This window comes from Oncorhynchus keta, chromosome 19, assembly GCF_023373465.1.
Source record: "Oncorhynchus keta strain PuntledgeMale-10-30-2019 chromosome 19, Oket_V2, whole genome shotgun sequence".
Classification (NCBI taxonomy): domain Eukaryota; kingdom Metazoa; phylum Chordata; class Actinopteri; order Salmoniformes; family Salmonidae; genus Oncorhynchus; species Oncorhynchus keta.
In genome coordinates, this window is record NC_068439.1 from 43,892,392 (window position 1) to 44,036,570 (window position 144,179).

The 144,179-nt window shown below is 42.9% G+C and overlaps 2 protein-coding genes and 1 long non-coding RNA gene across 8 annotated transcripts; all 3 read left to right on the top strand.

Moving 5' to 3' along the window:
- Positions 1–333: 333 nt before the first annotated feature.
- On the top strand, positions 334–8,692 carry LOC118398341 (zinc finger protein 436-like). 2 transcript variants are annotated; one of them, XM_035793577.1, is made up of 5 exons: positions 334–630; positions 1,200–1,363; positions 3,960–4,075; positions 4,651–4,794; positions 7,376–8,692. In XM_035793577.1, the coding sequence occupies exons 2-5, from the start codon at positions 1,249–1,251 to the stop codon at positions 8,063–8,065; spliced, it is 1,065 nt and encodes a 354-aa protein (XP_035649470.1). In that variant the 5' UTR covers positions 334–630; positions 1,200–1,248; the 3' UTR covers positions 8,066–8,692. The 2 variants fall into 2 exon arrangements, with proteins under 2 accessions (XP_035649470.1, XP_052326598.1); XM_052470638.1 differs by lacking the exon at positions 1,200–1,363 and having other exon boundaries at positions 431–630.
- Positions 8,693–10,437: 1,745 nt separating this feature from the next.
- LOC118398340 (histone-lysine N-methyltransferase 2B-like) lies at positions 10,438–98,755 on the top strand. Of its 5 annotated transcripts, XR_004828606.2 has the most exons (39): positions 10,441–10,836; positions 35,308–35,374; positions 35,570–37,084; positions 42,121–42,350; positions 48,206–48,286; positions 51,098–51,254; positions 51,401–51,635; positions 51,816–51,877; positions 52,532–52,786; positions 53,144–53,259; positions 53,993–54,100; positions 54,289–54,402; positions 54,658–54,804; positions 54,886–54,978; positions 55,266–55,383; positions 62,907–63,020; positions 63,500–63,684; positions 63,897–64,001; positions 64,304–64,414; positions 66,267–66,343; positions 68,801–68,985; positions 69,240–69,337; positions 70,650–70,784; positions 71,142–71,300; positions 71,440–71,557; positions 82,108–82,186; positions 82,443–82,600; positions 82,912–83,070; positions 83,321–85,787; positions 85,943–86,050; positions 93,152–93,309; positions 93,525–93,656; positions 94,916–95,168; positions 95,395–95,508; positions 95,619–95,702; positions 95,829–95,958; positions 96,315–96,986; positions 98,231–98,319; positions 98,485–98,755. XR_004828606.2 is itself a non-coding variant. In XM_035793576.2 (37 exons), exons 1-37 carry the CDS (start codon positions 10,537–10,539, stop codon positions 96,588–96,590), a joined length of 9,003 nt encoding a protein of 3,000 aa, XP_035649469.1. In that variant the 5' UTR covers positions 10,441–10,536; the 3' UTR covers positions 96,591–98,755. The 5 variants fall into 5 exon arrangements, 2 of the variants coding, with proteins under 2 accessions (XP_052326597.1, XP_035649469.1); XR_004828605.2 differs by having other exon boundaries at positions 96,315–98,319; XR_004828604.2 differs by having other exon boundaries at positions 98,231–98,755.
- A 12,280-nt stretch (positions 98,756–111,035) lies between these two features.
- Positions 111,036–112,342, top strand: LOC118397768 (uncharacterized). The gene is made up of 3 exons (XR_004828485.2): positions 111,036–111,339; positions 111,606–111,709; positions 111,977–112,342. It is a non-coding gene; the product is annotated as an uncharacterized LOC118397768 (long non-coding RNA).
- Positions 112,343–144,179: the final 31,837 nt, after the last annotated feature.

Genomic DNA, 144,179 nt, shown 5'->3' on the forward strand with positions numbered 1-144,179 from the left:
TCTTCTCAGCCTCAATACTCGGTGCAAGACCTTGGCTATTTACGTTTCGAAATTCCCCTAATGAATCATATATGGTCAAAATCATTCATTTAAAGCGCGTGAGGAATTTAAGGTCGCAACTCAAAACTGCTAAGAGGAAAAAAAAGACTGAAATAGAAGTGCCAGTGTAAGAGATTGAGTACAACCAAAAGCATGTATTTGGCTCAAGCAATTAAAAACAACGCCTCAAAGAGAGGACATGAGGTAGTTGCTTTAAGAGAAATGAGTAGGCAACAGTCACCGATAAACCATCTATCCTCAACAGCTCCCTCCTGTAGGCATATATGCCAACATTGCTGTTCTGCAGAATGAACAAATCCTGCGTGTACCACCTGGCAACCACGATACATCTCATTATTTTAATCTCGTTTTGAATATTCGTTGACTTCAAATACCTGTATTCAATAGAGACGCTATGCTTACTTCCCTCATGTCATGAATATGCATAGACAAATCGAGGCAATTTGGATATTAAGTGTGTTTTCTCGCACCAAGTCTCTCAACTAGCAGTGATTGCCAAATCCGTATAATCCAGTGTCACGTGATGTAGGTCAAGAGTTCACACAAAGACTTCATTTCATTGGACACTGGGTAAGGAACGGTTGAAGCTAACTTGCTAGCTACGTATAAATGTTTACATTGATTTTTGCCTTAGATTTGAGTGTGCAATCCCAAATTATATAAATAAATCTGCATGAAAACCTAGTGCAACAATATAGCTAATGCTATTTTATCATTTTTTTTTGCGGAAAATGTCTGCTTTAGTTCCAGTTTGAAATCCCCCTTCCCTGTTGTCTGCATTGCCTGGCTAAATATATAACGTTATTTGCTTTCTTATATTTGTTGTTTTTCTGTGTGGTTATCAATACCTTTTTCTGTTCTGTAAAACGTATCTAGTGGCAAAGGCTAAGCCCGCCAGCCTTCCTTCCTAACTAGTTAGCATGCTAAATAATCATTCATCAAGTTCCTCAATCATTTGATCCACGGCGCATTTTGTTGGTTGTTGCTCGCTACGTTACCTAATTAACGTTAGTTATCGAAACATACACACAGGTTCACATTGGCTTGCTATTATTTGCCAATTAACGTGAGAAAAATAAGACAATGCTACAAATAGGAATTCATTCCCACATCCGATGATGCCTGTATTTGTGTTACAGCCCGATGATGTAAACTTGTGTTTGCATTGCTGGGTGGATTCAGACGTCGATGGAGTTGGGTAATGTTATGTTGGACATAGAGCAGGTCGTTTTGGGGGAAGAGGTGATGACCAGTGCCACAGCGTCCACCATTAAGCCACAGACTGTTCCTGCTATCCAACCCTGTAAGCACACATTTGTGTATATCTTTTATATTTTTCCTCCCTCACCTTTATTTAACCAGGTAGGCCAGTTGAGAACAAGTTCTAATTTGCAACTGCGACCTGGCCAAGATAAAGCAAAGCAGTGCGACAAAAAACAACACAGAGAGACTTGGTGGGAGAACACATGGGATAAACAAAAGTACAGTCAATAACACAATAGAAAAATCTATATACAGTGTGTGCAAATGGAGTAAGGAGGTCAGGCAATAAATAGGCCAATAGTAGCGAAGTAATTACAATTTAGCAAATTAACGCTGGAGTGATAGATGTGCAGATGATGATGTCCAAGTAGAAATACTGGTGTGCAAAAAAAGTAAATAAATACAATATGGGGATGAGGTAGGTAGTTGGATGGGCTATTTACAGATGGGCTGTGTACAGCTGCAGCAATCGGTAAGCTGCTCGGATAGCTGATGCTTAAAGTTAGTGAGGGAGATATGTCTCCACCTTAAGCGATTATTGCAAATCGTTCCAGGCATTGGCAGCAGAGAACTGTAATGAAAGGCGGTCAAATGAGGAATTGGTTTTGGGGGTGACAGTGAAATATACCTGCTGGAGCGCGTGCTACGGGTGAGTGTTGTTATGGTGACCAGTGAGCTGAGATGAGGAGGAGCTTTACCTAGCAAAGACTTATAGATGACCTGGAGCCAGTGGGTCTGGCGACAAATATGTAGCGAGGGCCAGCCGACGAGAGCATACAGGTCGCAGTGGTGGCTAGTATATGGGGCTTTGGTGACAAAACAGATGGCACTGTGATAGACTGCATTCAGTTTGCTGAGTAGAGTGTTGGAGGCTATTTTGTAAATGACAACGCCGAAGTCGAGGATCGTTAGGATAGTCAGTTTTACGAGGGTATGTTTGGCAGCATGAGTGAAGGAGGCTTTGTTGTGAAATAGGAAGCCGATTCTAGATTAATTTTTGGATTGGATATGCTTAATATGAGTCTGGAAGGAGAGTTTACAGTCTAGCCAGACACCTAGAATATGTGGACAACTACAAATACCTAAGTCAGAACTGTCCAGAGTAGTGATTCTAATCGGGCGGTCGGGTGCAGGCAGCAATCGGTTGAAGAGCATGCATTTAGTTTTACTAGCGTTTAAGAATAGTTGGAGGCCACGGAAGGAGTGTTGAATGGCTTTGAAGCTCGTTTGGAGGTTTGTTAACACTGTCCAAAGAAGGGTCAGATGTGTACAGAATGGTGTCTGCGTAGAAGTGGATCAAGGAATCACCCGCAGCAAGAGCGACATCATTGATGTATACAGAGAAGAGAGTCGGCCCGAGAATTTAACCTTGTGGCACCCCCATAGACTGCTAGAGGTCCGGAAAACAGGCCCTCCGATTTGACACACTGAGCTCTATCTGAGAAGTAGTTGGTGAACCAGGCGAGGCAGTCATTTGAGAAACCAAGGCTGTTGAGTCTGCTGATAAGAATACAGTGATTGTCGAAAGCCTTGGCCAGATCGATGAAGATGGCTGCACAGTACTGTCTTTTATCAATGGCGGTTGTGATATCGTTTAGTATCTTGAGCATCGCTGAGGTGCACCCGTGACCAGCTCGGAAACCGGATTGCACAGTGGAGAAGGTACGGTGGGATTCGAAATGGTCAGTGATCTGTTTGTTAACTTGGCTTTTGAAGACTTTAGAAAGGCAGGGCAGGATGGATATAGGTCTGTAACAGTTTGGGTCTAGAGTGTCACCCCTTTTGAAGATGGGGATGACCGCGGCAGCTTTCCAATCTTTAGGAATCTCGGACGATACGAAAGAGAGGTTGAACAGGCTAGTAATAGGTGTTGCAACAATGGCGGCGGATCATTTTAGAAAGCGAGGGTCCAGATTGTTTAGCCAAGATGATTTGCAACAGGTCCAGGTTTTGCAGCTCTTTCAGAACATCTGTTATCTGGATTTGGGTGAAGGAGAAGCTGGGGAAGCTTGGGCAAGTCGCTGCGGGGGGTGCGGAGCTGTTGGCCGGGGTTGGGGTAGCCAGGAGGAAAGCAAGGCCAGCCGTAGAGAAATGCTTCTTGAAATTCTCGATTATTGTGGATTTATCGTTGGTGACAGTGTTTCCTAGCCTCAGTGCAGTGGGCAGCTGGGAGGAGGTGCTCTTGTTCTCCATGGACTTTACAGTGTCCCAGAACTCTTGGAGTTAGAGCTACAGGATGCACATTTCTGTTTTAAAAAGCTAGCCTTTGCTTTCCTAACTGACTGTGTGTATTAGTTAGTGAAAAGTTGCATATCGTGGGGACTATTCAATGCTCGAGCAGTCCGCCACAGGATGTTTTTGTGTTGGTCAAGGGCAGTCAGGTTTGGAGTGAACCAAGGTCTATATCTGTTCTTAGTTCTACATTTTTGAAAGGGGCAGGCTTATTTAAGATGGTGAGGAAATTACTTTTAAAGAACAACCAGGCTTCCTCTACTGACAGGATGAGGTCAATATCCTTCCAGGATACCCGGGCCAGGTCGATTTAAAGGCCTGCTCACAGAAGTGTTTTGGGGAGCGTTTGATTTTGATTTAAAATAGTTGTTTATGTGTTTGAATTTCCTCTCCTTTTATTGCAGATCAGCATGACAGCCTACAGTGTTTTCAATGCTTCATTACGTTTTGTAATGCCAAGGCCAAGGAGAGGCACATGAGGAAGAGCCATCGTGAGGAATACAAGCAGTCGCTCCAACAGGTACGGAATGGATAAAAGAAATTCAAGATGCATTGCAGGAGTAGGGTGAAATTGCCCCTAGATGCTGATCTTGGGCAATTTTTAAGATTTTCTTTAGTAATGCTTAAGTTTAGAATTCAATCAAATTTTAATCAAATGTATTTATAAAGCCCTTCTTACAGCTTTTGTCACATAGTGCTGTACAGAAACCCAGCATAAAACCCCAAACAGCAAGCAATGCAGGTGTAGAAACACAGTGGCTAGGATAAGCTCCATAGAAAGGCCAGAACCTAGGAAGAAACCTAGAGAGGAACCAGGCTATGAGGGGTGGCCAGTCCTCTTCTGGCTGTGCCAGGTGGAGATTAACAGAACATGGCCAAGATGGTGGAACATGGTGGAACATGGTTCATAGATGACCAGCAGGGTCAAATAACAGTTGGGGAGGGCAGGGGGGCTGATTGTACCTATGGGAAACTTCACCCCGGAGCTGCAAAGCGCACAGCTTAGCAGCAGGATGCTGTAGCCCTGTATGCACATAATATATAATGATGTACATGACTTCTAACACTTAATTGCTGTTTTGTGTTATTTGGCAGACCGATACGCTGTTCACCTGTTATGTGTGCGATCGTACCTACTCCTCCTCTGAGGAGCTGACACAGCACCAGACCTTACACAGACTGGAAGACAAGCCCTTCCGCTGCCCCCACTGCCAGGGAAGCTTCCGGACCTTCTCTGAGGTGAGACAACGGTCTTTCAATGAAAGTTGTAAGGTCTTTTGTCTCTACTGACTTTTAGTCGTGTGAAAGGACCCCAGTAATCTTGGTTAACCCAGAACTAAAATCGTTCCAAATTTGGTCAGACGCTCGATTAGGTTTTGGGGGGTAAACGTGTAAGAAGTTGAGATTTCCAGTTTGCGACATCTCCACCCTCGCAAAAGGACACTCTTAGCCAAAGCCCTACCTTCTGATATTTTCACCTGTGTTTATCATCCGTTGAAGCAAAGTCGTTTAACCCTTTATACCCGTACTCGGGTTGAAAATGGCAGATTTGGGCACTGATAAGCTATAAATGACATCAGAGCTCAGGCTCTGCGCTTCATTCACAGTGCTGTATGGCTTTTGACTGACAGCCGTTCTGAACATCAACGCGGCAAGAAGTTGCCCCCGTCCTTCCTGCTAATTGGGTAACTTTTACAGATTTCTGTTGTTGTTTGAGGGAATTCTGTAAATATGAAGAAGACTCAATGTATTTTGAGAGATGAGACCTTGAAGATTAAAATAAATACCACTTTGATGTCATACAAGCAGGCCAAACACCTTTGAGTCCAAATGTGCATATCACATTTCCATATCACAATACTCATGTCATATACAGTGTCAATGTTTGTAATCACTGTTTTATGTACAGTTACAAGATGACATGGTTTCAACCTGAGTTGTTCTGAACAGAATGAGCCTATGTTTGTCTATTGTGAAGAAAATTCACTGCAGTACACGCATCTGAAGGCACTCATGACTCCTTTCTATGCGTACCAAAATTCTGATCTGTTTCGCTGAATTGCCAGACACATATTTTATAACTTAGGGGGCAGGTAGCCTAGTGGTTAGAGCGTTGGGCCAGTAACTGAAATGTTGCTGGATCGAATCCCTGAGCTGACAAAAATCTGTCGTTCTGCCCCTGAATAAGGCAGTTAACCCACTGTTCCCTGTTAGGCCGTCATTGTAAATAAGAATTTGTTCTTAACTGACTTGCCTAGTTAAATAAAGGTTACATAAAAAATACATGTTGGAAATAAAACAAGCTTTCAAATGATTTAAAATGGGCCATTTTTGGATTGTTTAAACAACAGTAATTGTGCGATGGTGGGGATTCAGGGCTGTTCCAAACAACTACAAGTGTGCTCAGCTCAATAAAGCACCTTATATTTGAAGACTCTTCTTTAGCCTTGTGCACACTGCAGGCCAAATATGCTCAAATAAGTTTTGTTTTTCAAATTACGTTTTGGAATACTGACTGTCCAAACAGGAAGTTACAAGTGACTAAATCAGACATATGTGTTCAGACATCAGTCATTTTCTGTCATGGCTCTGCTTGTCATAGTAACAACCGGTGTATGTATGTACAGTGGTGTAGGCTGATTGGTGGTGGTGCTCGTGCTTCCTATCACTCAGAAGTTATGTAGCAATAATGCCTGCCATGGAACTTTTCCCGGTTGCTTTGAATGTTCAAAATCATAGTGTAAGAACACTTTTTAAAGCCTCAAATTATAAGATGATCCAACTTTCAAAAGGAGTCATTTTTGGCTAGTCACAGCAGTCAGCTATAGCTAGGTAGCTGTTTAGCTTTCTAGCACATTCACTCATTTTGTTTGTAAACAATTAACAAGCTAGTTAGCTACAACCTCCATGTTCTTGTCAAACGCAATAGAGAGGGCAAATAACAGTTTGAAAAACCACCTGAGGGCAAAAAAAATCAGATTTGACCGTTCAGTCACAAGTCGCATGGCCAGGTATCGGATTTGTATCTGACTTCAATGTGGCCTTTGGCTGTTCACACTACAGGAAAAATAACAGATTTGAATCGGATATGCAAAAAAATAGGATTTGAGTCTCTTCAAACTGCTTGAAATGACTTAGGAACTGTGCACGTGGCCACTTGTAGACTGCAGTTATTACTCTGTCAAACCATTGTAAAAAAAAACAAAAAACAAACATATTGCACCTACCCCACGTTTTTCAGAAATATTCTTATGTTACTGAATATATCCAGAGTGTTTTCAGATTTTGTTATTAACAAATGCAGTGAAAAGTACAGTAAATGTAAACTGCACAAAAATCAGGTGTAATGTTTGGATTCAGTCTTGAACTGTTATCAGCTTTGGTCGAATAATTTCCCCATAACTTTGTATTTCTTCTGTAAGAAACATTTCAATTTAGCCCTGTCCATATAGGCCAATTCCCATGAGTGTCAGAGTTAAGCACTGCCTTTGCCCAATCCTGATGCGTCTAAATTACCAGTGACGAAAACACAAGACCCAGAATGTATTAATGCTTCTTATTATCTTACGCATCCCATAGAATGCAGACAGATCTACGGTACCAGTTATGTTTAGTCTGTCCATGAGATATTAGGACCCCAGCAATATTAGCTGTGGTCATGGCATCAGCCAATGGGAATCCCAATAAAGATAAAGAACCGGGGGCTAGGCAGGTGCTGTGTAGTGCATCTGCCTTCTGTTGTCCATTGGTGCCTTGGTCCCCATGTTTGTTTCCTCAAGATGCCCGAAGCCTCTTACAATTTTGTTTCTGTCTCTCATAGTTGACAGTCCACCGGCGACAGCTGTGCAAGGAGCGGCAGAGTGTGTGCAAGGAATGTGGCATGGTATTCCGGGGCCCAAACCAGTTACGCACCCACCGCCTCACCCAGCACCCCCAGCCACTGGAAGAGGAGGATGATGACACCAAGACTCACCGTTGTGGCAAGTGTGGCCGCGGGTTTGAGGCAGAGGTGGATCTTGTGCTGCATCAGGAGAACTTTGCGGGTGATCAGCATTGCGATGCAAAGGTCCTGGCCAAAAAACGTGGCCGACCTCCCAAGAAAGTGTCTGAGGCAGCAAACGGAGAGAAGAGTGGTGAAGCTGAGGAGGGGGGAGAGGAGTCTGTGGCAAAAAGAGGGAAAGGACCGGGGCGACCCCCTAAGGAGGAGCTCCAAATTCCCTGTCCTGAAGCTGAGTGTGACCTCACCTTCTCCTCTGTTGCCCTTCTCCGGGCCCACAAGAAGGAGAAGCACGGGCGGCCGCCTCAACCTCGCAAGGCTCACCCCTGCTCTGAGTGTGAAGAGAGCTATGCCCGGCTGGAGCAGCTCAAAGCCCACATAGCCAGGGCTCACAGCTCTGGCCGACTCAACTGCCCCACCTGCGGCAAGAGCTTTAGTCGTGAGAGCAACCTAAAGGCACACCAGAAGACACACACTGAGGGAGAAGAGGCAACAGACAAAGAAAAGAGATAATCTCGGGAAAGGGAATATCATCATGAAAAATGTATGTAATGGTTTAGGGTTTTGAAAATATAATTTTGAGTAAAACAGGCCTTGATGTGGGTGGGTTTTTGTATGTTCAAGATGGGGGTTTGGAATATGTGACATACCATACACAAAAGCACTTGGATCATTAGATTGTTCCTAATTGGTCCCACCGTGGTTATTTTAAAGTGCTTTTAGAAAAACAACAAAATGTACTGTGTATAAAACTCTTTATACAGATGTGTACATAATTGTGAATTACAACTGCCCCCCCAGAGTGGGAATCTATTTGTTTCCATATTGCCAACACCCTTAAAAAAAATATAATTTTGTATTGATATTACGGATCTAGAGCTAGTCTAACGAGTTGCCTCAAATGTGAGAAGTTTTTGTAACTTAGTATTGATTTTAGTAGGTAATCAATGGGTTTTATGGTGTACCATTCCACTCATAATTTAGTTTGTTCCTGTCAAGGCATCTTCTGATCATGTACATTTGTATTGGTCTGGAGAATCCATTGTTCCGTGAAGGATGTCATTGTTGTATTCAGGTGATCTTGTACTTTTTTTCATCCACAATGAAATAGTAATGCATTAAACTAAGGAGTGATTTAAATTGCAGTCTGTAATCAATGTGAATTTAAGGTTATGGGAAATGTCACCCTGAAATGAATGGAAACTATAAGCACTGAATAAGATTGTATTGTGCTTATCTTTTCCATTAATTTGGGGTTGTTGTGGCAGAAGGAGCTAATGAGGAGGAAATCCAAAGCCTTGTGGCAGAAAAGGGAAAAGATGAGGAGAGGTCAAGGAGGAAGAAAGACAAAGGGATAGAGAATAACAGCCTCAAAAGCAAACGCTTGTAGTGGAGAAGGGAGTAAGGATGAGAATAACACATTGAACGAGCTAAAGCGTGAGCTGGAGATGATCCTGGCTAATTGGAGAGGAGATTGGTTAAGGAGGGATGGGTCAAGGCCAGCCTGGAGATGGAGAGGAGCAGCAAAGAAATGGGAGAATGATGCTGCTGAAGGAGATGGATGCTTTGGAGAAGTCACTATCCAAAAATACTTCCTGAATATTGGCAGGTGGTGAGTCAAATGAAAATGAGCATCATGGAGAAGGTGTGCAGAGAGAGATGGAAAGACATCTTTTTTTTGGGGGGGGGGGGGTTATTTTATATCATTGCTGTGCTCACTGCTTATGGTTGTCATTTAAAATAAGAATCTGTGTGGTTACCTGCACAATTTTATACTGAACAAAAATATAAATGCAACATGTACCAATTTCAAAGATTTTACTGAGTTGCAGTTCATATGAGGAAATCAGTCAATTTAAATATATTAATTTGGCCCTAATCTATGGATTTCACATTCCTGGGAATACAGATATGCATCTGTTTGTCACAGATATATAAAAAAAATGGGCCTCAGGTTCTTGTCATTGTAGTTTTGTGCATTCAAATTGACATCGATAAAATGCAATTGTGTTTGTTGTTCGTAGCTGATGCCTTGCCATACCATAATCCCACCGCCACCATGGGGCACTGTTCACGACGTTGACATCAGCAAACCGCTTACACAATGCCATACACTTCTGCGGTTGTGAGGCCGGTTGGACGTACTGCCAAATTTTCTAAAACTACGTAGGAGGTGGCTTATGTTAGAGAAATTAACATTACATTCTCTGGCAACAGCTCTGGTGGACATTCTTGCAGTTAGTATGCCAATTGCACGGTCCCCCAAAACTTAAGACATCTGTGTCACTGTGTTGTCTGACAAAACTGCACATTTTATAGTGACCTTTTATTGTCCCCAGCACAAGGTGCACCTGTGTAATGATACTGCTGTTTAATCATCTTGATATGTCATACCCGTCAGGTGGATGGATTATCTTGGCAAAGGAGAAATGGTCACCAACAGGGATGTAAACAAATGTGTGCAAAACATTTGAGAGAAATAAGCATTTTATGCATATGGTCCATTTCTGGGATCTTTTATTTTAGCTCATGAAACGAACACATTACATGTTGCGTTTATATATTTTTTCAGTGTATATACATACATATTATGGTCAAAAGGAGAGGAATAAGTGGGCAGAAGGGGAAAAAGGCTAAAAGTTACAAACATTTACTGTAAGTGGACTGAATAATAACATTTTTAGATATTATTTTACTATAATTTATGTTTATTTGATTTCATTTGAATTATTTTGTATAATATATAAAACACGAATAAAACAAGCTGTCTATGTATGTACTCATTCACATTCACAAACACTCGAAAGGACGCTCAGAATGATGAAATATAACAAACTCGTTTTCCCATGATGCAACGGTATTTCCTTCCTATCTCGCGCCTTTCCATCTTGTTTTACCACAAATCAACAGCGTACCACCACCGTCGTTGTTGTTGTTGTTGTAGTAGTAGTAGTAGTAGCAGCAGCAGAAGCAGCAAGTGAATAATGGCGGAATCGGTGGGGGGATTAACATATCCTGCTAATGTGACTGGCTTTAACACTCCGGTCGTGGCCCGGTCTCGTTTCCCGGGCCGGCCATGGACATCTCGTATTCGGCTACGGTCTGAGAAACGTCCGCAGCGGGGACGATTGGACTCGGAAGGTGGAGAGGTAATCACTGGAGGCCCGAGGCCAATCAACATTGGACTAACGTTGTGCGAGGACCCGTCACTGCTACGCTTACTCGGGATTGCTGACAAACATAGGCGCCAGAGCGAGGCGGGTTTCTACTCAAGCGGGAGTGAGGTGAGTTTCCAAGCCATGCACTGTGTACCAGCCCCACACCACAGACCCAATTAAAACGTGCATGTTTCACAGCCCTTTCTGTAATATAGGTGATATTGAGAATCAAGTGTTCGCGATAACGTTCATACCTGGGCTGGTAAACGTTAGCTAGCTATGTAGCTTTATATCTAAATTAAACAATAATAATGTTGAAACTTCAACGCTTGCTAACGTTAGCTACCAATCCACTACTCCGTGGCAAGTTGACAAACTAGTAGGTAACATGGTGACAACATATCCAAGGTTGACCATCTCCTAGACTGACTAACTTTACCTTTACCAGGATCTTTGACAAGCGTTTATTTTAGGTGGTGAAAATTTCTGTAGCAAACGCCACCGTAACTGGATACAAGCTTGTTGTCTGCTTCCCTGGAAACCCGGCGTTGAATTGTGTCTGGCAGAAATGAGTTTTAATCTGTAAAGTTTCTTCCCATGACACCTACAAGCCAGAATGTTGAATGCAATTACATTTTAGAGTACTAGTTGTCCGTGCGATTGGTCCTTTTGGTGGTAGGATTGTGAGACTATCCACAGGAAAGCATAATTAAATAAATTTAAAGCGCTGGTGGTGTGTTCAGATTTACAGTGCATTCGTAGTCAGACCCCTTGACTTTTCCACGTTGTTACGTTACAGCCTTATTCTAAAATCGATTCAATGGTTTTTGTTACCATCAATCTACACACAATGCCACATATTGACAAAGCATTCACAAGAGTGGTGAGGGAGACATAGCTGCATGTGAGCGCTCACATTTTTTAACATGTTTTTTAGAAAAGGTTGGAGTTGGAGTTAGAAACTTAATTAACCGGCGAGATTAGTGCTACCAAGGTTTCCTTTTTCCAAGCATTACAGAGGGTGCTCTAGTAAACAAACGGCAGAGACCTGAGGACACCATCCAACCTGGAACTGAGTGAGTAGTGTTTGGTCTGATGCTATTTTGAAAGCAAAGAATAAAAATAAAGTACATTACAATTATGTATTTTACTTTATGGGGCCTGAATGCTGAGTTAAGGTTGCCAGGCTTGCTAGGACAGACCAGATGCAACTTTAATTAGCACTGAGGTGTGAAGTGAAGGGTGTTGAGGCCTTTGAGCCCAACAAGTGGCAAGGAGTGTTTCAAGACTCCTTTGAAGCCCCCTCCTGCTCTTGAAAGACCACTGGCATTTAATACAAGAAATCTGCCATCAGAAATAAGAGCTTCTCCCAAGTGGGTGTGACACTTGCTCCCGTTGCCTGCTGCATTGCTGCTTGGATTCCACCTGGTGATCTGTTCACTGTCTCCCCCTGTCTGGTACAGGTACCACCACCATACTCCCTCTCCCGAACTTTCGCTCACCTCTAGCACACACACACTTTTGGCACACACACACTTTTATTTACCCAACCGTGGGACAGGCTGTTTGTTCCCTCACTCGGGACTCTGACTCTATTGGTTACAGACTTTTGGCCATCCTATTCGAACTACCTCTTGCCGGCTTTGTATTTATGTTACCTGATGAAATTGCTGTACAATATGATCTTGTTGCCTTCTGATGCACATTTATATGTCATAAATCAGCACTGCAGAGCTCTTCCTTTCCTATGCCTTGATTGCATTACTGTTGATGATACCTGGAAATATGCATGTTCACCCTGGCCCATCTACTATCCCCAAATCAGCTTCACTGATTTCTGCTCTCAGAAAAGCCTGAGTTTTCTGCATTTTAACACCAAGGTTATTACCTGAAATGGATCAGTTGAAAGTGTGGTTTCACAGCTCCAATCCAGATGTGTTGGTCATTACTGAGACGTGGTTAAGGAAGAGTGTTTTGAATACTGATGTGAACCTTTCTGATTATAACCTTTTTCGGCAAGAACGATCTTCCAAAGGTGGGGGGAGTCGCAATCTTTTACCAAGGATCACCTGTAGTGCTCGGTTGTCTCCACCAAGTCTGTCCCAAAACAATTTGATTTGCTGGTTTTAAGCATTAAGCTTTCAAATTGCTCTTTGTTGGCTGTGTGCTATCGTCCTCCATCAGGACTGGCCTGTACCTTACCTGCCCTAAGCTCTTTCCTGGCCCCTTACACACAGTCTGAAATTGTCCTGCTAGGTGACCTAAACTGGGACATGCTTAACCACCTGACGAAGTCGTAAAGCAATGGGACTCCCTAAATCTTTCTCAGATTATTACCAATCCCACAAAGTATGACTCCAAACACCCAGAAAAGGCTGCTCTCCTTGATGTTATCCTCACAAATAATCCTGACGGGTATCAGTCTGGTGTTTTCTATAATGACCTTAGTGATCACTGTTTTACAGCATGTGTTTGTAATAGCTGCTCAGTGAAACAACCTGTCTTCATTTGTCAGATGCTTGCTGAACATTAATGAGCAAGCCTTCCTTCATGAACTGGACTCTGTAAAATGGTATAGAATCAGCTTGGTCCCCTCTGTCGAAGACACTTGGAGCTTCTTTTAAAAAATATATTTTCAGTGGTATTGTTAACAAACACACCCCCATAAAGAAATTTAGAATTAAAAACCGGTTCAGTCCTTGGTTTGACCGTGATCTTGCAGAGTTGCTCCACTTCAAGAATTGCATTGGCGAAAGGCTCGGCACATGCATACTCAGGCTAACTGGCTATCGTTCAGGCAAATGAGAAATAAGTGTGCTCAGGCTTTCCGGAAGGCCAAAGTTAGTTACTCTAAGGAGCCGTTCTCTGTCTGTGGGTCTAACCCCAAGAAGTTCTGCGAAACGGTTAAAGACCTGGAGAATAAACCCTCAAAGCTGCCCATGTTCCTTCATGTTGATGATGTGGTTGTTACTGACAAGCAGCACATGGCTGAGCTCTTTAATCTCAATGAAGTGGTGTCAGGATTCCTATTTGACTCAGCCATGCCTCATTGCCCGTCCAACATTTCCTCATCTCCCAACCCTTCTAATGCAACTATCCCCGATGCTTCTCTTTTTCCCCTGCCCCGCTACAAAATTTCTCCCTGCAGGCAGTCACTGAGTCCAAGGTGCTAAAGGAGCTCCTGAAACTCCCCAAAAACATCTGGGACAGATGGTTTAGACCATTTCTTCTTTAAGGTTGCTGCCTCTATCATCGTCAAGCCTATCTCTGACGTTTTTAACCTCTCTCTCCTTTCCTGGGAGGTTCCCATTGCTTGGAAGGCAGCCACGGTTTGTCATTTTATTTCAATGGGGAGATCAAGTTGATCATAACTGTTATAAGCCTATTTCTATTTTGCCCTGTTTATCAGAAGTGTTGTAAAACTTGTCAATAACCAACTGACTGGCTTTCTTGATGTCTATAGTATTCTCTCTGGTACGAAATCTGCTTTACACTCAGGTTATGGATGTGTCACTGCTACCTTAACTTCTTGACGCACCCATCCCGTTAGCGGGATCATTTTCGTCAATATCCGCTGAATTGCAGAGAGTCAAATTAAATTACTAAAAATATTTAATTTTCATGAAATCACAAGTGCAATATAGCAAAACACAGCATAGCTTGTTGTTAATCCACCTGGCGTGTCAGATTTCAAAAAAAGCTTTTTGGCGAAAGCATACCAAGCGTTTATGTAAGTACATTTCTCTCAGCAGACAAAACATTACAAACAGCTAGCAGCAAAGTAAATTGCTCACGCAAGAAAAGCAATAAAATGAATTGCTTACCTTTGATCTTTGGATGTTTGCACTCACGAGACTCCCATTTACAGAATAAATGTTCCTTTTGTTCCATAAAGATTATTTTAATATCCAAAATACCTCCATTTGATTGGCACGTAAATGTTCAGAAATCCACAGGAAAAAGCGGTCACGACGGGGCAGACAAATTCCAAATAGTATCCGTAAAGTTTGTAGAAACATGTCAAACGTTTTTTATAATCAATCCTCAGGTTGTTTTTACAATATAATCGGACTGGAGCTTCTTCAATAGGAGAGAGAGAAAATGTCTGCTCCACTCTGTTGGCGCATGCAAAACGCTGCTGGCACCCAGCCATCCACTGACGCGATGTGATCTTTCTCGCTCATTTTTCAGAATAAAAGCCTGAAACTATGTCTAAAGACTGTGCACATATTTTTATTGACTTGCCCAAAGCTTTTGATATGGTAGACCATTCCATTCTTGTGGGCCGGCTAAGGAGTATTGGTGTCTAAGGGGTCATTGACCTGGTTTGCTAACTACCTCTCTGAGTGCAGTGTATAAAGTCAGAAAATCTGCTTTCTCAGCCACTGCCTGTCACCCAGGGAGTACTCCAAGGCTCGATCCTTGGCTCCACGCTCTTCTCAATTCACATCAACAGCTCAGGAAGCTCTCTCGTCCATTTATATGCACATGATTTTTATGAGTTTTATACTTAGCTGGCACCTCCCCGGATTTTCTGTTAAATGCTCTAAAACAAAGCTTTCTTAGTGTCCAACAAGCTTTCTCTGCCCTTAACCTTGTTTTGAACACCTCCAAACCAAAGGTCATGTGGTTTGGTAAGAAGAATGCCCCTCTCCCCACAGGTGTGATTACTACCTCTGAGGGTTTAGAGCTTGAGGTAGTCATCTCATACAAATACTTGGGAGTATGGCTACTGTCCTTCTCTCAGCACATATCAAAGCTGCAGGCTAAAGTTAAATCTAGACTTGGTTTCCTGTATTTGTAATTGCTCCTTTTTCACCCCAGTTGCCAAACTAACCTTGATTCAGATGACCATCCTCCCCATGCTAGATTACAGAGACGTAATTTATAAATCGGCAGGTAAGGGTGCTCTCGAGCGGCTAGATGTTCTTTACCATTCGGCCATCAGATTTACCACCAATGCTCCTTATAGGACACATCATTGCACTCTATACTTCTCTGTATACCCGTCGCAAGACTCACTGGTTGATGCTTATTTATAAAACCCTTTAGGCCTCAACCCTTTAGGCCTCAACCCCCCTATCTGAGATATCTACTGCCGCCCTCATCCATATACAACACCCGTTCTGCCAGTCACATTCTGTTAAAGGTCCCCAAAGCACACACATCCCTGGGTCTCTCCTCTTTTCAATTCGCTGCAGCTAGTGACTGGAACGAGCTGCAAAACCTGACAGTTTTATCTCAATCTCTTCAATGACTCAATCATGGAGACACTTACTGACAGTTGTGGCTGCTTTGCATGATGTGTTATTGTCTCTACCTTCTTGCCCGTTGTGCTGTTGTCTGTGCCCAATGCTTGTATCATGTTTTGTGCTGCTACTATGTTGTCTTAGGTCTCTCTTCATGTAGTGTTGTCTCTTGTTTTAAAAAAAAAAATGTAATCCCCTTTCCCCGCAGGAGGCCTTTTATCTTTTGGTAGGTCGTCATTTGTAATTTAAGAATTTGTTCTTAACTGACTTGCCTAGTTACATAAATAAAACCTTACATTTTTTTTGCATATGTATACAAAAAACACTTATGTATTCAGACCCTTTACTCAGTACTTTGAAGCACCTTTGGAAGTGATTACAGGCTCAAGTGTTCTTGGGTATGACGCTACAAGCTTGGCACACCTGTATTTGCGGAGCTCCCAATCCTTTCTGCAGATCCTCTCAAGCTTTGTCAGGTTGGATGGGGAGTGTCGCTGTACAGTACAATTTTCAGGTCTTTTCAGAGATGTTCGATCGGGTTGAAGTCAGGACTCTGGCTGGTCTGTCTCATAGCAAAGGGTCTGGATACAATGTGTAAATAAGGACTTTCTGGGTTTTTGAACGTATACATTTCCAAAAATTTGTATAAACCTGTTGTCGCTTTGTTAATATGGGGTATTGTGTGTAGATTGAGGACTTAAGAAAAACAAAATACATTTTAGAGTAAGGCTAAAATGTGGAAAAGGGAAAGGGGTCTGAATACTTTCCAAATGCACTGTACATCACATGAAGCATGCACATAACCTTTTAAACGTGTGCACAAGCTAAGCAATTATGCATATGTCTCATGCATGTATTTTCATCTTGCGTGTGCTTCAGGTGATATCTGAATACGCTACCAGCGCTTTAACCTATTGGAACTACCCATCCCGGATCCGGGAGAATTGTCAGCAACTACACTAATTAGCATAGCGCAACGGTCAAATAATCTTACTAGAAAATATTCATATTCATGAAATCACAAGTGAAATATAGCGAAACACAGCTTAGGCTTTTGTTAAAAAGTTAATGTAATTACACTTTCCTGTGGATATATTGTCTCACATTCCTACCGCCAATAGGACCAACTGCATGGACAACGGGTAAATTACATTATATAATTTTATTCAACGTAGAGGTCATGATGGGAAACTTTCTTGATTCAAACTCTCATTTCTGCCCGACATTGTATTCAATGCAATTCAACGTCCGGTTTCCAGGCAAGTTATATGCCAACTTAGCTATAGTAAAACACTTTGAGGAAAGTGATTATACTGTATCTACATTTGCAACACAGTCACATTCACACAAATCCACCATTACACTACATAGTATCAATGTGGATCTCGCTCAGTCAGATTATTCCCCATATACTGTAGCATCTCTCACCCAGTTCACTCCAGAGGGCCCTCAATTCGTGCCAAACGACTGAGCCAGTGAAACAGAAATATTCATGAGACGTTCCTCTGTATTTTTTGAGTAGGCTAAACCAAAAGCTTGGCATGTGTCATTTTAAACTAAGCAGTTTGTCCTACCTAGTATTTGACTGACTTCTCACACCCTGATACTACTAGTATCAGCGATCTCTTGTATGTGAGCTTGTCATCGCATCATCAGTCAAATTGGGGCCCAAGCTCACAACAACTAGGCTAATTGCGGCTTGACATGAGATCTGTGCATGGATATTTGCCCCATTCCGCAAGCAATTTAGAACTAGTCTACTGATAGACCAGCGTTTCCCGAAATCTGTCCACGGGACCCCAAGGTGATTAAAAATTATCAAAGCTTGATTGGTTGATTATTTGATTCAGCTGGGTAGTGCTAGGGGGACAAAAACAAAACGTGCACCCCTTGGGGTCTTGAGGACCAAGTTTGGGAAACCCTTTTGATAGACCAATGCATCCTAGATCGCTAGTTAATCACCATCTCCTTTTTTCCCCTCCATTTAAAAAAAAAAAAATTCAACAGTACTATCAGTCTTTCTTTCACCAGGCTTTGTAGTTGACTTACTGAATAGCAATGGGCATAGGCCTGTGTTAGAATATTATATGTTGTGATAACAAGCTGTTAGAATCATGCTAGGTCTCTTGGATCATGGGGTTTTAGTGTAACATCACGTAGTTCCGAATAAACTGATGCAATCTTTTGGAGGAGACTTTAGTCACATTGTAAGTTGTCTGCTGCCTGTGGGTACTCCAGACAGCTCTACGCACTCACCAGCTGTGGAGTACAGCAGTAGCATGGTCTCGCTGACAGGGTCCCTCTGATTCTGACTGAGATTTACCATTACCATAGTGTGAAGATGGATCTGAGCATAGAAGTGTACCTTGCACAAGGCAGGACTATCTGTTCTGATTGGTAGATGGTTCACATTTAACCTCTTGCTCCTACCTGACACGCAGGCGTCCCATCTAGACATCTGGAAATGCAAATGCGCTACGCTAAATGCTAATAGTACTAGTTAAAACTCAAACGTTCATTAAAATACACATGCAGGGTATTGAATTAAAGCTACACTCGTTGTGAATCCAGGCAACAAGTCAGATTTTTAAAATGCTTTTCGGCGAAAGCATGAGAAGCTATTATCTGATAGCATGTAACACCCCAAAAGACCCGCAGGGGACGTAAACAAAATAATTAGCATAGTCGTCGCTACACAAACCGCACAAATAAAATATAAAACATTCATTACCTTTGACCATCTTCTTTGTTGGCACTCCTAGATGTCCCATAATCACGATTGGGTCTTTTTTCCGATTAAATCGGTCCATATATAGCCTAGATATCGATCTATAAAGACTGTGTGATAAATGGAAAAAAAATAGCGTCTTATAACGTAACGTCATTTTTTAAGATTAAAAAAGTCGACGATAAACTTTCACAAAACACTTCGAAATACTTTTGTAATGCAACTTTAGGTATTAGTAAACGTTAATAAGCAATCAAATTGATCACGAGGCGAAGTATATTCTTTAGCTGTCCGTCTGGAAATAATGTCAGGGTAAATCTCAACCAAAATATCCGGTCGGAGACCGGAAGAACTGCGCTGCCTTGCGTCTGTTTAACCAAGAAACAAACAGTAGGCAAATGACAAGACTCTAGACATCGTGTGGAAGCTGTAGGTAATTGCACCCTCAGCCCCATTAAATGTGGTTCACCTTTATCAATGGGTTCAAGTCGCGCATGGATATATTTTTCCATTTTCAGTGATCAGATTTTCCTGCACTTTTCGTTGAAACGCACTTTCTGTTATTGTCACAGACGTGATTTAACCAGTTTTATAAACGTCTTGAGTGTTTTCTATCCACACATACTAATCATATGCATATACTATATTGCTGGCATGAGCAGCAGGGCGCTGAAATGTTGCGCGATTTTTAACAGAATGTTCGAAAAAGTAGGGGGTAGGAGTAACAGGTTAAGAGAATGGCAAAATGTTCAATTTTTAGTCATGCTTCATATAGCAGAGATTCTGTGTTAGAACTTTACTTTTAAATGGCCTACCAGGATTAATTGGCATATGTTATACTGTAACTGTAGAGCAATTCACATGTTCAATTGATTGGTGAGTGCTGACTATATTTAGGTTTGGAATCGTATGCAGGCTATTCATTGATTCAATGCTATAGTTTGAACTGACCTTTTAATTTAATAATATTATCTTAGGGAAGAGCAAACATATTCATTTGTCGAGTTTGAATATTAGACTGAACTGTCTGACAGAACCCTTTTAAAATGTGTATTGAAGCAAAATACTACTGATTTAACTTGTCAAGGTGTAATAAGGGAGGGTAGATTTTTTGTTTTTTATTTTTTTAAACTTTTTTATTTTTAGTAATGAACTAGATGAATGCATTTCCATCAAAGGGCCCATGAACACCAACATGAAGTTCATAGGAGCATATGAAATTGGATGTCATACAAGAGAAGTATCTTTTTGGGAAGAAAAACAAATGTAACAGATGGAGAAGGGGATCTTAGAAAACATCTACCAGAAAGTCTTAAAAGGTATCAGAAATGCATCAAAACACACTGAAGTACTGCCAACTAATATCTACACGTATATTTCATTTTGGAGAAATTGTTTAGCTTCCTGTCAATTCCATAGTAAGGTCATCCTGAGTATTAAACTACTTTCATATTTACCTGGAATGTGTGTATTTTGAAGTAGACTACAGTTTTCCTTTCTTTTTTCCAAATGTAATGTTACTGTTGCTATAAGGTAGGATATGAAGTCTCAAAATAAGGCTTTTCAGTCAACCAGATTTCATAGCTTTTGGCAATGGCTCACAGAACTTGTTTTGGTATTGTTTCTGACCAATTCAGAAGGTTAATGAAACAATATCAAACACATTTTAGTCCATTGAGTGCTAGTATAGGATTGTACAATCTAGAGGTTGACCGATTGTATTATTATTTTTTTGATACCGATATCGATTATTGGAGGACTAACAAAAGCCGATACTGATTGGCCAATTAAAAAAAATATATATATTTTATTCTTTTGTAATAATGACAATTACAACAATACTGAATGAACACTTATTTTAACGTAATATAATACATCAATAAAAATCTATTTAAAAATAATTAAACATGTTCAATTTGGTTTAAATAATGCAAAAACAAAGTGTTGGAGAAGAAAGTAAAAGTGCAATATTTGCCATGTAAGAAAGCTAACGTTTAAGTTCCTTGCTCAGAACATGAGAACATATGAAAGTTTGTGGTTCCTTTTAACATGAGTCTTCAATATTCCAAGGCAAGAGGTTTTAGGTTGTAGTTAATATAGTATTTATAGGACTATTTCTCTCTACCATTTGTATTTCATATACCTTTGACTATTGGATGTTCTTATAGGCACTAGTATTGCCAGTGTAACAGTATAGCTTCGGTACCTCTCCTCTCCCCTACCTGGACTCGAACCAGGAACACATCGACAACAGCGTTACCCATCGCTCCACAAAAGCCGTGGCCCTTGCAGAGCAAGGGGAATAACTACCCCAAGTCTCAGAGCGAGTGACGTTTGAAACGCTATTAGCGTTCACCCCGTTAACTAGGTAGCCATTTCACATGGGTTATAGCCATTAGGCTGATAGGCTTGTAGTCATAAACAGAGCTGTTCTTGCGAAGAGCTGCTGGCAAAACGCACAAAAGTGCTGTTTGAATGAATGCTTACGAGCATGCTGCTGCCTACCATTGCTCAGTCAGTCAGACTGCTCTATCAAATCATATACTTAGTTATAACACACACATATGAGCCTTTGATCATTAATATGGTCAAATCATTTCGAAAACAAAATGTTTATTTCAGTGAAATACGGAACTGTTCGGTATTTTATCTAACGGGTGGCATCCCTGCCGTAGACTGCTGCGCCACTCGGAAGGCCCTACTATTTATATTTTACTTCTACATTCCTAAATAAAATTATGTACTTTTTACTCCAAACATTTTCTCTGACACCCAAAAGTGCTTGTTACATTTTGAATGCTTAGCAGGACAGGAAAAGGGTGTAATTCACACACTTATCAAGAGAACATCCCTGGTCATCTCTACTGCTTCTGATCTGGCAGACTCACTAAACACATGCTTTCTTTGTAAATGATTTCTGAGTGTGCCCCAGGCTATCCATAAAAAAAATTTAAAAAAAAGAATGGTGCTGTCTGGTTAGCTTAATATAAGGAATTTAAAAAAAAGTATATTTAAAACCAAATACTTTTGACTTTTACTCAAGTTGGATTTTACTGGGTGACTTTCACTTTTACTTGAGTCAACTTGAAAAGAAAGTATATTTGTATGACAACTGGAGTACAAATGTACTTTCTATGCAAAGCTCAAGGGCTTGGGTGACATGTAATCGGTTGCTTTTCTCTCACTCAGTACTTGTGCTAAGTGTAACAGATGTGTCCGTTATGGAACGCGTCATAACATGATCATGGACTCGCTAATCAGCATGAGCATCACTGCATAACGCGATCATGATAAAAATGTTCATGCACTCCCTACTGCTTCCGAAGTGTGTTTGTTAATGATCAAATGTTATTTGTTACGTGCGCTGAATACAACAATACACCTTACAGTGAAATGCTTTACTTACAGGCTCTAACCAATAGTGCAAAAAGGGGTTAGGTGAACAATAGGTAAGTAAAGAAATAAAACAGTAAAAAGACAGGCTATATACAGTAGCGAGGCTACATACAGACACCGGTTAGTCAGACTGATTAAGGTGGTATGTAGATATGGTTAAAGTGACTATGCATATATGATGAACAGAGAGTAGCAGTAGTGTAAAAGAGGGGTTGGCGGGTGGCGGGACACAATGCAGATAGCCCAGTTAGCCAATGTGCGGGAGCACAAGTTGGTCGGCCCAATTGAGGAAGTATGTACATGAATGTATAGTTAAATGCATGCATATATCATAAACAGAGCATAGTAGCAGCATAAAGAGGGGTTGGGGGGGCACACTGAAAATAGTCTGGGTAGCCATTTGATTACCTGTTCAGGAGTCTTATGGCTTGGGGGTAAAAACTGTTGAGAAGCCTTTTTATCTTGGACTTGGCACTCCGGTACCGCTTGCCATGCGGTAGTAGAGAGAACAGTCTATGACTGGGGTGGCTGGGGTCTTTGAATTTTTAGGGCCTTCCGCTGACACCGTAGAGGTCCTTGATAACAGGCAGCTTAGCCCTAGTGATGTACTAGGCCGTACGCACTACCCTCTGTAGTGTCTTGCGGTCAGAGGCAGAGCAATTGCCGTACCAGGCAGTGACGCAATCAGTCAGGATGCTCTCGATGTTGCAGCTCGATGTTGCAACCTTTTGGCATGGGTCCTGAGATCCTCAAATCTTTTTCGTTTCCTGAGTGGGAATAGGCTTTATCGTGCCCTCTTCACTACTGTCTTGGTGTATTTGGACCATTCTAGTTTGTTGTTGATGTGGACACCAAGGAACTTGAAGCTCTCAACCTGCTCATCTAGAGCCCCGTCGATGAGAATGGGGCGAGCTCGGCCCTCCTTTTCCTGTAGTACACAATCATCTCCTTAGTCTTGGTTACGTTGAGGGATAGGTTGTATTAGCACCACATGGCCAGGTCTCTGACCTCCCTATAGGCTGTCTCGTTGCTGTTGATGATCAGGCCTACTTAATGTTGGTGTTGGAGTCATGCCTGGCCATGCAGTCGTGAGTGAACAGGGAGTACAGGAGGGGACTGAGCACGCACCCCTGGGGAGCTCCAGTGTTGAGGATCAGCGTGGCAGATGTATTTCTAACTACCCTTACCACCAGGATGTCCAGGATTCAGTTACAGAGGGAGTTGTTTAGTCCCAGGATCCTTAGCTTAGTGATGAGCTTTGAGGGTACTATTGTGTTGAACGCTGAGCTGTAGTCAATGAATAGCATTCTCGCATAAGTGTTCCTTTTGTCCAGGTGGGAAAGGGCAGTGGAGTATTTGGGCAGTATGCAAATTGGAGTGGGTCTAGGGTTTCTCTGATAAGGGTGTTAATGTAAGCCATTACCAACCTTTCAAAGCAATTCATGGCTACGGACGTGAGTGCTATGGGTCTGTAGTCATTTAGGTAGGTTACCCTTGTGTTCTAGGGCACAGGGACTATGGTAGTCTGCTTGAAACATGTTGGTATTACAGACTTAGTCAGGGACATGTTAATGTCAGTGAAGGCACCTGCCAGTTGGTCAGCACATGCCCGGAGCACACGTTCTGGTAATCCGTCTGGCCCTGCAGCCTTGTGAGTGTTGATCTGTTTAAAGGTCTTACTCGCTACGGCGAGCGTGATCACACAGTCGTCCGGAACAGCTGATGCTCTCATGCATGTCTGCGTTGCTTGCATAGAAGTGATTTAGCTCGTCTGGTAGGCTCGTGTCGCTGGGCAGCTCGCGGCTGTGCTTCCCTTTCTAGTCTGTAATATTTTGCAAGCCCTGCCACAAGACGAGCGTCGGAGCCGGTGTTGTATGATTCAATCTTAGCCCTGTATTGACGCTTTGCCTGTTTGATGGTTCGTCGCAGGGCATCGCAGGATTTCTTGTAAGCTTCTGGGTTAGAGTCCCGGACCTTGAAAGCGGCAGCTCTACCCCTTTACTCAGTGAGAATGTTGCCTGTAATCCAAGGCTTTGGTTGAGGTATGTACGTACAGTCACTGTGGGGACGACGTCATCGATGCACTTATTGATAAAGCCAGTGACTGATGTGTTGTACTCCTCAATGCAATCGGAAGAATCCTGGAACATGTTCCAGTCTGTGATAGGAAACAGTCATGTAGTTTAGCATCTGCTTTATCTGACCACTTTTTTATAGACAGAGTCACTGGTGCTTCCTGCTTTAATTTTTGCTTGTAAGCAGGAATCGGGAGGATAGAGTTATGGTCGGATTTACCAAAAGGAAGGTGAGGGAGAGCTTTGTACGCATCTCTGTGTGTGGAGTGCAGGTGATCTAGAATTTTTTTCTCCCTCTTGTTGCACATTTAACATGTTGATAGAAATTTGGTTGAACTGATTAAAGTGTCCCTGCATTAAAGTCTCCGGCCACTAGGAGTGCTGCCTCTGGGTGAGTGGTTTCATGTTTACTTATTTCCTTAGACAGCTGACTGAATGCGGTCTTAGTGCCAGCATCCGTCTCTGGTGGTAAATAAACAGCCACGAAAAGGATAGCTGAAAACTCGTTGGGCAAGTAGTTTGGCCTGCAATTTATCCCAATATAGCAATTTAGCTGAATATCCATGTCGTCATTAGGCCACAATTCCATGAAACAAAGGATATTACAGTTTTTGGTGTCCCGTTGGTATGATATTTGATCGTACCTCGTCTAATTTATTGTCCATTGATTGCACGTTGTCGAGTAGTATTGACAGTAATGGCAGCTTTCCTAGTTGCCTTCACTGGGTCCTGACCAGGCATCAGGATATTTGTCCTCTGTACCTGCGTCGCTTCCTCTTGCGAATAACGGGGATGTCGTCCCTGTGGGGTGTTGGTAGAATTTCCTCTGAGTCCTCCTTGTTGTAGAAAAAATCTTTGTCTAATCCGAGGTGAGTGATCTGTCCTGATATCCAGAAGCTCTTTTTTTGCCGTAAGATACTTTTGCAGACACATTATGTATACTGCTCAAAAAAATAAAGGGAACACTAAAATAACACATCCTAGATCTGAATTAATGAAATATTCTAATTAAATACTTTTTTCTTTACATGGTTGAATGTGCTGAAAACAAAATCACACAAAAATAAAATCAAATTTATTTACCGCTTTAATCTGTGAAGAGCACAGGGCGCCAGTGGCGAATTTGCCATTCTTGGTGTTCTCCTGCAAATGCCAAACGTCCTGCATGGTGTTGGGCTGTAAAGCACAACCCTCACCTGTGGACGTCGGGCCCTCATACCACCTTCATGGAGTGTTTCTGACCGTTTGAGCAGACACATGCACATTTGTGGCCTGCTGGAGGTCTCTGGCAGTGCTCCTCCTGCTCCTCCTTGCACAAAGGCGGACGTAGCAGTCCTGCTGCTGGGTTGTTGCCCTCCTACGGCCTCCTCCACGTCTCCTGATGTACTGGCCTGTCTCCTGGTAGCGCCTCCATGCTCTGGACACTACGCTGACAGACACAGCAAACCTTCTTACCACAGCTTGCATTGATGTGCCATCCTGGATGAGCTGCGCTACCTGAGCCACTTGTGTGGGTTGTACATTTACATTTACATTTAAGTCATTTAGCAGACGCTCTTATCCAGAGCTACTTACAAATTGGTGCATTCACCTTATGACATCCAGTAGAACAGTCACTTTACAATAGTGCATCTAAATCTTAAATGCTACCACTAGAGTGAAAGCCCCGCCAGCATTCAAAAGTGACCAAAACTTCAGCCAGGAAGCATAGGAACCGAGAAGTGGTCACCACCTGCAGAATCACTCCTTTATTGGGGGTGTCTTGCTAATTGCCTATAATTTCCACCTGTTGTCTATTCCATTTGCACAACAGCATGTGAAATTTATTGTCAATCAGTGTTGCTTCCTAAGTGGACAGTTTTATTTCACAGAAGTGTGATTGACTTGGAGTTGCATTGTGTTGTTTAAGTGTTCCCTTTATTTTTTTGAGCAGTGTACAAAATAAGTTACAAATAACGCCCACTTATAGTCTTCAATATTCTCAGTTAAGAAGTTTTAGGTTGTAGTTATTATAGGACCAATTCTCTCTATACCATTTATTTCATTTACTTTTGACTATTGATTGTTCTTATAGACACTAAAGTATTGCTAGCTTGATCTCGGGAGATAAATCATAAACAGCGCTGTGCTTCAAGCATTGCTTGAAGAGCTGATGGCAAACACAGGAAAGTGCTATTTGAATGAATGCTTATGAGCCTGCTGCTGCCTACCTCCGCCAAATCAAATCATAGACTTTAATTATAATAAACACACAGAATTACGAGCCTTAGGTCATTAATACGGTCAAATACGGAAACTATCATTTCGAAAACAAAACATTTATTCCTTTAGTGAAATGCCACCCGTTATTGAACGGGTGTTATCCCTAAGTCTAAATATTGCTGTTGCATTGGACAACCTCCAATGTTATGTCATAATTATGTAAAATTATGCCAAGTTAATTACGTGCTTTGTTAGGAAGAAATGGTCTTCACACAGTTCGCAACAAGCCAGGCGGCCCAAACTGCTGCATATACCGTGCTTGCACAGAACGCAAGAGAAGTGACACAATTTCCCTCGTTAATATTGCTAGCTAACATTAATTTAACTAAATATGCAGTTTGACAAAAATAAGGTTGTGTATTGATTTTAAGAAAGGCATTGATGGTTATGGTTAGGTACACGATGGTTGAAACGACAGTGCTTTTTTCGCGAATGCGCTTGTAAATCATCACCCGTTTAGCGAAGTAGGCTGTGATTTGATGATAAATGAACAGGCACCTCATTGATTATATGCAATGCAGGACAAGCTAGTTAAACTAGTAATGTCATCAACCATGTGTAGTTAACTTGTGATTATGTTGAGATGGATAGTTTTTAAAATAAGATTAGTTTAATGCTAGCTAGTACCCGTGTCCCATCGTGGAGTGCAATGTAATCGGCCATAATCGGCATCCAAAAATGCCGATTCCCGATTGTTATGAAAATTTGAAATCGGCCCTAATTAATCGGCCGACTTCTTGTATCCACCATTTGCCTTGATGACAGCTTTGCGTAATCTTGGCGTTCTCTCAACCAGCTTCACCTGCTTTTCCAATAGTCTTGAAGGAGTTCCCACATACGCTGAGCACTTGCTGGCTGCTTTTCCTTCACTCTGGTCCAACTCATCCCAAACCATCTCAATTGGGTTGATGTCGGGGGGTTGTGGACGCCAGGTCATCTGATGCGGCACTCAATCACTCTCCTTGGTCATATAGCCCTTACACAGCCTGGAGGGGTGTTTTGGGTCATTGTCCTGTTGAAAAACATAATGGTCCCACCACAAACCAGATGGGATGGCGTATTGCTGTAGTTGCCTTTCTGGTCTTAAGCATTAGGCCTACCTTTTCAAACATTTTGTTAAAAATCGCGCAACATTTCAACATCCTGCTACTCATGCCAGGAATATAGTATATGCATATGATTAGTATGTGTGGATAGAAAACACTGAAGTTTCTAAAACTGGTTAAATCACGGCTGTGACTATAACAGAACGTGTGTTTTCGTGAAAAAGCCCAAGGAAAACTGATCACCAAAAAAATAAAATAATAATCAATGCGTCAGTTGCCTGTATTGTCTATGGCAAGGCAAAATAGATAGCTCCCAGTTTACAAGTTCTACAGCTTCCACACGATGTCGCCAGTCTTGGCAATTGCCTTGAGGTTGTTCCTTGGTGAAATGAAGAAGAAGCACCCCATGTCATCCGGTACACGACAGGATGTTTTGGAAGAGAGATTTTCGACCATCATTTGAAGACGTGGAGCTATTGAATACACATTGCCCCGTGATCAATTTGATAGATTATTAACGTTTACTAATACCTAAAGTTGGATTACAAAAGTAGTTTGAAGTGTTTTGTCAAAGTTTATAGGCAACTCTTTTAATTTTAAAAAATAACGTTGCGTTTTGAAATGGTGTTTTTTCCTGGATCACACAGTCTTCATAAATGGACATTTTGGGTATATATGGACCGATTTAAATCGAATAAAAGACCCAATAGTGATGTTTATGGGGCATATAGGAGTGCCAACAAAGGTAATGAATGTTTAATATTTTATTTCTGCGTTTTGTGTAGTGCCGGCTACGCTAATTATTTTTTTTACGTCCCCTTAAGGTATTTCGGGGTGTTGCATGCAATCAGATAATAGCTTCTCATGCTTTCCCCGAAAAGCATTTAAAAAATCTGACTTGTTGGCGAGATTCACAACGAGTGTAGCTTTAATTGAGTACCTTGCGTGTATGTTTTAATGAACATTTGAGTTTTAACGAGTGCTATTAGCATTTGGCGTGGCGCATTTGCATTTCTTGTTGGCAAGGTGGGAAGCTAGCGTGTCGGGTGGCGCTAAGAGGTTGAGTGCCTTGAATAAAAAATAAAAAATCACTGACCGTGTCACCAGCATAGCACCCCCACACCATCACACCACCTCCTATATGCTTCACGGTGGGAACCACACATGCGTAGATCATCCGTTCGCCTACTCTTCGTCTCACAAAGACACTCCAATTTCAAATTTGGACTCATCAGGCGAAAGGACAAAATTCCACTGCTCTTTTTTTCCACATTTAAGATTCTCCTCTGAACAGTTAATGTTGAGATGTGTCTGTTACCTGAACAGTGTGAAGCATTTATTTGGGCTGCAATTTCTGAGGCATACACATGGTTAGCAGATGTTAATGCGAGTGTAGCGAAATGCTTGTGCTTCTAGTTCTGACCATGCAGTAATATCTAACAAGTAGTGTAACAATTTCACAACAACTACCTTATACACAAGTGTAAAGGAATTAATAAGAATATCTACATATAAGTATATGGATGAGCGATGGCCGAACGGCATAGGCAGGATGCAGTAGATGGTATAGACTACAGATGAGTAATGTAGGTTATGTAAACATTATATAAAGTGGCATTGTTTAAAGTGGCTAGTGATTTATTACATATTTTTCATTATTAAAGTGACTAGAGATTTGAGTCAGTATGTTGGCAGCAGCCACGCAATGTTAGTGATGGCTGTTTAACAGTCTGATTGCTTTGGTAGAAGCTGTTTTTCAGTCTCTCGGTCCCAGCCTTGATGCACCTGTACTGACCTCGCCTTCTGAATGATAGTAGTGTGAACAGGCAGTGGCTCGGGTGGTTGTTGTCCTTGATGATCTTTTTGGCCTTCCTGTGACATCGGATGGTGTAGGTGTCCTGGAGGGCAGGTAGTTTTCCCCTGGTGATGCTTTGTGCAGACCTCACTACCCTCTGGAGAGCCTTACGGCTGTGGGCGGAGCAGTTGCCGTACCAGGCGGTGATACAGCCCGACAGGATACTCTCGATTGTGCATCTGTAAAAGTTTGTGTGTTTTTGGTGACAAGACAAATTTCTTCAGCCTCCTGAGGTTGAAGAGGCGCTGTTGCGCCTTCTTCACCACACGGTCTGTGTAGGTGGACCATTTCAGTTTGTCCGTGATGTGTACTGTCCCGTCGATGTGGATAGATGGGTGCTCCCTCTGCTGTTTCCTGAAGTCCACAATCATCTCCTTTGTTGAGTGCAAGGTTATTTTCCTGACACCACACTCCGAGGGCCCTCGCCTCCTCCCTGTAGGCAGTCTCGTCGTTGTTGGTAATCAAGGCAACCACTGTAGAGTCGTCTGCAAACTTGATGATTGAGTTCAAGGCGTGCATGGCCACGCAGTCATGGGTGAACAGGGAGTACAGGAGAGGGCTGAGAAAGCACCCTTGTGGGGCCCCAGTGTTGAGGATCAGCGGGCTGGAGATGTTGTTTCCTACCCTCACTACCTGGGGTCGTCCCGTCAAAGTCAGGACCCAGTTGCGCAGGGCTGGTTCGAGGTCTCATGCTTATTGACGAGTTTGGAGGGTACTATGGTGTTGAATGCTGAGCTATAGCCAATGAACAGCATTCTTACATAGGTATTCCTCTTGTCCAAATGGGTTAGGGCAGTGTGATTGTGTCGTCTGTGGATCTATTGGGGCGGTAGGCAAATTGGAGTGGGTGTAGAGTGTCAGGTAGGGTGGAGGGGATGACAGAAGTGAGTGCTATGGGGCGATAGTCATTTTGCTCATTTACCTTAGCTTTCTTGGGAACAGGAACAATGGTGGCCCTCTTGAAGCGTGTGGGAACAGCAGACTGGGATAGGGATTGATTGAATATGTCTGTAAACACACCAGCCACCAGCCAGCAGCATGCTCTGGGGATGCGGCGAGGGATGCCGTTTGGGCCTGCAGCTTTGCGAGGGTTAACACGTTTAAATGTTTTCCTCGCGATGACTGCGGTGAAGCAGGTTTTGGTAGCGGGCCATGTCGGTGGCACTGTATTGTCCTCAAAGCGAGCAAAGAAGCTGTTTAGTTTGTCTGGGAGCAAGACATCATGGTCTTGCTCCTACTCCTACCATGTCACAACACAACTGATTGGCTCAAATGCATGAAGAAGGAAATAAATTCCACAAATGAACTTTTAACAAGACACACTTGTTAATTGAAATGCATTCCAGGTGACTACCTCATGAAGCTGGTTGAGAGAATGCCAAGAGTGTGCAACGCTGTCATCAAGGCAAAGGGGGGCTACTTTGAAGAACCTCAAATATATAAAATATATTTTGATTTTAACACTTTTGGTTACATGAGTTTGTTATTTCATAGTTTTGATGTCTTTACTTATTCTACCCCTCTATGGCCCTGGTGGTGCTGTATAACATTTGATCCAATTCATTTTGGTAGCTCTCGTGGTCGACCCCAAAACAAATTGTTTTGCGACACGATTCATGGTTGACCCTATACAGTCAATGGGTGAATCGGCTGCTGTCTTTAACTGAAAAGAAAATCTATAAAAAGAAAATAAAGTAAGTATAATGTAAAACAACATTCTATTGGTTGAATGATTAGTGTTTCCATCTGACTCCATTCCTCACTTAAACCTCATGTAAAGTGATGTGCTCTACAATACATGTCGTCTTGTTTGTCTAATAATATAATGATAATAATATATGCCATTTAGCAGACGCTTTTATCCAAAGCGACTTACAGTCATGTGTGCATACATTCTACGTATGGGTGGTCCCGTGAATCGAACCCACTACCCTGGCGTTACAAGCGCCATGCTCTACCAACTGAGCTACAGAGACCAGACTTGTCTCTCTACAAGCAGACTCTCTCTCTACTCAGCCCATCTGATGGACTGTCTCCACCTTCCCCCACCGTTTGCCAAATAAATCTGAATGCTGGAACCCTGAGCCTGAGCAGGTGTGGCTGGACAGTAAAATGATTTGTTCTTAAAGGGGAAAACTGTTCAAGGGTGTAGACTTTCACTAGGCACTGCATACCCATTGATTCTTGAAGGAAATAAGTTATAAATGCTTGTTGAGCTTAGTTGAACTTTTCCCCCCCATTAGAACCAAACATAGGCCTGTTCACTGTATAGCATCAGCACATGGTTAAAACATATAATTTGTATATAATGGTGGGCCAGTCCTTGCAGCCAAAGCTCCTATAGGTTTATGTTCATTGCTGTCTGGGATATAGAAGAAAAAGAAACGCACACCTATTAAGACGAGGTGCTAGCTAGCGGAGTAGAAACTTGAAAATAAAAGAGCCGCACACACTAGGAGCTCAGATGCAAAAATGTGATACCAACGTTTCGACAGCCAAGCTGTCTTCATCAGGGTATAATCACAAACACTGCGGGATGATTTGTTTATATAGTGTCAAAAGACACAGGTGTCTAATCATGGCCAAGAGTGGCCTAATATCATTGCTTAATAATCAAATATTAAAATGTCATACAAAGAACAGCATACAAACAACAAATGGATAGCATACGATCATAGATTAATTTGACGACACAAGTTTACAAACAATTACAATGGCAAAGTCACAATAATCACAAGAATGGCTTCAGATCAAAGTCTACGTTGAGACCGAAAGGCGCAAGGGTCTTTAAATTAAAGATCCAGACAGCCTCTCGTTTTAACAATAAATTATCAAGGTCACCCCCTCTCCTAGGGATGGTGACATGTTCGATGCCAATATAACGCAGAGACGAAATCGAGTGGCCTGCCTCCAAGAAGTGGGCCGCAACTGGATAAGTAAAGTTTTTACACCTAATGGTGCTACGATGCTCTGAGATACGTACTTTTAATTTGCGTTTTGTTTTACCTACATAATTTTTACCACAAGGACAAGTTATAAGATAAATAACTGCCTTAGTGGAGCGCGTAATAACACCTTTTATTGGGATTGATTTCCCTGTTTGTGGGTGTTTGAAGGATCTACATTTATAAGGGCCATTGCATTGAGCACAGCCATTACATTTGTAATTTCCATCCAGTAGGGGTGCAAATAGACGTTCAGGAATATCTTGGGGTGGTAAATCAGAGTTTACCAATTGGTCTCTGAGATTTCTGCCCCGCGAGAATACGACCAAGGGAATGTCCGAAAGTCTCGTGATGTGTTATCATCGGATTTTAGGATGTGCCAATGTTTGTGAACAATTCCCTAAATTGCTATCTGGGAACCTTGGGATGTCCCTACCCTAAACGATAACTCTTATCCTAAACTTACCCACAACCAACTCTCTTACCTATCCTTAAAAGTTTTAAATGTCAACTTCTTTGGGTTAGGGACGTCTAAAGGATCCTCAAGGGCATGGGGACCGTATGTTTATCATCTGAGAGCTGTATCCATGAATCCTGGGCAGGGGACACACGATAAGAGACTGGTGTGAGACAGTGTGGCCTGATCTTAAAATTAGGAATTATAATTTTCTTTTGACAGCATGACAATAGATTGCAGAAAATAGTTAGCTCTATGAAGTCTTGGTGTTTCCAAACTTCTTCCATTTAAGAATGATGGAAGCCACTTTGTTCTTGAAGACCTTCAATGCTGCAGAAATGTTTGTACCCTTCCCCAGATCTGTGCCTTGACACAATCCTGTTTCTGAGCTCTAGAGATGATTCCTTTGTTTTGGTTTTTAGCTCCGACATGTACTGTCAACTGTGGGACCTTATATACAGGTGTGTTCATCTCCAAATCGTGTCCAATCAATTGAATTGACCACAGGTGGACTCCAAATTGTAGAAACATCTCAAGGATGATCAATTTAAACAGGATGCACCTGAGCTCAATTTTGATTCTCATAGCAAAGGGTCTGAATACTTATTTATACATGGTATTTTCTCTTTTTATAAATTTATGGGGTATTGTGTTTAGATTGAGGGGAAAGCATTTTTAATTTTAGAAGGCTGTAACGTAACAAAGTCAAGGGGTCTGAGTGCACTGTACACATGTATAGTACCAGTCAAAAGTTTGGACACCTACTCATTCAAGGGTTTTTCTTTATTTTTACTGTTTTCATTGTAGAATAATAGTGAAGACATCAAAGCTATGAAATAACACACATGGAATCATGTAGTAACCAAAGTGTTAAACAAATCAAAATCTATTTTAGATTCTTCAAAGTAGCCACCCTTTGCCTTGATGACAGCTTTGCACACTCTTGACATTCTCTCAACCAGCTTCACCTGGAATGCTTTTCCAATAGTCTTGAAGGAGTTCCCACAAATGCTGATCACTGCTTTAATTTAGAATTTTTATGAGAAACACTTGAATGAACACCTACTCAATCTTTTGACTGGTACCGTACATGTAAGGGATAAACACTGACGTACATTAGTTCCAGATAATATATGGAACGGAGACGTTTAATCTGCTTATTCCACGATTGCCAAAGAAAACAAGCGCATTTACTCTTAATCTCAATGAAAACGTGATTGTTAACATTTTTGATAAGTTAATTTGTAATTATATTTAATCCACATGAACTTTGTTGTTAGGTTGCTAGAGAAGTTAGGTTAAGTGGACTTGTTATTCATTGTATTTGTTTGTTTGATTGCTATGCAAGCTGGCAATGTTCTTATCGCTTGCTTGCTTACTAGCAGTCGCGTCAACTCTGCAGATGGATGCAACTTCAATGTTATTCTGTTTTTTTTTTTTAAAGCTGCTTTCTAGTGATATGTATTTGGATGCATCCATGCTACATCCATACATAGTGCCTGTTGATGGATGACACCCACACAAAGTACATTTCATCGATTTTAAATAGAAGTTTGAAAATGAATGTATTTTTTATGTTTGCCTTTCATAGTTCGGTTGATAACTTCTATTACTACAGCACCTACATTAAATTAATATTACCACCTTCATTTAATATTTTTTTATTAGTAGTTAGGGGAGGGGGTAGAATTGTGTGAATTTGGGCCATTGCTGGGCTGATTCTCACTTGTGCTACCTTGTTTACAGAGGGAGGGACCTGATCCTAGATCAGCACTCCTCCTCTGAGATGCTTTCTGAATAGTAAAGTAAAAATACATGTTTTGTCTTACCTGTGTGTATGGTCTGATATACCACGGCTCTCGGCCAATCAGCATTCAGGGCTTGAACCACCCAGTTTTTAAGTAGCTTTATACACTCTCAGTAAAGCTTCTTATATATCACCCAGATCTTTGGGATCTGTCTATGTTCCTCTTCTAAATCTTGTCAGTTTTAACTCCCAGTAAAGAAATGTAGTCTGGCCCCGATATTGTTTCTGCAGTTTTTTTTGTCACACAGCTTGCCCTCTCGGTTAGTGAACTGATTGCAGTTTACTGAGTAGCAATTTTTCATAGTTGTCTTTTTGTTACACATCCTCAACTTCCGGTAATGCTGTAGAATAGGATTCAGATCTCTATTTATGAACAGTGTACATTTCACAATGGCCTGTATTTTCTGCTGAAGTGGAGTTTGATCAATGATCACACTTTGCATTTGTACTAGCCTAGACCTAATTGAAATTACACATGTCCGTTTGCAGTTATCCCCACTACATTTTGAATCCTGATCTCTCAAACCAGTTCAGTGTGATGGTTTGTAAACGGATATCACCTGGGCTGCTGTCCATGGATTCATCTCATCCCAACCCTGTGATTTAAGATCGATTAGGGCTAAACATTTGAATTATTAATTGTAAAGAAATATACATCGGCTGATTATTTGGCCTTGTGTAGTATACCTGATAAGTATTCGTGTAGCCTATTGTGGTTGTTAGGGTCAGTATTACATTTTTTGTTAAACACATTCCTACCCTGTTTTCCTGTGTTAGGATGAGGATTTCTCTGGGTTTGGGACGGAATACCGGCCTACACTCTCAGCACGCAATATCTCTAAAAGTAAGTAGGCTAATGAGGAACAGTAATGTGAGATCACCTGTGCTCAGGAATGATCACAACATCCTAGCAGAAATATGCAGTAGCCTTCATATTGCCTATGTATTGCTTTGGTAGCATACTTGATAATATGCATGATCAAGTTATTGTCTGACATTAGTATATTCGTATTAAGACATGTTTCCCTCTTGTTTCTAGGCAGTCCTTTCCAATCATCATTATTGAAGCCAAAAAAGCCTCCCCCAGCTCCAGAACTTACAGCAAAGCTTAAAAGTGGAGGCAAGGTCTCTGAAGAAGAGGTTGGAGAGGGTCAGGAAGAAAATGCTGTGAAACCCAAAATAATTGCCAAACTGGCAGCCCAAAATAAATCCATCAGTTTGGGGGTTAAGTCTACAGGAAAGCAGGCTACTGGGACAAAGGCCTCAAAAAGCAAGGGCAGTGAGAAATCAGATGGCTCTGACTGGAAAAGGGGAAATAAAGCGGTGGAATCGTCTTCAACAGCCAGAAAGAGGAACAGGCAAGAACAAACAACTAAGGTAGGCTCAGGATCCAGCATAGTCCGACCCCAAACCAGCAGAAACAAGCAGGGTAAACTGGTGTGGACCCTGACAGTGGTCAAGGGCAAAGGGAAGACTTCCAAGGTCAAAGAGGCTGGGGAGGTAACAGCAGACGATAGTGAAACAGACATAGTTAAGCCACAGAGGTCTGGGAAGAGGAGAAAAGGATCTCAGCAAGGGGACAAGGTTGAAGCTCAGTCTAGAAATGGACAGAAGACCACGAATCCCCACACCGCCTCTCAAGGAGTAGCACGGTCTCCTAAACCTGTGAATAAGCAGCAGAGGGATAGGGTGTCCAGGGGAACTGGTGCTGAGCTGTGTCAGGAGCCAGCAATACCCCTGGAAAGAAAGAAACCCGCACCATATAAGCGCAAGTCCATATTTGGCTTCAGGAGGAAGCCCAGTAATGTGCAGAAGCTTCGTCCGCCAGATTCTGTCGTGAAATGCTTTCGTCGTAAGGTTGTCTTCAACACCTACGTGCCAGAGTCGCTTCCAACCCCAGTGAAGCAGGCGGGACAGGCGGCGCAGTGGGAGAGAACCGGGACAGAGGGCAAGCCTCTCCTGTCCCCTGGAGAGATCCAGCAAGGAGGCAGCAGTAACATCTCCTTGCCTGTGGTGAGCGCCAGGTCTTCACGTGTCATTAAGGCACCCAAGAGGTTCCTCCATGACGAGATCATATCCTTGCCTAGGGGATCCCCGAAAAAAAAGTGCCAATACAAGGTGGAGGAGGATGCCATGAGCCTATCCTTTTATGATTCAAACAATGATGACATTGACAACTTGTCTCAAATTCCAGGTCAAAATGAGTTCAAACCTGAAGTTGACGGCTCAACTGGTAAAAAAACACTTAAGACCAGCCTTTCCTCAAGCCCAGGCTCATCCCACCTCGAGGTCTACGAGAGACTCAAGAAGCTGACCCTCAGCCTGGCCCAGAAGAAGAAGAAAGGCCTTAGTGCTGCTGATGGTGAAACCACAGAAGAAGTCCAGGAGTACCTAAGTTTGACCTCGCCGGTTAGGAAGAGGGGGAGGTCCAAGCTGAAGATGGAGGACCTCAACTCTCCTGGGGTTGTGAGGAAACTGGCAGTGCTAGTCAGTAACAATGCTGCTTCATCTGAGACTCTGGAGGAGGCAGCAAATGACAGAGAAAATGTCCAAGGTAAGGCCTTTTCTGTGCTCTGATAAATGTATTCGTTCCTATAGATCCATTAAGCAAACATCTATTTTCTTATTCCAGACAATTATTTGGACTGATTTTAAAGTAGAATTCTTAGATGTTGTCATGCAAATACAGTGTGTTCGGAAAGTATTCAGACCCCTTTTCCACATTTTGTTATGTTACAGCATTATTCTAAAATTGATTAAATTTAAAAAAATCCTCATCAATCTATACAGAATACCCCACAATGACAAAGTGAAAACAGGTTTTTAGACATTTTAGCAAATTTATAAAATATAAAAAACATACCTTATTTACATAAGTATTCAGACCCTTTATATTCAGACAACGCAGGACTGTCTTTGGGACAAGTCTCAATGTCCTTGAGTGGGCCAGCCAGAGCCTGGACTTGATCCCCATCTAACAAATCTGGACAGACCTGAAAATAGCTGTGCAGTGACGATCCACATCCAACGTGACAGAGCTTGAGAGGATCTGCAAAGAAGAATGGGAGAAACTCCCCAAATACAGGTGTTCCAAGCTTGTAGAATCATACCCAAAAAGCGTATCTAGGCTGCAATCGCTGCCAAAGGTGCTTCAACAAAGTACAAAGTAAAGGGTCTGATTACTTATGTAAATGGTATATTTCAGTTTTGCAAACATTTAAAAAACTTTATTTGCATTTACATTACATTTAAGTCATTTAGCAGACGCTCTTATCCAGAGCGACTTACAAATTGGTGCATTCACCTTATGACATCCAGTGGAACAGCCACTTTACAATAGTGCATCTAAATCTTTTGGGGGGTGAGAAGGATTACTTTATCCTATCCTAGGTATTCCTTAAAAGAGGTGGGGTTTCAGGTGTCTCCGGAAGGTGGTGATTGACTGGTCCTGGCGTCGTGAGGGAGTTTGTTCCACCATTGGGGGGCCAGAGCAGCGAACAGTTTTGACTGGGCTGAGCGGGAACTGTACTTCCTCAGTGGTAGGGAGGCGAGCAGGCCAGAGGTGGATGAACGCAGTGCCCTTGTTTGGGTGTAGGGCCTGATCAGAGCCTGGAGGTACTGAGGTGCCGTTCCCCTCACAGCTCCGTAGGCAAGCACCATGGTCTTGTAGCGGATGCGAGCTTCAACTGGAAGCCAGTGGAGAGAGCGGAGGAGCGGGGTGACGTGAGAGAACTTGGGAAGGTTGAACACCAGACGGGCTGCGGCGTTCTGGATGAGTTGTAGGGGTTTAATGGCACAGGCAGGGAGCCCAGCCAACAGCGAGTTGCAGTAATCCAGACGGGAGATGACAAGTGCCTGGATTAGGACCTGCGCCGCTTCCTGTGTGAGGCAGGGTCGTACTCTGCGGATGTTGTAGAGCATGAACCTACAGGAATGGGCCACCACCTTGATGTTAGTTGAGAACGACAGGGTGTTGTCCAGGATCACGCCAAGGTTCTTAGCGCTCTGGGAGGAGGACACAATGGAGTTGTCAACCGTGATGGCGAGATCATGGAACGGGCAGTCCTTCCCCGGGAGGAAGAGCAGCTCCGTCTTGCCGAGGTTCAGCTTGAGGTGGTGATCCGTCATCCACACTGATATGTCTGCCAGACATGCAGAGATGCGATTCGCCACCTGGTCATCAGAAGGGGGAAAGGAGAAGATTAATTGTGTGTCGTCTGCATAGCAATGATAGGAGAGACCATGTGAGGTTATGACAGAGCCAAGTGACTTGGTGTATAGCGAGAATAGGAGAGGGCCTAGAACAGAGCCCTGGGGGACACCAGTGGTGAGAGCGCGTGGTGAGGAGACAGATTCTCGCCACGCCACCTGGTAGGAGCGACCTGTCAGGTAGGACGCAATTCAAGCGTGGGCCGCGCCGGAGATGCCCAACTCGGAGAGGGTGGAGAGGAGGATCTGATGGTTCACAGTATCGAAGGCAGCCGATAGGTCTAGAAGGATGAGAGCAGAGGAGAGAGAGTTAGCTTTAGCAGTGCGGAGCGCCTCCGTGATACAGAGAAGAGCAGTCTCAGTTGAATGACTAGTCTTGAAACCTGACTGATTTGGATCGAGAAGGTCATTCAGAGAGAGATAGCGGGAGAGCTGGCCAAGGACGGCACGTTCAAGAGTTTTGGAGAGAAAAGAAAGAAGGGATACTGGTCTGTAGTTGTTGACATCGGAGGGATCGAGTGTAGGTTTTTTCAGAAGGGGTGCAACTCTCGCTCTCTTGAAGACGGAAGGGACGTAGCCAGTCGTCGACCTTCTTTTCAAAATGGTTGACGAAGTCATCTGCAGAGAGGGAGGAGGGGGGGGATTCAGGAGGGAGGAGAAGGTGGCAAAGAGCTTCCTAGGGTTAGAGGCAGATGCTTGGAATTTAGAGTGGTAGAAAGTGGCTTTAGCAGCAGAGACAGAGGAGGAAAATGTAGAGAGGAGGGAGTGAAAGGATGCCAGGTCCGCAGGGAGGCGAGTTTTCCTCCATTTCCGCTCGGCTGCCCGGAGCCCTGTTCTGTGAGCTCGCAATGAGTCGTCGAGCCACGGAGCGGGAGGGGAGGACCGAGCCGGCCTGGAGGATAGGGGACATAGAGAGTCAAAGGATGCAGAAAGGGAGGAGAGGAGGGTTGAGGAGGCAGAATCAGGAGATAGGTTTGAGCAGAGGGAAGAGATGATAGGATGGAAGAGGAGAGAGTAGCGGGGGAGAGAGAGCGAAGGTTGGGACGGCGCGATACCATCCGAGTAGGGGCAGTGTGGGAAGTGTTGGATGAGAGCGAGAGGGAAAAGGATACAAGGTAGTGGTCGGAGACTTGGAGGGGAGTTGCAATGAGGTTAGTGGAAGAACAGCATCTAGTAAAGATGAGGTCGAGCGTATTGCCTGCCTTGTGAGTAGGGGGGGAAGGTGAGAGGGTGAGGTCAAAAGAGGAGAGGAGTGGAAAGAAGGAGGCAGAGAGGAATGAGTCAAAGGTAGACGTGGGGAGGTTAAAGTCGCCCAGAACTGTGAGAGGTGAGCCGTCCTCAGGAAAGGAGCTTATCAAGGCATCAAGCTCATTGACGAACTCTCCGAGGGGACCTGGAGGGCGATAAATAATATATAATAATAATAATAATAATATATGCCATTTAGCGGACGCTTTTATCCAAAGCGACTTACAGTCATGTGTGCATACATTCTACGTATGGGTGGTCCCGGGAATTGAACCCACTACCCTGGCGTTACAAGCGCCATGCTCTACCAACTGAGCTACAGAAGGACCAGAACTGTGAGAGGTGAGCCGTCCTCAGGAAAGGAGCTTATCAAGACATCAAGCTCATTGATGAACTCTCCGAGGGGACCTGGAGGGCGATAAATGATAAGGATGTTAAGCTTGAAAGGGCTGGTAACTGTGACAGCATGAAATTCAAAGGAGGCGATAGACAGATGGGTAAGGGGAGAAAGAGAGAATGACCACTTGGGAGAGATGAGGATCCCGGTGCCACCACCCCGCTGACCAGAAGCTCTCGGGGTGTGCGAGAACACGTGGGCGGACGAAGAGAGAGCAGTAGGAGTAGCAGTGTTATCTGTGGTGATCCATGTTTCCGTCAGTGCCAAGAAGTCGAGGGACTGGAGGGAGGCATAGGCTGAGATGAACTCTGCCTTGTTGGCCGCAGATCGGCAGTTCCAGAGGCTACCGGAGACCTGGAACTCCACGTGGGTCGTGCGCGCTGGGACCACCAGATTAGGTGGCCGCGGCCACGCGGTGTGGAGCGTTTGTATGGTCTGTGCAGAGAGGAGAGAACAGGGATAGACAGACACATAGTTGACAGGCTACAGAAGAGGCTACGCTAATGCAAGGAGATTGGAATGACAAGTGGACTACACGTCTCGAATGTTCAGAAAGTTAAGCTTACGTAGCAAGAATCTTATTGACTAAAATGATTAAAATGATACAGTACTGCTGAAGTAGGCTAGCTGGCAGTGGCTGCGTTGTTGACTTTGTAGGCTAGCTGGCAGTGGCTGCGTTGTTGACACTACACTAATCAAGTCGTTCCGTTGAGTGTAATAGTTTCTACAGTGCTGCTATTCGGGGGCTAGCTGGCTAGCTAGCAGTGTTGATTACGTTACGTTGCGTTAAAAGAACGACAATAGCTGGCTCGCTAACCTAGAAAATCGCTCTAGACTACACAATTATCTTTGATACACAGACTGCTATGTAGCTAGCTATGGAGCTAGCTACGATCAAACAAATCAAACCGTTGTGCTGTAATGAAATGAAATGAAAATGTGATACTACCTGTGGAGCGAAGCGGAATGCGACCGGGTTGTTGAGTGCGGAAGTTCTATTCAGTAGACGTTGGCTAGCTGTTGGCTAGCTAGCAGTGTCTCCTACGTTAAGGACGACAAATAGCTGGCTAGCTAACCTCGGTAAATTAAGATAATCACTCTAAGACTACACGCTCTAAACTACACAATTATCTTGGATACAAAGACAGCAAAGACAACTATGTAGCTAGCTAACACTACACTAATCAAGTCGTTCAGTTGAGTGTAATAGTTTCTACAGTGCTGCTATTCGGTAGACGGTGGACGTTTGCTAGCTGGCTAGCTGCTGGGCAGATAGCAGTGTAGACTATGTTAGGACGACGAAATACGAAGTTGCAATAGAAGTGCTGACTGTTTCACTTTGTTGTCCTCTTTCTTTTCCTTTTTCTTCTGTCCTTCTTTTGTCCTTATTTTGTCTTCCTTTCTTCTGTTAACTAGATATTTTTTGTTATTCTTTGTAAGCTAGCTAGCTTCTTCTATTTGCTTTGTCATTATGAGGTATTGTGTGTAGATTGATGAGGGCGGAAAACATTTTAATCCATTGTAGAATATAAGGCTCTAATGTAACAGTGGAAAAGGTCAAGGGGTCTGAATTCTACATATTCCCATAGGATGGAGCAGTATAGCTTGCAGTGTTGCTTGCCAGAGGGCTCTGGTAAAAAGTAGTGCACAATATAGGGAATACGTTGCCATTTGCAGGTTTGATGTCAGCCTTTGCAAATTAGTCAGAGGGACACTTGCCTGATTCTTCTCCCCAGGGTCAGAGGATGCTGCTGACAAGGATTACCAAGGAGAAAGCCAGGCTGATGATGGGGTGGTGGTGGAACAGGGGGGCACCAGCCATCGGAGCAACCTCACCAGCATCAACAAGAGGATGTTCCATCTGCTGAAGAGGGCCAAGGTCCAACTCATTAAGATCGGCCAGCTGAAGAGAGCCAGGCTGCAGCTTGTAAAGATCGACCAAGAAAAACCGATGAAGTCATCACAGGTGAGAATCGGTGACCTTGATTTACCCTGTCTGCGTCCCAAATGGCACCCTATTCTCTAAATTGTGGCCTATGGGCTCTGGTCAAAAGTAGTGCACAACTTGGGGAATAGGGTGTCGTTCCAGATGCAGCCATTGATTCACCCTGAATAAGCAGGGTTGTTGCCATAGGAACTACAATCGGGGCCCTAACCAATTACATAGTCAATAGGCATTCAATGGAAAACCACTCATATCAAAATAAATCCCACTTCCTGGATGGATTTTCCTCTGGTTTTTGCCCTCCATATCAGTTATGTTATACTCACATGCATTATTTTAACAGTTTTAGAAACTGCAGTGTTTTCTATCCAATTCTACCAAGTATATGCATATACTAGCTTATGGCCCTGCGTAACAGGCAGTTTACTTTGGGCACGTCATTCATCCGAATTTCCGAATACTGCCCCCTGTCACTAAAAAGTTAAGCATCTCCAATCCAAAATTAAATCTAGAATCGGCTTCCTATTTCGCAACAAAGCATCTTTCACTCATGCTGCCAAACACCCTCGTAAAACTGACCATCAGACCAATCCTCGATTTTGGTGATGTTATTTACAAAATAGCCTCCAACACAGTGCCATCCGTTTTGTCACCAAAGACCCATATACTACCCACCACTGCGACCTGTACGCTCTCGTTTGCTGGCCCTCGCTTCATACTCGTTGCCAATCCCGCTGGCTTCAGGTCATCTACAAATCTCCCTCACTAACTTTAAGCACCAGCTGTCAGAGTAGCTTACAGATCGCTGCACCTGTACATAGTCCATCCAACTACCTCATCCCCATTATGCATTTAATTATTTATCTTGCTCCTTTGCACCCCAGTATCTCTACTTGCACATTCATCTTCTGCACATCTACCATTCTAGTGTTTAATTGCTATATTGTTAATACTTCGCCACCACGGCCTATTTATTGCCTTACCTCCCTTATCCTACCTCATTTGCACACACTGTGTATAGACTTTTTCTACTCCGTTATTGACTGTTTATTCCATGTGTAACTCTGTTGTATGTGTCGAACTGCTTTGCTTTATTTTGGCCAGGTCGCAGTTGTAAATGAGAACTTGTTCTCAACAAGTCTACCTGGTTAAAAAAAGGTGAAATTAAAAAAATATCCAACACAACACTGCATTCAGGATATAAAGTGAGTGTCTTTGCCAAATGTTTTTGCAGTTCAGTGCCTTATTGCAAATAGGATTTATGTTTTAGAAAATGTACTTATTCTCTACATGCTTCCTCCTTTTCACTCTGTCTTTTAGGTTAGTATTGTGGAGTACCTACAATGTTGATTTATCCTCTATTTTCTCTTATCACAGACATCAAACTATAACTGTTTTGGTCACCATTGGCCTCATGGTGAAATCCCTGAGCGCTTTCCATTCTGTCCAGAGCAGCTGAGTTAGGGAAGGAAGCCTTTATCTTTAGTGACTGGATGTATTGAGACACCAGCAAAAGTGTAATTCATAACTTCACCATGCTCAAAGGGATATTCAATGTCAGATTTGAATTTTGTTTTTACCCATCTACCAAATAGATGGCCTTGTATTAAAAAAAAAATCAAAAGTAACAGTCGCAGCTGGTGGCCACACCAGATAGTATTAAGTACTGCAGTGCATCTCTTCCTCATGGACGGCACCAGATTTGCCAGTTCTTGCTGTGAGATGTTACTCCACGCTTCCACCGTGGTCCAGGAACTATAGGATCATGCTATAGGGTACATTTCTTGGGGGAATGGCCCTAGCCCTCACTGTCCGATCCAACAGGTCTCGGACATGCTCAATGGGATTGAGATCCTGGCTTTTCGCTGGCCATGGCAGAACACTGACATTCCTGTCTTGCAGGAAATCACTCACAGAACGAGCAGTATGGCTGGTGGCATTGTCATGCTATAGGGTCATGTCTGGATGAGCCTGCAGGAAGGGTACCACATGAGGGAGGAGGATGTCTTCCCTGTAACGCACAGCATTGAGATTGCCTGCAATGACAACAAGCTCAGTCCGAAGATGCTGTGACACACCGCCTCAGATCATTACGGACCCTCCAAATCGATCCCGCTCCAGAGTACAGGCCTCTGTGTAACGCTCATTCCTTCGACGATAATCACGAATCCGACCATCATCCCTGGTGAGACAAAACCGCGACATGTCAGTGAAGAGCACTTTTTTCCCAGTCCTGTCTGGTCCATCTACAGTGGGTTTGTGCCCATAGGTGACTTTGTTGTCGGTGGTGTCTGCCTTTACAACAGGCCTTAGAAGCCCTCAGTCCAGCCTCTCTCAGCCTATTGCGGACAGTCTGAACACTGATGGAGGGATTGTGCGTTCCTGGTGTAACTTGGGCAGTTGTTGTTGCCGTCCTGTACCTGTCCCGCAGGTGTGATGTTTGGATGTACCGATCCTATGCAGTTGTTGTTACTAGAGGTCGACCGATTATGATTTTTCAACACCGATACTGAATTATTGGAGGACCAAAAAAGCTGATACCGATTAATCGGCCGATTTTTAATTTATTTATTATTATTTATTTTTTGTAATATGACAATTACAACAATACTGAATGAACACTTATTTTAACTTGATATAATACATCAATAAAATCAATTTAGCCTCAAATAAATAATGAAACACAATTTGGTTTAAATAATGCAAAAACAAAGTGTTGGAGAAGAAAGTAAAAGTGCAATATGTGCTATGTAAGAAAGCTAACGTTTCAGTTCCTTGCTCAGAACATGAGAACATATGAAAGCTGGTGGTTCCTTTTAACATGAGTCTTCAATATTCCCAGGTTTAGATTGTAGTTATTATAGGAATTATAGAACTATTTCCCTCTACCATTTGTATTCCATTAACCTTTGACTATTGGATGTTCTTATAGGCACTTTAGTATTGCCCGTGTAACAGTATAGCTTCCGTCCCTCTCCTTGCTCCTCCCTGGGCTCGAACAGTAACACAATGACAACAGCCACCATCGAAGCAGCGTTACCCATTTAGAGCAAGGGGAACAACTACTAGAAGGCTCAGAGCGAGAGACATTTGAAACGCTATTAGCGAGCGCTAACTAGCTAGCCATTTCACTTCGGTTACACCAGCCTCATCTCGGGAGTTGATAGGCTTGAAGTCATAAACAGCGCAACGCTTGAAGCACAACGAAGAGCTGCTGGCAAAACGCACGAAAGTGCTGTTTGAATGAATGCTTACGAGCCTGCTTCTGCCTACCACCGCTCAGTCAGATACTTAGATACTTGTATGCTCAGTCAGATTATATGTAACGCAGGACACGCAAGATAATATCTAGTAATATCAACCATGTGTAGTTAACTAGTGATTATGATTTTTTTATAAGATAAGTTTAATACTAGCTAGCAACTTACCTTGGCTTACTGCATTCGCGTAACAGGCAGTCTCCTTGTGGAGTGCAACGAGAGGCAGGTCGTTATTGCGTTGGACTAGTTCACTGTTAAGGTTGCAAGATTGGATCCCCTGAGCTGACAATGTGAATTTCTGTCATTCTGCCCCTGAACAAGGCAGTTAACCCACCGTTCCTAGGCTGTCATTGAAAATAAGAATGTGTTCTTAACTGACTTGCCTAATTAAATAAAGGTATACCCAAAAAACGGCAAATCGTCACCCAAAAATACCGATTTCCAATTGTTATGAAAACGTGAAATCGGCCCTAATTAATCGGCCATTCCGATCCCCCAATTAATCGGCCATTCCGATTAATCGGTCGACCTCTGGTTGTTACACGTGGTCTGACACTGCGAGGACGATCAGCTGTTCACCACCTTCCGGAGACACCTGAAACCCCACCTCTTTAAGGAATACCTAGGATAGGATAAAGTAATCCTTCTCACCCCCCCCCCCCCTTAAAAGATTTAGATGCACTATTGTAAAGTGGCTGTTCCACTGGATGTCATAAGGTGAATGCACCAATTTGTAAGTCGCTCTGGATAAGAGCGTCTGCTAAATGACTTAAATGTAATGTAAATGTAATGTAAATGTAATGTAAATGTCCTGTCTCCCTGTAGCGCTGTCTTAGGCGTCTCACAGTACGGACCCTGCAATTTATTGCCCTAGCCACATCTGCAGTTCTTATGCCTCCTTGCAGCATGCCTAAGGCACGTTCACGCAGATGAGCAGAGACTCTGGAACACGGCAACTACAAACAAGACTGCATCTACCTCCTAAATTGGGTGGAATTTGTTTCAGTTTCTATCACATTACTTCTCCAAAGACAAGTTCAGTTTGTACTTTTCTGGCATCTTTCTTTTGGTGTTTTTCAGAGTCAGTAGAAAGGCCTCTTTTTAATTGCCTACCGTCTGTAAGCTCTTAGTGTCTTAACGACCGTTCCACAGGTGCATGTTCAATAATTGTTTATGGTTCATTGAACAATCATGGGAAACCCGTGTTTAAACACTTTACAATGAAGATCTGTGAAGTTATTTGGATTTTTTTCGAATTATCTTTGAAAAACAGGGTCCTGAAAATGCCAATAGTGTGCAACGCTGTCATTAAGGCAAAGGTTGGCTACTTTGAAGAATCTCAAATGTAAAATATATATTGATTTGTTTAACACTTTTTTTTTTGGGGGGTTGCTACATGATTCCATGTGTTATTTCATAGTTTTGATGACTTCACTAAAGAAAAACCCTTGAATGAGTAGGTGTGTCCAACCCCCCCCTCATGTTGTAATGTAGCCTTAATTTTTTAAATCAAAATGCTCCCTGGTATGATGTTCTTAAAACAATTCCATATAGCTTAGCAGTACCCCCTCCTCCCCCGGAGTGAGCACATGCAACTTATTACGCACATTTTTACTGTTGAACTTATTTAGGTTTGCCAAAACAAAGGGGTTGACTACTTATTGATTCAAGACATGATTCAAGCTTTTCCCCGCAAAAATTGTTGTAAAGATTGTAAAAAATAACTCCACTTTGACATTATAGGGGTGTGTGTGTGTGTGTGTGTAGGCCAGTGACAAATTTAATTTTAATCAATAAAAAATTCCACCTGTAACTACAAAGTGGAAAAAGTCAAGGTGTGTGAACTTTCTGAAGGCACTGTAGAATCATGAGAAGCGCTGCGGCTACTCTCTGTTTATCATATATGCCAAGTCACTTAACTATACATTCGTGTACATACTACCTCAATTGGGCCGACCAACCAGTGCTCCCGCACTTTGGCTAATCCGGGCTATCTGCCTTGTCTCACCCACCACCCGCCAACCCCTCTTTTACGCTACTGCTACTCTCTGTTCATCATATATGCATAGTCACTTTAACCATATCTTTTATTTATTTATTTTATCTTTATTTAACTAGGCAAGTCAGTTAAGAACAAATTCTTATTTTAAATGACGGCCTTGGCCTAGGAACAGTGGGCTAACTACCTGTTCAGGGGCAGAACGACAGATTTGTACCTTGTCAGCTCGGGGATTTGAACTTGCAACCTTTCGGTTACTAGTCCAACACTAACCACTAGGCTGCCCTGCCGCCCCACATTATGTACATCTAAATGTACATACCACCTTAATCAGCCTGACTAGCTGGTGTCTGTATGTAGCCTCGCGCCTGTCATTTTACTGTTTTATTTCTTTACCTACCTATTGTTTACCTAATACCTTTTTTGCACTATTGGTTAGAGCCTGTAAGTAAGCATTTCACTGGCGCATGTGACAAACTTTAATTTGATTTGAAATATTGTATCAGTGCCTAAGTATCGTGAGCTCCCCGGGAATTCCCAGCCTACATTATTAGTCTGTTTCACTGCTATGGCACTGAAAGGTAATAGTTTAATTGTTACACCCTTGTCTATTTCAGCCCCTGTCTGGATCGGTAAAGCTTTGTCCCAGAGATTTAAGAGGGAGGAGGAGGAGGAAGAGGAGGCAAGGCTCTGCTCAGGTGAGCCTATGTTTCCTGACCCTGGCTGTGTTTTTGTGGGGTTTTTTCTAGCCGCCTGTGTCGGTCTCTGTTTGATGCTTATGTATTGTTGATGTTTATAGTACAATAGAAGAAGTAGAATCCACATTTTACCAGGTAAGTTGACTGAACACATTCTCATTTACAGCAACGACCTGGGTAATAGTTACAGGGGAGATGAATGAGCCAATTTGACCCACACGACTTAAGTATAATTGCGCCGGTGTGGATGGCTGCAGTTTTATTGGTTCTTAACCAACCGTGCTATTTTGTTAGTTTTTTTCGCTTTGTTTAACTTATTTTGTACATAATGTTGCTGCTATCGTCTCTTATGACCGAAATGAGCTTCTGGACATCAGAACAACGATTAGTCACCTCGAATTGAATGAGTAATTTTTCCTTAATGAGTCGGATGGGAAGGATATACTCCAAACACCCGTACAGCCCCTCATCCCTGTCATTCGCTGGAGAAAGAAAGCGAGATCTCGCGGAAAGAGATCTGCGTGCCAGGTGAGGACCAGGCGACGAGTGGCTTATCTGCCTTTGCCATCTGTACTGTTAGTTATCGTTCAATCGCTGGAAAATAAATGGGACGAACTGAAACGGGACATTAAAAACTGTATCTTATGTTTCACCGAGTCGTGTGCTGAAGGACGACATTAATAACTTGCAGCTGGCGGGTTATACACTATGCTGTTCTATCGGCAGGATAGAACAGCAGCCTCTGGTAAGACATGGGGCGGGGGCCTGTGCATATTTGTAAACAGCAGCTGTTGCACTATATCTAAGGAAGTCTCAAGGTTTTGCTCGCCTGAGGTAGTATCTCATGATAAGCTGTAGACCACACTATCTACCTAGAGTTTATCTGTATTTTTTTGTGGCGGTCTACATACTACCACAGACCGACGCTGGCACTAAGAATGCACTCAATATTCCGCCATAAGCAAACAGGAAAACGCACATCCAGAGGTGGCGCTCCTAGTGGCCGGAGACTTTAATGCAGGGAAACTTAATTCCGTTTTACCTAATTTCTATCAGCATGTTAAATGTGCAAACAGAGGGGAAAAAACTCGACCACCTTTACTCCACACACAGATGTGTACAAAGCTCTCCCTCGCCCTCCATTTGGCAAATCTGACCATAATTCTATCCTCCTGATTCCAAGCAAAAATGAAAGCAGGATGCACCAGTGACTCGGGTCTATAAAAAAGTGGTCAGATGAAGCAGATGCTAAACTACAGGACTGTTTTGCTAGCACAGACTAGAATATGTCCTGGGATTCTTCCGATGGCATTGAGTACACTACCTCAGTCACTGGCTTCATCAATAAGTGCATCGATGACGTCGTCCCCACTGACTGTACATACATACCACAACCAGAAGCCATGGATTTACAGGCAACATTCGCACTGAGCTAAAGGGTAAAGCTGCTGCTTTTCAAGGAGCGGGACTCTAACCCGGAAGCTTATAAGAAATCCCGCTATGCCCTCTGTTGAACCATCAAACAGGCAAAGCATCAATACAGGACTAAGATCGAATTGTACTACACCGGCTCCGATGCACGTTGGATGTGGCAGGGCTTGCAAACTATTAGATTACAAAGGGAAGCACATCCGTGAGCTGCCCTGTGACACGAGCCTACCAGACGAGCTAAATAACTTCTATGCTGGCTTCGAGGCAAGTAACAATGAAACATGCATGAGAGCATCAGCTTTTCCGGGAAACAGTGTGATCACTATCTCCACAGTCGGTGTGAGTAAGACCTTTAAACACGTCAACATTCACACTATTTGTGCCCTCAAAGCTCATCACTAAGCTAAGGACTCTGGGACTAAACACATCCTGGACTTCCTGATGGGCTGCCCCCAGGTGGTAGGGGTATGTAACAACACATCCGCCACACTGATCCTCAACACTGGGGCCCCTTGGGTGCGTGCTCAGTACCTTCCTGTACTCCCTGTTCACTCATGACTGCAGGGCCAGGCACGACTCCAACAACATCATTAAGTTTGCTGATGACACAGCAGTGGTTGGCCTGATTATCGACAAAGATGAGACAGCCTAAAGGGAGGAGGTCAGAGACCTGGCCGTGTGGTGCAAGGACAACAACCTCTCCCTCAACGTGATCAAGACGACGGGGATGATTGTGGACTTCAGGAAAAGGAGGACCGAGCACGTCCCCATTCTCAGCGACGGGGCTGTAGTGGAGCAGGTTGAGAGCTTCATGGTCCTTAGCGTCCACATCACCAACAAACTAACATGGCCCAAGCACACCATGACAGTTGTGAAGAGGGCACTACAAAATTTGGCATGGGTCCTCAGATCTTCAAATGGTTTTAGAGCTGCACCATCAAGAGCATCTTGACTGGTTATGTCACTGCCTGGTATGGCAACTGCTCGGCCTTCGAACGCAATCTACTACAGACGGTAGTGCGCACAGCCCAGTACATCGCCGGTGCCAGGCTTCCTGCCATCCACGACCTCTATACCAGGTGGTGTCAGAGGAAGGTCCTAGTCCAGCCAGCCTAGTCATAGACTGTTCTCTCTGCTACCGCACGGCAAGTGGTACCGGAGTGCCAAGTCTAGGTCTAAAAGGCTTCTAAACAGCTTCTACTCCCAAGCCATAAGGCTCCTAAACATCTAATCAAATGGCTACCCAGACTATTTGCATTGCACCCCTCCCTCTCTCTCTCTTGAATTAGGCTTAGGCCATTTGTGCTGTGGCTGTGTTTAGGGTAGCATTTCATTACAATTGTTTAATTATAATTTATGAAAATGTTCCTGTTAACATAGGACCAACTCCCTGGCGGCCCACGCATCAAGCACGTCTGTCGGGCAGCAGCGGTGGCGTTGGGGCAACCCCGTGCCATGGTGCCTGACGATATCCCCAGGCTTAGCGCTCTGCCCCTCCATGAGCGAGAGGGCATCATCACTTCACCAGCTGTAGAAGGTAACCTTCGTTCTTATCAGCGTGCTTCATAAACAGTCTTTGTTTTCTTGATTTTAGCTTTGTTGATTCAGGTAGGTCACTGCGCTAACGTCACATATGTTTGCAAAGTCATTTAAGATAATTTTTGGATCTTGCTCTGATTTTAGACATTGCGGATGACCCCTCTGACTGCACGGTCAAGCACAAGATGACAAGACAGAAGCCCAAGTACAGCAAGCAGCGGAAGTTCAAGAGGAACTATAGCGAGGTTGGTCCTGGGGGCCGCGCCACCCGCTGTGGGACCTGCCAGGGCTGCCTGCATGAGCGTGACTGCAGCACCTGCTTCAACTGCCTGGACAAGCCCAAGTTTGGAGGGCCCAACACCAGACGCCAGTGCTGTGTGTAAGTGACTGTGCCTAGAATTGTGGCCGTTGCTTTCACTTTTCATCCACTCATGAACACACACACTCAGGCGCGCACACAGTTTTTAATTTATATAATCGGCTCTAGTTGTCTTGTGTACAAATTGAACTTGGCACCTATTTTTAGATGGTGATGATAAATATGTCCCTGTGCCACCAGGTTAAAACGATGTGTTCGGATTGAGGCAAGGAAATTAAAGCGCGGCATCAAGCCATTCACAGGTTTGTTGTGTTCTAATGTTTAATACGTCTATTTATAATATTTTGCATTTGTAATTTAACAGACTCTCTTATGCAATTATTGCATTCTTCTTAAGATAGCTAGGTGAGACCACAACACAATCGTATCAAGTACGTTTCCCCTCAAAGTATTTATCAGCAATGTCAGTGCTGGTAGGAAAATACAAGTGCCTTTTTCTTGGGAGGGGGGCATTGGGGGTGCCGTGAGTTATTTAAGATACTCTTCAAGAGGTAGGGTTTCAGATGTTTTCGGAAGATGGGCAGGGACTCCGCTGTCCTGACTTTAGGGGGAAGCTTGTTCCACCATTGGGGTGCCTGGACAGAGAAGAGCTTTGACTGGGCTGAGCGGGAGCTGCCTTCCCATAGGGGTGGGAGGGCCAAGAGACCAGAGATGGTGGAATGGAGTGCTCGGGTTGAGGGGCAGTTCCCCTTGCTGCTCTGTAGGCAAGCACCAAGGTCTTGAAGAGGGTGGAATAATTTACTAATGATTAACGCCACTTGTTTGTTTTTGCTGTTATACCAAAAACATTGACACAGTTAAATGAAAGCCACACTAGACACTGGCCTGCCCCATGGCCCAAATATTCAGGCTTTTTTTTTTTTAGCTTTTCCACTGGCCTTCTTTTTGTTGTGCAGTCCTTTCGAGGCAGCGGCGCCAGACGTCAGCTAATGGCCTTCAGTCCAACAATAATGAGGCGTCGGCGTCCTGGGGAGATGCAGAGGAGATGTCGGCCCCTGCAACCCTTGGAGACTGCCGGAGCCCTTCCACCAGGAAGCAGCCGAGGCGGAACGTGACGCCACGCTCCTACAGCAGCCTGCTGAAGTCTGACTCGGACGAGGACACAGGCGGAGAAGGCGTGGTAAAGAATCCTGACGCTCCCAGCAGCCAAGGTAACTCCGTACACCGGGATAGGAGCCATAGTGCATGGATGAAAGTATAGGTCGATGCACATTTGGGCTTCTCCTTTTGAGTTGGAACACAACAAGATCCATTGAACGCCGTCCTTGAAATGTAGTTATCTGACACGTAGAGTTTGAAGGATGTAAAGCCATTAGCCAAGCAGATAAGATTAGTGGTGGATGTTGAAGTCCATAGTTATTGAGATTAAGGATGACAGTGATTAACAGTAGAAGTGCAGGTCAGAAATTCCAAAATATATATATTTTTTGAGTCGTTTCAGGATTTTGGTTTGAGTGGAGACTTTGTTATTATTTTTTATGCTTAAAAACCCCTTTGTTCTCTGACAGATGCTGCACCCTCTGGCCTCCTAGTTCCTGAGGATGGCCCAGTGCCCAGTGAATTTGTAAGGCACCGCAGACCTGGGACACCCAAAGGACTGCTGGGCCGATGCAGAGCCGACAAGGTAATGACTCGTATAACTCTGTTCTCATGTTGGAAAAGCTTACCCCTTTCACATTCATCCCTGATGCATGCATTTGACCTTAAAAACTGTTTTTCTGGAACTTATTCGAATATTTTATAGTCCATAGATGCCGTGACTCTTTCCATGTGTCTCTTGACTGGCATGATGATTTCATGATTTCTTTCTCGCTCTCTCTAACAATGTTGACTACTGTTGGTGATTGGACCTCTTTCTTTTCCTCTGAGACTTGGCATGCCTTAACTGATCAGGCTTTTCTAACCCTCTCTTAACTCTTCTCCTTCACTTCTCTTAACACTTTATTCTCAAAGCCAAAGGTGGTTTTTGTTGGTCTTCTTCTCCATCTTTCCTCTGCCTTGGCCCGCCGCTTAGCATGTGACCGTGGTCGTGCTGTAACGCTGGTCCCCCACTCAATGGCTTAAGCAGCCCCCCTTCACATGCACAGGGGGGTGACTCGGAGGAGCTCCGCCCTCTGTTGGTTACAGAGGGCCACATAACAAGGAGCCCCAGCCAGCCCTGCCCTCCCAGGATCCCACTGCTGCGGTTACGGCGGCGCCTGCAGGTGCAGCTGCAGCGACTGCCCCAGTGTGTGGTCATGCAGAGGGACGATGAGTCGGATGACGAGTCTTCGCAGGAAGAGAAGATGACTGTTGTTAAAGAGGGAGCGTAACAATACAATCTCAGAATTGATCCCCACTATGTCCTTCATTCCCAGAATGCCGTGGAAAACACGTCAACAAACATCCTCACTGCGCTAACCAACAGACTCTCCCAAAAGGGCCACTTGAAGACCGGGATGCACAGGATCCGCGTGGACTTTAAGGTGTGTATCTATCTCTCTTTCACTCCATCTCCCTCCCATATAAACTTTCTTAAAAATGTGAAATGGTTTATTTTCTTAACTCATTGCCAACTGTCTTTCTCCTTTCTTAGTCTCTCATATACTCTTAATGAACGACTGCAAAATCAAAGTTTATTAACTCACACTAACTTGTTGTGTTCCTCTCCCAGGAGGACTGTGCCATCCAGAACGTGTGGTTGATGGGCGGTCTGAGTATTCTCACCTCCGTCCCCGTCACCCCTCAGCCTGTCTGTCTGCTCTGTGCCAGCAAAGGACACCATGAGGTAATAATGGAAAGGCATCCACATATTATTCAGTACCTATGTTTGCAGTATTATTATTTGAATGATCATATTTCATTGTAGATAAATATTAGTCTGACCGTTTTGAGGGAAACAAATGAACTAGGAAGCACACAGGAAACTCCATAGTTTACTGAATAGCTACACTGGGTTGTATGTAAAGCAGTAGGCTTAGTGCAATATGTGTTGTCCTGATTTTGAGAGTTGACTGCCTTCTGCTTTTCCACCTTGCCTCAGATGATCTACTGCCAGGTGTGCTGCGAACCCTTCCACAGCTTCTGCCTCTGGCCCGAAGAGCGCCCCCAGGAGAAGAACAAGGAGAACTGGTGCTGCCGCCGCTGCAAGTTCTGCCACGTGTGCGGCCGTAAGAGCAAGAACAACAAGGTGTGTATGGTCAGCAGGATCTGAGGTGTTTTTTTCCCCACCCCCACTTTCACATTTTAAGCGTACTATTACTTCCTTTAGCCTGTGTTGCAGTGCAGGAGGTGTCAGAACTGCTACCACCCCTCCTGTCTGGGACCCACCTACCCAAAGCCCATCAACTGTAAGATGCCCTGGGTAAGTACCTGGAATTTAACATCTACTACTGCTTAGCTTCTCTTCTCCCCACTGTTTTTTACTGTACTGTGGGTCAATACCATACAATGCAAGTGTATTGTCCAGTTTGCATAAGTGCCTTGCTCAAGGGCACAACAATAGTAGATTCCAGTAATGATCTGAAACCAGCAACCCTCAGTTCTCAGCCAATTCATTTCCCACCTTTCTTCGCCCGGCCTGGGAGCAACCAGCGACCTTAAAGCTCTGGTCCATCTCTCTAACTTCTGGGATACTTGCCCCTGTCCCAGGTGTGTATGACGTGTATCCGGTGTAAGAGCTGTGGCGTGACCCCAGGGAAGAGCTGGGACATGGCCTGGAACCACGAGCAGGACCTCTGTCCCGACTGCAGCACCCTCCACAGCAAAGGTAGGACCTCATCGAGTCACACAGAGACGCATCACAAGTCAACCAAGGCAAAGTATACACAAACTCCAGGAACAGGCCAAGAAGAGAGGGATGGGAGCAGTTGCTTAGATGGACTGATACTTTGTCAGGATCTTACCATCATTTAGGACTGGTCCCAATCAGTCCACTTGTTGATTGTTAGGTTGATAGGCTGTTGGTTGACCAAGATTTATTTTCTTTTTCGAGCAGCAGCAAATACGTTTATTTTATTTCTATGGCACACCAGACACCAATCTTATTCGCGCCCATCTCAGTGAACTAATCCATTGTGGAGGCCGAGACTAATCCATTGCGGATTGCACAGACCAAAAAGGGGAGTGTGAGTAAGATGCACAATCCAGATCTCTCTCCTGAATGCTCTCTTTCCCGACAATTTGTGCACATTAATTGTTTCATAACTTAATCGTTTGATTGTTAGTCTATCAATTCCCCATTACATATATCACCAGTAGTAGTACATTTACTGTTTATTCCTATAATTTCTAATCTACAATGTTTGTTTATGGTAATTTCTGTTAATGCGTTCAATATATTATTATTCTAGTCTTTTACCGTTCTGATTGTCGTGAACACATTGTTTGCAGATGCACAACCTATGCTTATGAGAAACACGTTTTGGTTTATTTCATACCATTTACGTGTTTTGGGAATTCAGTCATCGTCTTTTGTTTGGAGAGCTCCTGTCAATTTTGAGTAAAAACTCAACGTACCAATTTGCGAACCATTTTATTTCGGCCCTTCGCTATATCGGCATCGAACACGTCTCCCTCCCGAGGAGAAAGGGGGTGACGTTGACAATTTTAAATCGAGAGGCCGTCTGGATCTTAAATTTAAAGAACCTTGTCCCCTTCAGTCTCAACGTAGACTTTGATCTGAAGCCATTCTTGTGACTATTGGGTTTTTTCTATCTATTGTAAATAACATTTATAGGCCTATTTAGCCAAATTGTGTCTGATCATATCTTTTCCATTTATACTTTTTATGTTTTATTTAGATTTCCAGATTTCATTAAATTAAGCCACTGTGTGAAAAGACACGTGTGTCCTTTCAAAATATTTCAACTAGTGACTCGCAGTGTTTGTCATTATACACTGATGAAGACAGCGTGGCTGTTGAAACGTTGGTTAATAAATTATTGCATCTGAGCTCCTAGAGTGTGCGGCGCTCCTTTTCTTTTTAAGAGTAAGGACCCACAACTGATTACGAATAGTATGTGTGTGGGTCTGTGTGTAATGTATTTACACACTGCACTGTATGTGGATTCTTGTGTTCCCGTCAGTGTGTTGAACGCGGAACGAGGGAGGGCATGATTTGTTGTTTTGAAAGTCTATTAGAAAGTTTCTTAGTAGCTAGCTAACTTTTGAGTTTGGCTCACACGAAGCAGGATCACTCTGTCTAGTGATCCTTCTGACCAAGGCCGGGTCTGAGGAACTATTTTGCGTAGCAGCCAGCTAGCTGCCTATCAAGGTTTCCTTGACGGCTTGAATGCAACCCGTGATGCCGTTACCCATTGTGCCTGGGACTGCGGATTATCCCGGGTTTGTGGCTGTCAAGATCCCCGCAGTTTGAAAACAAAGCAATCTTCCCTGTGACCTCCCTTGTCTGGAGCTGCGAGGATAAACAGAGTAACCTAAGTGTTTTTAATACTGGTGGATTCAACTAATAAAAGAAGGGACGACTTGACCAGAGGTCCAGGACCTGAAGAACCGTTTGCACTTCCCACATGGTCAGCTCGATAGAAACAGGAGAATGGCAAGATGACAACAATCTAAGTCATTGAGAGAGGACATTAGTTCTGTGTGTGAATCCATAATTACAATGACAATCAAGGCTGAACAACATGGTTGAGGACGGAATAGCAGAATATCCACATGAGATCTGGATGGAGTCTGAGAACAAAGTGAGTGAAATTATCTCTGAAAAAATTAAAGTATCAAATAAAATGGTATTTGTCACATACACGTGTTTAGCAGATGTTATTGCGGGTGTAGCAAAGCTTGTGTTTCTAGCTCCAACAGTGCAGAAATATCTAACAAGTAATAGCTAACAATTTCACAACAATAAACACAAATCTAAGTAAAGGAATGGAATGAAAAATATATGGATGAGCAATGTCAGAGCAGCATAGAACACAGTATATACATAAACTCAGCAAAAAAAAGTAATGTCCCTTTTTCAGGACCCTATCTTTCAAGGCTAATTTGTAAAAATCCAAATAACTTCACAGATCTTCATTGCAAAGGGTTTAAACACGGTTTCCCATGCATAATTAATGAACATGCACTTGTGGAACGGTCGTTAAGACACTAACAGCTTACAGACGGTAGGCATTTAAGGTCAGTTGTGAAAACTTAGGACACTAAAGAGGCCTTTCTACTGACTCTGGAAAATGCCAAAAGAAAGGTGCCCAGGGTCCCTGCTCATCTGTGTTAATGTGCCTTAGGCATGCTGCAAGGAGGCATGAGGACTTGAGATGTGGCCAGGGCAATAAATTACAATGTCCGTACTGTGATATGCCTAAGACGGCGCTACAGGGAAACAGGACAGGCAGATGATCGTCCTTGCAGTGGCAGACCACGTGTAACAACACCTGTACAGGATTGGTACATCCAAACATCAGACCTGCGGGACAGGTACAGGATGGCAACAACTGCCCGAGTTACACCAGGAACGCACAATCCCTCCATCAGTGCTGAGACTGTCCGCAATAGGCTGAGAGAGGCTGGACTGAGGGCTTGTAGGCCTGTAGTAAAGGCCGGTCCTCACCAGACATCACCGGCAACCACGTCGCCTATGGACACAAACCCACCGTAGCTAGACCAAACAGGACTGGCAAAAAGTGCTCTTCACTGACAAGTCACGGTTTTGTCTCACCAGGGATGATGTTCAGATTCGAGTTTATGGTCAAAGGAATGAGCGTTACACCGCCTGTACTCTGGAGCGGGATCGATTTGGAGGTGGAGGGTTCGTCATGGTCTGGAGCAGTGTCATCGGAGCATCATCGCACTGAGCTTGTTGTCATTGCAGGTATTCAACACTGTGCGTTACAGGGAAGACATCCTCCTCCCTCATGTGGTAACCTTCCCTCAGGCACATCCTGACATGACCCTATAGCATGACAATGCCACCAGCTCGTAAAATACCAATACTGAAGTAGGCCTATGGCTACAGGACTTGCGCGCAAATGTAGGCATATAAATGTGCCCATTTGTGGATCATAGTATTTCTGATCGGCTTGAGCTGTGGTGCTTCTCAAAGTTTCTTCACCTCAAACAGTAAAGCAAGCAGTCTGTTTTTACATCCATTGATTGACAATAGGAAAGAGTTTCTCAATGTATTGAAAAAAATATCTGATGACCTCTTATCCCTTGTGCAAATATCCTACATCTGTGTCTGTCCCAAGAAACTGAAGGCCCAGAATCTTTTTTACAATGTTGCAAGTTTGTGTGGACCCAAGTTGTTAGTTGATATCAAATCAAATGTATTTATATAGCCCTTCATACATCAGCTGATATCTCAAAGTGCTGTACAGAAACCCAGCCTAAAACCCCAAACAGCAAGCAATGCAGGTGCAGAAGCACGAAAAACTCCCTAGAAAGGCCAAAACCTAGGAAGAAACCTAGAGGAACCAGGCTATGTGGGGTGGCCAGTCCTCTTCTGGCTGTGCCGGGTGGAGATTATAACAGAACATGGCCAAGATGTTCAAATGTTCATAAATGACGAGCATGGTTAAATAAAAACAAGGCAGAACAGTTGAAACTGGAGCAGCAGCACGGCCAGGTGGACCGGGGACAGCAAGGAGTCATCATGTCAGGTAGTCCTGAGGCATGGTCCTAGGGCTCAGTTCCTGAGAGAGAGAGAGAGAGAGAGATTCACACAGGACACCGACTAGGATAGGAGAAGTACTCCAGATATAACAAACTGACCCTAGCCCCCCGACACAAACTACTGCAGCATAAATACTGGAGGCTGAGACAGGAGGGGTCAGGAGACACTGTGGCCCCATCCAAGGACACCCCCGGACAGGGCCCAACAGGAAGAATATAACCCCACCCACTTTGCCAAAGCACAGCCCCCACACCACTAGAGGGATATCTTCAACCACCAACTTACCATCCTGAGACAAGGTCGAGTATAGCCCACAAAGATCTCCGCCACGGCACAACCCAAGGGGGGGGGCTCCAACCCAGACAGGAAGATCACATCAGTGACTCAACCCACTCAAGTGACGCACCCCTCCTAGGGACGTTATGAAAGAGCCCCAGTAAGCCAGTGACTCAGCCCCTGTTATATGGTTAGAGGCAGAGAATCCCAGTGGAAAGAGGGGAACCGGCCAGGCAGAGACAGCAAGGGCGGTTCGTTGCTCCAGAGCCTTTCCGTTCACCTTCACACTCCTGGGCCAGACTACACTCAATCATATGATCCACTGAAGAGATGAGTCTTCTGTAAAGACTTAAAGGTTGAGACAGAGTTTGCGTCTCTTACGTAGGTAGACCATTCCATAAAAATGTAGCTCAATAGGAGAAAGCCCTGCCTCCAGCTGTTTGCTTAGAAATTCTAGGGACAATTAGGAGGCCTGCGTCTTGTGACCGTAGCGTACGTGTAATAATAAATAATAATATATGCCATTTATCAGACGCTTTTATCCAAAGCGACTTACAGTCATGTGTGCATACATTCTACGTATGGGTGGTCCCGGGAATCGAACCCACTAACCTGGCGTTACAAGCGCCATGCTCTACCAACTGAGCTACAGAAGGACCAAATAGGTATGTACAGCAGGACCAAATCAGAGAGATGGGTAGGAGCAAGCCCATGTAATGCTTTGTAGGTTAGCAGTAAACTCCTTGAAATCAGCCCTTGCCTTGACAGGAAGCCAGTGTAGGGAGGCTAGCACTGGAGTAATATGATCAAATTTTTTGGTTCTAGTCATTTTTCTAGCAGCCGTATTTAGCTCTAACTGAAATTTATTTAGTGCTTTATCCAGGTAGCCAGAAAGTAGAGCATTTCAGTAGTCTAACCTAGAAGTGACAAAAGCATGGATTAATTTTTCTGCATCATTTTTGGACAAAGTTTCTGATTTTTGCAATGTTACGTAGATGGGAAAAAAGCTGTCCTTGAAATGGTCTTGATATGTTCTTCAAAAGAGAGATCAGGGTCCAGAGTAACGCAGAGGTCCTTCAGTTTTATTTGAGACGACTGTACAACCATTAAGATTAATTGTCAGATTCAAGAGAAGATCTCTTTGTTTGGGGCCAAGAACAAGCATCTCTGTTTTGTCCGAGTTTAAAAGTAGAAGAGCGTTTGCAGCCACCCACTTCCTTAGGTCTGAAACACATGCTTCTAGCGAGGTCCAATGGTTTAAGTTCGTTGCGGACATGTGATTTTATAGGATATTCATTTTTAGCAGGATATTTCTACCTGCAGGCTGCAATGTTTTGATTTGTTGGCTTTATGAAGACTATTTTTACATACTGTAATTGGCAATGGTAATATGTTTGTTTTTAGGTTTATCATTTAGATTTTGAAATCATTTTTATTAACTACATGACAATGATTTTGAGATGGGTTAATGTTATAAATTTAAATTAAACTGTTCCATGACAATGTGTATATGAAAACCATAATTGGGGCCTGCCAAGTGGCACAGCAGTCTAAGGCACTGCAACAAACCCAGGTTCGATCCCAGGCTGTGTCACAACTGGCCGTGACCGGGAGTACCATAGGGCGGCTCACAATTGGCACAGCGTTGTCTGGTTTAGGGGGCTCATATTTGCAACAATGAGACAAGATCTCAATTGGATTCCATGAAATTGGGGGATAAAAAAAACTTCAGGAGAGTAATTGCAGAAGTCAGCAGGAGCGGAAGGAGGATGGTCAGGTTAAGGTTTCTTTCTTCTTATTTTGATCTCTGGCTCCCTCGAGTCATTTGTCTTACTTAGAGTGCTTAAAGCATCAGACAAGCGCAATTACCTGCAGTGCATTCAAAGTTTTCAGACACCTTCCGCATTTTGTTACGTTACAACCTTATACGATATTTACTCAATCTACACACAATACCCCATAATGACAAAGCAAAAACAGTGTTTTACACATTTTTGCAAAAGTACAGTACCAGTCAAGAGTTTCTTTAATTTGACTATTTTCTAGATTGTAGAGTTATAGTTATAGTAAAGACTTCATAACTATAACATGACACATATAGGATCATGTAGTAACCCAAAAAGTTTTTTACATTTTAGATTCTTCAAAGTAGCCACCCTTTGCCATGACATCATTGCACACTCTTGGCATTCTCTCAACCAGCTTCACCTGGAATGCTTTTCCTTCACTCTGCACATACTCTGCATCTCACAAAGACATGTCAGTTGGAAGCAAAAATCTCAAAAAGGACATATTTCCACCGATCTAATGCCCTTTGCTCATGTTTCTGGGCCCAAGAAAGTATTTTCTTATTGCTGTCCTTTAGTGGTTTCTTTGCAGAAATTTGACCATGAAGCCCTGATTTCACACAGTGAGTGAGTGAGTGAGTGAGTGAGTGAGTGAGTGAGTGAGTGAGTGACTTTCTCGCTAATGGCTATGGAACATGGAGCTTTCAAAATAGAGGCCACTTCCTGGTTGGATTTTCCTCAGGTTTTTGCCTGCAATATCAGTTCTGTTCTACCTGCAGACAATATTTTGGAAACTTTAGTGTTTTCTATCCTAATCTGACAATTATATGTATATTCTAGATTCTGAGCCTGAGAAATAGGCAGTTTAATTTGGGCATGTTTTTCATCCAAACATCAAAATACTGCCCCCTACACTCAAGAGGTTAACAGAAAATTTGGAGTGGTTGAAAAATGACTTTTAATGACTCCAACCTCAGTGCTTGTAAACTTCCGACTTCAACTGTATATTCCTCCTACAGATAATCATTAACTTCTGGTGTAGAAACCATACCATGGCACTCAATAGGGCTCCCGAATGGCACAGCGGTCTAAGGCACCGCATCTCAGTGTAAGAGGTGTCATTACAGACCCTGGTTCGATTCCAGGCTGTCACACATCCGGCCTTGATTGGCAGTTCCATAGGGCGGCACACAATTGGCCCAGCATCGTCCGGATTTGGCTAGAGTAGGCTATCATTGTAAATAAGAATTTGTTCTTGCATAGTTAAAGGTACCATTTCAATTGATTACCTGATAATTAAGACTCGAACATATCAATACTTATGTAAATGTTATTTTTCAGTTTTTTTTGTTTTTATACGTTTGCAAACATTTCTAAACTTTTTTTCGCTTTTTCTTAAAAAAAAATAGAGTAAGGCTGTAATGTAACAATGTGGAAAAAGTCAAGTGGTCTTAATACTTTCCGAATGCACTGTATAGGTTGATTTTATTTAAACAGGGTGCCTGTTTTTTATTTTTTTTCGATTGGTCCAAAGAACCATTAATCATTGATTACTTTAGTACATCTGATTTTGTTTCTTATTTGTTTTACAAGGGAACTTCTGCACCATATGCTCCAAGTGTTACGAGGAGAACGACCACAACAGCCAGATGATGGAGTGCTCCATGTGTAGCCACTGGGTGCATTCTAAATGTGAAGGACTCTCTGGTGAGTGACACTAATGTTTCAGCGTTAAAACTGTCTTTATCAAGGGGATGTACAACAGGGGGTGGCCAACACTCATTAGTGTTACTGGGTATGCAGGCTTTTGCTCTAGCCCTATACAAACACACCTAATCCAGCTAATCAAGGTTCCAAGGAGCATCTCATTGATAGAATCAGGTGTGTTGGATATAAGAGCTGGAACCAAATCCTGCAAGAGGGTAGTTCTCCAGGCGAACGGGTGACCACCCCTATTAATAACAGTATGTGTAGGGGAAGATGCCACCTCAACTATTTAATTTGATTTAACCTTTATTCATTTAGGCAAGTCAGTTAAAAACAAATTATTATTTACAATGACTGCATATACTGGCCTAACCTGGACGACGCTGGGCCAATTGTTCAGGCAGGCCCCAACTTAAGGGCCTATCCCACTATAAACCCACTCCATTATATTGAAATTATGCTTCTCTTCTGTCTCCCAGATGACCTGTATGAGATCATGTCTAGCCTGCCAGAGAGCGTAGTATATTCCTGTACACGCTGCAGCCAATCACAGCCCATATTCTGGAAGGAGGCGCTGAAGGAAAGGCTGAGGGCGGGACTAGAGAATGTGCTGACCAACCTCCTCTCTGACTCCTCCGCCCAGCACCTGATAACCTGCAGAGAGGTAATGTCTGCCGCCATCACAGTAAAGACGTCACGAGTCAGATACTCGTAACATGTTCTCTCACTTTCATAACATGGCTCTTCTCTATATCCAAAATCAAGTATAAAAACTTACGTTTTACACGTTTAGACTGTCTTATGGATTGTATATCCCTGACCCTCTGACGGCAGTCTCCATTTTACTGTACCATTCTGTTCTTTTGTTTTCTGCAGTGTGAGGAATCTACGGAACTAAATGCTTTCAGGGACCAACAGCAGCCCATCTGCGACCTACATGCCGTGGGTCAAAAATGTACAGGCGGCCAGTACACTTCACTGGTGAGAGACCCCAGTCTTTTATAAACATTTGAATTATGTCACGTGAAAACTATTAAGACCAAGCTAGCGGTTGTTGATTTTGCTGTCATGGCATCAATGTTCCACTGTGACTCATGTAGCTCTTTTCAGACCACAATCTGATCACTTTATATACATTTTGGTCATTTAGCAGATGCTCTTATAGATGTTCTAATGGGAGAGAAGACTCCACACAGTAAATTTAATCTCACATATATTGTAACAACAATACATCTGTCTCCTAAACTTGACACCTGTTTTTCCTGCTCTTGTCTACCAATCAGAAATCATTCCATGAGGATGTTGTCATGGTGATGAGGAAGGGGCTAAAGAAGGAGGAGTCTCTCCCTGAGGACCTGAGGCCCACCTTTTTGGCCAGGTCTCACTACCTGAAGGTTAGTAGAAAGACCTTTCCTCCATTAATGCCATTTGTTATGGGCCATACTGTGCCATATCATTATATTGTTTATTTGCATATTTACTCTATTTTAGTATAGTCTGCATAAAAGAAATGTATGGTATTTTATGAATTGCCTCGATTAATAAAACATAATAAAATAACTCTGAAATAATATTTTTGTATGAACCCCTTATTATTGCCTCTCTTTAACGATGTATAAAGATCACACACTGAGTGCATTCGGAAAGTATTCAGACCCCTTCCCCTTTTCAAAATGTTACTTTACAGCCTTATTCTAAAATGTATTAAATACATTTACAATACCCCATAATGACAAAGCGAAAACAGGTTTTTAGATTTTTTTAAATGTACCTAAGTAAACAGACCCTTTGCTATGAGACTCAAAATTGAGCTCAGGTGCATCCTGTTTCCATTCATCATTCCATTGATCATCATGATGTTCCTACAACTTTATTGGTGTCCACCTGTGATAAATTAAATTGATTGGACATGATTTGGAAAGGCACACCTGTCTATGTAAGGTTCCACAGTTGACAGTGCATGTCAGAGCAAAAAAACCAAGCCACGAGGTCGGACAAATTGTCCGTAAAGCTCAGAGACAGGATCGTGTCGCGGCACAGATGTGGGGAGGGTACCAAAATTGTCTGCAGCATTGAAGGTCCCCAAGAATACAGTGGCCTCTATCATTCTTAAATGGAAGAAGTTTGGCAACACCAACTCTCTTCCTAGAGCTGGCTACCTGGCCAAACTGAGCAATTGGGGGAGAAGGGCCTACAAGATCAAGATCCCGAAGGTCACACTGACAGAGCTCCAGAGTTCCTCTGTGGAGATGGGAGAACCTTCCAGATGGACAACCATCTCTGCAGCACTCCACCAATCAGGCCTTTATTGTGGTGTGGGCAGACGGAAGCCACTCCTCAGTAAAAGGCACATGACAGCCTGCATGGAGTTTGCCCAAAGGCACCGAAAGGACTGACAGTGAGAAACAAGATTCTCTGGTCTGATGAAACCAAGATTCAACTCTTTGGCCTGAATGCAAAGGGTCATGTCTGGAGGAAACCTGGCGCCATCCCTTCGGTGAAGCATGGTGGTGGCAGCAGCATGCTGTGGGGATGTTTATCAGCGGCAGGGACTAGGAGACCAGTTAAGTACAGAGCAATCCTCGATGAAAACCTGCTCCAGAGCGCTCAGGACCTCAGACTGGGGCGAAGGTTCACCTTCCAACAGGATAACAACCCTAAGTACACAGCCAATACAATGCAGGAGTGGCTTCGGGACAAGTCTCTGAATGTCCTTGCGTGGCGTAGCTAGAGCCCGGACTTTAACCCGATTTGAACATCTCTGGAGAGACCTGAAAATGGCTGTGCAGCGATGTTCCCCAGCCAACCTGACATGGCTTGAGAGGATCTGGGATAAATTCCTCAAATACAGGTGTGCCAAGCTTATAGTGTCATAACCAAGAAAGGGGGATACCTAGTCAGTTGTACAACTGAGTGCATTCAACTGAAATGTGTCTTCCGCATTTAACTCAACCCCTCTCAATCAAAGAAGACTCAAAGGTTGTAATCTCCGCCATAGGTGCTTCAACAAAGTACTGAGTAAAGGTTCTGAATACTTATGTAATTGTGATATTTAAGGTGTTTAAATTATATACTTATTATAATTGTATTTTTTTTTTACTGTTTTTGCTTTGTCATTATGGGGTATTTTGTATAGATTGGGGGACAAAACATTTTAATTAATTTTAGAATGCTTTAACGTAACAAAATGTGGAAACAGTCAAGGTGTCTGAATACTCCCCGAATGCACTGTATCTGTCCTTTCAGTTGCTGGAGGAGACTTTCAGTTGGTTTCATAGCCAGGATCAGAAAATGTGGGACCCAATCTCCAAAGATTTCCCAAGGTAAATGGATACACTATGTGTAGACCATATGACGGTGTATGTTATCGATTTTGACATTGTTGTTCTTACTCACATTTCCTCCAAGAAGACAAAAGGGAAAATCCCTGGACAAACCAACTATGACAATAAATAGTTTTGCTTTCAGAAAGATAAAGCAGGCATAGAATACTTCTTTTCGAAAAGCTAGCAAATAATACTTTAAAAAAAGTATCTCCTTGGCCTGAATGGAAAGCAAAGGCTAGCTTTTTCAAACAGAAATTTGCATCCTGTAGCACAAGCTCCAAAAATGTCAGGGACACTAAAGTCCATTGAGAATAAGAGCACCTCCTCCCTGAGGCTAGGAAGCACGGTCACCACCGATAAATCTACGATTATCGAGAATTTCAAGAAGCATTTTTCTACGGCTGGCCTTGCTTTCCACCTGGCTACCCCTACCCCTGTCAACAGCTCTGCACTCCCCACAGCAACTTGCCCAAGCCTCCCCCATTTCTCCTTCACCCAAATGCAGATAGCTGATGTTCTGAAAGAGGTGCAAAATCTGCACCCCTACAAATCAGCTGGGCTAGACAATCTGGACCCTCTCCTTTTAAAATGATCCGCCACAATTTCTGTAACCCCTATTACTAGCCTGCTCAACCTCTTTCCTATCGTCTGAGATCCCCAAATATTGGAAAGCTGCCGCGGTCATCCCCATCTTCAAAGGGGAAGATACTCTAGACCCAAACTTTTACAGACCTATATCTATTCTACCCTGCCTTTTCTAAGGTCTTCAAAAGCCAAGTTAACAAACAGATCACCGACCATTTCGAATCCCACCGTACCTTCTCCACTATGTAATCTGGTTTCCGAGCTGATCATGGGTGCACGTCAGCCACGCTCAAGGTCCTAAACGATATAATAATTGCCATTGACAAAAGACAATACTGTGCAGCCATATCCATCGACCTGGCCAAGGCTTTCGACTCTATCAATCACCGCATTCTTATCGGCAGACTCAACAGCCTTGGTTTCTCAAATGACTGCCTCGCCTGCCTCGCCTGGTTCACCAACTAATTCTATGATAGAGTTCAGTGTGTCAAATTGGAGGGCCTGTTGTCTGGAACTCTAGCAGTCTATGGGGGTGCCACAGGGTTCAATTCTCGGGCCGACTCTTCTCTGAATACATCAATGATGTCACGCTTGCAGCTGGTGATTCTCTGATCCACCTCTATGCAGATGACATAATTCTGTATACTTCTGGCCCTTCTTTGGACACTGTTAAGTAACCTGCAGACAAGCGTCAATGCCATACAACTCTCCTTCCGTGGCCTCCAACTGCTCTTAAATGCAAGTAAAACTAAATGCATGCTCTTCAACCGATCGCTGCACGCCCGCCTTGCAAAAATCACTGAACGGTTCTGACTTAGAATATGTGGACAACTACAAATACCTAGGTGTCTGGTTACTGTAAACTCTCCTTCCAGACTCATATTAAGCATCTCCAATACATAATTAAATCTAGCTTCCTATTTCGCAACAAAGCATCCTTCACTCATGCTGCCAAACATACCCTCTTAAAACTGACTATCCTACCGATCCTTGACTTCGATGTCATTTACAAAACAGCCTCCAACATTCTTCTCAACAAATGGGATGCAGTCTATCACAGTGCCATCCGTTTCGTCACCAAGCCCCATATACGACCCACCACTGCGACCTGTATGCTCTCGTTGGTTGGCTCTTGCCTCATATTTGATGCCAAACCAACTGGCTCCAGGTCATCTATAAGTCCTTGCTAGGTAAAGCCCCGCCTTATCTCAGCTCACTGGTCACCACAGTAGCACCCACCCGTAGCACGCGCTCCAGCAGGTATATTTCACTGGTCACCCCCAAAGCCAATTCCTCCTTTGACAGCCTTTCCTTCCAGTTCTCTGCTGCCAATGACTGGAACGAACTGCAAAAATCACTGAAGCTGGAGACTCATATCTCCCTCACTAACTTTAAGCATCAGCTATCAGAGCAGCTTACAGATCATTGCACCTGTACATAGCCCATCTGAAATAGCCCATCCAACTACCTCATCCCCATATTGTTATTTATTTTATATTTTCCTTTTTTTTGCTCCTTTGCACCCCCGTATCTCTACTTGCACATCTATCACTCCTGTGTTTATTTGCAAAATTGCCACAGCCTATTTATTGCCCTACCTCTCTAATCTTACTTCATTTGCACACACTGTATATACACTTTTCTATTGTGTTATTGACTGTATGTATGTTTATTCCATGTGTAACTCTGTGTTGTTTGTCACACTGCTTTGCTTTATCTTGGCCAGGTCTTATTTGTAAATGAGAACTTGTTCTCAACTGGCTTACCTGGTTAAATAAAGGTGAAATAAATAAATAAAATATACCAATAAATACATTTTAGAAAGGCTCTGTTGCTGAACAAGTCTCTCCCCCTTTTCTTCTGTCTCAGTGGTATGCTCCCTGAGGCAGTGCTTCCACCCTCTAAGGAGCACAGCTATGCACAGTGGCTGGAGAGGACATACCAAGTTACCAGGGGCTCAGGGTGCCTCCAGCAGGGGAACAGCATCCCTTCCCTGTACTCAGTCACCACCCATCAGTCCCGGGCTCTGGAGAGCCTCACACTCAAATCCCAAGGTATGGAGTCTTTGGCTGTGTCTCAACTAGGGGTCTGGTCATAGGCATAGGGCTCTGGTCAATAGTAGTGCATTATATAGTGCAGTAGTGCATTATATATCTATCACTCCCTCTGTAAGCCTATTTTCTTTCTCAAAGCAGGCATGTAACCCCATTCACCGGCACAAGATTGATGGTGATCTAGCATTTTACTTCATCCTAACAATGTGAATCAATTCAATGATTAATGAATGTGTTTGGTCTATCTTGAGTAGGTACACATTGTGCTCTAACCGGGGCCCTGGAACTCGACTGGACCAAAGATGTGAGGCAGTGTGTACTCTGCCAACAATGTGGAGACGCCACACCCAACGTGAGTTTCCTTCCCCCCTCTGTACTGATCCCACACAGTAATTGTATTGATAAGGAGACGAGACACCATTGTGTTAGCTTCAGAAACATCTTTAGTAAAATAAAACCATAAATAGAGCATCATGGGTACTGTAGTACAGTGATTCTCAACTTCGGTCCTTGAGTATCTCAAACAGAATGTAACTTGATGACTATAACTACTGTTCCATGAAGAAGGGAAACGAGGTACAACACACTATGGGGGAGTTGTACTCTCGTTACTTCGGGTTGAAGGATCTTCAATCGCCTGAAATCCACACCTTGCTGGAAGCCCCGCCTTCCCCAGGTGATAAGCGTGAGGCTCGGATTAATTCCTTCACTGAGTCCAGGAACGGGCAGTGTGGGGCGAAACAGGAGTTGTATCTCGTTTCCCTCCTTCAGGGAACAGTAGTTACAGTCGTAACGTTACATTCCCTTTCATTCAGTCAACTTCAGTACAACATACTATGGGGATATATAATCACGCCCCAAGCTGAGCCCAACGGATACTAAATTAAACTGCCCGTGGCAGACCATCCAACCTGATTAGAGCGAGGGCAGCCTGAGCATGCGCCAAGACAACAAACATGGATAGCTATTAATTTATTGGGGGCGTGGTGGTAAACCGAACCCACCTTGTCGTTTCGGTCTCATTATCTGTCTTATCTATTGCTGAAGCCAGGCCAAGCAATTAGAAGAATAACTCATTGTTTGTACTGTTCTCACAAGTTTCCTAATCATAAACTACAGCACACGACGTCCAGGGGGTGAGCACGCTCTACAACCTAAGGGACAGTTAAGTTGGCACAACATAAGACAAGTCTCGTGTTCTGATTATTTGTTTAAGTACTGTGAAATGTACCTGTTCACACCAAGGTGAAGAGTGGAATAATTGAAAGAATGAATCCGAGTCTCACGCTTATCACATGTGGAAGGAGTGGCTTCCAGCGAGCCCTGTATTTCATTGGCCTTGTCGGGCGTGATTGTAGATCCTTCAACCGAAGTCGTGAGTGTGCGACTTCTCCATAGTGTGTTGTACCGAAGATGACTGACTGAAAGAGAATGCATTTTTGTGGCCATACACCCGATTCAATTAGTGAACTAATCAACAAGCACATGACTAGTTGAGTTTGTTCTTCTATTAATTGATTCTGTTTGGGGTACTCAGGGATCGGAGTTGTGAAACACTTCTGTAGTACATTATACCCACAGTAATGGTATTCGCAGCTATTCAGACATCCCAGAATGTTGTCTCAGGTCCACTCTAAATCTGAATTTCCTCGTTTTTATTGAAGGACGCAGGCAGGCTGCTGTACCTGGGGCAGAACGAGTGGGCCCACGTCAACTGCTGCCTGTGGTCCGCTGAGGTGTACGAAGACAACGGAGCTCTACTCCAAGTACACAGTGCTGTCTCCAGGGGGCGCCACATGGTAAGAATGCATTGAACATAACCATAGCTGCGCCTCAAATGGCACCCTGTTTCCTATAAAGTGCACTACTTTTGACCGGGGCCCATAGTGGGCTATGTAGGGAATATGGTGACATTTGGGACACATATCAAAGCTGGAGTACATCCTTAACCAATAGACTTTGTATTCAGACATGGGTGTGCAGTTTCCTGTTTTTAACATTGCCATAAAATAATATGTCCCAAAGAGAATTGTTTTGTCAAGTCTGCTATGCCCATTTTAGTTATAATGAGAATGTTTACTTTTCAGAGTTTTCTGCTAGTCGTTCTCATTCTGTTTTCTTTTCTCTTCTACTCATTGTACCATTCTTCCCTACAGCGCTGTGAGCGTTGTGGCCAGGCGGGGGCGACTGTTGGCTGCTGTCTCTCATCCTGTCAAAGTAACTACCACTTCATGTGCGCCCGTGCCCGCAACTGTGTCTTCCAGGAGGACAGGAAGGTCTTCTGCTCCAGGCACCGCGACCTCGTCAGTGAGAAGGTGAACTTTTAGAAATGGGATGAGGCGCACACAAAGAAACCGTCATCTTTCCAACAGTGCGCACCACCACTTTCACTGTGACTTGTCAGCAGCATTCCAAACTTGTCTCAGGATTTGCACTCTCGTTTCCACTCTCCAGATGGTGTCTGGGAATGGGTTTGAAGTTCTCCGGCGGGTCTACGTGGACTTCGAAGGGATCAGCCTCCGTAGGAAGTTTCTGACTGGCCTGGAGCCAGAGTCTATAAATATGACCATTGGTGAGTATGCGCACATCCCCAATGGCACCCTATTCCCTATGTAGTGCACTGCTTTTAACCCTTTACACTCGTGGGAATGAGCCTATATGGATAGGGCTACATTGAAATGTTTTTTTTACAGAAGAAATATGGAAAGCTTATGCATACCCTTGGAAGCAATTACAAGGGAACAGTTAGGAGATTGTGGGGAAATTATGAGGACACGGCAGTTCACCCGACACAAGACTGAGTCTAAACGTTACACTGTGATTTTATGAACATTTTACATTTACTGTATATTCCAATGCATTCAGTAACATAAGAATAATATTGGAAAATTTGGGGTAGGTGCATCAATTATTCTTTTAAATGCCAAAGGTTTGAGAGAGGTCAAACTGGTGTATCCAAGTGGCCACACAGATCTCAAATAGCCTATTCCAAGCAAACTGTGGAACAGTTGTGAGACAATAGATCCCAAATTGATTTGATTTTAAATTCATACAACCAGTAGACTTAGGTTACATAAAAAATAAATATTCAAAAGCAAGGAGTTTGATGCAACAGATCAGACAGTTTAGCCTAAAATGTGGATCAACTATTTAAAATCTAATTCTATGTCACATGTGCCCTGAATACAACAGGTGTAGACCTTAGAGAAATGCTTACTTACAATCCCTCAACCAATAATGCTTTAAGAAGTAAAATAAATAAATAAATGTGTTAACTTCTTATGGCTGCAGGGGCAGTATTGAGTAGCTTGGATGAATAAGGTGCCCAGAGTAAACAGCCTGCTCCTCAGTCCCAGTTGCTAATATATGCATATTATTATTAGTATTGGATAGAAAACACAAGTTTCTAAAACTGTTTGAATGATGTCTGTGAGTATAACAGAACTCATATGGCAGGCAAAAACCTGAGAAGAAATCTAAACAGGAAGTGGGAAATCTGAGGTTTGTAGTTTTTGAACTCAGCCCTATCGAATACACAGTGGGATATGGTTCAAGTTGCACTTCCTATGGCTTCCACTAGATGTCAACCGTCTTTAGAAACTTTAACGAGTCTTCTACTGTGATGTGGGGCCGGATTAGAGCTCTTTGAGTCAGTGTTCTGACAGAGAGCCAGGTCCTGGTCACGCGCATTTCACATGATGGCAACCTGCGTTCCATGGCTTTTCTACAGACAATGGAGTTCTCCGGTTGGAACATAATTGAAGATTTATGATAAAAACATCCTAGAGATTGATTCTATACTTGATTTGAAATGTTTCTATGACCTGTAATATAACTTTTTGAACTTTTCATCTGGCGTTCGGCTGGACCTACACAAATCGAAACGCTCGTGCACTAAACGCCACAAAAGTAGCTACTTGGACATAAATAATGGACATTATCAAACAAATCAAACATTTAATGTGAAACTGGGATTCCTGGGAGTGCATTCTGATGATCATCAAAGGTAAGGGAATATTTATGTTATTTCTGATTTCTGTTGACTCCAACATGGCGGATATTTTTTTTTTCTCTGAGCGCTGTTCTCAGATTATTGCATGGTTTGCTTTTTCTGAAATTTGACACAGCGGTTGCATTAAGGAGAGGTATATCTATATTTCCCCATGTCTAACAATTGTTTTTTCATCAACATTTATAATGAGTATTTCTGTAAAATTATGTGTTTCTGCAATATCACCGGATGTTTTTGGAACTAGTGAACGTATACAGATTTTTTTTTTTTTTTTTATAAATATGAACTTTATCAAACAAAACATACATGTATTGTGTAACATGAAGTCTTATAAGTGTCATCTGATGATCATCAAAGGTTAGTGATGAATTGTATCTCTTTGTGCTTTTTGTGACTCATCTCTTTGTCTGGAATAATGGCTGTGTTGTTCTGTGAGTTGGTGGTGACCTAACATAATCGTTTGTGGTGCTTTCGCTGTAAAGCCTATTTGAAATTGGACACTGGTGAGATTAACAACAAGATTACCTTTTAAAACGGTATAACATACTGCTATGAGAATTTTGTTCTCAATGTTCATAAACTGAACTTCAATTAAAATCCTCTGTCTGTTACTAAGAATTTGTAAGGTTCTTATTAAAATGAAAGTCAGAGGCCAGTCTACCGTAGTCTGCAAGGTTTATTTACGACAGCGCTGCTGTACATATACAAAGACATTGCTTTTATAACTTTCTCTTACCCTACACTCATACATACACATCAACATAGGAATTTTCTCATGAGTCTCACCACAGTTTATTACCACTCAGCTGACAGTTCCAGTCTCCCCCAGATACGAGAGCTCTCCCTGTTTTATCTAATCTCCCCAGAGTTACAGCCAGGTCAGTTCAAACAGGTTAATGCACTTCTTCTTTCTCTTTCGACACACACATACATTCTTTTCTTCCTAGGTCTATGCTACATAACCCCTTCCTAATGAACAAACATTATTTATCATTATAGAAAGACAGGGTAGAATTCTGTTATAATTCTACGTTAAATGTATACATGTATGTTTGAGAAATATTAATTGAAATTTTTGTTGTTTTGAATTTGGCGCCCGGCACTTTCACTGACTGTCATATTTATCCCGTTAACGGGATTGAAGCCCTAAGTAAAAAATAGAAAATATAATGTTTAATAATAAACAGCAGCAGTAAAATAACAAGAGGCTATATGCAGGGGGTACCGGTACAGACTCTATGTGCGGGGGCACCGGTTAGTCGAGGTAATATGTACATGTAGGTAGAGTTAAATTGACTGCATAGATTATAAACAGAGTCAGCGTAAAAGAGAAGTCTTGGGTAGCCCTTTGATTAGCTGTTCAGGAGTCCTATGGCTTGGGGGTAGAAGCTGTTAAGAAACCTTTTGGACCTAGACTTGGCGCTCCGGTACTGCTTGCCGTGCGGTAGCAGAGAGAAGTCTATGACTAGGGTGGCTGGAGTCTTAGACAATTTTTAGGGCCTTCTTCTGACACAGCCTGGTATAGAGGTCCTGGATGGCTTGACCCCAGTAATGTACTTGGCCGTACGCCCTTTCCTCTGTAATGCCTTACGGTCGGAGGCCGAGCAGTTGCCATACCAGGCAGTGATGCAACCATTCAGGATGCTCTTGATGGTGCAGCTGTAGAATGTTTTGCGGATCTGAGGACTCATGCCAAATCTTTTCAGTCTCCTGAGGAGGAATAGTCTTTGTCGTGCCCTCTTCACGACTGTCTTAGTGTGTTTGGACCATGATAGTTTGATGTGGACACTAAGGAACTTGAAGCTCTCCAACCTGTTCCACTACATCCCGTCGATGAGAATGGGGGTGTGGGCCTCCCGAGTGGCGCAGTGGTCGAAGGCCAAACCCTCCCTAACCCGGACGACACTGTGCCACCAGAGACTCTGGGTTCGAGCTCAGGCTTTGTCGCAGCCGGCCGCGACCGGGAGGTCCATGGGGTGGCGCACAATTGGCCCAGCGTCGTCTGGGTTAGGGAGGGTTTGTCCGGCAGGGATATCCTTGTCTCATCGCGCACTAGTGACTCCTGTGGAGGGCCGGGTGCAGTGCAAGCTGACCAAGTCGCCAGGTGTACAGTGTTTCCTCCGACACATTGGTGCGGCTGGCTCACGGGTTGAATGGGCATGGTGTCAAGAAGCAGTGCGGCTAGGTTGGGTTGTGTTTCGGAGGACGCATGGCTCGACCTTCGCCTCTGTGCGGGAGGCCGTGCGGGAGTTGCAGCGATGAGACAAGACTAACGACTACCAATTGGATACCATGACATTGGGGAGAAAAAAGGGGGTACAAAAAAGTGGGGGCGTGCTCGGTCCTCCTTTTCCTGTAGTCCACAATCTTCTTTTTGTCTTGATCACGTTGAGGGAGAGGTTGTTGTCCTGACACCATCGACCATGCAGTCATGAGTGAACAGGGAGTACGGGATGGGACGGAGTACGGGATGGGACTGAGCACGCACCCCTTAAGGTGCCCCTGTGTTGAGGATCAGCTTGGCGGATGTGATGTTCCCTACCCTCACCACCTAGGGGTGGCCCGTCAGGATCCAGTTGCAGATGGAGGTGTTTAGTCCCAGGGTCCTTAGCTTAGTGATGAGCTTTGATGGCACTATGGTGTTGAATTCTGAGCCGTAGTCAATGAATAGCATTCATAGGTGTTCCTTTTGTCCAGGTGGGAAAGGGCAGTGTGGAGTGCAATAGAGATCGCATCATCTGTGGATCTGTTGGGGAGGTATGCAAATTGGAGTGTGTCTAGTGTTTCTGGGATAATGGTCTTTATGTGAGCCATGACCAGCCTTTCAAAGCACTTCATGGCTACAAATGTGAGTGCTACTGGTCATTTAGGCTGGTTACCTTAGTGTTCTTGGGCACAGGCACTATGGTGGTCTGCTTTGAACATGTTGGTATTACAGACTCGGGCAGGGAGAGGTTGAAAATGTCAGTGAAGACACTTGCCAGTTGGTCAGCGCATGCAAGGAGTACACGTCCTGGTAATCCGTCTGGCCCTGCGGCCTTTGCGAATGTTGACCTGTTTATAGGTCTTGCATCGGCTATGCATGTTTCAGTGTTACTTGCCTCAAAGTCATTTAGCTCTGGTAGGTTTGTGTTACTGGGCAGCATTTCTTCACATAAGTGCAGCAGTGTGCACAAGGCAGTAGGCTATGCGCAAACATTCGTTCCATAATGCAACACTGTTGTCAAAAAGGCACTGCACTTTTCATGTGACAGAAATGAAATTGTGTTAGAAATTAAGAAAGAGAGGAGATCTAATGGGCAACAACGAGCATGGGTTGATAATGACTTGGATTGTGCCTTTTGCTACTGGAAAATGAAAGGAGCTTTATTATAAAATTTCCTCCATTGATATAGTCTGACTTTGGCTAGACTGCTTTGAAGCAAGGTAAGACGTGCCTCATATCATATGTAATTAAACTTGTGTTTTAAATATTTAAGTATATAGTGCATTCGGAAAGTATTCAGGCCCCTTGAGTTTTTCCACATTTTGTTATGTTATAGCCTTATTCTAAAATTGATTCAATAATTGTTTTCCCTAATCTACAGACGCTACCCCATAATGACAAAACAAAAACAGATTTTTTTGAAGTTCTTGCAAATGTATTCAATTTTTTTTCAAGATACCATATTTACATGTTTTCAGACCCTTTACTATGAGACTCGAAATTGAGCTCAGGTGCATCCTGTTTCCATTGATCATCCTTGAGGTGTTTCTACAACTGGAGTCCACTTGTGGTGAATTCATTAATTTATTGGACATGATTTGGAAAGCCACACATCTGTCTACCTAAGGTCTCCATCATACTTAAATGGATGAAGTTTGGAACCACCATGACTCTTCCTAGAGCTGGCCGCCTGGCTTATCTAAACAATTGAGGGGGAAGGGCCTTGGTCAGGGAGGTGACCACGAACCTGATGGATGAACCCATCGAACCCGATGAATGAGTTCCGGAGTTCCCCTGTGGAGATGGGAGAATCTTCCAGAAGGACAACAATCTCTGCAGCAATCAGGCCTTTATGGTAGAGTGACCAGATGGAAGCCACTTGTCAGTAAAAGGCACATGACAGCCCACTTGGAGTTTTCCAAAAGGTACCTAAAGAACTCTTAGACCATGAGAAACAAGCTTCTTTGGTCTGATGAAACCAAGATTGAACCCTTTGGCCTGAATGCCAAGCACCACGTCTGGAGGAAACCTGGCATCATCCCTACGGTCAAGCATGGTGGCAGCATCATGCTGTGGTGATGTTTTTCAGTGGCAGGGACAGGGAGACTAGTCAGAATCGAGGGGAAAGTTGAACGGAGCAAAGTAAAGAGCGCGCCTTGATGAAAACCTGCTGCGGAGTGCTCAGGATCTCCGCCTGGGGTGAAGGTTCACCTTTCAACAGGACAACGACCCTAAGCACACAGCCAAGACGACGCAGGAGTGGCTACATGAGAAGTCTCTGAATATCGTTGAGCGGCCCAGCCAGAGCCTGGACTTGAACCTGGTCTAACATCTCTGGAGAGACATGAAAATAGCTGTGCAGCGACACTCCCATTCCAACCTGACAGAGCTTGAGAGGATCTACAGAGAAGAATGGGAGAAACTCTCTAAATACAGGTGTGCCAAGCTTGTAGCGTCATACCCAAGAACACTCGAGGCTGTAATCGCTGCCAAAACAAAGTACCTAGTAAAGGGTCTGAATACTTATGGAAATGTGATCCGTTTTTTAATAGAATTACAAACATTTCTAAACCTTGTTTTTGCTTTGTCATTATGGGGTATTGTGTGTCGATTGAGGATATATATTTTTTTAAATTCCATTTCTAATAAGGAGTCTGAATACTTTCCGTTTGTACTGTATTACCAGTAGTAGCCTAAATTTACCGTTAATTCTTATTTAGTTTATTCTCATGTTTGTTTGGTTATGGTAATTTCTGTTGATGTATTCAATATATTATTATTAGTCATTTACTGTTCTCATTGTCAGAGTGCACACATTGTTTGCAGAGCTCACAACCTATGCTACTTGGTTTATTTCGTTCAATTTACGAGTTTGGTCAATTTTTTTCATTGTTTATTTGGAGCGCTCCTGTCAATGCTACAGGGCCTGTGCGCAAATGTAGGCCTAGAAATGTGCCCCTTTGGGGATGTCTGATTTGTCTTAACTCTCCACCGCTAATGAGCTGTGGAGCTTTTCAAAGTATTTTTTTCTTTTCACATTGGTGCAATGAGTGTTTTTTGTGAATGCGCTTGTTAAATCATCACCCGTTTGGAAAAGTAGGCTGTGATTCGACGATAAATCGATGCACTGCATTGATTATATGACACGCAGGACAAGCTAGATAAAATAGTAATATCATCAACCATGTGTAGTTTAACTTAACTTGGCTCCTTGCTGCACTCGCGTAACAGGTTGTTAGCCTGCCATGCAATCTCCTCTTTGAGTGCAATGTAATCGGCGTCCAAAAAAGCCAATTACCGATTGTTATGAAAATTTGAAATCGGCCATGCCGATTAATCGGTCTGTACTGAACTCACTGGCGCTGAAAACGTTGAGGGCGATGAGGGCCCCAAAATATTTTTTACAATATTGCAAGTTTGCTAGTGGGAGTTTCCGCAAGAAAGAATTGATACAATGTTTCAAGTTCTTTGGCTTGGCATGACCTGTCTGCAATGTGGTTTATAGGATATTTTCTACCTGCAGGCTGCAATGTTTTTATTTGTTGGCTTTATGTAGGCTATTTTTTACATGGTTAGCAATAAAGTTACTTCTAGATTTACATCTTCATTTAGATTTAGAACCACATGACAATGATGATTTTGAGATACAAAGACTATTATAAATTAAACTGTTACACAAACATGTGCATATGAAATACATAACTGGCACTCAGATTGTTAGAAATGGTAAGATAAATTGGGACTCCAATTGGAAAAGGTTGCCTACCCTTGGTGTAGCCTATTACCGGCAACTTCAAGAACGAAATAGCAGAATCTGCGAAGGCCAGCAGCGGCAGGAGCAAGGTCTGAAAGTTTTTTTCCCCTTCTGATTAGGCTATCTTGATCTCTGGCTCCGTCGAGATCTTAATGGGTCTTAATTATTTAATAAGAGATAATAATAGATTTTATTTAAACACATAGGTGTCTATTTTTTTTTTAAATAGACATTTTAAAAACTTCGTCCAATTGATTGGTTGACTACTTTTGGTCGACCAATATATAAAAATATGTTGGACAAGCCTAATATGTTTTCAAAATGCGTACTGCCTCCAGCTCATTGCAAATGATCGGCAGGTAGCCTAGCGGTTAGTGCGTTGGGCCAGTAACCAAAAGGTTGCTAGAACAAATCCCTGAGCTGACAAGGTAAAAATATGTTGTTCTGCCCCTGAACAAGGCAGTTAACCCACTGTTCAACCGTTAATCAACCGTTCTCTGTCGTGGGTGATGTTGGCTTTCGCCGACTGGTCGAGCACCGGTACACACTACCAAGTGCGCTATTTTTCAGATGTTACCCTACCGGAGTTACACAGTAATAGCGTCACGACATACATACTATGGAACGCCGTTTGGGTCTTTGCATGTTACAGTAGCACTGTCAAAGCTGTACAAAAAAAATCTGCAAACAAGCAATCACCGGCCACGAACGATGTGTTTGCAATACCGCGTTGTCTTAAAGCATAATTTGTTGAACCACAACTTCTGGGGTAGCTAGCTTTAGCTTGGTACCTAGCTAGCACCTATATAACCAGCCTGAAAACAATGACCAGTAGAACCTGCAGTCGTTTTCATTATTCTTACAAGGATTTTTAGTGTTTTGAAGCTAGCCACAATAAGGATTAGGCACAATAGTGAAATTTGCCGTTTGCCCTCAAAATAAAAGTATGTCATTGACAGTGACGCAAATGAATACAAATAGTAGAATTGTGCCATACTGTTATTTTGAAGGCTAACAGCAAAGTCCACTGTTGTGGTTAATCCTGATTGTGGCAAGCTTCACATAGATGGGTCGGGCCAGCATTAATCAAATAAGAACGGTCTTAAAAATAGGGTTATTTTAGATGACACAGATTGACGTTTTGCTGTGTTTTTGGGGAAGAACAGCTAGCTCATGGATGCAAATAATATATTTTTTTTATGACCAGCACTGTAGGTGCGCGAGACAACTTTACCAGCATCATAGCATACGTATCGATGAATCGTTGTGACATGACCTATGAGTGATAGTGTAATGTAATAACTATGTAAAAAATGTATGAACTCATTCAATTATTATGTAACGTGCAGTCATATTCAGGTCCTGATTGGTCAACAAGCTCATTTGACACGTCAAATAGTGTGATCCATTTTGACACGCAAAGACCCAAACAACGTTCCATAGAAATCCTGGTTGAGAATGAAACTAGTGAACAAATGAACCACAAAACAGCACAGCCAGTATGTGAAAGAAATAGGTTTTGATTATGTTTTACTGGTAATGGGGACATATGCAAATGCCAGCAAAATAACCTTTTGGTGTGTGTGTGTGTGACCTTTTTAGTTAACTAGGCAAGTCAGTTAAGAACAAATTCTTATTTTCAATGATGGCCTAGGAACAGTGGGTTAACTGCCTTGTTCAGGGGTAGAACGACAGATTTATTTTGAAAGAGGATTATAAAATGGTTTTATGTCAGTCCAAATGTACACCTCACATTTCCATATCATAAAACTCATGTAATATATAGCGTCAGCGTTTACGATCACAATGCTTGATGTACAGTTAGAAGATGAGATGGCGTTATACCCTGGGTTGTCCTGAAAAGAATGAGCACGTTTGTTGAATTGTTATTTAAAAAAAATGTCACTGCATTCTGACTCCATTCTATGTGCACTGCACCATAATTACAATATGCTTCCCTGAATTTCCTAGTGAAAGCCTAACACGAAGGTCGTATTTTATAATTTAGCTAGTTATATCTACAATAGAACAGGGTTTCAAATGATGACCAGTTGACCCAAATTGTGAATTTTATAATGGACCATTTTTCATTTGCATAAACAGCCATTGTGGGATGGCAGCAGTGTTTCCGTTAGCCATTAATAAACGGCTTTTCGCTGATAAAGCCAATTAAAAAAATTGTCTCTGCCAATTGTCTGGGAGAAGAAGAAAAATCACATTGTGAAATAATGCTTTTTAGCCTATTCATTGATGAAATACCAGTTGATGGAAATATATTTGATTGGGCATGCATAAAAAATTAAATAAAAATCGGTCTATAGGTTCATTTTAGTGACTCACAATGACATTTGTGGCTGATACCAATGTTTAAAATTTGAGTGGCCTTTTAAGCATTCTAGTACAGTTAAATAGTACACACACACACACACACACACACACACACACACACACACACACACACACACACACACACACACACACACACACACGTCTAAGGCACTGCATCTCAGTGCAAGAGGTGTCACTACAGTCCCTGGTTCGAATCCAGGCTGTATCACATCCGGTTGTGATTGGGAGTCCCATAGGGCGGCGCACAATTGGCCCAGCGTCGTCTGGGCCGTCATTGTAAATAAGAATTTGTTCTTAACTGACTTGCCTAGTTAAATAAAGGTAAATAAATAACATCGAGCCCTCTTAATTTACAGCATCTCCCTCACTCAAACAACAAAAAAATGGGCAAACCGTCTTGTCGCATTCGGTGCTCAAGTTCAGAACAGCTATCAGTCAAAACAAATACAGAGCTGTGAAGAGGAGACCCTGAGCTCTCATGTCATGTATATCATGTTACTTACTATACAGTCACTGCATTCAAAATTAGGCACTTATCCGTGTCCAAATCTGGAATTTTCAACCCATATACGGGTACAAGTTTAATACTTAACAAAAACCCCAGGCACTGGTCAAAAAGTGCATTACACAGGCTTTGTCCCAAATGGCACCCTATTCCCTGTGTCGAGGGGCTTTTGATTTGGAAGGTGTGACCCATATACTCTAAAAGTTTGGCCAGTAAGGGATTTACAGTATTTTACCACCACCAATCATTTCCCTTTTTACTCGTGAAACCATTCATCTGTTTCCTTCTATATCCAGGTTCACTTCAGATCAACAGGCTGGGTGTGCTGACTGAACAATCAGCAAATGGCGCACGGTTGTATCCTGTGGGCTACCAGTAAGTGACCAATAATCCTCTTGTGACCCAGACATCGACAGCATCCATTTAGATTCTTCTTGTTTTGAATAATCGATTTGTGAATAATGTAGTCAGGGTTGTCATTGTATTGTTATTATAAGATTGGCAGTATAAAACTGCAGGTATTTTGTTGGAGAACTTCCCTGGAGTTGGTTTTGAAATTATATTGGGTTGTTTATCTTTTACGTTACTCACCTTTTGTCATTCTCCTCCCTCCCTGTTTTCCTCTGTCCAGGTGCTCTCGGCTGTACTGGAGCACAGTGGACCCTCGGCGGCGCTGTAAGTACACCTGTAATGTGACAGAGGTGTACTCTCCACTCCCAGAGAAGCCAGGGGAACCACATTGGTGGGAGCAGGAGGAGAACCGAACCATAGCCCACAGCTTTTACAAAGGTCAGCAAACCCACCCAACCTGCCCCTATCTGGTAGTAGGGTGGGCACTTCAATGGATAACCTTGATGTCCCACTGTCCCTAGGCCGTCATTGAAAATAAGAATTTGTTCTTAACTGACTTGCCTAGTAAAATTTAAAAAATACGTTATTTGTTTGTTTTCATTTCATAACTAAGGGGGATATGTATAACAACATAATTAAGTACATTGGAATTGTACAATATTTGCTATTCAAAAGGGACAATTTACTAGAATCTACTAATTCTCAGAGTCTTCAAAATAAATAATGTTCCTTTTTTATTCCTTGACCAGAAATGGAAATTCCAGAGGCTGTGATGAGTCCTCTGCCCATTCAGGTATCTCCCAGCACCACCTCATCCCCCCTGAAACAGGAGCCTGGGGCCAAAACCCCTAGTTACTCACAAACCAGAAGACCAGCAGGAGGAACATCTCGACCTCTTCCCTCTCCAGGTAACATTGACATTGAGTTAGATATCGATACCAGTTTAATATCTAGTGTCAGTAAACAGCGAGATATCTCTGCTTATTTGAGGAACATTTTTACTTACAATGAGTGATATGTGGTCTTGCCTAGTTCCCTTAAATTTAAAGCACTGACTAAGTCGCTTAGGATAAGAGCGTCTGCTAAACGACATCAACGTAAAATGTTAATATCACTCTGTTCCATCATGACACTAACTGGTCATCCTCTAATCTCTAGGGAGTGCGATGACCAAATCCCACCACATCCTGACTCTCAGGGATCTGAGCGATACCTGCCAGCTGCGTCGCCTGTCTCGGGGCCGCCACTCCGGGGACGACTCCTCCCCAACCGATGGCCCCGCTGGACCAATGATGCTCCGTTCAGGGGGCACCCTCCACCCCAGGTCCCTACCCTTCAGCTCCCCTCCCAGAACCAGCGAAAACCTCCTGAATTCCCCTCGGAGAGTACAACCTCGCGCTGGCTCCTCCAGCTGGCGCTCCCCTCTCTTGTCCCCTTCCAGTGTTACCTCTCCTCTCTCTCTGCGGCCTGTTGCCATCGGCAGCCCACCCTCCAACCTCCCTCTGGCCCTCGGCCACTCCTCCAGGATCAGGCAGTCATTCAAAATCACAACTCCAGTGTCCACTGAGATGCCACAAGACTTCTTAGCATCATCCGAGCCAGTGGAGGTAGTGGTGGTGCCTTCAAACGGAATCACATTGACAGTAAATAATATGGAGGAAGACACAGACGTCGGACCCCTGATGTCGGATCAGGACTTGCCCTTCGCGCCCTTCGACGTGGCGGACGCAGACGTGGCGGTGGCCTCTGTACTAAACGCCAAGCTGGAGTTTGACGAGGCCTTGCTGAATGAGACTGTGGCGCTTCACTGTGGAGTTTCCCAGACAGCTGGAGGCGATGTGGAGGAGGCATTAGAGGCGGAGCCGTTAGAGGAGACCCAGAGCCAGACTCGTGGTGGGGACAACATGGATGCCAACATGGCTCCAGTATTCACCAAAGCAATGGCCACTAAAGAGATCCTGGAGAACGGTTCCTCAGACGAAGACATGGATCACTACTTAAAGTTATCTCGTATGTTGGTGGTGTGCAAAGTCTCAAAGGACTCAGGGCAGGCAAGTCTCCCTCTCCCCCCACCAGCCCCTACGTCTCAGTCCATCTCCCAGCTTGACGGAGCGGATAACTGCTCTGAGAGTGATTCAAGCGATTCTACCTGCGATGAGGAAGAAACTCAGGAAGAGGGAAAGAGTGGGGAAGATCAGGGGGCTGACAGTCAAGCCTTGTTTGAAACCTGTGACCCAAATAATGACTTGTCTATTGAAGAGGAGGTTCTGATGGAGTCTGAGCAAATGGAATCCCAGAAAGAGGTTCTTCTGGACCCCAGCAGTGGCCATTTTGTTTCGGATGACGACAGCATCAGAGAGTACCTGGCTAATAATAAAAACGTAGTGCTTGATGATAGCGACAGCTCTGGCTCCTCTACAGATTCTCTCGTTGGAGTGGACGACGAGATGGGAGACCCAGACTTTGAGCCAGAACCCAAACCCAACCCCAAATCAACTCCTGTGAAAACAATCATGGAACGCCCTCGTCCTGTGAGCATGAAAACTATTCCACGAAAACCCACACCAGCGCAGAGAAAAATCATCAGGGTGTCCTTACCCTCTGGACCTGCTCTGCCTCTGAATGTAGCCTTCTCATCGCCACCCATCGCTGTTCGAACCATTCAAAGGACGGCCACCTCCACCGCCTCCCTGACCCCATTTGTCATGAATGGCATGAACTCTATACCCTTACAGACAGGGGCCACTACGGGGAGAGCTATCGCTATCCGCCTGGCCACACCAAGACAAGCAGCTCAACAGCAGCTGACTGCCACTATTCAGTCTGCCTCCAACTCAGTCCTGTCTCCACAGGTTCTGCTAGTCAACCGTCAAGGTCAGATTCTGATGAAAGATCCAAACACTAACACCTTCCAGACGGTCAGCACCAACTCCCCTTCCTACAGCCGCATCAGCCAGATAGCCAAGATTATCCACAGCAGTGGTGCACTGCCCCGTGCGATTCCCCAGATGGTGGTCGTACCCGCTACATCTACACCCTCGCCACGGACAGCCGTCTTCCATAGTTCAAATCTCATCACCAGTAGCAGAAACAACACCACCACACCAACCACCATCTCTAACAGAAACAACACCACACCAGCAACCACCACCAATCTCCTGATCAGGACCCCACAGAGTTTGCATGATGGGCGAATGCTGGTCCGAGCCATGCCCATGACGCGTGGAGCGAAACAAGTGAGGGTCAAGTGCGTCTCTGTGCCCAGCTCTCCAATGATGATAGGCAACCAGGCCCAAGCTATCTTAGACAGAGCCATGGCTTCTCATCGCCAGCCCTCTCAGATACGGCCTAATATCCTCAGTGTGAGCCCATCCCAGGTGAGCCCGTCCCAGCTGAGCCCATCCCACTTCCAAGTCCACCCGTTCCTCAACAAGCTTCAGACCCCTCTAGCCATCTCAGACACACCTGGTCAGATGCTCCGCCACGAGCCGCCCACCGTACCCGAGTCTCAGGTCCGTGTCAAAAGAGTGTCCTTCGTCGCAGAGCGTCCCGGCAAGAAGAAATGTAAAACTGATTTCCTCCCGCAGTCACCCTCTAGTGACCTTGATGACCTAGATGGCAGCAGGTACGGCAGAGTACAACATGAGATGATGGAATTATTACATTACATTTATTAATTATTACTTTTAATGTAACTTAGACTGCACTGCACATTTTCCAATTGGGATAATAAAAAGAGAGTCTTTAAAATCAATCAAAGTCACTCTTTTTCTCATACAGAAATTGTGGCGTTAGAACTAAAGCCCCAACAATGAAAGATGTGCTGGATCTGGACCAGGAGAAAGTTGAGCCCAAGGTCATCCTACCAACAGAACCTGAGAAGATCAGGTTAGTTTCTTCTCAAACATGACCATAGCAAGATGGGTGCCAGAAATACGCACTGCAAGGTACATTTTTTGTTGTTGTTGATATTTTAGAATGCATAAGTACGGAGCCCTTTAGGGGTGATGGTGGTGAAAAATTTGAACAAAGGCTAATCCATTCCCTCTTTTTTTCATTTTTTTCAAACATTCCCTCAAATATTTAAAGTAATTCCCACTTCCCACAAAAAATTGTTCCCTGACTAGAAAAAGTAGTTCCCTCAATTGTATTAGTTCCCTCGGATCTCCCCTGCAGATCTCTTGGCTTACAAGAATGGCATTCTCCTTATGTAGGCCTACCCGGTCCCATTCCCACTTGGCCGATAACATATTGCAGCCTTATTGTCTATTTAGTTAATCAAATCAATTTTTATTTGTCACATACACATGGTTAGCAGATGTTAATGCGAGTGTAGCGAAATGCTTGTGCTTCTCGTTCCGACAATGCAGTAATAACCAACAAGCAGTCTAACCTAACAATTCCAAAACTACTACCTTATAGACACAAGTGTAAAGGGATAAAGAATATGTACATAAAGATATATGAATGAGTGATAGTACATAACGGCATAGGCACGATATAGTAGATGGTATCGAGTACAGTATATACATATGAGATCAATAATATAGGGTCTGTAAACAAATTGGCTAGTGATACATGTATTACATAAAGATGCAGTAGATGATATAGAGTACAGTATATACATATGCATATGAGATGAGTAATGTAGGGTATGTTAATATTATATTAAGAGGCATTGTTTAAAGTGGCTAGTGATAATTTTTTTTACATCAATTTCCATTATTAAAGTGGCTGGAGTTGAGTCAGTATGTTGGTAGCAGACACTCAATGTTAGTGGTGACTGTTTAACAGTCTAATGGCCTTGAGACTGAAAAACAGCTTCTGTCTCTCGGTCCCTGCTTTGATGCACCTGTACTGACCTCGCCTTCTGGATGATAGCGGGGTGAACAGCCAGTGGCTCGGTGGTTGTTGTCCTTGGTGATCTTTATGGCCTTCCTGTGACATTGGGTGGTGTAGGTGTCCTGGAGGGCAGGTAGTTTGCCCCCGGTGATGCGTTGTGCAGACCTCACTACCCTCTTGAGAGCCTTACGGTTGTGGGCGGAGCAGTTGCCGTACCAGGCGGTGATACAGCCCGACAGGATGCTCTCGTTGGTGCATCTGTAGAAGTTTGAGTGCTTTTGGTGACAAGACACATTTCTTCAGCCTCCTTCTCAGCGCCTTCTTCACAACGCTGTTTGTGTGGGTGGACCAATTCAGTTTGTCTGTGATGTGTACGCCGAGGAACTTAACTTACTACCCTCCTCACTACTGTCCCGTCGATGTGGATAGGGGGGTGCTCCCTCTGCTGTTTCCTGAAGTCCACAATCATCTCCTTTGTTTTGTTGACGTTGGGTGTGAGGTTATTTTCCTGACACCACACTCCCTGTAGGCTGTCTCGTTGTTGGTAATCAAGCCTACCACTAGTGTCGCCCGCAAACTTGATGATTGAGTTGGAGGCTGTTACAGGAATTATATCCCTGTTTTAATACCCAATTAAAATTAAACACTCTGTCAATTCATAAGCATTTGTATGACTCTTATTTGTATAAAATGGACAGAGACCAGTCTTAAAAGTCAACCAGCAGAGTTTATTCTCGAGAGTACGGCCCATTATACATTTTACCACAGGTTATAAACTGAAAATGACGTCATTAGTTTTAGTACTAGCCCATCTCATCTCCTCTCCAGTACAATGGCTGTATGGTTTTCAAGCTTTCTCACCAGCGTCTCTCCCTATTAAGATAATTTATGAACAGAGCCTGTGTAGATAAGCATTCTAGCCAGTCTGGCTATAAGTTCATTCATTTCTACCAAGGAACAGACAGTCATTGTTCTAATTCTTGATTATATTTACACACATTATATTCATACATATACAGTAATATAATAGTATTCTGATTAGTCAGTCCTGATTGAAATGTATACATAATTAGTCATTATTGATAAAAAATTCCCTTAACAGAGACGTGCATGGCCACGCAGTCGTGGGTGAACAGGAAGTACAGGAGAGGGCTGAGCACGCACCCTTGTGGGGCCCCAGTGTTGAGGATCAGCGGGGTGGAGATGTTGTTACCTACCCTCACCACCTGGGGGGCGGCCCATCAGGAAGTCCAGGACCCAGTTGCACAGGGCGGGGTCGAGACCCAGGGTCTCCCACTTCATGATGACGGTAAACACACCAGCCAGCTGGTCTGCGCATGCTCTGAGGACGCGGCTAGGGATGCCGTCTGGGCCTGCAGCCTTGCGAGGGTTAACACGTTTACATTTTTTACTCACGTTGGCTGAAGTTAAGGAGAGTCCACAGGTTTTGGTAGCGGGCAGTGTCAGTGGCACTGTATTGTCCTCTGCATGCTTCAAATGGTGATGATCAGTGACCATTCAATAGCTTAGTTTGTGTTTTCATATGCCTATAAGGGCAAATATAGCAATTAAAACCCCTTAATTGGGCTAAGTAATTTCAACAGCCTAAAAAGCCAGGAGTCATAATTGAATGATGCATGTTTATAATGCAAACCAAATACACTTTGTGCAAACTCCTATTCATACACTTGGACAACATGAACAGTTGTCCATTTTGAGCGCGTCTTATCACTGCGACCCTGTTTTTTACTGGTTTCTTGCAGTTTGGTCTATACATCCACTAAAACATGGCACCAGCAAGCGCCTAGATGTGTTTTTGACTTAACAATTGTGCATGTGACTCATCGGAGGCAGAAAGGCATGCAAATGTAGTGTGCATAGTTTCGAAGAGGCTTCAGTGTTAACAGGTGCAATGAAGCGCTCTCATCCCAGAGCTAGGCAGGAATTATTTCTGGCTCAGCTCCTTGATCTATAGCCTTTCTATACTCCAGGGGAGTTCGTTACCATCCTAGCATGGTAATTAGCTAATATGCAGGTGACCGTACTGTCATCACAACAAATCGAATAGCGGTCAGTTTTTGTTATGAACATAGAGCCAGAGCCTCTTTAAACCATCAATCTGTGCATGGTTGGCTAAGTCACTATACAGCTATAGCGAGCAAGATGCCTTGCAGTGCAGTCGCACACACACAGCAGCAGCATGCTTCTGAAATTCTGGGAAATGGTTGCAGAGAGACAGAATGCCGATTCTGAGGACTATTTTATTTGACTAGGCAAGTCAGTTAAGAACAAATTCTTATTTTGAATGACGGCCTAGGAACTGTGGGTTAACTGCCTTGTTCAGGGGCAGAACGACAGATATGTAACTAGTCATCTCGGGGATTTGATCTTGCAACCTTTTGGTTACTAGTCCAACACTCTAACCACTAGGCTACGCTGCCCCAACATGATTGAGGGAACAAATTCAAGCAATGGATTAATACAATTGAGGGAACTAATGAAAAAACTGAAGGAACTGATTAGCCTGGCTGTTTTTTTCTCTCCACCATAACCCATAAGGGGCTCCATACATGCAGTGCATTCCGGAAAGTATTCAGACCCCTTTTTTCCCCACATTTTGTTACGTTACAGCCTTATACTAAAATGGATTAAATAAATCTATGGATTAATCATCAATCTACACACTACCCCATAATGACAAAGCGAAAAGTTTTTTGTTGTTGTAACAAATGTATTAAAAATACAAATAAACTGATACCTTATTTACAAGTAAGTATTCAGACACTTTGCTATGACATTGGAAATTGAGCTCAGGTGCATCCTTTTTCCATTGATCATCCTTAACTTCTACAGGAGTTAAGGATTGTAGTTTCATACCCAAGAAGACTCAAGGCTGTAATCGCTGCCAAAGGTGCGTCAACAAAGTAGTGAATAAATGGTCTGAATTCTTATGTGAATGTGATATTTATTTGTAAGAACTTTGCGAAAATATCTATAAGCCTGTTTTTGCTTTGTCGTTAGAGGGTATTGTGTGTCGATTGCTGAGATTTGTATTTATTTAATACATTTTAGAATAAGGCTGTAAAGTAACAAAATGTGTAAAATGTCAAGGGGTCTGAATACTTTCCGAATGCACTGTGGGGGTTTTATTTTTTTTTTATGAATTCCTTTTGACTTCAGTCAGTCCTCCTTCACATTTTCTTTTTTGGAATGACTTAACCCAGATGAACACCCCTTTCCTACATAAGAGACGCATGTGGCAGCTTCCTTTTGATTGATGAGGATTTTCATAGGGAAAATGGACAGGCCCTTAATGCACATTTTGTGGGACTAAAGGTCGAAAATGGTAATACAGTGCTAATTTGTCCGCTTCACGTCAAAGTACATAAACCTACGGCGTAAGGAAAAATACAACCAGACATTTATCTATCATTGTTTATCATACAACGTCCATTTCATGATGCTAAAACGTGTTTAAATTATTTTTTAAATTTAGTTATAGATCCAGTTGAGGCGTGTTAAGGTGAGTATCGGAGCTCTATGTGATTTCTGTGACTTTCTGTACTCACACACACACAGCCAAGATGGAGTGGCACAGTGTGGCGCTTAGACACACAGAGCCTGTAATAGTTACTGCCGTTCCAACCATCTTAGAACCGTCAGACCTAAAGCTCTGCAACTTTATAAACCTGTTCTAGAGCTTAAGTCGGTAGTGCATGGTGAGTTGTGGCTCTATAAGGTTCTCAGGCCGAGAAACAGCCTTGTCCATTTGCAATATCTTCAATTAATTTAACATTGCGAAAATGACAACATTTCAAAAGTCCCAGAATCACAAGATTAGGTACAGCGAAACTGCCTCGGCCCATAGAGACAAACCCTACAGGTTTCTGTCTGATAGCTCTTTCAGGGACATCGTAGCAACGCCAGGGAAAAAAAGTGCATTTTCAGCACTAATTAAGGTCACTGTTCAGACTCAATATCGGGTGGATAAGCCAGAGTTATTATAGCTGCCCTCGCCGGTTCATGTAGTTTGACACATCCAAGCCACATGTGCAGGGTCACCTGTACCTCTACAGATATCAACATGAAAAGATTGAAAAGTCCCCCTCATATCATAAAGGGGAAGTATGCATTTTATTAACAAATGAGCAGGCTGAAACCATCACAGAAAGGGAAACTTATGGCATCACCATCGTTGAACTGTGTCGAGTTCAACGAGGTGCTCCACTTGACCGAGGTGTTCACTCGGTCTGACCTCAGTGACCGTGCAAAAAAAGTATGCCCAAAATGAAGCCTGACCTAAATTTGAGGTGCTTTTGGGTTACAGCGGCAGAACCGTTGAGGCTGGAAGTGCAATTCAACCACAGGAATGTTCCTATGGTCCTCCCAATCTGTGAAGCCTAACCTTGACCATGTGGAATTAACCCTTAACAGTGAAAAGAGTATTTCCTCCAACAGTTGATCTGATATCTCTTCCCATAGCAATACATTGCCTGCTGCCCTAACTTCAACCTGATGCCCATGTGGATGATGGTTGCCATAGCAAACTGTCTTCAATGACAACCCATCAGGCCACTCTAAGGATTACTTGTATTGATTTTGATTTCACTCCCTGCAGTTAGTGAAAAACACTGCATTCGACCCTCTGTAAATCAGTCGGTTCTTAACTTCTTGACGCTACCCATCCCTTAAGCGGGATAATTGTCATCAGCAACCGCTGAATAGCATAGCGCCCCAGTCAAATAATATTACAAAAAATATTCATATTCATGAAATCACAAGTGCATTATTGCAAAACACAGTTTAGCCTTTTGTTAATCCACCTGTCGTCTCAGATTTTGAAATTATGCTTTACAGCGAAAGCAATCCAAGCGTTTGTAAGTTTATCGATCGCATGACAAAACATTAAGTACACTTAGCATCAGGTAGCTTGGTCACGAAAATCAGAAAAGCTAGGCCACCCGAGTTCAACGAGCCAGTCATTTGGGCATTTCAGCAATATATTAGAGCATATCTAATTTGTGATGGTAAATGCCCATTGTAATGTATTGCTAATGGACAGTGTACATTTCCAATACATTTAATTAGGGATTTACCATCACCAAATAGACAGGATGACATCAACACCAATGAGCGATGGAGAGGAACCACTATCACTGCTAGGCCATCCCGAGTTCAGCGAACCAGACAATTGGGCATTTCAGCAATATTAGAGCATGTTCAATTCATGATGGTAAATTCCCATTTTAATGTATTGCTAATGGACAGCATCCAATGCATATAATACATTGCCAGTCTTAACATGTTATACTGCAGTTGAACAGTGTCCATTGCCAATATATTGCTATTGGATAGTGTCCATTACACATGCAATATTGTCAGTGTGAACATGCCCTTCTGCAAGTTGACAGTGTCCATTGTCAATGTATATCCATAAGGATGTTTAATCAACACCAACGAGAAATTCTGACTTCCTATGATCAAACATGACAAATATACCTTCTAGGTTGATTCAAGGCTTAACATAGTGATATATCATTCGGTCAATATATAGGCCATCTCGACATCATATATACCATTTGTACACGGTTGACTGACTTTTGGGTTCGGAAGCCAACTTCCTATGATCATATATGGCAAATGGACATAACATCCTGATTTAGTACTTTCAATACCTATATATGCCATTTGGACATGGTTCTGTGACTTTTGGGTTCAGAACCCGACTTCATATGATCATATATAACCCTAACCCTAACCCATATGACAACTTGCATGAAATAGGAAAAATCTATGTCCATATGGTTCCTATATATGTATAATTGACCAAAATTGAAACACTTACAAGGTTTTTTAAAATTTTGAAGATTTCACTCTTGAAACCTGACTTTCAGGTGGCACTAAACCACCTTTTGGATTTTTGGTTTATAACACTCGGCATTTGACATGTTCCACTTGCAATATATTTTTGACCAACAGCTACCCAAATGAGTGGTATTTGCAATTGTGTATATGGTTGGCCCAATGCCAATAAGATCCCATTCATTTTTTGTCCTTTTCATGGGGGTCTTCCCTTAGAATCCTTCAGTAGAATAGGGATATCTAAACTCTTAATATAACACCATGTCTGTGTGTCCTGTCTTATAGACCACCTCCCATACCTCAGATGGCATGTCAGCCCAACCGCACTCTACGTCCACCCAGCAGCAGCAGCACCACTCAGAGTACCAGTAACATCCATGGGAAAACCCACGTCTGGGTCAGTGCCCGCCATGGAGATCTCTCTGACTGGGGCCCCTACTCAGGTGGGCAACATTGTATACATGCAGCATTGAGCGGTTTTACTCTTAAAACAAACCAAAAACACCCAAAACCAATATTTGAAAGTCGCTCTGGATAAGAGCGTCTGCTAAATGACTTAAATGTAAATGTATTCTGAATGTTAATAAATATTTCTCATTTATGATAAAAATAAACAAAAATGTAACCTTCCTGTCTTAACACACTTCAAACCTCTCAGGTTTCAGCTCTGACGAGGACACGTCGCCACCTAAACAGGACAAGACCAGGTTTGTCCACAGGAACCAGCCCCACCTGCGCTTTGAGATCACCAGTGACGACGGCTTCCATGTACAGGCAGACAGCATAGAGGGTAAGAATCTCAGCCCAACTACAGAAACAGTAGCTGTTTAGTTTAAGCCTTACAGTGCCTTGCAAAAGTAATTATTTTGCATTACAACCTGTAATTTAAATGGATTTTTATTTGGATTTCATGTAATGGACATAAGCAAAATAGTCCAAATTGGTGAAATGAAAAGAAAAAATTAAGGGAAAAGTGGTGCGTGCATATGTATTCACTCCCTTTGCTATGAAGCCCTTAAGTAAGATCTGGTGCAAAAAAAATATCCAAAACTTTGAACATCCCACGGAACACAACATTAAATCGTTATAAAAAAATAGAAGAATAATATGGCACCACAACAAACCTGCCAAGAGAGGGCCGCCCACCAAAACTCATGGGCCGGGCAGGAAGGGCATTAATCAGAGAGGCAACAAGAGACCAAAGTTGACCCTGAAGGAGCTGCAAAGCTCCACAGCGGAGATTGGATTATCTGTCCATTGGACCACTTTAAGCCATACACTCCACAGAGCTGGGCTTTACGGAAGAGTGGCCAGAAAAAGGCCATTGCTTAAATAAAAAAAATAAGCAAACTCGTTTGGTGTTCCGCAAAAGGCATGTGGAAGACTCCCGAAACATATGGAAGAAGGTACTCTGGTCAGATGAGACTCAAATTGAGATTTTTGACCATCAAGGAAAATGCTATGTCTGGCGCAAACCCAACACCTCTCATAACCCTGATGAAGCATGGTGGTGGCAGCATCATGCTGTGGGGATGTTTTTCATTGGCAGGGACTGGGAAACTGGTCAGATTTGAAGAAATGATGGATGGCGCAAAATACAAGGAAATTCTTGAGGGAAACCTGTTTGTCTTCCAGAGATTTGAGACTTGCAGCTGTAATTGCTACAAAAGGTGGCTCTACATAATATTGGGGGGTGAATAGTTATGCACATAAGTTCAGTTTGTCTTATTTCACCCCCCAAAAAATGTTGCATATTCAAAGTGGTAGGCATGTTGTGTAAATCAAATGATGCAAACCCCCCAAAAATACATTATAATTCCAGGTTGTAAGGCAACAAAATAGGAAAATGCCAAGGGGGTTAAATACTTTCGCAAGCCACTGTAGCTATTCCTATTTGTATGCAAAAACATTTTCTATGCAGAATCTATTGAACTGGCTTTTAAGTCCAGGACTAGGCTTAATGTGTGTCCAGTAAAACTGACCTTATGTAGTATAGCATTTTATTTTGTTATTCATATCCACCTTTTTTCTCTACTCTCGCTCCCTCAGTGGCGTGGCGAGCGGTGATCGACGGCGTCCTGGAGGCCCGAGCAGGGTTCCATCTGAAGGCGTTACCCCTGGGCGGGATGATCGGGGAGCGGGTTCTGGGCCTGCTCCACGACGCTGTCATCTTCCTACTGGAGCAGCTACAGGGTGCCGCCAGCTGTAAACAACACCGCTTCCGCTTCCACCACTCCGACACCCCTGACGAAGAGCTGCCCATCAACCCCAGCGGTTGCGCCCGCGCTGAGGTCTACACGCGGTAAGAACCAAGCACTGATGTCTGTGGTTAAAATAGGCATTTTGATGTCTGGGCCATCTTCCATAACTTTATCTCTTATTGGAATGTAGAGGTGATTCTCATTTTTAAGCTTATGTAATTCAATCTGAATTTCTATTTTGTAACCTGAATTCTATATCCCCTACATTTAGAACATTACATTACTGTAGTTATGACTAACTCCCTCTCTGCCTCTGTCCCCTCACAGGAAGTCAACCTTCGACATGTTCAACTTCTTGGCGTCTCAACACAGACAGCTGCCTGACATCATGTCGACGCCATGTGAGGAGGAGGACGATGACGTCCTACTGAAATCCACCAGGTTAGACAACTCCACAATTACCATTGAGTTCATGCTGTAATTTAATTGTATTTGTTTTTTTTCTGAGAGAAGTTCTAACCTACAGTATTCTCCATGTTCCCATCTTATAGACGAGCCACCAGCACAGAGCTTCCCATGGCCATGCGCTTCAGACACCTGGAGAAGACCTCCAAGGAAGCAGTGGGGGTTTACAGGTCACTAAGAAACTATTTTTAAATGTTCTAATATTATTATGATTACTTTGTGTTTGATGGGGGAAAAATACTTCATACTTATTTTCTCTTTCACTGTTTAAAAAATATGTATTTTCCTTATCCTAGGTCTGAAATTCACGGACGTGGTCTGTTCTGCAAGAGGAACATTGAGGCAGGGGAGATGGTGATCGAGTACGCAGGAAATGTCATCCGTGCGGTTCTCACAGACAAGAGAGAGAAATACTATGACAGCAAGGTTGGTCAACAAAATCACCGGAGTTAATAAAAATGTCTTAAAGCAGTTTACAGAAACTGGTTGTGCTGCGGATGTTTAGGTTGAATACAAAGGAAAATACAGCAATGTATTTAATTTCAGAAAATCCAGCTATGCAAAAAATACAGCTGTGCATCTCATTTCATTCAATAACTAAATATATTTTAACATTTGCGATGATACATTTTAATCTGAGCACTTGCATTCATGATGTGTGGATTTTAGTATCTTGGTTGTGTATTTATTGACATACACAATAAATGTGTATGTCCCCTTTGGCGGATTAATAAAGTACTATCTCATCTTCGTCTTCTAAAACCCTCTCATCTCCTTGTCAGGGCATCGGCTGTTACATGTTCCGCATTGATGACTTTGATGTGGTTGACGCCACCATGCACGGCAATGCCGCCCGTTTCATCAACCACTCATGCGAGCCCAACTGCTATTCGCGTGTCATCCTCGTCGACAGCCACAAGCACATAGTCATCTTTGCCCTGCGTAAGATCTACCGCGGCGAGGAGCTCACCTACGACTACAAGTTCCCCATCGAGGACGACAGCAGCAAGCTGCACTGCAACTGTGCCACCAGGCGCTGCCGCCGCTTCCTCAACTAGAAGACCAACCTAGCAAACAGACACCATGTTGGAGTACTTGAATTCTTCAAGGAAGACTGGGAGACGCAATGACGTGGTCATAAGGGTGGCGTTACCGATAAGTACTGACGAATCGGACCCTCTGATTCAGAACCCTCCGTAGATAGTTTAATTTAAAGACGGACTGATATGACGCTTTTTTATTTAAATACAGACTGGTGGACATATCCCGGAGTAGGTTTTCCTAAATTCAATGGTGTGCCGCTACAGGCATCTATTCTAGGCCTGCAAAGAAACCCAGTTGATTCAGACCTCAGTATTTTAGGCCACTGGTGACATTACAGCATCTCATGGGCCACTCGCTTGGTTTGTCTACATTCTTGAATCAGTTGCCAATGGCCTCTGCTGAAAATGAAGGTAAATATTCCACAGTTGTGGTGCTTATCACTTAGACCAGAGATGGGGTTGATTATGTACTTCATTTCAGTTTGTCATCATTCAGATTACTCTGTTTTAAGAGGAATTCCATGTTATTGTACTGTAACTATGACAGTACAAGGCTACACTCGAGTTGAGGAGAAAACGATTTTAGCACCTTATTTTCAATGGCCATAAGCGTGAGCATTGCTGTACTTAAAATAAGTCTTTTTTTTTTTTTTTTTACTTTGACCCTAGCCACCTCCAGTATACATTTTAGAGCAGCTATATTTTAATTGCCCATGTCGATATTATGGAGACCATTACAACAGAATGTGTCCCAAATGACACCCTGTTCCATACATAGTGCACTACTTTAGAACAGGGCCAATAGGGAATGGGGTGACATTTAGGACATGGCCAGCGACTCTTATGAGCAGGTTCAGGTTGTTGTTCCTTTTGTTGTACTTCTATGAAGGTGCTGTTGAACTACCCTAAAGGATACTTTCACTTATGGTTTTAATAAAGGTAGACTCAGCGAAGTGACATTGCTACGATCACCACTGCAGATATTGAGATGCAAGACTTCGATTTCACACAGTCACACACACAGTATGTGCGTACGGGTTAGATTCACGCTGTTTACAGCGTGGTAGCCAGGGCACAAAAACAGCGGAGACGTTGAGCCTCACGCTTCAACGCTCTTAGTTGGAAATTGACCCACTATGCTGTTTACTTTCTGCAACTCCGTCATATTGCTGAGTCTACCTTTTAAACTGGTTCTCCACTAATTTCTCCCCCTGTACTTGAAATTAGAATTTCATTTCTGTGAAAACATATCTTGTTGCACCCCTCTAGAAAGAAATAATGAAAGATGTTTTTAGTCTGCCAGGTATACTTTTTTTCCACTATTGTTTTTGTGCCGTTTTGTTCTTGATTATCCAGACTTTAATACTGGGGAATGTAATCTGGTTTGAGGTGATAAGTCAACTATCATTTTACAACCCAATTTGTATATGTATTCATATACATGTATAATCAAAATGCTAACGAGAAAAAATGTGATGTCAAATATTAACCTGGTTTATATTCGGTAGTGAACACCCACTAATTTTTAAACGGGCATGAAGCTTACAGTACAATACCTGGTCGTAGCCTATGCTCAAATTGTCGTCCTTTATCTTTCTGTGTGTTCCTCTTCTACTTACCTAACAGTGACCAATCCTCTCCCTTGTCTCTCACAGGTATATTACCTCAGTGGCTCACCATGACATAAACAAGAGAAGATAATGTTTGGGCTCTCTTACAATAACTACTTCAGCCAGTGCTTGAGGTATTGGAACTCTTTTTCTGTTTGTTCTGGCCCAAGTCAAGCACTGACTGTAGTAAACCACGTAGAATGCATGGCCAATAGAGCGTTTCATTCTAAGTGGTATGCTAGTATGGATATTGTAACTTGCTCTTGGTTTCCAACTCATGCTGTGCAACCCCATTTTAGGGCACCGAGCTGGCAGTGCATGCAACAAAGGACACAATCTACATGTTTTGGGTTTGGAAGGGTCTCTGCCCCAGAGTACTGAATAAATGCAGTGTGTTGCCGTAGGACTGTTTATTTCACTGCGTATTGAATGAACATTGTTCTGTTACCTTGACACAAAGCAAACTTTGTCTGTACATAGTTGTATAAAAAAATTCTAAACCTGTTTATTTTTTTCTAAGCACTTTTTTTATTTATGATATACTTGGCTTAATAAAGATGTTGAAATGTTGGTTTTTGATTGATTCAATATCTATTATATGTGTGTGTGTGTGTGTGTGTGTGTGTATATATATATATGCATGCATATATGTGTGTGTGTGTGTGTGTGTGTGTATATATATACAGACACACACACTTGTCTGTATATACACACACACACACACGTGTGTTATATATGTGTATACAGTGGGACAAAAGTATTTAGTCAGCCACCAATTGTTTTCATCATAGGTACACTTCAACTATGACAGACAAAATGAGAAGAAGAAAATCACATTAGGATTTTTAATGAATTTATTTGCAAATTATGGTGGAAAAGAAAAGTATTTGGTCACCTACAAACAAGCAAGATTTCTGGCTCTCAGACCTTCTTTGAGGCTCCTCTGTCCTCCACTCGTTACCTGTATTAATGGCACCTGTTTGAACTTGTTATCAGTATAAAAGACACCTGTCCACAACCTCAAACAGTCACACTCCAAACTCCACTATGGCCAAGACCAAAGAGCTGTCAAAGGACACCAGAAACAAAATTGTAGACCTGCACCAGGCTGGGAAGACTGAATCTGCAATAGGTAAGCAGCTTGGTTTGAAGAAATCAACTGTGGGAGCAATTATTAGGAAATGGAAGACATACAAGACCACTGATAACCTCCCTCGATCTGGGGCTCCACGCAAGATCTCACCCTGTGTGGTCAAAATGATCACAAGAACGGTGAGCAAAAATCGCAGAACCACACGGGGGGGACATAGTGAATGACCTGCAGAGAGCTGGGACCAAAGTAACAAAGCCTACCATCAGTAACACACTACGCCGCCAGGGACTCAAATCCTGCAGTGCCAGACGTGTCCCCCTGCTTAAGCCAGTACATGTCCAGGCCCGTCTGAAGTTTGCTAGAGAGCATTTGGATGATCCAGAAGAAGATTGGGAGAATGTCATATGGTCAGATGAAACCAAAATAGAACTTTTTGGTAAAAACTCAACTCGTCATTTTTGGAGGACAAAGAATGCTGAGTTGCATCCAAAGAACACCATAACTACTGTGAAGCATGGGGGTGGAAACATCATGCTTTGGGGCTGTTTTTCTGCAAAGGGACCAGGACAACTGATCTGTGTAAAGGAAAGAATGAATGGGGCCATGTATCGTGAGATTTTGAGTGAAAACCTTCCATCAGCAAGGGCATTGAAGATGAAACGTGGCTGGGTCTTTCAGCATTTTTGTATTTTTTATTTTACCTTTATTTAACCAGACAAGTCAGTTAAGAACAAATTCTTATTTACAATGACGGCCTAGGAACAGTGGGTTAACTACCTGTTCAGGGGCAGAACGACAGATTTGTACCTGTTTCTGACCGTTTGAGCAGACACATGCACAAAAAGTGCAAATCAATCTCAGAACAACAGCAAAGGACCTTGTGAGGATGCTGGATGAAACAGATACAAAAGTATCTATATCCACAGTAAAACAAGTCTTATATCGACTCAGCAAGGAAGAATCCACTGCTCCAAAACTGCCATGGGGCGGCAGGTGGTTAGAGCGTTGGACTAGTAACCGAAAGGTTGCAAGTTCATATCCCCGAGCTGACAAGGTACAAATCTGTCGTTCTGCCCCTAAACAGGCAGTTAACCCACTGTTCCTAGGCCGTCATTGAAAATAAGAATTTATTCTTAACTGACTTGCCTAGTTAAATAAAGGTAAAAATAAAAAGCCAGACTACGCTTTCCAACTGCACATGGGGACAAAGATCATACTTTTTGGAGAAATGTCCTCTGGTCTGATGAAACAAAAGTAGAACTGTTTGGCCATAATGACCATCGTTATATTTGGAGGAAAAAGAGGTAGGCTAGCAAGCCGAAGAACACCATCCCAACCGTGAAGCACGGGGGTGGTAGCATATTGTGGGGGTGGATATATTGAAGCAACATCTCAAGTCATCAGTCAGGAAGTTAAAGCTTGGTCGCAAATGGGTCTTCCAAATGGACAATGACCCCAAACATACTTCCAAAGTTGTGGCAAAATGGCTTAAGGACAACAAAGTCAAGGTATTGGAGTGGCCATCACAAAGCCCTGATCTCAAACATATAGAACATTTGTGGGCGGAACAGAAAAAGTGTGTGGGAGCAAGGAACCCTACAAACCAGACTCAGTTACACCAGCTCTCTCAGGAGGAATGGGCCAAAATTCACCCAACTTATTGTGTGTGGAAGGTTACCCGAAACATTTGACCCAAGTTAAACAATTTAAAGGCAATGCTAGCAAATATTGAGTATGTAAACTTCTGACCCACTGGGAATGTGATTTAAATAAACAAAAGCTGAAATAAATAATTCTCTATATTATTCTGACATTTCAGATTCTTAAAATAAAGTGGTGATCCTAACTGACCTAAGACGGATTTTTTAATTTTTATTTTTTATTAGGATTAAATGTCAGGAATTGTGAAAATCTGAGTCTTTGGAATTACATTGCTCATTGACAAAACAGACCATGTAACGCCTTTTCACATGAAGATCCACGGTGGGTCTATGTAAATTATGTGATTATATTGGAGACAGGTTTATAGCAGTGAATGTCATCAATGAATTTACTCTCATAGTATTTCTAAATAGTACCCATATGAGCCAGGGAAACTTTATGAAACTATCACTTTATGATAGAACATTCAGATTTGTCTGCCTGACTGTGGGGCTTTTTACTGGAATTATTAGGTTTTTCTTGTGATCACAACAAAACTACATATTTTGCTCAAATAGATATGTAATTAAATTGTGTTTTCTTTGAAAAGATGGCCCTGGCTGAGAAGAGAATATTCAGTTTTCTGCCTGATTGTTGTGCTGTTTACTGAAATTTTCTAGATTATTGTGACCAGAACAAAACGACTTATTTTACTCAACTAGAGATTTAAATAAATTGTGTTTCCTTAAAAAAAAATGGTCCTGACTGACATGGACTGTTTCCTCACCTTATATTCTCCTTGTGGTTACCCATGGTTGTTGGTTATTTACCAGGTAACTAGAATATAAAAAATATTAAAGGAATGAAGCAATAGACTCCTTACTCAACTAGAGATTGAAATAAATGGTGTTTCTTTGAAAAGATGGGTCTGGCTGACATGAAAAATACATTAAGGGGAAAGGATCCAAAGACACACAGGCTGATTATCTTTCTGCACATCTCTTTATTTACAATGCTGGCTGCCATGGTTAACACAAATGCAGGACATTAAATGCTACCTGAATTGAAAAGTAACATAAGTAGGCCCACAGTATCACAGCGAGATCAAACAGATGTGTGTATATATGTGTTAGTCAGAATATCCAGTGTCCACAGAAACACTATTGGTTATTCAACAACACCACACACAACTGCAATGCAACCAATTCATCTCATTGGTACATGAGTGTTCAGTCTGTTGAATATTTAATCAATGAAAATATGGATTTCTTGGCTGAATTAAGGTTTTATTAAAACTTCAAAATGGGACACACACACAAAGGGTGTTTATCAAATAAAGTAATTTGTTTGCTTAACTGGGGGAATGGGATGGAGAAATGGTTTACAATAGGTAGGGTGGGGCTCATGGCTACATAGTGCCATGACTACATGGAATTCTATTCCACATCAAGCAACTTATGCAAGCAGTAAAATCACATATTTGATTTAACCTTCATTTATTTAACTTTTATTTAATATACCCCTTGTGCCTTATTGCTTAATTATACAATGGATGGGTCTAATCATGTATGCTGATTGGTTAAAACCGCATTCCAGCTGGTGTATATTTCACACGTTACCACCGGCTAAAGCTATGGCGTTGCAATTCTTATTTACCAGTGGCGTGTATTTGTGGAGAGGGAAGCCAAAAATAATTTACCATTAAACATCCATTCAGTCAAGTGACATCAGGCGGCCTGCTGTTCTGTAGTTACGTCATGATGAGCCCAGCACCCACATCCTTCCAAGAGAGAGAGTGCCCATGATATCTAAGTGCCTGCTAGTCAAAAATTGTTGAGCTCTCTGTTCCCATGTATCTGACTTCCCTAATGTCAGGTACAAGCAAAGCAGAGAAATATAACACATCTCACCCTGCTCCAACAATAGCAGTGTGTACCACGATGTGCTCACCTGACTCCAAGAACATACCTTTGACTTTGGAGATTCCCCTGAGCCTGCAGAGTGGAAAATAGGGTTACTGTCAGACCCTATCCTTTTCAAACAGAGGCCAAGGCCTATCCACCCATCTGACTGTAAGGCTGTGACACTTCACCTAAAATAGCATCAAGCTGCAAATATAATTTATGAGTCTGAAAGCCCCTTCGCATCTCCATTGTGGTTGTGAAGAAGAAGAGTGGAGCAATTGGGCTGTGCATATACTATCAAAAGCTAAACAAGCAATCAAGTATGCATATACCTTGCCAAATATAGAGGAGACATTCTCTGCGCTGAGAGGCTCTAAATGGTTCTCTGTCGTGGATCTAAAGTCTGGATACTACCAAGTGGAAATGGAAGAAGACAAGCAAAAAAACAATTTTATGACACCTATGGGGTTCTATGAATTTAACCAGAAGGGGGTCATGGTTCCCATTTGGGAACCCCCCCCCCCACGTTCAGCTGGAAGGTGGCGCATGGAACGCAAAAATATTCCTAAAAATATTTAACCTCCACACATTAACAAGTCCAATGGCTCACATGAAAGATAAACACCTTGTTTATCTACCCAGCAAGTCAGATTTCTAAAATGTTTTACGGTGAAAACATAGCACATATTTATGTCAAACCAACACCGAAGACACAGCTAATTTGCATAGCCAAGTTGAAAAAAATATGCAATCAACAAACGCAGGATTAAAAGAAAAATAATTTAAAATAATTTGTTTTTTCGCGTGACCGAAAGGTTTCGGCCCGCCAAAACTCTCGTGAGCGCGCGATTCTCACAATGAGAAGCCCCATTGGAAGCAGACATCGCGCTGAAGACAAAGAGACTGTTCCCAGACCTGTAAGTGCTTGGGAAGGGTGGGGGCGATGATGTCAAAGTTGGGCCAACTTTTCTGATGACAAGAGAGAGTTTGGGAGAATGACTGCCCTGAGAGTTCTGCTTTACATACAGACATAATTTAAACGGTTTTAGAAGCATTATTTGCATATATTAGCAACTTTTGACAAAACAAAATTCAGTTTACTATGGGCACGCAATTACTCCAGAGGGGGCAGTAAACAGCCCTATCCCCAACAGGATAGAATTCAGCACCTTCCAGAGAGTTATGGAGAAGTGTGTGAACCTCAGGGAAGTTCTAGTCTTCCTCAACGACCTCATTGTTTTCTCTAGCACCCTGGAGAAACATGAGTACTGTCTGCTACGGGTACTGAATAGGTTGAAGATTTTTTTGGCCAGGTGGGACGCAAGCATCCCGCCTGTCCCAGAGAGGTTATTAGGAGGGCTGTCACTGACAGATTTTTTGACTACCTTTTGTGGGGAAAAATTCACTATAGTGACCAACAACAACCCATTTACGTACGCACTGATGTCTGCCAAAGTAGATGCAGGGGGACATCGTTGGCTTGCTGCTCTTTCCAGTTTTGACTTCAGCATTCCGTGCAGACCTGGGAAGTTGAAACCTGGGAAGTTCAGCAGTTCATTGTTCAGTTTATACAGGAAAGAAAGGAGACTTATTTTCCTGCAGAAGCTGTCAAAGCTGTTTGCCAGAGACACTTGCTCACCCAAGCTTCTGACTCAGAGCCAGAAAACACTGACTTACCCATGTCAGTCAATTTCCTTGCCACCAACAGTGCCACCCCTGCAGTGTTTTGCCAAGCTGATATCCTCCCTGGATCCTGTACCCTGCCTCGTATGTCACAACAAGACTGGGCCCTAGAGCAAAGGAATGATCCTGTCATCAGTAGGGATATAACCATACCGAACACTGGAAAACCACTGTCCAGCTGATGCTCAGAGTAAGGGAACAACTTGTCTTGAACAATGAAGGTCTCTACAGGAAGAATAGCATCATGTGAGAACCCTCCTACCAGCTGGTTCTACCAAGCAGTTACAGAAGAGCAGCACTTGAAGGTCTCCACGTTGCTGTTGGACACATGGGTGTCGACCGAACCATGGACTTGGTTCACACACAGTTCTATTAACCTTTTGAGAGGTGTACTCAAAGGAGAGTTTGAGCAGAACGGAATGCTCCTCTGGTAAGCATCAAAACAAGCCTGTCTTTGGAACTAGTCTGTATAGACTACCTTTCATTGGAGCCTGATAGAGGGACTAAAACCATCCTAGTCATCATGGTCCACTTTACCAAATATGCAGTAGCAATTCCCACCACAGACGAGAAGGCAAAGACGGTAGCAAAAGATTTTGTGGAACCACTTCATCCGTTATGGATTTCCAGAATGTTTGCATAGTGACCAAGGTCATGACTGAGTCCACCCTAATCAAAGAAATGTGCTCACTGCTTGGTATCAAAAAGACAAGGACAACTCCATATCATCCATGCAGGAATCCCGTGGAGAGTTTAAATCAGACCCTTCTTGAGATGTTGGGAACCCTTGAAGAGGAAGACAAGGTTAGGTGGAGGGATTTTGTGCAGCCCTTGGTTGATGCATATAATTGCACAAGAAATGACACGACTCTCCATATCAATTTATGTTTGGGGGACAACCATGCCTGCAATTGATCTCAATTTTGGGTTGAACCCTGAAGGATGCAGCAAAGTGTCTTACTCAGAGTATGTCAAGAAGCTCAGAGAAAGCATTCAAGAGAGCTATACTTTTGCTATTGAGCGTAGTGCAAATATTGATCAACATAAACACAGATTTGACCAAAAGGTTAGAGAATCTGTTTTGCAGACCGGAGATCGCGTTCTGGTATGGAACATCGGGATCCCAGGGAAGCATAAAATTGCAGACTGTTGGAGTGAGACCACTTACACTGTTGTGAAACAGAACAAGGACTCCCCTGTCTACGTTGCAGTATTAGAGCACTCAGAAGTGCCTGAACAGGTGTTTCATCTAGACCTACTCCTACCTTGTGGCTTCTTGTCATCAAGTGACGAGGAGCTACATCAGCGTAGGCCATCAAGGAAGCCAGACACCTCACAGCAAACTCCAGCTGCTGAAGTGAATAATAATACTGACCAGGCACAAATTCCTGAAGGTGATTATGAGGTTGAGTATTTATTTCCTCACTCTGGGTTCTTGGACAACACAGCAGTCATTGAAATTGAGAATGGTAGGACTTACAAAGCTGAATAACAGGAATCCAGATCAGAGGAAAGATCTTCAGGACTAGAGGAACAAGTGGAAGAGGAAGTTAAATCAGAAGAAGAGAGTGAGGAAACAGAATCTAGTCAGGAAGTTTCTACACTTAACCCCATAGCCCAAACGTTCCATCCTCAAGAGGCACAAATGGATGGAAACTTGGAAGGGAACGAAGTACAATATTTACCTGTGGATCATAGTGTAGAAGTTGTAACAGAGAATATCCGGGATGAAACTATGGACACAAGCCAAAGTGCACAATCTGTGGAGGAAACCAAAAAGGATCCGGAACCTGAAGGAAAGGAAGAACAGGAGAATGAAGAGAGGCTTAGAGTTTCAGAAGGTGGTGAATCAGTCCAGGATTAGGAGATGGAATTGAGGAGATCCTCCATAAAGAGAATTAGCTCCTAGAAACTGACATTAGGAAATCCCCTAGTCTTAGTCATGCAGTCAATCTTAAGTGGTTTGGATCAAGTATTCTCCCAAGCCCTTGATTTTTACACTACTCCTTACATGAGTCAGCTCAGAGCTATGTCTTCAGAGAGCGTTTAAGGTATAGTCTTATCACGTGCAAGGATGCATGCTGATTCAGGAGGGGAGGATGTAACCCTGTTAATTTGATCACTGTCAGAGAAGGGTTAATTGTTGCCTTGTATGTTTTACCTAGTTCCAGTAGAGGGAGTTAATAGGGTTAGCAATAGAGAACTGCGTCAGAACTTTCTAGAGTGGAATAAAGGTGATTTTAGAAAAGCAGCTCAGAGAGAGAAAGTAAAGATCGAATCAATCGAATTAACGAGCTAATGTTAGCTACATAGCGTTAAAAAAACAACAGAGTTCAGTTAATTATTGCTGTTTCTACAGAAGATACCACAAATGACTACATTTTGGGTTGTTTATCCTGATTCTCTGGTTGTTTGAGAGTGCTCAGTGATCCGACCCACAGCGAGCCAATGAACGCTGCACTTGACGCATTTATGAAACTACTTATTCCAGTTACTAAAAAGCACACACCATTAAGAAAATGACTGTAAAAACTGTTATATTCCCTTGGATTGATGAGTAACTTAATAATTGTATGGTTCAGAGGGAGGAGACAAAAGGTATGGCAATTAAGTCTGGCAGCCCAACTGATTGGCAAACATACTGCAAATTAAGAAATCATGTGACTAAATAAAAAATAAACTGCTCTATGAAACAAAGATACATTTATATAAAGAATGATAGTACCTTAAATGAAATTTTGGGGAAAAAATTCAAACTCGGCTGCTTCATTTATTGAATCAGATTCATCATAAAGCCCACTGATATTGCAAACTACTTTAATGACTTTTTCATTGGCAAGATAAGCCAACTTAGAAATGACATGCCAGCAACAGATGCTGACACTACACATCCAAGTATATCAGACCAAAATATGAAAGACAATAATTGTACTTTTTAATTCTGTAAAGCCAGTGTGGAAGAGGTGAAAAAATTATTGTTTTCTGGCAAACAATGACAAGCCACCCGGGTCTGACAATCTAGATGGAAAATGACTGAGGATAACAGCAGACGATATTGCCACTCCTATTTGCCACATCTTCAATTTAAGCCTACTAAAGAGCGTGTGCCCTCAGGTCTGGAGGGAAGCTAAAGTCATTCCGCTACCCAAGAATAGTAAAGCCCCCTTTACTGGCTCAAATAGCCAACCAATCAGCCTGTTACTAACCCTAAGTAAACTTCTGGAAAAAAATTGTTTGACCAGATACAATGCTATTTTGCAGTAAACAAATTGACAACAGAATTTCAGCATGATTATATGGAATGACACTCAACAAGCACAACACTTACACAAATGACTGATGATTAGCTGAGAGAAATTGATGATAAAATGTTTGTGTGGGCTGTCTTGTTAGACTTAAGTGCAGCTATGACATTATTGATCCGAGTCTGCTGCTGAAATAATGTATGTGTTATGGCTTAACACGCCCTGCTTTAAAGTGGATAAAGATTTACTTGTCTAACAGAACACAGAGGGTGTTCTTTAATGGAAGCCTGTCAAATATAATCCAGTTAGAATCAGGAATTCCCCAGGGTAGCTGTTTAGACCCCTTGCTTTTTTCAATTTTTACTAATGACATGCCACTGATTTTGAGTAAAGCCAGAGTTTCTGTGTATGCAGATGACGCAACACTATACACGTCAGCTACTACAGGGATTGAAATGACTGCAACACTCAACAGTTAGTTTCAGAGTAGGTGGCAAGGAATAAGTTAGCCCTAAATATTTCTAAAACTAAAAGCACTCTATTTGGAACAAAACATTCACTAAACCCTAAACCTTAACTACATCTTGTAATAAGTAATGTGGAAATTGAGCAAGTTGAGATGACGAAACTGCTTGGAGTAACACTAGATTGTAAACTGTCATGGTCAAAACATATTGATGAGGTAGTAGCTAAGATGGGGAGAAGTCTGTCTATAATAAAGCGATGCTCTGCCTTCTTAACAACACTATCAACAAGGCAGGTCCTACAGGCCCTAGTTTTGTCACACCTTGACTACTGTTCAGTCGTGTGGTCAGGTGCCACAAAAAAGGACTTAGGGAAATTGCAATTGGCTCAGAACAGGGCAGCACGGCTGGCCCTTGGATGTACACAGAGAGCTAATAATAATAATATGCATGTCAATCTCTCCTGGCTCAAAGTGGAGGAGAGATTGACTTCCGTATGTATTATTTCATAGTTGTGAGGTCTTCACTGTTATTCTACAATGTAGAAAATAGTACACATATAGAAACATACTGGAATGAGTAGGTGTGTCCAAATTTTTGACTGGTACTTGCTTAATTAATTAGATTAATATTCCATGGAAAACGCAAAACCGTCTGGGTAAATTCAGACCGTTTCGCTCTCGGAGCGCACACTGGACGTTCGGCCCGAGGCAGTAAAGCACCCAAGCAAACGTTGGCTAGCTTGCTAGCTACTTCCAGACACAAATAAGACCACTCTGACCATTTTACTCGCCCTAGCAGAGCTGGTTAGGCAGTTTTCGTGTTAACCAAAGCGTTGGTGATTGTAACTGTGCTGCGGGAAACAATTTAATTACGCTTTTTTTGCCGACGTTTACGGACACCGGTCATATTCAAAGGGTGTCGAGCGCCCGTAAATTCATTAATCTGCGCTCTGGGACAGACGAGAGTGCTCTGAAATCAGAGTAGATAGCCAGAGCGAATTTACGAAAGCACCCGAATGTCAATTGAGAATGCACGCCGACTATACAATTTAGCAAAGCTAAGAATGACAGGAATAAGCAAGTCAATCAACTTTGGGTAGTTAGATAGCCTATAGTTAATATACTGTCAAGTTTGATGTACAACTACTAACGTTGGGTAGATAGGTAACATACCGGTACATACTGCTGTAATGATATGCTATGTGCTTCGTAAGGACAGCGTAGCTAACAAATCGTCAGCCAATATAACGCTAAGGTCATTTATTTGAAAACGTCATCACTTTATTTCATTGACTAGCAAGCTACCGCGAGAACACGCTCTATCGACTCTGCGGCTTGAGCACGCTTTTGGTGCACTGTCGATAGCGCGCTGGACTTCGGGATAGAAGGTTGAGTGTTCGAAACCTGCTCCCTGCTTGTTTCATTTGAAGTCGTGCACAATTATCAGTTTCATATTTTGGTTTATATTGCCCATTCATTGTCAGTTAGAGACAGTAGTGCATAGGGACCCAAAAGCATAATCAGTGCTCTAACTCCCCCTTGGCCGTTAAGGTAAATCTGGTCTGTGGTAGGACGTTTTTTTCACACACATAGCTCGGCTATTAGACTATTCTTTAGTAAGGATGGAATAGTCTATTGTTCAGCTATTAGCCCCCCTCCCCAACTTGCAACAAATGGATGTCTTTTTGACGAGAGAAAAACGTTTTTATTGTCAAGTCAAAAATAATTTTTCTGAAAGCAATTATTATTATTTTTCAATCAAAAATAATTGTTCTGAAAGCAAATACGAGGCATTAAGTTAAAACAAAACATGTTTAGCAATCAAATATTTTGTAAGAGAGCGCAAAACTTTATGCATTTTATTCACAAAAAAATATTTCGAGAACAAAACATGTATTTGAAAACAGAACTTAATTTCGCTATCAACCACCCTCCATTTTTTTGAGTGTCAGTTTGGCTACAACGAATACTGTTCAGGCTTTTTTTCTCACACAAAGGAAGTCATAGCGGACACCCACGAATAAAGACTTGTTTGATGATGGTATCTCAGGTAAGCAGCACTGGGCGTTCTTCCGTCCAACTTTTACATAGCTAGTAGTTCGCGCCTACGATTCAGTGTCGGTTCTTAACATTGTACTATATTACATAGATACATACATACCGTAGAGTGATAAATAATGCAATTATTATTCCTATTATTATCATGCTAACCAAAAACATTTAGCTACGAACGACTGTTCTCGCAATTTTCAGTTGAATTGATCTAACTTTCTTTCATGGCAACTCATAAGCAGGCCATGTCGTATTTGTTTCATAGTCGATATATAATCATATTTCATGACAGTGTAACGGTTAGCTTTGTTTACAGAAGGATGAAAGAACACTGTCTGTCAGGGAATGCTAATCTGATATGTGAGATGAAGAGTTAGACCAGAAAGTCAGCGCCATTAAGGCAAGGATGCCCCCATGCGGGCTTTAGAATGGTCAAAGGATGTCTCAGAGTAACGGGTCATCGTGTACAATGGAGAAGAGTGATGGAGTCTTTGCAGCGTGTAGATGGTGCGGGTATCATTGCCAGAATGATCCAGCTGTTCCTGCTCCCCTGTCTCTCGTCCACATGGATATACATTGATAAAGTACTAAGCTGTATAATGTCTCCATCAAATCTAAGAAGTTATGTTAACATTTTTAATTCTTATTCCTAGACACGTTTTCAATGATGTATGAAATTGGAGTTGTTCTTCATCAACTGGTAATACGTAAATAATGAAGCAGGTTAATAGGTTAAACATTTCACTTTTATTTCCAATGCTTTTTTTCAAGATACAACAGGTAAGTATATTATTTTGTATACAAACTGCATATTTCCCATCACCTAATGAACAACCACAATACCAGTCTGGTGTTAAGCTTTCTGTGCTGTATTGACGTATCCTGAAAATGGCATCTGCTTTAGATTGAACGGTCATATCTCAGTTATTGTTTTCATATCTACAAAAAATAAGCTTTTGTCTTTACTTTCAGAGTGCGGGCTGATCAAGGGGTCGAAAATGTAGATATTGCATTGTCCGAGGAACAGGCCATGGAAGCTATATTGCTGGCAAAAGTGTCCATAACCAGAGGTAAACATTTTATTTCACCTTTATTTAACCAGGTAGTAGTTGAGAACAAGTTCTCATTTACAACTGCAACCTGGCCAAGATAAAGCAAAGCAGTGCGACACAAACAACAACACAGAATTACACATGGAATAAACAAACATACAGTCAATAACAATAGAAAAAGTCTATATACAGTGTGTGCAAGGGAGGTAAGGCACTGTTCTGTGTTCTTTTTCTCTCTTCCTCTGTCTGTCTTGTTGTACATGGAACCTGTCTCACATGCACAGTTTTGGAGGAAGAAGGATACCTTGACCTGTCGAATTCTATCCACTTCTTCTGTGTGGGATATGTGTTCCTATCTCGTCTGTGGGCAGATCTGCAGCATTTCACAGTGAGTTGGAATAATCACCCTTTAAGTACAGAGGCGAACCTGACACCTCACCAGCTGTGGCATATCGGAATGCTCCAAACACCTGTGCACATTTTAGTTTTTGCCTTAGCACTACACAGCTGATTTAAATGATCAAGTCATCATCAAGCTTCAGGTGGTATTCATGTCTTTAGCCTCCTCGTGTGGACACCAGGTGAGACCACACACACTGCTATACCAGCAGAGGGCAGCCTTGTTCATTTTATGTCCACATGTTTCTTTCCCTAGCGACCATTCCTATACATGAAGTGTGGTGCAGTGGCCTCAGGGAGAAGATAGCCTACCCCTACAGTAGATGGAGGATCAGCAAGTTTACCGACCACCTACAAAGGTACCCTATATAAACAAACTGACCTTAGATCAATGCTTTCAGGCAACTTAGCTGGTGTATTGACATTTTACATCACTAGATGAGAGATGGGGTTGCATCCAAAATGTCACCCTATTCCCCATAAATGATATGGTGTACTACTATTGATCAAAGCTATAGCTAAAAGTAGTGCACTATAGGAATAGGGTGCCATTTGGGATGCAGATAGGGAGTGAAAGGACTTGTGGTGCCAGATGTCGCTCAGTACCTGTGAGCCCACAAACATAAACATGAAATGGAAAGGCCTCATGCTTTGTCGGTATGGCATAAACTGGTTTGGATTTTCTAGGTCATAGAAAAGGTTTTGCAATAGGACAATGCACATTGTTAAATGGGCAGCACACCATGAAGTGCTACTAATTTAGTAATAGTATGGTAACAAGTTATTCATAATACATTATTTTTCCCAGATACCCCTTCATTTCATTGTAATTATATTATTATTTCAGAGTAGTACACAATGCATGGTAAATATAATGCAGGAAAATTGCCCAAAAATAAGTTATTGTCACTGTCTGTGCTGTTAAGGGAACTCTTGAATGTGTGTTCATGTTCATAGTGTTCAGATATTGCAGCTTTTCATGAAAACGTCTTGAGGTCCCTGAAGTTTGCTGCTGTGGTTTTTTAATATTTTGATGTTTTCCTCCATCATAATAGGATCATGTTTTATCTTTTTTTGCCATTGCCTCAGACTTACGAGTGTACCAAACATGAAATAGCATTTGAAGACCGAAAGCATAAAGTAACAAATATGATAAGTCAGACACACACACACACACACACACACACACACACACACACACACACACACACACACACACACACACACACACACACACACACACACACACACACACACACACACACACACAGCCACCCTCAGCTCTGAATCAGACCTTCTAAGCATCTTCCCTTCCCCCTCTCTACATCTCTCTCCCCTTTTTGGTCCCCCTCTCCTTTTCCCTCCCTCCCTCTCACTCGCTCGCTTTTAGCCTGCAAGCACTATTTCAAACCTCTGTCTAGGAGAGAGCGAGACAGGCAGAGACAGAGAGAGCAAGCGCAAGAAAGAGGGAAAGGGGAGGGTATGGCGGGATTTAGGGTTCAAGTGCATGTGTAGAAAATGGCCTGAATAAAACAGAGAGAGAGGAGAAAGTAAGCAAGGAAAATGGAAGGCAAAAAGAGGCAGGACACAAAGCTGAAAGAAAATGTATTAACCCTGGAATGAGGGTAAAAATGCAAGTCCAAAAATCGAACACTGGGAGAGTGAGAAAGAAAATATTCCAGTAGCCCCCTCCCCTTCCCTCTCTCCCCACCGACACACTCCTCTTCCTCTATCCCTCCCTCCTGGATATTTAATGAACCCCCAGTCGTGCGAGCTTTCCCTTCTCTCCTCCCACCTTTTTACACATAGGCACACACATGCACACACACACACACCCGGGCTGACTCCTTCCCTCACGCGCGTCTACTATCCACTTTCGCCTGAGACCGCAGCAAACCCAGGGCATTGTTTTTTTTTGTTCTTTTTTATTTGCTTTCTTTGGGTTTTTCCCTCATGTACAGAGAGACTAGACCCACTTCACCCTTACTCTGCAGAGAGAGTGCCCCTGAAAACATAGGCCCTGGATTGTTCATGCATCAGACTGCATGCTACTAATTGATTTGTGCATTTACGCCTCCCTATTATTTTTGCTCTTTCTAAAAAAAAAAAAAAATTGCTCGCTAACTTTCATTTTGTATTCAGTCCACTTCGACAAATTTCTTCACATACCCATTCTGGAAGAGGGGACGAAGAAAAGAAGAGAACGCTTGCGGAATGCACAGATGAAAGGGGACAGCAAAAATAAAGAGTGAGAAAATGGAGAGCATGTTCTGTGGGAGAGCAAGAGAGGTAGGAGAGAGAATACCGGCATTACCAAGAAACATTTTAGGGCGAGAACAGAAGGGGGACCCGTAGGGGGAGAGAAGAAGGGAGGGATGTCTGGATAGGACTCTTCAAAATTGCAGGAAAAGGAGGGAAAAAGAGAAAAAGAAACAGAACTGGATTTATCTCCTAAACCTGTGCTGGTACTTTCTGTTCACTTTTATATTTTTGCGCTTTCACTTGTCCAAATGTTTTATAATTCCTTCCATCTCTCTTTTGCCTCTGTGTGTCTGTTCGTATCCTTTTCCTCTTCATATACTCATCCTTTATTGCTTTCTTTCTCCTAGATTCTCCTTTCTCCCGCCCTCCTCACGCCTTGCTCTATTTTTAAACTTTTTACTTTTTGCTTGAAAAATATGTTACCTAAGATCCTAATCCCCCATCCTATCCCCTCTCTCGCTCTCGCACTCCCTCTCTCTCTTACTCTCCCCCCTCTGATGTTCTGTTACGTGGGTTCATATCTCATATGCTATCCTCGGTGCCTCTCCCTGTAGGATTACCCTTGGTCACATTTAGATTAGGATTTTGGAGGGGGCTGCATTCAGAGCATCCAGTTCTAAAGGCCCAGTCACTCTTATGTGACCCCCTGTGCATGCGTGGGGTTGGGCCAATCACGTTTCATGTTATATATCAACGTGTGTATCGAAAATATGTGTGTTATAATTCAACTTTAAGAGAGACATGAAGAGCATGGCAGCATGGCTGGTGAGAACCAGGTTGTATTATTTTAGTATTACAATATATGGCGATGGTATTGGAAGTTAGAAGTATAGGGTTGCCATTTCTCTCTTTCCGTTATACGCTCATCTTTTTCCCCTTTCCTGTCCCATCTTCCATCCATTCATCTGGGTACCCCTTGATCTGTCTGTCCTCCTGTAACTAAAGACAATATCCACAAATCATCATGTGGTCTGATGTCATCAATCTGAGTAAATGAACTGCTGGTTCCAAAACACTGAAAGTGATAGAAATGGTTTTTAAAAGTTTGTTCGATTATCTTTCCTGCATTTTTGGGATGACTTGTTTGATGTGGGGATATTTACTGGTAAAGAGAGAGGCTTGGTATGGGCAGTGCTTGACTTGGACTGAAATACAGTGCATTTGGAAAGTATTCAGACCCATCCCTTTTTCCACATTTTGTTACGTTACAGCCTTATTCTAAATTTTTTTTTTAAATCTCATCAATCTACACACAATACCCCATAATGATAAAGCAAAAACTGTTTTTTTAGACATTTTTGCAAATGTATCAACCAAAATATCACATTTACATAAGTATTCAGACATTTTACTCAGTACTTTGTGAAGCACCTTTGGCCTTTTGGCAAACTCCAAGCGGGTTGTCATGTGCCTTTTACTGAGGAGTGGCTTCCGTCTGGCCACTTTACCATAAAGGCCTGATTGGTGGAGTGCTGCAGATATGGTTGTCCTTCTGGAAGGTTCTCCCATCTTGGGGCGGCAGGGAGCCTAGTGGTTAGAGCTTTGGACTAGTAACCGAAAGGTTGCAAGATCGAATCCCAGAGCTGACAAGGTAAAAATATGTCGTTCTGCCCCTGAACAAGGCAGTTAACCCACTGTTCCTAGGCCGTCATTGAAAATAAGAATTTGTTCTTAACTGACTTGCTTAGTTAAATAGAGGTAAAATAAAATACATCTCCACAGAGTAACTATGGAGCTCTGTCAGAGTGACCTCCCTGACCAAAGGGCCTTCTCCCACTATTGCTCAGTTTGGCCTGGCGGCCAGCTCTAGGAAGAGTCTTGGTGTTTCCAAACTTCTTCCATTTAAGAATGATGTGGGTCACTGTGTTCTTGGGGACCATCAATGCTGCAAAACATGTTGGTACCCTTCCCCAGATCTGTGACTCGACACAATCCTGTCTCGGAGCTCTACAGACAATTACTTCGACCTCATGGTTTGATTTTTGCTCTGACATGCACTGACAACTGTGGGACCTTATATAGACAGGTGCGTGCCTTTCCAAATCATGTCCAATCAATTGAATTTACCACAGGTGGACTCCAATCAAGTTGTATCTCAAGGATGATCAATGGAAACAGGATGGACCTGAGCTCAATTTCGAGTCTCATAGCATAGGGTCTGAATACTTATGTAAATAAGGTATTTCTGTTTTTATTTCTAATAAATTTGCAAAACATTCTAAAAGCCTGTTTTCACTTTGTCATTATGGGGTATTGTGTGTAGGTTGCTCAGGATTTTGATTTATTTAATCAATTTTAGAACAAGGCTGTAACGTAACAAAATGTGGAAAAGGGGAATTACATTTACATTTACATTTAAGTCATTTAGCAGACGCTCTTATCCAGAGCGACTTACAAATTGGTGCATACACCTTATGACATCCAGTGGAACAGCCACTTTACAATAGTGCATCTAGATCTTTTTAGGGGGGGGGGGTGAGAAGGATTACTTACCCTATCCTAGGTATTCCTTGAAGAGGTGGGGTTTCAGGTGTCTCCGGAAGGTGGTGATTGACTCCGCTGTCCTGGCGTCGTGAGGGAGTTTGTTCCACAATTGGGGGGCCAGAGCAGCGAACAGTTTTGACTGGGCTGAGCGGGAACTGTACTTCCTCAGTGGTAGGGAGGCGAGCAGGCCAGAGGTGGATGAACGCAGTGCCCTTGTTTGGGTGTAGGGCCTGATCAGAGCCTGGAGGGAAGAGGTCTGAATACTTTTGTTTATTTCCTGAATATAGGACAGACACTTCAAAACTGTATTCCTTATGATTTATTTTTTTACTTTGGTTTTTTTGCTATTTATTTATGCAACTAATCAATTTGTTTCTATGGGCTATAGCAGTAAAGGCCAAAGTCAATATTTTCTTCAATATTTTCTCAATGGCTTAGAGTCTCAAGAAATAAACGGTATATCGCCCAAGCCTAAGCATTATGTTGTTTATATTAATGTAATGACTTGTGAGGCACTGGCGAATCACACTACGTATGTGATTGTTATGTTATTGTTGCTAGATAAAGGCCCAAATCTGCGCTACCTCAGCTGCTAATCTGTCCATATGTACGGTATTGTGTGTCCAGTATTGCATGTCCAGTACCAGTATGTAAACCCTCCTTCTCCATGATCAGCCATATTTATTTCTCCCTCTTCCTTTATCTCTTCCCTCCCCTGTGTTATCTGCCTCCCTACTCTGTGGTTGATTTATATAGGTACTAACTATCTCCCTGCTTTCTCTGTATCTCAATACGTGCGTTTGTGCATGGTGTGCATCTATGGCTGAGATTGTGCTACGGTATCTATAGTTGCGACTGGTGTACATACATATTTGCAGGGGCCCCTGTGTGTGTGTGTGTCTATCTGTTGTGTTCGATTGCGAGTATGCCTGTACATAGTGGCGGCTGTGGCGGTCATGAAATTCTGTTAGCCAGTGATTGTCAGGCAAATGACTGCTGGTCTCACGGTAATTTACCATTAATTAACATAAACACGTTTATCATCTCCTGCTTTCCACGCATAGCCTTCAAGCCACTGATGCAGGCCTTTGGAACATGTAGGTCTAATAAATCTATTTAATATGGCCTACAACATCACAATAAACCCATTATTTATTTTAGACAGTTCTAAACAAAACGTAATATGAAGAAAATGTAGTCTATTTCAGAAGAACAGAATAGCATACTGTGATGTTGATCCCTGATCTGGCTATGTCATATGGCTGTGGGCTACACTAGTTAATTTAGCAGACAACATTTGCTTAGAATTCCGTGGCATTATTTGATATTATTTTATTGTATGAATAATACAATTGAACATAGCTGAATAAAATAGAAATTACATTTTTTCCAAATTATTTCCGAGGGATATTCTGTGTTGAGTGGTTAACAAAGAAATAGGTCCTCCAATTTGCTTAATTTAGAGATGTTTATGCAACTTTAGTTGTGATACAAACGTTGGGCTATATGTTTAGATTTTTTATACTTTCTAAGGGTGCGTGATTCACTCTAATGATGATTTGAAAACAGTTGCATGAAAGGCACGAGCTTTGCTTTGTTTCTTGTGCAGGCTGCACACACTTCATCAGTCTCTCATTCACAATTTGACAAGCACTTAATAATATTCTCACCAGGCCTCAAATTTCCTAGTTGCATCCCCCTTGTGTGGCCATAATTTCCCCTAAAAAATCTATTGCCTTTTGCGACCAAAGTGGCCATTGTGTCCTTGGGCTGAATATAATAATTGTAATTCCCTTATCCCAGCAGCCTTGCTCTGAAGCAGCTCTCACTCACATGGCTCTCAGAAATCTCAATGCTTATTTATTATGGAATTCCAAGGCTCATATTGAAGATGTTAGAAATGTCCACATTTACTTTCGTCAGCCAACAAGATGAGTAGGCCTAACAAACAGAAAACACACTAGCCTATGTCAATCTACTACACTTTATAGTACAAAAGTTGACCTATTCTATTGGTCAACTTGTCCTTCTGTGCGAGAAATAAATATTCCAAACATACTCTGGGACAGTTGTGGTATACAATAGATCCCAAATTAATACAACCACTCGCATCGAAAAACACGTTTAATGAGGCTGATGCAACAGATCAGAACTTTTAGCTTAAGATGTTGATAAACTATTAGGGTATTTCTTCACATTATAAGCGTAGCAATGCGCACACGGCAATAGGCTATAAGCGCAAATGTTCCCAAATGCAATCAATTAGCGGGAAAACACTGTTCTCAAAAGTGACCACAAATGCGATTATGCATAAAGGTACATTTTTATGGTGAAAATGATCTTCCCCAAACTTGAAACTCACTCACCACCTATGTATCCCAGTTAGGCTCTACACCATTTGTAAAGCAGAATAATGTGCTTAATTTTAAGAAGTTATTTGGCCACCTTATCATAAAATATAGGCCTATGGGCTAGGCTACATGAGGTGTACGACTATGATATGAAAAAGTTCCAAAAAAAAGGGGTGTGCTGTTTATGCCTTTCTGCACACACTGGACATCATTCACACGTGATAGGCTAATATTGTCACCCATCTGACTGTTCTTAATTTAATCTTGTCTTTACATATAGCCTACTAAATAATATACTGTATGTGTGAAATTAGTTTTGATTTAGAATGTACCATTATCATGCACCTGTCTCGGAACAGGGGCAGGGGAACAATTATACATGTGTCATCTACGCACTTCAATTGTGAATGGAGGACGATTTCCCATGATTAAATTTCATGCCAGCCAAGTATGCTGTACTCCTGTTGTAAAGCAAAGCAATGTGCTTAATATTAGGAAAGTTGAGAAATAAATATAGGCCTAGCCTATAGAAAGCTGACGGGATCCTCTTCTTTTTAATAGAGGCCCTCAACTTTGTTTTCTCAAGCAATTACATAGCCTAAAGAAATGTTGCGCAACATGAGCTCATGGGCTCTCATGGAATGTTTGATTTGATTTTCAATTACATTTTCATTGATGTCAGAGTGATTAGAGGGACACTAGAGTGCTGAGTACCAGGCAGTTAGCAAGTTTGGTTGGTTACAAATGACCATCCGCAGCATCAGAACAGCCCTACCTGTTTGTTAGATCTACTGGAAATAAGCTCTCAAACGCTTTGGATTGAATTGAGCTGAACAGTGCGCTGAATGCTGGACTATATTCCCGACATTTTACGGTAGACCCCGTTTTCGAACATTGTTGCACAGTACTGTGTCATGAGCTGTGTGTATGGAGTGACCTTATTACAGGCAGTTTGAGAGTTTCTTTACCAGTTTGACTGGCTTTGTTACTTTTGTTAAATAGTAAACAGCCGCTATGCGTCAAGGACACCTGTGCACCCTTTGTATACTCTGCCTTTACTTTGTCTTTGTTATAGACTCAGTAGTAACTGTAAGTTCTCATTTATGTTCATTATGGATTTTGAGTGGTATTTTTATACAAACTGCTTGAGAGATATCATGTAGTAAATGTGTGCTAGAGGTGTCACTACAGACCCAGGTTCGATCATGGACTGTACCACAACTGGCAGTGAGCGGTGTCCCGTAGGGCGGCACACAATTAGCCCAGCGTCGTCAGTGTTTGGGGAAGGTTTGGCCGGGGTAGGCCATCATTGTAAAATAAGAGTTTGTTCTTAACAGACTTGCCTAGTTCATTAAAATCTACCCCATTTAAACATTTGGAAATCACACATCATCATATTATGCTGAAATGGAGAATTTGAACAAATATAGTACACTGAATGAATATGGCACCCCCCCAGCAGTTCATGTGATATTTCCAACATGTTCTGGGAATACATACAAGCCCATAGCTCGGCTTAGTCTCAAATGGAACCCTATTATAGTGCACTACTTTTGACCAGAGTTATATGGGGGCTCTGGTCAAAAGTAGTGCACTATATAGGCAATAAGTATACCATCGATGTGTAACATTGTTTTAGCATCTAAAGGTTCCTCTCTACAGGTTCAATTCTTCTGTCTGTGAGTCTGTTGTGTTGCTCATTCATAAAACATGATATTCAACCACATACATTAACTGGATCAATGCAGACCTCAGGACTTCGAAGGCAGGCAGGCAGGCAGGCTGTGTGTGTGGATGGGGTTGAATCATTGAGATATATAGGGGTTGAATGTTAATTTTCACCCACAGAAATCTGTTGATATATCATACACTGGTCATTGATGATATATACTGTACTGTACATACCCCAACCACAAGCCATCGATTACAAACAACATCCCCACTGAGCTAAAGGGTAGAGCTGCCGCTTTCAAGGAGCGGGACTGTAACCCGGAAGCTTTCATGAAATCCCGCTATGCCCTCCGATGAACCATCAAACAGGCAAAGCGTCAATACAGGACTAAGATTGAATCGTGTCTGAAGCTCGTCGGATGTGGCAGGGCTTGCAATATTACAGACTACAAAGGGAAGCACAGCCGCAAGCTGCCCAGTGACACGAGCCTACCAGACGAGCTAAATAACTTCTATGCTTGCTTCGAGGCAAGTAACACTGAAACAAACATGCAAATAATGCTCTTCCCCAAAAACATAGCAAAACAACAATCTAGGTGTCATCTAAAATAACCCAATTTTTTTTATTTTATATATATATATATATATTTTTTACCCCGTTTTCTCCCCAATTTCGTGGTATCCAATTGTTTGGTGCAACTATCTTGTCTCATCGCTACAACCACTGTGCCACCCGGAAGGCCTCAATAACCCTATTTTTAAGACAGTTCTTATTTGATTAATGGTGGCCAGACCCATCTATGTGAAGCTAGCCACAATAAGGATTAGCCACAATAGTGGACTTTGCGGTTAGCCTTCAAAATAAAAATGGCATAATTCTACTATTTGTATTAATTTGCATTACTGTCAATGACATACTGTTATTTTGAAGGCAAACTGAAAATTCAATTATTGTGCCTAATCCTTATTGTGGCTAGCTTCACAACACATAACCCGGGGCGATCGAGCCTCACTAGCCAGATGAAGCTAGCTGGCTGCTTATAACTTAGGCTTTGGGCAACAGGGTTAAGTAGCTGGCTAGCTATTTATTTTCATGAACTGAAGTTCAATTTCAATAGGCGACCAACAAGTGGCCACCTAGCTAATACCTACTCACATGGATTCCTAAATCATTGCTAAGAATAATGAAAATGACTGCAGGTTCTACTGGTCATTGTTTTCAGGCTGGTTGTATTGGTGCTAGCTAGGTACCAAGCTAAAGCTAGCTACCCCAGAAGTTGTGGTCTAACAAATTATGCTTTATTACCAACGCGGTATTGTAAACACATCGTTAGTGGCCGGTGTTTGCATAATTATTTTGTACAGCTTTGACATTGCTACTGTATCTTTTTTGACAGGCAAAGACCCAAACGGCGTTCCATAGTATGTACAGTGGGGCAAAAAAGTATTTAGTCAGCCACCAATTGTGCAAGTTCTCCCACTTAAAAAGATGAGAGAGGCCTGTAATTTTCATTATAGGTACACTTCAACTATGACAGACAAAATGAGAAAGAAAATCACATTGTAGGATTTTTAATGAATTTATTTACAAATGATGGTGGAAAATAAGTATTTGGTCACCTACAAACAAGCAAGATATCTGGCTCTCACAGACCTGTAACTTCTTCTTTAAGAGGCTCCTCTGGCCTCCACTCGTTACCTGTATTAATGGCACCTGTTTGAACTTGTTATCAGTATAAAAGACACCTGTCCACAACCTCAAACAGTCACACTCCAAACTCCACTATGGCCAAGACCAAAGAGCTGTCAAAGGACACCAGAAACAAAATTGTAGACCTGCACCAGGCTGGGAAGACTGAATCTGCAATAGGTAAGCAGCTTGGTTTGAAGAAATCAACTGTGGGAGCAATTATTAGGAAATGGAAGACATACAAGACCACTGATAATCTCCCTCGATCTGGGGCTCCACGCAAGATCTCACCCCGTGGGGTCAAAATGATCACAAGAACGGTGAGCAAAAATCCCAGAACCACACGAGGGGACCTAGTGAATGACCTGCAGAGAGCTGGGACCAAAGTAACAAAGCCTACCATCAGTAACACACTATGCCGCCAGGGACTCAAATCCTGCAGTTCCAGACGTGTCCCTCTGCTTAAGCCAGTACATGTCCAGGCCCGTCTGAAGTCTGCTAGAGAGCATTTTGATGATCCAGAAGAAGATTGGGAGAATGTCATATGGTCAGATGAAACCAAAATATAACTTTTTGGTAAAAACTTAACTCTTCGTGTTTGGAGGACAAAGAATGCTGAGTTGCATCCAAAGAACACCATACCTACTGTGAAGCATGGGGGTGGAAACATCATGCTTTGGGGCTGTTTTTCTGCAAAGGGACCAGGACGACTGATCCGTGTAAAGGAAAGAATGAATGGGGCCATGTATCGTCAGATTTTGAGTGAAAACCTCCTTCCATCAGCAAGGGCATTGAAGATGAAACGTTTATCCCAAACACACCGCCCGGGAAACGAAGGAGTGGCTTCGTAAGAAGCATTTCAAGGTCCTGGAGTGGCCTAGCCAGTCTCCAGATCTCAACCCCATAGAAAATCTTTGGAGGGAGTTGAAAGTCTGTGTTGCCCAGCAACAGCCCCAAAACGTCACTGCTCTAGAGGAGATCTGCATGGAGGAAGGGGCCAAAATACCAGCAACAGTGTTTGAAAACCTTGTGAAGACTTACAAAAAACGTTTGACCTCTGTCATTGCCAACAAAGGGTATTTATCCTACAATGTGATTTTCTGAATTTGTTTTTCTCATTTTGTGGGTCATAGTTGAAGTGTACCTATGATGAAAATTACAGGCCTATCTCATCTTTTTAAGTGGGAGAACTTGAACAATTGGTGGCTGACCAAATACTTTTTTGCCCCACTGTATGTCGTGAAGCTAATAGCAGTGACACTATTATTGTGTAACTCCGGTAGGGCAACATCTGAAAAACAGCGCACTTGGTAGTTTGTACGGTGCTCGACCAGTCGGCGAAAGCCAACATCACCCACGACAGAGAACAATTGATTGTCAAGGGTAATGAATTCCATTATCTTGCCTTTAATGGATTTCGCCTTTGAGTTGTCTCGTTGTTGTTACTCTTTCAAATTACATTGTGGGCTAGTTTAGGAATGCTGTGTTGCAGGTATAGCGCCAAATTTTACGTGGTGTCATTACGTCATGTACCTACGTCATATAGGTTTTGCACATCGGGGCGTTAAATTAGACATCGGCTGATACCGATGTTGGAATTTGTAGCTAATATCGGCGGATTCCGATATGTTCACAAACATATCGTGCATCCCTAGTTATTTTACTGCTGCAGTTTAATTATTTGTTACTTTATTTTCTATTTTTTACTTAACACTCTTTTTATTAACTTCCTAAAGCATTGTTGGTTAAGGGCTTGTAAAGTAAACATTTCACTGTAAGGTTGTATTTGGCACATGTGACAAATAACATTTGATTTGATTTGAAGTGGACATTCATAGATAACATAGACATACTGGGAGCAGACAGGTGGATGTACTGTAAAAACAACAGGCAGCCTTACAGACAAGCAAAGACAAATATAGAGAAGACAGAGGCTACCTTTCTTCAGGTGTAGAAGCATACATCATTAGAATGGGACGTTTTTAAAATAACAAAAGACATTACAAAAAATGGTGAACCTTAACTTATAGTCAGGATGTTTGTTTCTCTTTTTCAGATCTGACCTACGCACCCAACATAGCCACTCCCATTCCATATAGCCCAAGACCTGAAAGGTAAGGAGATATTTTAATTTTCAATGAAAATGAACTAACACAAATCATCCATCATACTTCACTTATCCTTCAGGGAAGTCATGTGAATGTGAATAGAAGTGCCCTATCGGTCAAGTTTTTCCTCAAACATCCAGCAGTGAGGAGGATCACTTGGTCAGCCATTTTGAGCTCTGAACCGATCGACCCATTGATTTACCATTAGAACAATTGAATTAAGGTTGTTCTCCCACAAAAGCTTAATAACAAAATAATATGATCTACAGTGATTAGAGGTCGACCGATTATGATTTTTCAACACCGATACCGATTATTGGAGGACCAAAAAAAAAAGAGCCGATGCCGATTAATCGGCCGATTTTTACAATGTATTTTTAATAATGAAAATTACAACAATACTGAATGAACACTTATTTTAACTTAATATAATACATCAATAAAATCAATTTAGCCTCAAATAAATAATGAAACATGTTCAATTTGGTTTAAATAATGCAAAAACAAAGTGTTGGAGAAAGTAAAAGTGCAATATGTGCCATGTAAGAAAGCTAACGTTTAAGTTCCTTGCTCAGAACATGAGAACATATGAAAGCTGGTGGTTCCTTTTAACATGAGTCTTCAATATTCCCAGGTAGGAAGTTTTAGGTTGTAGTTATTATAGGAATTATAGGACTATTTCTCTCAATACCATTTGTATTTCATTAACCTTTGACACTGAGCCCAGGTAGGAGCTAGGAGAGGTACGAAAGCTATACTGTTACACTGGCAAAACTAAAGTGCCTATAAGAACATCCAATAGTTTTTCCAATAGGATGTTCTTATAGGCACTTTAGTTTTGCCAGTGTAACAGTATAGCTTTTGTACCTCTCCTCGCTCCTCCTACCTGGGCTCGAACCAGGAACACAACGACAACAGCCACCCTCGAAGCAGCGTTACCCATGCAGAGCAAGGGGAACAACTACTCCCAAGTTTCAGAGCTAGTGACGTTTGAAACGCTATTAGCACGCACCCCGCCAACTAGCTAGCCATTTCACATCACATCGTTACACCAGCCTAATCTCGGGAGTTGATATTCTTGAAGTCATAAACAGCAGAGCTGCTGGCAAAACGCACTAAAGTGCTGTTTGAATGAATGCTTATGAGCCTGCTGGTGCCTACCATTGATCAGTCAGACTGCTCTATCAAATCATAGACTTAATTATAACATAATAACACACAGAAATGCGAGCCTTATATGGTTGAATCCGGAAACTATCATCACTAAAACAAGACTATTTTTTCAGTGAAATACGGAACCGTTCCGTATTTTATCTAACGGGTGTCATCCATCAGTCTAAATATTCCTGTTACATTGCACAACCTTCAATGTTATGTCATAATTACATAAAATTCTGGCAAATTAGTTTGCAATGAGCAAGGCGGCCCAAACTGTTGCATAAACCCCTCTTGCGTGCAATGAACGCAAGAGAAGTGACACAATTTCACCTGGTTAATATTGCCTGCTAACCTGGATTTATTTTAGCTAAATATGCAGGTTTAAAAATATATACTTCTGTGTATATCTTCTGTGTATAAGTCAACCAGTTCCTTTAAAAATGGACATGTTCTTAGTGCATGGAAAGGCGTCTGGGAATATGGCTTAATATAAACAGTGTAGTTATTCCCTCCGCAAGGTAATCAAACAAGCAAAATGCCGGTACAGGGACAAGGTGGAGTCGTAATTCAACAGCTCAGACACGAGACGTATGTGGGTCTACAGGAAATCACGGACTACATAAACAGCCACGTCACGGATACCGACGTCACGCCTCCGGACAAACTAAACACATTCTTTGCCAGCTTTGAGGATAATACAGTGCCACCATCGCGGCTCGCTAACAAAGACTTCATCCCCCCCTCTTCTTCTTAGTGGCAGACGTGAGTAAAACATTAAAACTTGTTAACCATTGCAAGGCTGCTGGCCCAGATGGCATCCCTAGCTGCGTCCCCAGAGCATGCACAGACCAGCTGGCTGGTGTGTTTACGGACATATTTAATCGCTCCCTATCCCAGTCTGTTGTCCCATATGCTTAAAGATGGCTAACATTGTCCCTGTACCCAAGAAGGCAAAGATAACTGAACTAAATGACTACTGCCCCGTAGCACTCACTTCTTTCATCCTGAAGTGCTTTGAGAGGCTAGTCAAGGATCAATCATATCACCGCCACCCTAGACCCACCCGTATGCATACCGCCCCAACAGGTACACAGATAACGCAATCGCCATCACACTGCACACTGCCCTATCCCGTCTGGGCAAATAGAATACCTATGTAAGAAGGCTGTTCATTGACTACTGCTCAGCATTCAACACCATAGTGCCCTCCAAGCTCATCATCAAGCTGGTGGCCTTGGGTCTCAACCCCTCCCTGTGCAACTGGGTCCTGGACTTTCTGATGGGCCGCCCCCAGGTGGTGAAGGTAGGAAACAACATATGCACTTCACTGACCCTCAACACTGGGGCCCCACAAGGGTGTGTGCTCAGCCCCCAACTCAACCAAGTTTGCAGACGAAACAACATCAGTACCAACAACAGTGAGACAGCCTACAGAGTGGATGTGAGGGCACTCGGAGTGTGGTGTCAGGAAAACAATCTCTCACTCAACGTCAGGAAAACAAAGGAGATGATTGTGGACTTCAGGAAACCGCAGAGGGAGCACCCCTCTATCCACATCGAAGGGATCAGATCACCGAGAAGGTGGAAAGTTTTAAGTTCCTAGGCGTACACATCACAGACAAGCTGAAATGGTCCACCCACACAGACAGTGTGGTGAAGAAGGTGTAACAGCGCCTCTTCAACCTCAGGAGGCTGAAGAAATTTGGCCTGTCACCCAAAACCCAGACAAACTTTTACAGATGCACAATCGAGAGCATCCTCGACTACAGCTCAGCCTTCAACATCATACTACCCTCCAAGCTCATCAATAAGCTTGGGGCCCTGGGTCTGAACCCCACCCTGTGCAACTTGGTCCTGGACTTCCTGACGGGCCACCTCCAGGTGATGAAGGTAGGAAACAACACCTCCACTACTCTGATCCTCAACACAGGGGCCCCAAGAGTTTAATCGGGGACTACAGGAGACAGCAGAGGGAGCATGCCCAATCTATATCAACAGGGCCACAGTGGAAAAGGTGAAAAGCTTCAAGTTCCTCGGCGTAAACATCACTGGCAATCTGAAATGGTCCACCCACACAGACAGCGTGGTGAAGAAGGTAAAACAGCGCATCTTCAACCTCAGGAGGCTGAAGAAATTTGGCTTGGCCCCTTAGACACTCACAAACTTGTACAAATGCACCATTGAGAGCATCCTGTCGGGCTGTATCACCGCCTGGTACGGAAACTGCACCGGCCGCAACTGCAGGGCTCTCCAGAGTGTGGTGCGGTCTGACCAACGCATCACCGGGGTCACACTGCCTGCCCTCCAGGACCTACAGCACCCAAAAAGATCATCAAGGACATCAACCACCATGGCCTTAGCTACTACTGCATCAATATGTTTTGACCATGACAGTTACTCCAAGCAGTTTAGTCAACTCAAATTGCTCAATTTACACATAACACAATTTATTATTTTAGCCAGCTCCTGTTATTATTTTGGGTGTGTGTAAAACACCCTCCATGTAGGCTACATGTCAATATACCCGTCATGGAATGTGAGATGAGCTGATGGAGGTGACCCTAATTAGAAATATTTGTTATTTTCCTGTAACATTTGCTTGTTCTCCGTTTCATGTGATTAAAAAACAAGCCCTCAGTAAGCTACCCTCACCCTAGGCCTGCTAAACTCAGCAAAAAAATAAAGTCCCCTTTTCAGAACCCTGTCATTAAAATACAATTAGTTAAAATCCAAATAACTTCACAGATCTTCATTGTAAAGGGTTTTAACACTGTTTCCCATGCTTCCCATGTTTAATGAACCATAAACAGTTAATGAACATGCACCTGTGGAACAGTCAAATCAAATCAAATCAAATTTATTTATATAGCCCTTCGTACATCAGCTAATATCTCAAAGTGCTGTACAGAAACCCAGCCTAAAACCCCAAACAGCAAACAATGCAGGTGTAAAAGCACGGTGGCTAGGAAAAACTCCCTAGAAAGGCCAAAACCTAGGAAGAAACCTAGAGAGGAACCGGGCTATGTGGGGTGGCCAGTCCTCTTCTGGCTGTGCCGGGTAGAGATTATAACAGAACATGACCAAGATGTTCAAATGTTCATAAATGACCAGCATGGTCGAATAATAATAAGGCAGAACAGTTGAAACTGGAGCAGCAGCACAGTCAGGTGGACTGGGGATAGCAAGGAGCCATCATGTCAGGTAGTCCTGGGGCACGGTCCTAGGGCTCAGGTCCTCCGAGAGAGAGAAAGAAAGAGAGAATTAGAGAGAGCATATGTGGGGTGGCCAGTCCTCTTCTGGCTGTGCCGGGTGGAGATTATAACAGAACGTGGCCAAGATGTTCAAATGTTCATGAAATGACCAGCATGGTTGAATAATAGTAAGGCAGAACAGTTGAAACTGGAGCAGCAGCATGGCCAGGTGGACTGGGCACAGCAAGGAGTCATCATGTCAGGTAGTCCTGGGACATGGTCCTAGGGCCCAGGCCAGTTGAAACTGGAGCAGCAGCATGGCCAGGTGGACTGGGGACAGCAAGGAGTCATCATGTCAGGTAGTCCTGGGGCATGGTCCTAGGGCTCAGGTCCTCCGAGAGAGAGAAAGAAGGAGAGAAGGAGAGAATTAGAGAACGTACACTTAGATTCACACAGGACACCGAATAGGACAGGAGAAGTACTCCAGATATAACAAACTGGCCCTAGCCCCCCGACACATAAACTACTGCAGCATAAATACTGGAGGCTGAGACAGGAGGGGTCAGGAGACACTGTGGCCCCATCCGAGGACACCCCCGGACAGGGCCAAACAGGAAGGATATAACCCCACCCACTTTGCCAAAGCACAGCCCCCACACCACTAGAGGGATATCTTCAACCACCAACTTACCATCCTGGGACAAGGCCGAGTATAGCCCACAAAGATCTCCGCCAGTCGCTAAGAAACTAACAGCTTACAGACGGTAGGCAATTAAGGTCACAGTTATGAAAACGTAGGACACAAAAGAGGCCTTTCTACTAACTCTGAAAAATACCAAAAGAAAGATGCCCAGGGTCCCATCTGTGTGAATGTACCGTAGGCATGCTCAGACTGTCCACAATAGGCTGAGAGAGGCTGGACTGAGGGCCTACGCCTGTTGTAAGGCAGGTCCTCACCAGACATCACCGGCAACAACCCTACAGTATGACAATGCCACCAGCCATACTGCTTGTTCTGTGCATGATTTCCTGCAAGACAGGAATGTCAGTGTTCTGCCATGGCCAGCGAAGAGCTCGGATCTCAATCCCATTGAGCACATCTGGGACCTGTTGGATTGGAGGGTGAGGGCTAGGGCCATTCCCCCCAGAAATGTCAGGGAACTATTTACACGTTAAGTTTGCTGAAAATAAACGTGGTTGACATTGACAGGATGTTTCTTTTTTTGCTGAGATTATAACGAAAGCTGTTTCAACAGCAATGTGTTGGTTTTGTTTCTTATCATGGCCATTCATTAGCCAAGCAGCCTATCCATAAAATGTTTCTAAATGGTCTAATCTTGAGGCATCTGCTGTCATGCGTTTGCATTTTTTACAATTCACATATGCCTAGATGCAATGTAAACTCCATTGAGCTTGTATCCATCCCATTTTCAAATTATACCTCGTCTGGTTACCAAACATATTCAAATTATTCAGTCCTATAGGCCTTGGCTATGTCTTGCTAATTGATAATTTACTTCACACATAAAAATACTTGGCTCCAGTAAATTGTATTGTATTTGAGGAGAAGTGCGATTCGTACAGACATGTAGGCCTATACTCATTGAAGCCAATTAGATTGTTTTTAAAAATGGAATATCCGAAACATACAATATACTTGCACTGAAGCCGCTCAACAGCTACACCATACCAGTCATCCAACAGCCTCCCATTCAGAGCGACACACAGAAGCATCCAGGGTCAATGCCCTGCTCAAGGGCACATTGACAGATCTCCCACCAGGCCAAAGAACGTGAACCCAATCCTCCAAGATCCCCCCACAGTTCCCAAATAGTTGTCCCTCAAACATTCGAGACCCCTCCCACAGTCTCCCTCAAGAAGAAAAATAAATATTTCAATCAATTCCATTCCCCACCCCCAAGAACCCCTCCACTGCACCAACAACCAAGAGAATTTCTACAATGTTGACTGTGAACACTCCAAACATATTGAGCAAACTGTAGTATCAATCCACAGTGGACTAGGATGAGAATATTGTGTCCCCAACCGAATTGGAGATGACAACGCAAAGACTGTCAATAACCTACAAAACTTGAGACAACAGCATGCTGTATTAAGCCATGAAACGTGTTGATTGACCAGCGAGGGGCCAAGCCCTCGTCACACCTCCAATTGATTTATTTATCAAAACACAGGCCTTTTGCGCCACCGCCAGCTACTGCATCCATAATTGTGGTTGTGAAAATAGAAACAAATATTTGACACATCCCCAAACCTACAGCTCTACCTCCAGTACTAAGATGTACCATTGCATTAGGTTTGTTAAAATAGAGCCGTAAGTACACTCCATGGCCAAGAGTATGTGGACTCGCATTCAAATTTGTGGATTCTGCTATTTCAGCCACACCCATTGCTAACAGGTGTACAAAATAGAGCACACAGCCATGCAATCTCCATAGCCAAACATTGGCAGTAGAATGGTGTGTACTGAAGAGCTCAGTGACTTTCAGCGTGCCATCGACAAAGGAATGCCACCTTTCCAACAAGTCAGTTCCTCAAATTTCTGCCCTGCTAGAACTGCCCAGTCAACTGTAAGTGCTGTTATTGGGAAGTGGAAACGTTGGTTCGGCCGCGAAGTGGTAAACCACACAGAACGGGAGCGCCGAGTACTGAAGCACGTAGCGCTTAAAAATCACCTGTCCTCGGCTGCAACACTCACTACCAAGTTCCAAACTGCCTCTGGAAGCAACGTCAGCACAATAATTGTTCGTAGGGAGCTTCATTAAATGGGTTTTCATGGCCAAACTGCCGCACACAAGCCTAAGATCACTATGTGCAGTGCCATTTTGGTGGAGGAGGAACAATGGTCTGGGGCCGTTTTTCATGGTTCGAGCTAGGCCCCTTAGTTCTAGTGAAGGGAAATCTTAACGCTACAGCATACAATGACATTCTAGACGATTCTGTGCTTTCAGCTTTGTGGCAATAGTTTGGGTAAGACCCTGCACAGGGCCCTGACCTTAACCCCATCGGGATGAATTGGAACGCCAACTGCGAGCCAGGCCTAATCGCCCAACAGTGCCCGACCTCACTAATGCTCTTGGGTCTGAATGTAAGCAAGTCCCCGCAGAAATGTTCCAACGTCTCGTGGAAAGCCTTCCCAGAAGGAGTGGAGGCTGTTATAGCAGCAAAGGGGGTTCAACTATCAGGTATGAAGGTAAGACCCAGATGCAGACCATGTTGAATAAACAATAGTTTTATGTTATAACAGGGACAGGCAACACACAGGTCAAGGCAGGCAGGGGTCAGAAATCCAGAGGTGGGGCAACAGTATCAGGTGGCAAGCAGGCTCAGTGTCAGGGTACGGTAGAGGTCGGTAAATCCAGAGGGGGGCAAAGGTACAGGTCGGCAGGCGGGCGGGCGGGCAGGCTCAGAGTCAGGACAGACAAGGGTCAAAACCAGGAGGGAGATTTGTATGCTGAAGCTTTTCTAATTCAAATGTGTCTCAAGTGCTGAGGAACCTTGAGTGAGATGGAGAGCAGGTACAATACCACTCAGTAGCTAGGTGTTTGTTTTCGCTACTTCTTTCACATCAAAGAAGTCTCATCTAGTCTAGACTCCTAAATGTCCCTCGGAACTTTGATCTCGCCACTGAGCGATGAGGCGATGAAGAAACCCCAAGTAATTCTGTTTTCACTTTTGTGATGTGTGAAGACATTGGCTGAAAAATGTAAATATTTGTCACAATAGAAAGAAAATCCCAGTCTGAAAAGAAAATTGTTAGTATGAATAGATATATAATGTAGATATGTATAGTGTATGATACTTATGATTTTCTATATATGCTTATTTTTTTTAAAGACATGTGCTTTAGGCTGTGGGGTGACAGGTTGAGGGTCAGAGTTCACTTGGCCCTCAGCTACAGCATGTCTGCCTCTATCAGACAGCCAGATGTCAATGACTGGGGTTCAGCAGTTAAGGGTAGGTGCCACGCAGTCATACCCTGCTCCCCCTCCAGACCATGGCTTCACCCCAGATGGCACCATATTCCCTTTATAGTGCACTACTCATACAGCTCTGGTCAAAAGTAGTGCAATATGTAGGAAATAAGAGTGCCTTTTGGGATGTTGCCTGTCTCTTAATTGCTAGAATGCCACTTGGTGCTTGGTCAGTTTGCCAAGTAATGCTTTCATGATGGTAGAACTATAACAACAAGAAAGAGGAGAAACAATAAGGAAGAGAAGAGAAGGAGATGTATGTCCAATTCCCTCTCGTATCTCTCAGTCCTGGGATCTCAAGTCTGAGTCACTGCTTTAACAGAATATCAATAACAATGTAGGAAGGTTGAGTTAGTCTCCAGTATCTCTCTACTCTCCTCTAATCTCCTTGGCCCTCTTTCTTCACTGTCATTGACTTCTAGAGTCTAACCACTCATGTTGTGCTGTAGAGATGACTGGTTTCTACCTAGTGTACAGTTAGCCAGTGCACTAGTACTAACAGGCAATCCCCTGTCCAACCCACCACCTCCCACTTCGTCCCCCTCCTTCCTTCACTCTCTCTCACTTGGCTTCATATTGATCTGAATTCATTTGTTTCTTATTGATCCGACACTACCCTCTGGCACATTAAACAAGCACACACACACCCACTCACATAGGACATACGTGAACTTCATATATGCATACATGTTGTGAAGACAGGTCTCAATTGGAATTGTATTGAAAGGCAATACCACTTTCCGTGCATAAACAGGCACTCTGCGCTATTCCAGTAAATATGTGTGTATCTCTCTCTCTCTGTCACACATGCATGCAGGTAGGGATGCACACACACAGAACCTCATTTTCTGCAGTCACACTCACAGGTTTTAGAGGTTGAAGACATTGAGGCTTAGAGAGGTCTCTCCTCAACAATCAGACAAGCTAATGACATAGAATGAAGCCTAGATTCCATATTGATCCAACACTTAAGAGCTGAATTGAAAACAGAGTCAGGCCTTGCAGGTAACACTAATTTTCAGTGTTGTTGTTTTTGAAGGGTCTTTTTAATGGGGCTTTACATTGTTTAGTGTTGCATTGTCATTGGTGTTGTTTTTTTCAACATTGGCACCACACACATACCATTTATTCATAGAAGGATGTCTAGTATGCATGGAAATGTATGAAGAACACAAGTGAAAACTCACTGTGCATCCAGACAGATATAAACACAACATGCAACTATTTCAAAGATTTTACTGAGTTTACAGTTCATCCTGTATAAGGGAATCAATATTCACATGACTGGGAATACAGTTAGTCACAGATACCTTTACAAAAAAGGTAAGAGCGTGGATCAGAAAACCAGTCAGTGTCTGGTGTGACCACCATTTGCCTCATGGAGTGCGAGTTGATCAGGCTGTTGATTGTGGCCTGTGGAATGTTGTCCCACTCCTCTTCAATGGCTGTTCGAAGTTGCTGGATATTGGCGGGAACTGGAACTTGCTGTCGTACACGTCGATCCAGAGCATCCCTAACAGGCTCAATCCAATCAAAATCAAATTTTATTTGTCACGTGCCGAATGCAACAGGTGTAGGTGTTCACCTTACAGTGAAGTGCTTACTTACAAGCCCTCAACCAACAATGCCGTTTTTAATGAAAAGTAAGAGATAAGAATAATAAATACTTAAAGAGCAGCAGTATAAAACAATAGCGGGGCTATATACAAGGGTCCCGTTACAGAGTCAATGTCAATGTGCGGGGGCACCGGAGTCGAGGTAATTGAGGTAATATGTACATGTAGGTAGAGTTATTAATGTGACTATGCATAGATAATAACAGAGGGTAGCAGCAGTGTTCCAGGGAGGGGGGAATGCAAATAGTCTGGGTAGCCATTTGATTAGCCGTTGAGGAGTCTTATGGCTTGGGGTAGAAGCTATTTAGGAGCCTCTAGGACCTAGACTTGGCACTGTGGCTCGCTTGCCGTGCGGTAGCAGAGAGAACAGTCTATGACTAGGGTGGCGGAAGTCTTCAACCATTTTTAGGGCCTTCCTCTGACACCGCCTGGTATAGAGGTCCTGGATGGCAGGAGGTTTGACCCCGGTGTTGTACTGGGCCGTACGCGCTATCCTCTGTTCCTTGCGGTCTAGTAATATCATCAACCATGTGTAGTTAACTAGTGATTATGATTGATTGTTATTTATAAGCTAAGTTTAATGCTAGCTAGCAACTTACCTTGGCTTACTGCATTCGCGTAACAGGCAGTCTCCTTGTGGAGTGCAACGAGAGAGAGGCAGGTCGTTATTGTGTTGGACTAGTTGACTGTAAGGTTGCAAGATTGGGTCCCCCGAGCTGACAAGGTGAAAATCTGTTGTTCTGGCCCTGAACGAGGCAGTTAACCCACCGTTCCTAGGCCGTTATTGAAAATAAGAATGTGTTCTTAACTGACTTGCCTAGGTATAAAAAAATATATATAATAAAAAATATAAAAAATACAGATTTCCGATTGTTATGAAAACTTGATTAATCGGTCGACCTCTAGCTTGGACCATGTTAGTTTGTTGGTGATGTGGACACCAAGGAACTTGAAGCTCTCAACCTGCTCCACTACAGCCCTGTCATTGAGAATGGGGGCGTGCTCGGTCCTCCTTTTCCTGTTGTCCACAATCATCTCCTTTGTCTTGATCACGTTGAGGTATAGGTTTTGGTCCTGGCACCACACAGTCAGGTCTCTGACCTCCTCCCTATAGGCTGTCTCGTCGTTGTGTCATCAGCAAACTTGATGATGGTGTTGGAGTCGTGCCTGGCCATGCAGTCATGAGTGAACAAGGAGTACAGGAGGGGGCTGAGCACGCACCCCTGAGGGGTCCCCGTGTTGAGGATCAGCGTGGCGGATGTGTTGTTACCTACCTTTACCACCTGGGGGCTGCCCATCAGGATGTCCAGGATCCAGTTGCAGAGAGAGGTGTTTAGTCCCCGGGTCCGTAGCTTAGTGATGAGTTTTGAGGGCACTATGGTGTTGAACACTGAGCTGTAATCAATGAATAGCATTCTCACATAGGTGTTCCTTTTGTCCAGGTGGGAAGGGCTGTGGAGTGCAATTGAGATTGCATCACCTGTGGATCTGTTGGTGCGGTATACAAATTGGAGTGGGTCTAGGGTTCCTGGGATGATGGTGTTGATGTGAGCCATGACCAGCCTTTCAAAGCATTTCATGGATACAGACAGGTCAGTAGTCATTTAGGTAGGTTACCTTAGTGTTCTTGGCCACAGAAACTATTGTGGTCTGCTTGAAACATGTTGGTATTACAGACTCAGACAGGGAGAGGTTGAAAATGTCATTGAAGACACTTGCCAGATGGTCAGCGCATGCTCAGAGTACATGTCCTAGCAATCCGTCTGGCCCTGCGACCTTGTGAATGTTGACCTGTTTGATGGTCTTACTCACATTGGCTGCGGAGAGCGTGATCACACGGTCATCCAGAACAGCTGATGCTTTAATGCATGTTTCAGTGTTACTTGCCTCGAAGCGGGCATAGCAATGGGTGACATTTCTGGTGAATATCCAGACCATGCAATTTCAGCTTCCAGGAATTGTACACAGATCCTTGCAACATGGGACCATGCATTATCGTGCTGAAACATGAGGTGATGGCGGCGGATGAATGGTACGACAATTGGCCTCAGGAATCTTCAGGAGGCAGCTTGTGGTAGAGAAATTAACATTACATTATCTGGCAACAGCTCTGGTGGACATTCCTGTAGTCGCCAGCATGCGAATTGCACACTTCCTCAAAACATGAGACATCTGTGGAATTTTGTTGTATGACAAAACTTCACAGTTTAGAGAGGTCTTTTATTGTCCCCAGCACAAGGTGCACCTCTGTAATTATCATGCTGCTCACTAACAAGGATGTAAACAAATTTTAGCAAATTCTTTGAATTTGTTTTGAGTTATAAGGTTTTTGTGCATCTGGAAAATTTCTGGGCTCTTTTGTTTCAGCTCATGAAACGTGTTTACATGTTGCGCTTATATTTTTGTTCAGTGTACATTTTCAGAAGCATCAATATTTTAAGCTCAACTTCCTTGTTGCTGATTCAGAGCCAGAATGATGTGTCTCTGATAATGACCCCCTGACAGGTGGTCTGACCTCCCCGGGCATCCCCCCTTGCAATCTCTGGTTGATGGCATCAAGTTGCCATGACACCAGACTGTTTAGCCTGGCCTTTGGCCTCCTTTAAGGGCATGCTGTGCTCAATCAGAAATCTCCAGCCATGGTTTTAATTCAAAGGGATGGGGGGGGGGCTTCCTCTGGGGATGTTAGATAAGATGCACTGCAGGCAACACTTGCTCTATCTCATACTAAGTGCATGCATACACTTAGATACACCCAGTGTGTGTGTGTAACACACACAAACTCACGCACAACTCCATCTATGTGAGTGTTATTGTGTTGAGATATCATAATTATTGCATTTTTTTGTCTCACTACTATTTAATTTATGATGTTGAATGGTGTTGTTCATCATTATTAATTTATTATTCATCACGGTTGTCTTTAAACATATATTCATGGCTTTGTATATCATGTTCTATTCAATCTTTGTCAATAGCACAAAGCATTGTAATAATTTCACTCTTCCACTTTCCCTTTCATTATCTTCACAGATAATAGTGTGGATACACTCTGTTTCCCGACTTAAGGCTATGAGTTACTGTGTTTTTGGTTCAATTACTCTGCTCTTGTTTTTTCTACCACTATTTCAGTCATTTTGGCTTTTTCCATGATTTATTCACAAATGTTTATCTTAAATTATGCAATGCTCTATGTTTCCATCAGAAATAGCACTGGACAAGGTCAGCCTATGCTTTGTTGTTTCGGGAATGCTGTGGTCTACTCTGGTCTTGAGTCTGTGGGAACTCCCCACTAAGGAGGAACTATGGGAGGAATTTCAGTTCAGCCTCAGTGAGGTAAATCCGCCTCAAATCTCTCTGTCTCTCTTTCTCCCTCTCTCGCTCTCGCTCTCACCCTCACCCTCTTTTTCTCTTTCCCTTTCTCTCTCCCAAATACTGCTTATTTCTGTATCTCTCCTCTATATATCTCTCTCGCTCTCTCTCTCTCAGACACACACACACACATACACACAGAAACATGCACATATACATGGCTATACATATACACTGGGGGGATGGACTCATTCTGATTGTCTGAGCCTGGCCCAGTGGGGTGGAAGCTGCCAGTTGAGGACTTGTGAGGTGTCTGTTTCTCAAACTAGACACTCTAATGTACTTGTCCTCTTGCTCAGTTGTGCACCAGGGCCTCCCACTCCTCTTTATATTCTGGTTGGAGCCAGTTTGCGCTGTTCTGTGAAGGGAGTAGTACAGAGCGTTGTACCAGATCGTCAGTTTCTTGGACATTTCTCTCATGGAATAGCCTTTATTTCTCAGAACAAGAATAGACTGACAAGTTTCAGAAGCAACTTTGTTTCTGGCCATTTTGATCCTATAATCGAACCCACAAATGCTGATGCTCCAGATACTCAACTAGTCTAAAGAAGGCCAGTTTTATTGCTTCTTTAATCACAACAGCAGTTTTCAGCTGTGCTAACATAGATGCAAAAGTTTTTTTTAATGATCAATTAGTCTTTTAAAATTATAAACTTGGACTAGCTAACACAACGTGCCATTGGAACACAGGAGTGATGGTTGTTGATAATGGGCCTCTTTACGTCTATGTAGATATTCCATAAAAAATCAGCCGTTTCCAGCAACAATAGTCATTTACAACATTAACAATATCTACTCTGTATTTCTGATCAATTTAATGTTATTTTATTGGACAAAACATTTGCTTTTCTTTCAAAAACAAGGATATTTCTAAGTGACCCCAAACTTTTGAACGGTAGTGTGTGTGTGTATATATATATAGTATATATAGTATATATATATATATATATACACACACACACACACAGTACCAGTCAAAGGTTTGGACACGCCTACTCATTCAAGAGTTTGGTTGGCTGAGAATTTCTCTCAGCCAATAATCAGTCATTTGTGTAAGATGTGGCAAATAGGAGTGGCAATATCGTCTGCTATTATCCTCAGTAAATTTCTATCCAGATTTCCAGACTCTGGTGGCTTGTTATTGTTGATAGACAACAACAACAAAAAATTCACCTCTTCCACACGGACTTTACAGAATTCAGGAGTACAATTCTTGTTTTTCATAATTTGGTTCGATATACTTGGATGTGTAGTGTCAGTGTTTGTTGCTGGCATGTCATATACATTACCAGTCAAAAGTTTGGACACACCTACTCATTCAAGGGTTTTTCTTTATTTTTACTATTTTCTAAATTGTAGAATAATAGTGAAGATATCAAAACTATTAAATAACACATATGGAATCATGTAGTAAACATAAAAGTGTTAAACAAATCAAAATATATTTTAGATGTTAGATTCTTCAAAGTAGCCACCCTTTGCCTTGATGACAGTTTTGCACACTCTTGGCATTCTCTCAACCAGCTTCATGAGGTGGTCACCTGGAATGCATTTCAATTAACCGATGTGCCTTGTTAAAATTGTATTTATGGAATTTCTTTCCTTTTTAATGTGTTTGAGCCAATCAGTTGTGTTGTGACAAGGTAGGGGTGGTATAAAGAAGATAGCCATATTTGATAAAAGCTCAAATAAGCAAATAGAAACGACAGTCCATCATTACTTTAAGACATGAAAGTCAATCAATCTGGAAAATGTCAAGAACTTTGAAAGTTTCTTCAAGTGCAGTCGCAAGAACCATAAAGCGCTATGATGAAGCTGGCTCTGATGAGGACTGCCTCTGGACAGGAAGACCCAGTATTATTCTACAATGTAGAAAATAGTAAAAATAAAGGAAAACCCCAGAATGAGTAGGTGTGTCCAAACCTTTGACTGCTACTGTATATACAGTGGTTTCGGAAAGTATTCAGACCCCTTGACTTTTTCCACATTTTGTTACGTTACAGCTTTATTCTAAAGTTGATTAAATATTTTTTTACCCTTATCAATCTACACACAATACCCCATAATGACAAAGCGAAAAACAGGTTTTTGCAAATGTATAAAAAGTTATAAACAGAAATAACTTATTTACATACGTTTTCAACACTTGCTATGAGACTCGAAATTGAGCTCAGGTGCATTCTGTTTCCATTTATCATCCTTGAGATGTTTCAACAACTTGATTGGAGTCCATCTGTGGTAAATTCAATTGATTGGACATGATTTGGAAAGGCACACACCTGTCTATATAAGATCCCACAGTTGACAGTGCATGTCAGAGCAAAACCAAGCCATGAGGTTGAATTAATTGTCCGTAGGGCTCCGAGAAAGGATTGTGTCGAGGCACAGATCTGAGGAAGGATACCAAAACATTTCTGCAGCATTGATGGTCCCCAAGAACACAGTGGCCTCCATCATTCTTAAATGGAAGAAGTTTGGAACCACCAAGACTCTTCCTAGAGCTGGCCACCCCGCCAGACTGAGCAATCGGGGGAAAAGGGTATGGGTCAGGGACATGACCAAGAACCCAATTGTCTCTCTGTCAGAGCTCCATAGTTCCTCTGTGGAAATGGGACAACCTTCCAGAAGGACAACCATCTATGCAGCACTCCACTAATCAGGCCTTTATGGCCTTTGTGGTAGAGTGACCAAACTGAAGCCACTCCTCAGTGAAAGGCACATGACAGCCCACTTGGAGTTTGCCAAAAGGCACCTAAAGACTCTCTGACCATGAGAAACAAGATTCTCTTTTGGCCTGAATGCCAAATCAAATCAAATGTTATTATTCACATGCACCGACTACAACAGGTGTAGACCTTACACCAACAGTGCAGATAAAAAAAATATGGTGAAGAATAAGAGATAAAAGTAACAAGTAATTAAATAGCAGCAGTACAAAATAACAATATATACAGGGGGTTGCCGGTACAGAGTCAATGTGCGGGGGCACTGGTTAGTTGAGGTAGTATGTACATGTATGTAGAGTTAATAAAGTGAGTATGCATAGATGACAACAGAGAGTGGCAGTGGTGTGGAGAGGGGGGGGGGGCAATGTGAATAGTCTGGGTAGCCATTTGACTAGATGTTCAGGAGTCTTATGGCTTGGGTGTAGAAGCTGTTTTGAAGCCATGCGGTAGCAGAGAGAACAGTCTATGACTAGGGTGGCTGGACAATTTTTAGGACCTTCCTCTGACACCGCCTGGTATAGAGGTCCTGGATGGCAGGAAGCTTGGCCCCAGTGATGTACTGGGCCGTTCGCACTACCCTCTGTTGTGCCTTGCGGTCGGTGGCCGAGCGGTTGCCATACCAGGCAGTGATGCAACCCGTCAGGATGCTCTCGATGGTGCAGCTGTAGAACCTTTTGCCAAATAATTTCATTCCCCTGAGGGGGAATAGGTTTTGTCGTGCCCGCTTCACGACTGTCTTTTGGTGTGCTTGGACCATGTTAGTTTGTTGTTAATGTGAACACCAAGGAACTTGAAGCTCTCAACCTGCTCCACTGCAGCCCCGTCCATGAGAATGGATCATCTGTGGATCTGCTTGGGCCGTATGCAAATTGGAGTGGGTCTAGGGTTTCTGGGATGATGATGTTGATGTGAGCCATGACCAGCCTTTCAAAGCACTTCATGGCTACAGACGTGAGAGCTACGGGTCGGTGGTCATTTAGGCAGTTTACCTTAGTGTTCTTGGGCACAGGGACTATGGTGGTCTGCTTGAAACATGTTGGTATTACAGACTCGGACAGGGAGAGGTTGAAAATGTAATTGAAGACACTTGCTAGTTGGTCAGCGCATGCTCACAGTACATGTCCTGGTAATCCATCTGGCCCCGCGGCCTTGTGAATATTGACTTGTCTAAAGGTCTTACTCACGGCTGCGGAGAGCGTGATCACACTGTCTTCCGGGAACACCTGGTGCTCTCATGCATGTTCCACTGTTATTTTCCTCGACGCAAGCATAGAAGTAGTTTAGCTCGTCTGGTAGTGCTTCCCTTTGTAGTTTGTCATGGTTTGCAAGCCCTGCCACATCCGATGAGCGTCCGAGTCGGTGTAGTACGACTCGATCTTAGTCCTGTATTGAAGCTTTGCTGGTTTGATGGTTCGTCGGAGGGCATAGGAGGATTTCTTATATTATTGGTTAAGGGCTTGTAAGTAAGCATTTCACTGTAAGGTTGTATATGGAGCATGTGACAAATACAATTTGACTTGATTTGATTTAGATGAAAACCTGCTCCAGAACGCTCAGATCTTCCAACAGTACAACGACCCTAAGCACACAGCCAAGACAATGTAGGAGTGGCTTCGGGACAAGTCTCTGAATGTACTTGAGTAGCCTGGACTTAAACCTGATCGAACATCTCTGGAGAGACTTGAAAATAGATGTACAGTGACTCTCCCCATCCAACCTGATGGAGCTTGAGAGGATCTACAGAGAAGAATTGGAGAAACTCCCCAAATACAGGTGTGCCAAGCTTGTAGCATCATACCTAAGAAGACTTGAGGCTGTAATTTGTGCCAAAGGTGTGTGTAGATTAATGATTAAAAAACAAAATGTAATCGATTTTAGAACTATATATATATATATATATATATATATATATATATATATATATATATATATATATATATACTGAGTGTACAAAACATTAGAAACACCTGGTCTTTCCATGACATAGAATGACCAGGTGAATCCAGATGAAAGCTTTAATCCCTTATGATCCCGTACACTCTACATAGATCTTTCTATTGTGTTATTGACTGTACGTTTGTTTATGTGTCACTCTGTGTTGTTTTTGTTTCACTGCTTTGCTTTATCTTGGCCAGGTCGCAGTTGTAAATGAGAACTTGTTCTCAACTGGTCTACATGGTTAAATAAAGGTGAAATTAAAAATATATATATAGATGTCACATTTTAAATCCACTTCAATCAGTGTAGATGAAGGGGAAGAGGTAGGTTAAATACAGATTTTTAAGCCTTGAGATAATTGAGACATGGATTGTGTATGTGTGCCTTTTAGAGGATGAATGGGCAAGACACAACTTTTAAGTGCCTTTGAACGAGGTATGGTAGGTGCCAGGCACACCGGTTTGAGTGTGTCAAGAACTGCAACGCTGCTGTTTTTTAAATGATCTACAGTTTCCCATGTGTATCAAGAATGGTCCACCATCCAAAGGACATCCAGCCAACGGCAGGCCAGTGGTTGAAAACAGGTAATTATTGAAAGAGGACAAAGGAGGCTGACACGAATTGTGCGGAACAACAGACGGACTACAGTTAGTCAGCTGACATTCCAGTACAACATTGGTGCCCAAAGACCCATAAAAGAATGCACAACTCGTCGTACCTTGACACAAATGGGGTATGGCAGCCGACGACCTTAAAGAGTTGCACTTCTTTCAACAAAAAACAAGAAACTGTGGTTGCAGTGGGCTAAAGAAAGAAAACACTGGACACTGGAGAACTGGAAAAACATTTTCTGGGCTGATGAATCCCTGTTCCTGCTGTTTCACTCTGATGGGACTAGGGTATGGAGAAAACCACGTCAATACACCGTCCATGCCGATGGGTATCAACATTGCAGGCTAGTGGTGGTGTGATGGTGTTGGGTGTGTTTTCATTGCACACATTGGGTCTCTTGATAAAAGTGGAGCAACGTTTGAATGCCAACAGGATAGCTGACCATCATTGCCAATCTGGTGCATCCCTTCATGGCAGCAGTGTATCCATCTGTGAATTGATTTTTTTTTGCAGGATAATGCCACAAGGCTACGATTTTCCAGGAATGGTTCCACAAACATGAGAGTGAATACAGCTTACTTCAGTGGTCTGCCCAGTCACCAGATCTCAATCCAACTGAGCATCTGTGGGATGAGATGGAACTAGCTATTCGGAGTGGAGATCCACTACCAACCAACTTGACACAACTGTGGGAAGCATTGGCGTTAATAATGGGCCAGTATCCCTGTGGAATGCTTTCGACACCTTGTAGAGTCCATGCCGATGAATTGAGGCTGTTCTGAGGGCAAAAGGGGGTGCAACTCAATATTAGGAAGGTGTTCCTAATGTTTTGTGCACTCAGAGTAGCGCATATGTGAATGTTCTAGCAACTTCAAATCTCATTCCACTCATGAACACTTCAACCAGTAGCAATTTCATATAGATGGTGGACAGTATGAAATACAGTAGAGAATATCTACTTTACATAAAACATGAAATAATGGGCTATATCAACTTTTTCCATGGGCTTCATTAGAATGGGGTACAAATACATTGACTTGCATAGGCTACACAAACACAAACGTTGCATACACACGCGCGTGCACGCACTCTCAGGATTGGCACACTACCCATAGCAACTGACAACAGTGCCCTAGCAACCATTGGGCATCTTGCCAAGCAATTGAGGTTGCCAGGCAATCTCAGTGTTCCCATGGTAACATTTTATTTGCTGCATTTGTAAATAAGGTATGGGGAGAGATAAAAGGGGGTTTGGGAAGGATAGCTACTACAGCATCTCATATCA

What these genes read in the sequence shown, in the direction of transcription:
- LOC118398341 (XM_035793577.1), top strand. Translation starts at nt 1,249, where the DNA reads ATGGAGTTGGGTAATGTTATGTTGGACATAGAGCAGGTCGTTTTGGGG. An exon ending in TGTTCCTGCTATCCAACCCT is followed by an intron (nt 1,364 to 3,959) that starts GTAAGCACACAT and finishes CTTTTATTGCAG; the next exon opens with ATCAGCATGACAGCCTACAG. An exon ending in ACAAGCAGTCGCTCCAACAG is followed by an intron (nt 4,076 to 4,650) that starts GTACGGAATGGA and finishes GTTATTTGGCAG; the next exon opens with ACCGATACGCTGTTCACCTG.
- LOC118398340 (XM_035793576.2), top strand. Translation starts at nt 10,537, where the DNA reads ATGGCGGAATCGGTGGGGGGATTAACATATCCTGCTAATGTGACTGGC. An exon ending in TGACGCTCCCAGCAGCCAAG is followed by an intron (nt 52,787 to 53,143) that starts GTAACTCCGTAC and finishes GTTCTCTGACAG; the next exon opens with ATGCTGCACCCTCTGGCCTC. An exon ending in TTGTATCCTGTGGGCTACCA is followed by an intron (nt 82,187 to 82,442) that starts GTAAGTGACCAA and finishes TCCTCTGTCCAG; the next exon opens with GTGCTCTCGGCTGTACTGGA.